The sequence below is a fragment of the Hippopotamus amphibius genome, chromosome 17 (genome assembly GCF_030028045.1).
Source record: "Hippopotamus amphibius kiboko isolate mHipAmp2 chromosome 17, mHipAmp2.hap2, whole genome shotgun sequence".
Lineage (NCBI taxonomy): Eukaryota > Metazoa > Chordata > Mammalia > Artiodactyla > Hippopotamidae > Hippopotamus > Hippopotamus amphibius.
In genome coordinates this window covers 49,242,457-49,386,635 of record NC_080202.1, presented here as the reverse complement: position 1 = coordinate 49,386,635, position 144,179 = coordinate 49,242,457, and the positions used below count along the sequence as shown (strand labels likewise).

Here is a 144,179-nt window from a genome sequence, read left to right as displayed (position 1 = left end):
GTTCTACCCTCAGAACCAAACATTAAGCTGAGAGACATAAGGAAGAAAGTGAGGGTGGGAGGAATGGAAGAGTAGGAGAAAGAAGGAAGAGTCAAAGAAAAGTGAAAGAAAGACATGTTCATGTTTCAGTTAAGGTGTTTGCCGCTAATTACTGGCTCTGCAGTTAGACACAGTACTCTGAGATTTTTCTCCATTCCATGGTTTCAAACTCACTGGAGCGCAAAAATCAAAGTTATTTCTTAAGCGAATCATTTAAAAGTATTTTGTGAAATGATACCTTTGTACTGTCTCTTTTAAATCTCTATATCCCTTTATCTGTGATGTCAATGTGCTTTTTCTTACAGATGATGGAAATATATATGAAAGTAGATTGCTAGATGGTGTGAAATCTTTCAAAGGTAAGAAGCATAATGAGAAGAAAGATAAATAAGATTCTTCTGCCTCACATTTGCATTATTGTCTAATTATTCTCTTGTGGATTTTACCACTTCTCACATGAATTGTTCTATATTTATTTTGTTGTTTTGAATATAGCTTCCTTTTTCAAATAGTCTTTCATTTTCCTGCTTAGTAAACTTTGGCTTTTGTCAAATTTATTTGCAAAGCAGATCTAAATCTGGGTCTATATGGAAAATGTGAAGTAAAGAATTGGCAGTTGTTCTGGGCATTCCACCATTGTAACTCACTGGAGAATGAATTTGTATTCTGTAAGATTGTCCTCAAGACCACAAAGTTACAATTTGAATTCCATTTTGGCTACCTTTGTGCACTTGAACATGTTGGGTCATTGATATTTTTGCTGAAAGTTCTGGTTGTATGGAAATTGATTGACACTTTCTCATCCGGGAAGTCATTAAATTTCCCCTGTGTTCTTGACTCTTTCCTTAGGTGGGAAGGTTGATGTCAGTAATCTGGAAAACATTTTGGAAAACATGAAAATCAAATTCCCAGATAAGAAACTTAAAGATTTGTCACAAAACCTACCAATTGATGGTGAGCATCATAGGTATTATTAGACCTTTGAGAGAAATTTAGACTTATAAGATTATGTGCGAAAATTTCTGACACTAGATCTGTTTTGGTGGTAATATCACTTTTTAAATCTTAGGGAAGAGCCCAGTCCTACATAAGAGAACATTTTGACTTAGTGTGTTTTCATTAATCTCAGGGTGCATGGTACATGTGCTACAGTGAGTTATAGGAGTTCAAGCCTTTACTTGAAAGAAGCTGAAGGAGGACTTATTACCCACAGAGAAGAGACTGCTAATTTCAGATTAATTACATGATTTAAATATATTTTAAAAATCATGTCATCCAGCTATACATTCCTATTGGAGGGGGCAATTAAGAGAACATGACTGCCAGTTGACCCCCAAGCTGGACCCAAGGCAACTGGAGGCTCCTCACCCCCTCCCCTGTGCTTGGAATGTGGACTCTGTCCACCATTCCCACAGTGGGAGCTGTGCTCAAGGACATAGCCTTGAGAGAGTAATGCGATGTTGAGCCCATCTGGACAGTATACATGACTAAATCCAGTTAAGGCCTCTATATAAACTTTAAGATTCTGGTGGGTGGTGCAGAGATCTACTTGTCTTGTGGTCACTAAAGACAAGCCTCCTGTGTAAGTTCCCTTGCTTATTAAACCTTTCACCTACCCATCTGGAGTGGTCTGTTCTTGCTTTGGTCTCCCCTACTCTCACTGTACAGGTGGCTGGTTTCAGATTTTACCTGGGAAGCTCCCAAGGTTTTAAACCAACAATTCCTTTTTACCCTTGTGAATTACCAACTTCCTTATCCCACCCCCCTGTGTTTTGGCACAGGCTTACATTATTCCTTCCTGTTCTCATCTCTCGCTACATCAAGAAGCTTAAACAGCAATATTTTGCCTTCTCTTATTTTTTTAAATTTTATTTTATATTGGAGTATAGTTAATTAACAACGTTGTGTTAGTTTCAGGTGTACAGCAAAGTAATTCAGTTATACATATACATGTATCCATTCTTTTTCAGATTCTTTTCCCATTTAGGTTATTACAGAGTATTGAGCAGAGTTCCCTGTGCTATACAGTAGGTCCTTGTTGGTTATATTTTAAGTATAGCAGCGTGTGCATGTCAATCCCAAACTCCCTAACTATCTCTCCCCCCACCTCTTCCCCCTGGAAACCATAAGTTTGTTCTCTAAGTCTGTGAATCTGTTTCTGTTTCCTAAATGAGTTCTTTTGTGTCATTTTTTTAAGATTCTGCATGTAAGTGACATCATATGATATTTGTATTTCTCTGTCTGACTTAATCCATTTAGTATGATAATCTCCAGGTCAATCCATGTGGCTGCAAATGACATTATTTCATTCTTTTTAATGGCTGAGTAATGTTCTATTGTATATATGTTGTACATCCTCTTTATCCATTCATCTATTGATAAACACTTAGGTTGCTTCCATCTCTTGGTTATTGTAAACAGTGCTGCAGTGAGCATTGGGGTGCATGTATCCTTTCAAACCATGTTTTGTTCTGGATATAATCCCAGGAGTGGGATTGCTGGACCATATGGTAGCTCTATTTTTAGTTTCTTAAGAAACCTCCATACTGTTCTCCATAGTGGCTGTAGCAATTTACATTCCCACCAACAGTATAGGAAGGTTCCCTTTTCTCCACACCCTCTCCAGTATTTATCGTTTGTAGACTTTTTAAAAATTATTTATTTATTTATTTATTTTATTTGCTACCTTGGGTCTTCATTGCTGTGCACGGGCTTTCTGTAGTTGCGGAGAGCAGGGGCTACTCTTCATTGCAGTGTGCGGGCTTATCACGGTGGCTTCTCTTGTTCTGGAGCAAGCTCATGGGCTTCACTAGTTGCAGCGCATGGGCTCAGTAGTTGTGGCTTGCGGACTCTAGAGTACAGGCTTAGTAGTTGTGGCTCATGGCTTAGTTGTTCCACGGTATGTGGGATCTTCCTGGACCAGGGATCAAACCTGTGTACCCTGCATTGGCAGGTGGATTCTTAACCACTACGCCACCAGGGAAGCCCCCGTTTGTAGACTTTTTGATGATGGCCATTCTGACTGGTGTGAGGTGATAGCTCATTGTAGTTTTGATTTGAATTTCTTGAGTAATTAGCAATGTTGAGTATCTTCTCATGTGCCTTTTAGCCATCTGTATGTCTTCTTTAGAGAAATATCTATTTAGGTCTTCTGCCCACTTTTTGATAGTTTTGTTTGTTTTTTTGACATTGAGCCACATGAACTGTTTGTAAATGTTGGAGATTAATCCCTTGTCAGTCACATCATTTGCAAATATTCTCTCCCATTCTGCAGGTTGTCTTTTTGTTTTGTTTATGATTTCCTTTGCTGTGCAAAAGTTTTTGAATTTAACTAGGTCCCATTTGTTTATTTTTGTTTTTATTTCCATTACTCTAGGAGGTGGGTCAAAAAAGATATTGCTGCAATTTATGTCAAAGAGTGTTTTGCCTGTTTTCCACTAAGAGTTTTATACTATCCCATCTTACTTTTAGGTCTTTAATCCATTTTGAGTTTATTTTTGTGTATGGTGTTAAAGAATGTTCTAATTTCATTTCTAATGTAGCTGTCCAGATTTCCCAGCACATTTATTGAAGAGACTGTCTTTTTTCCAATGTATAGTCTTGCCTCCTTTGTCATAGATTAATTGACCAATTAATTGTGTGTGGATTTATTTCTGGGCTTTCCATCCTGTTCCATTGATCTATGTATTTCTATTTTTGTGCCAGTACCATATTGTTTTCATGATTATAGCTTTGTAGTATAGTCTGAAGTCAGGGAGCCTGAATCCTCCTGCTCTGCTTTTTCTTTCTTAAGATTGCTTTGGCTATTTGGGGTCTTTGATGTCTCCATACAAATTTTAAGATTTTTTTGTTCTAGTTCTGTGAAAAATGCCATTGGTAATTTGATAGGGATTGCACTGAATCTGTAAATTGCCATGGGTAGTATAGTCATTTTGACAATATTGATTTCTCCTGCCCAAGAACACAGGATATCTTTCCATCTGTGTGTGTCATCTTCAATTTCTTTCAGCAGCATCTTATAGTTTTTGGAGTACAGGGCTTTTGCTTCCTTAGGTAGGTTTATTCCTAGGTATTGTATTATTTTTGATACTATGGTAAATGGGATTGTCACCTTAATTTCTTTTTTCTTTTTTGATCTTTCATTGTCAGCATACAGAAATGCAACAGATTTCTGTGTTTTAATTTTGTATCCTGTGACTTTACCAAATTAATTGATGAATGCTAGTAGTTTTCTGGTAGTGTCTTTGGGATTTTCTATATATATTATAATGTCATCAGCAGACAGTGACAGTTTTATTGAAATCATATCAAAAATCTTTTCCAACCACCACACTGTAAGATTAGAAATAAACTACAAGAAAAAAAACTGCAAAAAAACTCAAACACATGGAGGCTAAACAATATGCTACTAAACAACCAATGAATCACTGAAGAAATCAAAGAGGAAATCAAAAGATACCTAGAGACAAATGAAAAAGAAAATATGATGATCCAAACCCTATGGGACATAGCAAAAGCAGTTTTAAGAGGGAAATTTATAGTGATACAAGGTTACCTCAAACAACCTAAACTTACACCTAAAGCAACTAGAGAAAGAAGAATAAACAAAACCCAAATTAGTAGAAGGGAAGAAATCATTAAGATCAGAGAAGAAATAAATGAAATAGAGATGAAGAAAACAATAGAAAAGATTAATGAAACTAAAGCTGGTTCTTTGAGAAGATAAAGAAAATTGATAAAGTTTTAGCCAGATTCATCAAGAAAAAGAGGGAGAGGGCTGAAATCAATAAAATTAGGAATGAAAAAGGAGGGAATTCCCTGGCAGTTCAGGGGTTAGGACTCCACACCTCCACTGCCAGGGTCCTGGGTTCAATCCTCGGTCAGGAGCTAGGATCCTGCAAGCCATGCAGCCTAGTAAAAAAGAAAGAAAGAAAAAGAAAAAAAAAAGAAAAGAAAAAGGAGAAGTTACAACAGATACCAAAGCAATACAAAGGATCATAAAAGACTACTACAAGCAACTATAGCCAATCTCCCAAGACTGAACCAGGAAGAAACAGAAAATATGAACAAACTAAGCACAAGTACTGAAATTGAAACTGTGATTAAAAAACTCCCCACAAACAAAAGTCCAGGACCAGATGGCTTCACAGGCAAATTCTTTCAAACATTTATAGATGAGTTAACACCTATCCTTCTGAAACTATTCCAAAAAATTGCAGAGGAAGGAACACTCCCAAACTCATTCTATGAGGCCACCATCACCCTGATACCAATACCTTCTCTTTAAAATAGCCTTCCACCTAGCTTTACGACAACAACAACTATGGCAACTGCAGCTGGTGGGTTTGAAAGTAAGAGGAGCATCGAAGAGCATAAAGAACAGACCCAGATTGCCAGGACTGAGGTGTTGCGATAGGCTAAAGCCACATTTGAAAAGGAAGCAAGGCGTAAAGAACTGAAACGACTTCGGGTGAGGAAACATGGATGCTACCTGATGTGAATAAGCAAGTTGAACAAATCTCACAGGAACACTCTATGAAGAAAAAGAAGAAAAAAGACAAGCGTTCAAAGAAAGTAAAAAAAGAGAAGAAAAAAAAGAGCAAGGAGCAAAAGTGTGAAAAAAACGAGTCAACTGATAGTTCGTTAAGCTCTGAAGTTGAGTGGGTTGAGGCTGTCCAGACTTCTGGCAAGGAAAAGGCCTGGAAGGTGAAAGATGAAAAGTGAGAAAAAGAAGACAACCAAGTTATTCAGAGAGATGAATGGATGACTGTTGATTTTATGTAAATTAAGACTGTGTCATTATCACTCAAAGCTGAAAAGGAAACTGTAAGGAAAACAGAGCAAGAGAAAACCCAAGCACTTGAACAGTTCAGACTGCTGGAAAGAGAATTGAATCCATATTGGAAGGACATTGTGACAGGTCTTCCACCAGAAGAGTATAGTGTGTCATCAGTTACCAAAGTAGTAGAAGATGGTGGTTTAAGCTGGCTAAGAAAGTCTTACCAAAGAATGAAGGAACAAGCTGAAAAACAAAATAGAAATTTTGAAGACGTTGTAACTGAAAGATATGGGTCAATGGAAATATTTCAGTTGAAATTAAAAGAAGCTGAAGAAACTGCATTTGCGAAAGAAGATTGTAGACAAGAATGGTGGAGGAAACCAACATACTCAGAGCACAAAGTAGTCAAGAAAGTAGAAAATCAGACTTGGTAAAATATAAGTTCAAGAGATAGATATAATACAACAGATATTGCACACAATATCAATAAAGATAAGTTTAGTGGTAATGAAAAAGATAGTAGATGTGGGTCTTTAGAAACATATAGAAGAGAATCCAGTTCAAGGCAAAATCAAGAGTTTTCTTATGTAAATTTGAGACCTAAATTCTTAAGACCCTCTGATGATGAAGAACTGTCATTTCATAGTAAGAACAGAAATTTTGAGCCATCTAGTTCATCTTCAGCACTGGTTTCTCAGGATTCTGTGCATTGTGGTTTTCGAAAATCCACAGAGAACAGCAAAGAAAGTTTATCATGGTGGAGTCGATCTGACGGGAGAGAAGGAGACAGGAAACATTCAAATCGAAAACCATTAGAAGCCAGTCACAGTGTTGACCATGGACATGGTTCAGAAGATGTGAGAGAAAGATCACAGGATGAAAGCTTGAGCGAGGACTCTCTGAAAAAAAAACATCTACAGGATACAAAGTCTTCATTTGCTGGGAGCAATCCAGTGGATGACTCTATCCACATTTTGAGTGTTGATGAGAAGAACAAGTTGGGAGCCAAGATTATCAAGGCAGAGATGATGGGAAATATGGAATTAGCTGAACAAGTTAAAGCCCAAGTTGATAAGGCAAATAAATTCAAAGACACCATAACAAAGATACCATTAAAAAAATCTGGGGTAGAGAATGAAGATCAGCAAGAAGTGATTCTTTTCAGAACAGATCATTCTGGAAGTGTCTGGCCTGTGAACATCCCAGGAAAACATCTGGAATCTAAAGGAGGAAGAAGGAAGAGTCAGATTGCTTCAACCCATGAGGAAAAAGAAAGGGTCAGATACTTTAATGATGTTGATAACCTAAGCCTAAATTATTTAGTCAAGAATGAAAAGATGGGAACAGCAAAAAATCAAAACAAACTTTTTACGAGAATGACACCTAAGTTTATGGGAAAAATAGATGGAGACTATTACACTCTGGATGACATGTTTGTCTCCAAAGCAGCTGAGAGAGAACATTTTGGTGAAGAGGAAAAGTATCAGAGGAACAAAGCTATTGCTGAGCACCAGAGTCTTGCTGCACAAATGGAAAAATGTCTATATTGTTTTGACTGCTCTCAATTTCCCAAGCACCTTGTTGTTGCAATAGGTGTTAAGGTTTATCTATGTTTACCCAACTTACGATCTCTTACTGAAGGGCACTGTTTGATAGTCCCTTTGCAGCACCATAGAGCAGCTACCTTATTGGATGAAGACATCTGGGAGGAAATTCAGATATTTAGAAAATCATTGGTAAAGATGTTTGAAGATAAAGGATTGGACTGTATCTTTTTAGAAACAAATATGAACATGAAGAAACAATATCATATGGTTTACAAATGCATTCCTCTCCCAAAGGAAGTGGTTGATGTGGCTCCCATCTATTTTAAGAAAGCCATAATGGAAAGTGATGAAGAAGGTCTATGAACAAGAAATTGATTGATCACTCTTCAAAAGATATCAGAAAGTCTGTACCTAGAGGCTTACCTTACTTCTCTGTGAATTTTGGCCTCCATGGAGGGTTTGCCCATGTCATTGAAGATCAACACAAATTCCCTCATTACTTTGGAAAGAAAATCATTGGTGACATGCTGGATATAGAACCAAAACTTTGGAAGAAAGGGATCCAAGAAAGCTTTGAGGATCAGAGGAAGAAAGCACTGCAGTTTGCTCAGTGGTGGAAACCATTTGACTTCACCAAAAGTTAAAAATGTTGAGGCATATCTTTCATTTTCTATTTCCTCTTCAGATTTCTTTCAGTTTTATTTCCATTGCATCTATCTAAACAACTGACCATCAGGTAATAGGAAAAGAGAGTCAGGATCTGGGTTTCTGACAACTGCATCATTGGATTGTATTGGTTTCCTCCCCCACTTACTTCTGTGGACTTCATTGTAGTAACCATGGAGCAAGACCAGTTATGTTGGGTGACCTGTTCATGTCCTGTTCTGTACATATGTCTTGGTGTTCTGAACTATTTAGTTAACATATAGAAAGAATTTTCTGAAGGATTGTCTAGGAAATATAGCAAATCATTGGCTCAGAGGAAAGTGGGTCCGCTTCAAGGTTGTTCAGTCTGCTGACTAGCTTCTTTTACATTTTCTTAAACTGAGTTGGCATATTTAGTAATAATTGAAATTACTTTTCACAGAATTTTATGGAAGCTCCTAATTTTCTACCAATAGCATATATATCACTGCTATTCTTTTTATTAAAAGAAAAAAGAATGTCTCAAAAGTAATAAAGAATTAAATGAGGTATATAACATGAAAAAAAAATAGCCTTCCAATTTTCTTACTCTTATTACCAAGAAATGTACCTCTTATATTCATCAAAAATACTAGTCCTTGTATTTCTCCATTTTCTTTCAATATGTATCTTTTAACTATACTTCTTTTACTGTCCAACTGTTCTCTCTGTTATGACTGCTCTCTAACACTCCCAACATTTGATCAATCCAGTCATTTAAATCTCCAGTACTGTTGCTAAACATTGCTAAAGAAAATGATACAGGGACTTCCCTGGTGGCACAGTGGTTAAGAATCCGCCTGCCAATGCAGGGGACACGAGTTCGATCTCTGATCCAGGAAGATCCCACATTCCGTGGAGCAACTAAGCCCGTGTGCCACAACTACTGAGCCCACGTGCTGCAACTACTGAAGTCCACACAGCTAGAGCCTGTGCTTCGCAACAAGAGAAGCCACCACAATGAGAAGCCTGCGCACTGCAACCAAGAGTAGCCCCCACTTGCCACAACTAGAGAAAGCCAGCACATAGCAACAAAGACCCAACACAGCCAATAAATAAAATAATAAAATTAAAAAAAAAAGAAAACCATATAAACTTGCAGATTAGTGGCTGTCCAAATTCATTTCCTCCTAGATACTACAAGGACCTAAAGACATTTTAACTCCCATTTTCCCCCTTCCCTACGTTAATATTGTTTCATGTCTTTTAATACTTCTTGTTTTCTTTTAGCTCAGTAAAGCATTCTTAGTAATAATGTTTTATAAAGCCAGTGTTCATTCAGATTTACCCACATGTTTTTTCTTCGCTCTTCATTCTTTCTTTCACCTCACACCTTTCATTTGGAATAACTTTTATTCTGCCTAAAGTAATTTCCTTTATTGAGGATTTACTACTGACAGATACTGGTTTGGGGTGTTTGGCCTAAAAATATCTTTATTTTCCCTTTATTCTTGAAAGATATTTTCTCTGGGTTTAGAATTCTAGATAGATAGTTATTTTCTTTCATCACATTGAAGATATCATTCCACTCTAGTCTGTTTTCTCATGTTGCTGATGAGAAGTGATGAAAAGTCAGCTGTGAATCTATACATTGGTCCATGAAGGATAATATTTGGAGGGGGGGAGCCTTTAGGACATTTATCTTATCTTTGGTTCTGAAGTTTCACTATGATGTAGATGAAAATGAATGGGCGGACTTCTCTGGTGGCGCAGTGGCTAAGAATCCACCGGCCAATGCAGGGGACACAGGTTCGAGCCCTGGTCTGGGAAGATCCAACATGACGCGGAGCAACTAAGCCCATGAGCCACAACTACTGAGCCTGCGCCCTAGAGCCTGCGAGCCACGACTACTGAGCCCATGTGCTTCAACTACTGAAGCCTGCGTGCCTAGAGCCCGTGCTCTGCAATAAGAGAAGCCACGGCAATGAGAAGCCCCTGCACAGCAATGAAGAGTAGCCCCCTCTCGCCACAACTAGAGAAAGCCAACACAGCCATAAATAAATAAATAAACAAACAAACAAATAAATAAATAAATAGATTTATTTTAAAAAAAAGAAAATTGGTGGGAATGGATTTCTTTTCATTTATTTCTCCTTGGGATTCATTGGGCATTTTGAGTCTGAAAATTGTAATCTTTCATCAGATCTGGAAAATTCTCAGCCATCATCTCTTCCATTATTATCTCTATCCCATAGTACTTTTTTTCTTCTGAAACTCCAGTTAAATGTATGTTAAACCTTCTTCCTCTATCATTGATACCATTTAAACTCTCTTCAGTATTTTCCATATTTTTTTCTCCCTGTGCTTATTCTGGATAATTTTGCCTGACTTGAGTTCACTGTTCAGCTGTATCTAGCCTGCTATTGCATTTATTTATTGACCTCTTGATTTTGTTTGTATTCTTTTTGTATTTTGTCTTGTATTTTTTGTTTTAGTCTGTTTTGTGTTTTTAATTCCCAGAAATTCTACTTAGTTCTCTTTCAAATCTAGTTAGTCAAGTTTTTCAGTTTTATGTTCCCTAGAGTTCTTTTCAAGTTTACATAGTTATCTTACAGTCTTAGTCTTATAATTAAATAATTGAATGGTTTGTGGTTCCTTTTTTTCTCTCTCTCTGTCTCTGTCTCTGTTGTTTCTTCCAATTCTTACTTATTGTGTTCTTGTTTCCCTCTGTGTTTGGTTATTTACCGTATACTGTTCAATTTCACTGAAAAATAACTTGTGGGAATTCCTTGAGACCTGAAATGAAAGTGCCTTCCTCCAGAAAGGATTTGCTTTACTTACTATTCACATGTGTTTACTACCTGTTAGAGACATTTCAGTTATGAACAAAGTCATAATTTGAGGTTTCCTGAACCTCTGACGAAATAAAACCTGGCATGAAAATTCTCACAAGGCCATCAAATTCTCTGCTTTTCCTATTTTGTTTTGTTTCTTCACTCTCCCCCACTCCTCCCGCCCCCCATCACTGCCAAGGAAATCTTTCCCACGTGGCCATTTCTTGTATTATTTCCTTCAGAAATTCCTTCTATGTTCTCTGTTCTGTCTGGAGTTTTCCTTGATCAGATTTGGTTCTGTTGGTTTTCAAGTTGGCTAGTTCTTTGTCTTTTTTGCTCTTATTTCTGAAAGATTTCCTCAATTTTATCTCCCACCCCTTCAACTGAGTTATTTAATTTCTGCGATTGTATTTTTATTTCTAAAAAGTCACTTTGTTATCTGATTGTTTGCTTTTCAGAATATTCTTATGTTTTGGGTGTAATATCTTCTCTAATTTTGGTGAGACTGTTAGTTTATTTGATTTTTCTTTTTCCTCCCTACATTGCCTTTATTTCTTACAGGTTATTTGTCTGTATTTATATATTTGTTTGCTTAGGTCTCTCTTTTATTTTGAAAGCCTTCCTTGGGACTTCCTAGGTGGTGCAATGGTTAAGAATCTGCCTGCCAATGCAGGGGACATGGGTTCAAGCCCTGGTCCAGGAAGACCCCCACATGCTGTGGAGCAACTAAGCCCACGCGCCACAACTGCTGAGCCTGTGCTCTAGAGCCCCTGTGCCACAACTATTGACACCCACGCGCCTGGAGCCTGTGCTTCGCAACAAGAGAAGCCACCGCAATGAGGAGCGCATGCACAACAATGAAGTGTAGCCCCCACTTGCAGCAACTAGGGAAAGCCCATGTGCAGCCACAAAGACCCAATGCAGCCAATAAATAAATAAAATTAATTAATTTTAAAAAACACGGGTTTAAAGAAAGAAAGAAAGAAAGCCAGAAACCTGAAATATCTGGTTATCTTTGCTTCAGTGCTCTTCACCAGTGGCATAGCGCCTGTTGAAAGTTCTGTGTACGTGATGATGTTTGTCAACTGTTAGATTTCTTGGTAAGATGAAATTAGGGACCTAGCCTTTTTGTTGGGGAATTTTCATGTGTTAGGATCCAAAACACTTTTCTCTGGGGGCCACTTGGATACTCTAGAGAAGAATCTTCCAATCACCAGCTTGCGGACTACATATCTTATTATTGGCACTTTCAGAATAGATGAGAGAAGGAGGCTGGGAATACCACTTCAGCTTATTAACATTCACTTAAGGCCCCATTTTCATCCCCTTACCTAATATTTACTGAGCTTAGCTTCCCAGAGTCCAGAGATTCCAATTCCATGTCTCCAGAGAACAAATTTCTGGTTTTTAGGGAATGGGTGGGGGGTAAGGGGAGAAATGATGGTGGAGTGGAATTTGGAGGAAAGGTGAATAAAGGAAGGGGTAATAACTGGCAGAGGACAGGAAGGTTGTTAATTTGCCCATGTATACTGACTTCCAAGCAATCCTCTTATGGTCATCCCTATACCTCACCCAGTACTCTCTGTATCTTGAAACTTTTTAGGATTCTTCTTTGTGAATTATGCCATTTTTCATTAGTGTCCCCTCATAGACTTTTAGGTTATAGTTTCCTCAGTTCTGCTAAATTAGTTACCACTCTCTTACTTGCTTTCTAATTTTCAGATGTTCATGAAGTCTCTTGTTCACTAGTATTTCCTCTCCCATATTGTTGTCTTTGTGAGTACATTTATAATTATTCCTTTCCTGTCATTTTAGTGAGGTTTCCAAGGAAAGGAGGAAATAAAAACTTGTGGATAGTAAAAAGGTTTTGAAAAACCTCCCTAGCTAACTAATTGATCAAATTTAAGTAGCTGAACACAGGCTGAGATTCCCAATTAAAACCTGAGAGGTGAGAAGCTATTGGGTTTAATCCTCACGCTAGATACATCCTCATTATGTACATATGGAGCAAAGATAAGCATCTGTAAACCCAGATCAAATAAATAGTATTCTACCTCCTTCAATGAATCACACTATCTTTCTATACATGATTAGCTATTATATGTTTGGTGTTGACCCTGTGAAACCAGCACAGATTTTCCTTGCTGTCTCTGATAGAGAAGCTGAAAGAAAGATCAAAAGCTTTTTCTCACCTAGATGTAGTGAAATCAGTAATCAATGAAGGCTCTGTGAGGACAGGAACCATGTCTGTGCTGCTCATTTGCACCCCTCAGTAACCAGCACGTTGAGTGCAGATCTTTGACACCCTATAAATATTTGTTGAATGAATGAGAAATAGAATTAATTAGATAATATGTTCATTTAGCCACTACTCAAGACTCTCAGCAAGAACTTTCCAGTTGTGTTAATCAATAGGTGTTAACTGATAGTTATCAGCAACATGGAAGTTTAATGTAAAATTACATTGTGCTATATGTAGCAAGAGCCCCAAAAGCATAAATCTGCTAACTAAATGTATGGAGAGAGAGTACTGGAAACTACCCCAAAAGAAGAATGGGATTCAATAATAATAAATAATATATTCTTTTTTGTAAGAAAATACCAGTAATGTGCATAGTTTCTATATTTTTTCTTGGCCTGGGACTTCCCTGGTGGTCCAGTGGTTAAAACTCTGTGCTCCCAATGCAGGGGGCCCTGTGTTTGAACCCTGGTCAGGGAACTAGATCTCTCATGCTGCAATGAAAATCCCGCATGCAGCAACAAAGATCCCATGTGCAGCCAAAAAAAAAAAAAAGAATAAAGAAAAAAAGACTCCGTGCTTCCACTGCAGGGGGTGCAAGTTCGATCCTTGATCATGGAACTAAGATCCCATATGCCAAGGGATGCAGCCAAAAAACAAAAAAACAAAAACAAAAACAGAAACAACAAGAAAAAAAACTCGATTTTTTTCTTGACCTAAAATATACTGCATCTGCAATTCTGGGAAAATATGTTGATTTAAGAGATAATTCTGTCATTATGCTCCATTCTACTGTTTAATTTTAAAGTGTTTAATATCACTATGTGCAAGCCTAACTTGTCTGGATGTGATACAGAATAAATAGACATATTTTTTAATTGAAAGGCACTCACAATCTTTGATACTGTAATGAACATTGCTACTAGAATAAAACACAATAGATTAAGCTAACTTGGGGGTGTCGGTATGGGATAGTGTTAAATGGGGAAATAGCTAGATTTAAAGCTCTAAACTGAAACTTTTTACTCCTGTTCCTGGGATCTGGTATAATAGATAGTGTAAAGCAAAGAGGACAAATCTGAGGAGGTAGATGTTTCATTGTGTATAGAGGTTGAGCTACTAGGAGAGAGAAGAGAATAAATAATGAAATTAATAGTTAAAAATTTTAGAGAGAAGTTACCCGTGTTTCATTCTCATGTGCTTATGTCATTGGGATATAATTCAACAAGGCATAAAGAAAAAATAAATTTTTGTTTTAGTATTTAATAATCTTTCTGAATCAGTGCACAATCATGTCTGTCTAAATTGTGGCTTATTTTTTAGCTTCTGGCAAGACTGATCTGCATAAACTGCTAAAAGAAGTAAAGAAATTAACCAGTGAGCGAGACATTTTGTGGAAAGATGCAAAACTAGAATGCAAATACTCCATGTTTACATACATATTTAAAGCTGTGTTTTCTTATTTTGTCATTGACTTTTAACTTCTGTTTTTTTAGTGATTAAAGTATGACTCTAATGGCATGAAGAGTACATTGGATTATTTATGTTTTGGCAAAATATATCACTATATCTATACAACTAAAGTTCTATATTTTCTGAAACTTTTTTATTTTGTGATTCATTTCAGTGGCCAATTCACTTGTTCATTCATTCAAAATACCTCATATCTACTGTAACCCAGTAAATGTTAAAGTAAAATTTTGAGAGAAATACAAATAATGTGGTCAATGAGGATAATTTATCTCATAATTCAGGCAAACTGAAGTAACACAGATTCTACCTGATGGTTAATACAATTTATATTAGGTCGCTGCCTATACATAATTTAGATCACTGTGCCTGCTATATATCCCTTTACTATGAGCTGGGTTAACTTCTCTGAGATGGTTAAGAGCATTAGAAATAAGTATTTTATTCAGAATTAAAGAAATAACTTCTGAAAACTGTAGACAACCCTGTACAAGCTTAGACACTTCATCATTTAGAGTCAGTAGGCAGTTCTGATATGTAACCATTCCCATCTTTTAAAGGAGAAAAAGTTGAAATCAAGGACATGGGCAAAACACTAAGAGAAATGGGGATAGAGCTCACAAAAGGGGAAATGTGGGAGCTGTTGAAAATGTTGCCAGTTCCTGGTAGGTATTTGAAGTGTGTGTCTATGTATGTATCTCTGTGCTTGTGTAAACTTCACTGTGAGAACATCATAAAAGTGGGCCCATCTGATTTTCTATAAAAGTCTAAAAGACAAAAATATCAACTTTTAGTTGTAAAGAAATTATGCCTACGACATTTAAGTTTATCATTTTGGAAAGCTATATATTCAAACCTGAGTCCTGCTATTAAGTGAGGTAAGTCATAAAGAGAAAGACAAATACCATATGATATCACTTATATGTGGAATCTAAAATATGACACAAATGAACTTATCAACGAAACAGAAACAGACACAGATATAGAGAACAGACTTGTGGTTGCCAAGGAGGAGGAGGGGTGGGGGAGAGATGGATTGGGGGTTTGGGATTAGCAGATGCAACCTATTATATATAGAATGGATAAACAACAAAGTTGTACTATAAAGCACAGGGACCTATATTCAATATCCTGTAATAAACCATAATGGAAAAGAGTATGAAAATGAATATATATATATGAATGAATCACTTTGCTGTACAGCAGAAATTAACACAATATTGTAAATCAACTATACTTTAATAAAATAAATTTTTTAAGAAAGAATATCATTACTCAAAAGTGAATGAAGCTTTAGTAGGACAATGAGAAAGAGAAGTCCAAATTAGCTAGAAGTAGAGAAAGGAAAGAGAGACCTCAGAGTGGGGAAAGAGGTATATCTGTTTCAGTGTAGAAGAATGTGGGTGTGGGAAATGTGGACTATAACTTAAGAAGACATTTTTTAAAGTATGTAATTATGAAATTATGCTCTTCCTACTTTTTTTGACTATCTATATAACTTTTTCTTTTACCTTAAATGTGTCTTATTTTATAGATAATAGAAAAGTAGAGGAAAATGTATTACTCGATCATATCCAAGCTTTTCCTGGTAAGTGAGATTCCCAATTAAGAAGGCAAGTAAAACTAAGACCTGCAGACTTTTTTTTTTTTTTTTTTTTTTTTGCGGGGGGTACACCAAGTTCAATCATCTGTTTTTATACACATATCCCCGTATTCCCTCCCTCCCCTGACTCCCCCCCCACCCTCCCCCGAGTCCCCCCCACCCTCCCCATCCCAGTCCTCCAAGGCGTCTTCCATCCTTGAGCTGAACTCCCTTCGTTATACAACAACTTCCCACTGGCTATCTATTTTACAGTTGGTAGTATATATGTGTCTATGCTACTCTCTCACTTTGTCTCAGCTTCCCCTTCACCCCCCGCCCCCTCCCAAACCTCGAGTTCTCCAGTCCATTCTCTGCACCTGTGTCCTTGTTCTTGTCACTGAGTTCATCAGTACCATTTTTAGATTCCGTATATGTGAGTTAGCATACAATATTTGTCTTTCTCCTTCTGACTTACTTCACTCTGTATGACAGACTGTAGGTCTATCCACCTCATTACATATAGCTCCATCTCATCCCTTTTTATAGCTGAGTAATATTCCATTGTATATATATGCCACATCTTCTTTATCCATTCATTTGTTGATGGGCATTTCGGTTGCTTCCATGTCCTGGCTATTGTAAATAGTGCTGCAATAAACATTATGGTACATGTTTCTTTTGGGATTATGGTTTTCTTTGGGTATATGCCCAGTAGTGGGATTACTAGATCATATGGTAGTTCTATTTGTAGTTTTTTAAGGAACCTCCAAATTGTTTTCCATAGTGGCTGGACCAACTTACATTCCCACCAACAGTGCAGGAGAGTTCCCTTTTCTCCACACCCTCTCCAACATTTGTTGTTTCCAGATTTTGTGAAATGAAGAAACACTAATCAGTGATGTGAAAACACACAAATGTACACAATATACTAAGGTGAAAAATATACAGTCAGACTTAGAAAATTAGTTCTTGGGACTTCCCTGGTGGTGCAGTGGTTAAGAACCTGCCTGCCAATGCGGGCGACATGGGTTCTATCCCTGGTCCAGGAAGACCCACATGCCGTGGAGCAACTAAGCACATGCGCCACAACTACTGAACCTGTGCTCTAGAGCTCACGAGCCACAACTACTGAGCCCACGTGCTGCAACTACTGAAGGAAGCCTGTGCACCTAGAGCCTGTGCTCTGCAACAAGAGAAGCCACCACACAGAGAAGCCAGCACACCACAATGAAGAGTAGCCCCCACTCGCCGCAAATAGAGAAAGCCCATGCGCAGCAACAAAGACCCAACACAGCCAATAAATAAATTAATCTGAAAAAAAAAGAAAACTAGTTCTTTAATAGGATGGTGTGTTATGCACTGAACTACAGTAAAAAGTTAAAAGAAGGAATAGTAAAAATAACTATAGCTGCTATAAATTGTTAACAAATACACAGATTTTAAAAGAGGTAAATTATGACATCAATAATGTAAAAGGGAGAAGTGAAAGGTTGGAGTCTTTGCAGGTAATCAAAGATAAGTTGCTGAAAGCCAAAAATGAACTGTTTTTTCTGTAAGATGTTTTGTGGAAGCCTCACAGTAACCACAAAGCAAAAACCTAGAGTAGACCCACAAAAGACAATCGAAGGGGAAACAGCATATCACTACAGAAAATAACCAATTTTAAAAAGTAGGCAGAAAGAGAGGGAAAAAGAGACAATGGACAGAAAATAAATGAATAAAATAGCATTAGTAAATCCTTACATTTCAGTAATTACTCTAAATGTAAATGGATTGACTTCGCCAATCAAAAAAAAAAAAAAAAAACAGGATCTAACTATATGCTTCCTTCAAGAGACTCACTTCAGCTTTAAGGACACACATAGACTCAAAGTAAAGAGATTGGAAAAGATATTCCATGCAAATAGAAACCAGAAGAAACTGGAGGTGGCTAAAGCTTATATCAAACAAAATAAACTTTAAGCCAAAACTGGTAACAAGAGATAAAGGAAGTCAGTGAATAATAATTAAGGGGTGAATTCATTAAGAAGATATAACAATCATAAATATATACACAGCTGGCATCAGAGCACCTAAACATATTAAGCAAAAACCAAGAGATCTGAAGGGAGAAAGAGACAACAGTGCTATAATGTTATGGGACTTGTATGCCCTGCTTTCAACAATGGGTAGATTGTCTAGAGTGAAAATCAACAAGGAAACAATGGACTTGAACCATGCTTTAGACCAAATGGACCTAACAGACATCTATAGAACATTCCATCCAACAACAGTGGAATATGCATTCTTCTTAAGTATACATGGAACATTCTCAAGGATAGATCATGTGATTAAACACAAAACAATTCTTAAAATTTAAGAAGATTGTGGTCATAACAAATGCATTGTACAAACACAATGAGTTGAAACTAGAAACCAACAACATAAGGAAAGCTGGAAAATCTACAAATATGTAGAAACTAAACAACATATTCTTGGGCCAAAGAAGAAATCAAAAGGGAAATCAAAAAATATCTTGAAATAAATGAAAATGGAAACACTACATACTAAAACTTATAGGATGCTGTAAAAGCACTTCTGTTAGGGAAGTTTAGAGTGATAAATGCATGTAATGAGAAATTAGAAAAATCACAAATTAACAACCTACATTAACACCTTAAGAAACTAGAGGAGGGACTTTCCTGTGGCACAGTGGATAAGACTCATTGCTCCCAATGCAGGGAGCTCGGGTTCAATCCCTGGTCAGGGAACTAGATCCCACATGGATACCACAACTAAGAGTTTGCATGCCACAACTAAGGAGCTCTGGAGCTGCAATTAAGGAGCCTGCCAGCCGCAACTAAGGCCTGGTGCAACCAAATAAATAAATAAATAAGTAAATGAATATTTCAAAAAATACCTGAGGGTGTCACCCAGAAAAAAAAAGGAACTGGGGAAAAAATAACAAATTAGACCCAAAGTTAGCAAAAAGGAGGGTATGAGAGAGATTAGAGTGGAAAAAATGAAATGGAGACCAGAAAAACAATAAAAAAGGTTAATGAGGGCTTCCTAGGTGGCGCAGTGGTTGAGAATCTGCCTGCCAATGCAGGGGACACAGGTTCCATCCGTGCCTCAGGAAGATACCACATGCCACGGAGCAACTAAGCCCATGTGCCACAACTATTGAGCCTGTGCTTTGGAGCCCATGGGCCACAACTATTGAGCCCATGTGCTGCAACTACTGAGGCCCACGCACCTAAAGCCTGTGCTCCGCAACAAGAGAGGCCACGGCAATGAGGAGCCCACGCATCACAGCAAAGAGTGGCCCCCACTCACCACAACTAAAAAGAAAGCCCACGCACAGCAAAAAAGACCCAACACAGCCAATAAAATAAATAAATTAATTTAAAAAAAAGTTTAATGAAATTAAGAGCTGGGTTTTTAAAAAATAAAGTTGACAAGACTTTAGCAAATCTAACTAACAAAATTGAAAGACAACTCATAAATGAAATGAGAAATGAAAATGGAGAAATTACAGCTGACACTACAGAAATACATAGGATCATAATTCAGCAGGTGTGCAAGGCAGAAATAGAGATACAGACACAGAGAACAAACATATGGACATCAAGGGGGAAAGTGGGGGGGATGGGTGGGATGAACTGGGAGATTGGGATTGCCATATACATTACTAATAAGAAAAAAATATCAAATTGTACACTTTAAATATATGCAGTTCATTGTATGTCAATCATATCTCAATAAAAGTTCTTAAAAAACAAGAAATACATAGGATCATAAGAGACTACCAGGAGCAAATTATATGCCAACAAATTAGATACCCTAGAAGAAATGGATAACTTCCTAGAATCATACAACCTACCAAGACTGAATCAAGAAGACACAGAAAATCCAAACAGACTGATAACAAGTAAAAATATTGAATCAGTAATGGAAAAACTTCCCAAAAAATAAAACCACAAGACCAGATGGCTTCACTAGCAAATTCTACAAAATGTTTAAAGAAGAATTAACACCAATACTTCTCAAACTCTGCCTGAAAAATTGAAGAGGAAGGAACACTTTAAAAATCATCCTACAAAAAAGAAACAACAACAACAAAAAATGAAAATAAAAAAAATAAAAATCATCCTATAAAGCCAATCATAAAAAAATCTAGAAACAACAAATGCTGGAGAGGCTGTGGAGAAAAGGGAACCCTCCTGCACTGTTGATGGGAATGTAAATTGGTACAGCCACTATGGAAAACAGTATGGAGATTCCTTAAAAAACTAAAAATATGACTACCATACGACCCAGCAATCCCACTACTGGGCATATACCCTGAGAAAACCATAATCCAAAAAGAAACATGTACAACAATGTTCATTGCAGCACTATTTACAATAGCCAGGACATGGAAGCAACCTAAATACCCATCAACAGATGAATGAATAAAGAAGATGTGGCACATATATACAGTGGAATATTACACAGCCATAAAAAAGAATGAAATTGAGTTATTTGTAGTAAGGTGGATGGACCTAGAGTCTGTCATACAGAGCAAAGTAAGCCAGAAAGAGGAAAACAAATACCATACGCTAGCTCATACATATGGAATCTAAAAAATGGTGCCAATGAACCCAGTGACAGGGCAAGAATAAAGATGCAGATGTAGAGAACAGACTTGGGGACACGGGGTGAGGGGCGAAGGGGAAGCTGGGACGAAGTGAGAGAGTAGCACTGACTTATATACACTACCAAATGTAAAATAGATAGCTAGTGGGAAGCTGCCGCATAACACAGGGAGATGAACTAGATGATGGGTGATGACTTAGAGGGCTGAGATAGGGAGGGTGGGAAGGAGTCGTGGGAGGGAGGGGATATGGGGGTATATGTATAAATACAGTTGATTCACTTTATTGTACAGCAGAAACTGGCACAATAGTGTAAAACAATTATATTCCAATAAAGAGCTAAAAAATACTAAATAAATAAATAAATAAATAAAATAAAAATCATCCTACAAGGCCAGCATAACCCCTGATAGCAAAGCCATATAAAGACATTACAAGAAAATAAAACTATAGGCCAGTATCCCTGATGGACATGTAAATGCTAACTAGAGCAATTGGCGAGACAAGGGAATAAAATGCATCCAAATAAGATAGGAAGAAGTAAAATTGTCATTATTTGTAGATGATATGACCTTATATGCAGTTGACCCTTGAACTACACAGCAGTTAGGGGCACCAACCCTCCATGCAGTTGAAAAAAAATCTAAGTATAATTTTACAGGTGACCCCCTGTATTTGCAGTTCCAAATCTTCAGTTTTAATCAGCCATAGATCATGTAGTACTGTAGTAGATATTTAGTGAAAAAAAATTCACATGTAAATGGACCTATACATTTCAAACCTGTATTGTTCAAGAGTCCAGTGTACCAAAAATCCCAACTAAATCTCAACTAAAAGACTGTTGGATCTAATCAATGAATTCATCAAAGTTGCAGGATATAAAATCAATATACAGAAATCAGTTGCACTTCTATACACTAACCATGAAACATCTGAAAAAGGAATAAAACTATCCCATTCACAGTAGCAACTAAAACAATGAACTACTTAGGGATAAATCTAACTAACAAAGTGAAAAATCTGTACAATAAATACTACAAGAATTTGTTGAAATAAATCAAAGAAGACACAAACAAATGGAAGGACATCCTGTGTTCACAGGTTGGAAGTTAATATTGTTAAAATTTCCATGCTAACCAAAACCATCTATAGAATAAATGTAATTCCTATCAAAATTCCGATGGTGTTTTTCACAGAAATAGAAAATAGTCCTAAATATTGTATGGAACTACAAAAGACTGCAAATAGCCAAAGCAATCATGAGAAAGAAAAACAAAACCCGAGACATCACACTTCCTGACTACAAACTATTCCACAAAGCTAAAGTAATTAAAACTGTATGGTACTGGCATAAAAATAGACATATATATGGAACAGAGAGCCCAGAACTAAACCTTTGCATATACAGTTAACTAATATTTGATTAGGGAGCAAAGAACATCCAATGGGGAAAGGATAGTCTCTTCAACAAATAATGTTGGGAAAACTGGATAACCACATGCAGGAGAATGAAATTGGACCCCTGTCTTACACAATTCACAAAAATTAAATTGACATGGATCAAAGACTTCCCTGGTAGTCCAGTGGTTAAGACTCTGCACTTCCACTGCAGGGGGCATAGGTTCGATCCTTGGTCAGGGAACTAAGATTCCACATGCCATGAGGCATGGCCAAAAAAGGAAAAAAATAAAGTGAAATAAAGACTCAAACATAAAACCTAATACCATAAAATTCCTAGAAGAAAACACAGGGAGGAAGCTCCTCAACATTGGTCCTGGCAGTGATTTTTTGGGGATATAACACCAAAAGCACAAACAACAAAAGAAAAATTCGACAAGTGGGACTACATCAAACTTAAAACTTCTGCACTGAAAGAGAAACAATCAACAAAATGAAAAGGCAACCTATGAAATGGGAGAAAATGTTTGCAAACCATGTGTCAGATAAGGGGTTAATATCCAAAATATATAAAGAGCTCATACAACTCAATAACAACAACAACAACAACAAAATCCAACTTAAAAATGAGCAGGAGATCTGAATAGACATTTTTCCAAAGAGGACATACAGATGACCAACAGGTACATGAAAAAGTGTTCATCATCACTAATCATGGAAATGCAAATCATACCCATGATGAGACATTACCTCACACCTATAAGAATGGCTAACATCAAGAAAACAAGAGATGACAAGTGTTTTCAAGGATGTAGAGAAAGGGAACCCTTGTACACTGTTGGTGGGATTGTAAACTGGTTCAGCCACTATGGATAACATTATGAGGGTTCCTCAAAAAAGTAAAAATAGAACTACAGTATGATTCAACAATCCCACTTCTGGCTATATATCCAAAGGAAATGAAAACATGTTATCAAAGTGACATATATGCACTGCCATGTATACTGCAGCATTACTCACTATATCCAAGATATGGAAACAACCTAAATGGTCATCAATGAATAAATGGATAAAGGAGATATAGTATACTACAGCAGTCCTCAACCTTTTTGGCACCAGGGACCAGTTTCATGGAAGACAGTTTTTCCACGGATGAGGAGCAGGGGGGATGGTTCAGGTGGTAATGCAAGCGATGGGGAGCGGCAAATGAAGCTTCACTCACTCGCCCACTGCTTACCTCCTGCTGTGCAGCCTGGTTCCTAACAGGCCAGCAGAGCGGTACTGGTCTGCAGCCCAGGGTTTGAGTACCTCTGGTGTACTATATACAATGGAGTACTATTCAGCCATGAGTAAAGAGAAAATCCTGCCATTTGCAACAACACAGATAGACTTTGAGGACATTATGCTAAGTGAGATAAGTGAGAGAAAAGCAAATACTGGATGATATCTCTTGTATATGGAATCTTAAAAAAGCTAACTCATAAAAAGAGAAAGTAGAATGATGGTTTCCAGAGGCTATGGGGTGGCGGAATGGCAGAGATGTTATTTAAGGATACATACTTGAAACTAGTAAATAAATAAGTCCTGGAGATCTAATACACATTATAGTGATTATAGACAACAAAACTGTGTTATAAACAAGATCTTAATTGTTTCCACCACAAGAAGAAATAATTATGTGACATGACAGAGGTGTTAGCTAATGATACAATGGCACTCATATTGCAATACGAATGTATCAAATCAATATGTTGTATGCCCTAAAGTTACACAATGCTGTATTTCAATTTTATCTCAGTTTTTTTAATTAAGAGAAAAATTAATGTCAAAAGTGCCAATTCTAATATACAATATCCTGCTCTTACCATTTAAATCTTAATTTGGGATGTTATGCTCTTTAGGGGGGTACTGCTGTTATGGACAAATAGTTTTAAATATTAGAACTATCATCTATAAAACAAGTTTAAAACTAAAAGTATGGAAAGGTGATAATCAGAAGAGTTGAGGAAAGAAAAGAAGTGTAGAAAAATAATAAAAGAAAAATTCTATGTTTCACATGTTAGAGTTCCGCTAATAGTATATCAGATACCAGAAAATGTATAGTTAACCTTGAGAATCTTATTCATTTCTTTGCTTCCTTCTTCTTTGGATTATAACGAATTAAAAAATTATAAAATTTACAAGCAACTAAATACTGCTTTCTGAATTGCCACTTACTTGTGAACTAAATTGACCCTTATCTTACAGATAATAAAATGGTGTATAAAAATACGTTGATGAATGGAGTGAAGAAATACAGAAGTGAGTGAGAAGATTGGCAAGAAAGAAAAAATAGATCTTCAAGCTTTTGCATTTACTTTTCTACAATCTCTCATTTCTCACTGATTGGGTTGCTAATTGTATTAGCGTTTTCTTAATGAGCTGACATTCTTAGTTGTACACAATCTGAAGAAATAGCCTGCATTGTTTTGTCAGTGTGGCAGATTTCAAATCTTACTAAATGGTAATAATATATGCATTGTCCCCACTATAATTCATCAGTCTTACCTGCTCTTCTCTTTCTTCTTGGTAAATTCACCTTATAAATTGCTGTTACAGTGTTTTCTGGAACATTGACAAGGAGAATTTTTCTATTCCTAATTCCTCAACTAATTCTTTTAATCACTTCAAGAGTTTTATGGTGTGGTTGCTTTTTGCTTCCTATTTATATTGGTTGATTGACATAACAAAGCATTTTTTTCCTTATTTGGCATAATTACAAATTTCTTTTATTCTTATTCCTTTCTTTCATAAGGAGGAAAGGTTAATGTCAATAAAATAGATGATGCTCTTAAAAACATGGGATTTCCACTTGAAGAAGAAGAAATTGAAGAACTGTGCAGTCAGCTGCCAATTGATGGTAAGCACTTCAAGTACACAGTTCCCTGTAAAAAAGTTTTATTTCTCTATAGAAATATCTCAAGTAAACGTATTAATTTCATGGACAAAGCCAGAAGCCTATAGAGAGCCAATTCTAAAAAACAGATATATTGTCTCAATATTAATCTTGGATAAAATATCAATAATTGCCTGTATTGCTGCTTGCAGAGTTCCTGTGTGAGAGTAACAAAATAAGATCATGGTCAGTGTTGGGATCGAGTAAATAAGTTAAAAAACAAAAACCAAAAAAAGTACATTTGAGTGGGAATAGAAAATTATGAAAAATTCAGAAAGCAACAAACAAAAAGAAGGGGAAAAGAAAGTATTGAAAACTGTTAAATGTTATTTGTAATATTTTAAAATATATATAACATATACCCAAAAATTACAATTAATAAATTCATAGGTATCAAATTTTAGGTTGCATAGAAATTACTACCTCAGTATTATGATCAAATAGGTCTAGGGTGGAGCCCTTGAATCTTCATCTCAACTAAGTAATCCCCACTACAGTTAATTTTGTTGGAATAGCTAATCTTTATGATATACAGAAATACACACCATATATATGTATCTGAGATTAATAGCTTTTTGCATAATTCTTAGCAACAACATCTAATTAAAGCCGTTCAACTCTTTAGTATCTTGAGCATCTTAACATCTTTAGCATCTTGAGATGATTCTGTAGATTGACTAATACTTTGATAAGAATCCCAGAAGATCTGGTTTAGCTAAGCTTGTATAATATGATCTAATCATGCTTGAAATCAAGATTTTCTGCTTTCCAAAAATGTGGTCTCATATTTCTTGTCCAACTCTAATCCTTTTTTCACAACTTTGTGTATAAAACATGAGCCAAGCAAGACTATGTAAAACTCCTGTTGGAATTGGAATATGGCCCCACTTTAAATTTTCTGGACAGTAGTCTAGCTGACAGTCTCAAAATAAATATTATTGGAGTTTGCCTTTGCTCTGTGAAGATTATCAAGGGCTGAGTTTTAAAAATACAGCCAAAGAAATAAAGATACAACAGTAAACCAAAGGAATCCAAAGAACAAAGAGATAGTAAAAATACTTTAAATTTCTGTGTTTCAATGTAATGTTCTCTGTTGTTGGATCTGAAATTGTTCATAACTCAGTGGTTGCTTTGACATTAGTGATTGCTGCCACAGAAGCAGAGACTTCATGTTGTTTGCTATTGTATCCCCTGGACTGAAGATAGGATCTGGCATATGTAATAGTAGGCATCCAGCAAATATTTGATGAATCGAAAAAATGAAAAAAGTCAGCTTGCATCTAGGCGCTGAATGAGATCCCCTTGGGACACTGACAAGTCTTGGCACACCCGCAACTACCTACAGCAGTTAAGAACAAAGAAAGTGGCTTGGACAATCATAAAGGTTTGAGAGACAACCAAAAGCTCAGGATGGACTGAATGGTAAGTTTCATCTCCTACATGAGACCACCCTACCAGATTAAAAAAAAGGATGCTCATTTTACCTAATGTGCAGAAACCAACAAAGAGAATAAAAGAAAATGAAAAAGATGAGGACTATATTCCAAACCAAAGAACAAAATAAAATTCAAGAAAAAGACCTTCATGAAATGGAGATAAGTGATTTACCTAATAAAGAATTCAAAATAATGGTCATAAAGATGCTCACTGAAGTCAGGAGAACAATGCATGTACAAAGTAAGAATTTCAACAAAAAAATAGAAAATGTAAAAAGTACCAAACAGAAATCACAGAGCTGCAGAATATAACTGAACTGAAAAATTCAATAAAGGGGTTCATCAGTGGGCTAGATCAAGTGGAAGAAAGGATCAGCAAACTTGAGGACAGGGCACTAGAATTCATATAGTCAGAGGAGCAAAAAGAAAAAAGAATGAAAAAGAGTGAAAATAATTTAAGGGACTTGTGGGACACCAGCAAGTAAACCAATATTCACATTGTAGGGGTCCCAGAATGAGAAGAGAAAGGGGCAGAAGGCTTATTCAAAGAAATAACTAAAAACTTCCCTAACCTGAGAAAAGAAACAGACGTTGAGATCCAAGAAGCTTGGAGAGTTCCAAAGAAAATGAATCCAAAGAGACCCACACTGAGACACATTATAATTAAATTGTCAAAAAATAAATACGAGAGGATCTTAAAAGTAACAAGAAAAAAATAACTTGCTGTGTACAAGGGAACCCCTATAAGACTATTATCAGATTTTTCAGCAGAAACTTTGTAGGCCAAGGGAACGGAATGATATATTCAAAGTAGTGAAGGAAAAAAACTACCAACCAAGAAAACTCTATTTGGAAAAGCTGCCCTTACAGGAAATATTAAAGGAAGTTCTTCAAGCTGAAACAAAAGGATGATAATTAGTAAAAGGAAAACATATGAAATTATAAATTTCACTGGTAAAGGTAAATACATAGTTAAATTCAGAATACTCTAATGTAATGGTAGTGGGTAAATCACTTATAAATCTAGTAGGAACACTAAATGATGAATTAAAAATAACTATAACTATACACTGATTTGTTAATGGATACACAAGGTAAAAAAGTTGTAAATTGTGATATCAAAAACAAAATAGAGGAGAGTGAGAATGTAGACCTTTGGTTTGCATTTGAAGTTAAGTTTCTATCAGCTTAAAATAGACTGTTATAAGGTATTTTACGTAAGCCTCATGGTAACCACAAAGCAAACACCTATAGTAGATACACAAAAGAGAAAGAGAATTCAATCTAATCATACTACTACAGAAAATCATCAAATTACAAAGAAAGATCAAGAGAAGAAGAAAATAAAAGGAATTATGAAACAACAAAACAATTAACAAAACGGCAATAGGATATACACTTTCGACTATAAGATAAATAAGATCAGGGGATCTAATGTAAAACATGTTAACTGTAGTCAATAACATGGTATTGTATAATTGAAATTTGCTAAGAGAATAAAACTAAATGTTCTCACCAAAAACATATAGATAGGTAGGTAGATAATAGGTAGGTAGGTAGGTAGATAGATAGATAGATAGATAGATAGATAGATAGATAGATAGGTTAATTAATTAGATGGGGGAATCCGTTCACAATGTACACATATATAAAATTATCACAGTGTTCACTTTTAATATCTTACAATTTTATTTGTCAATTATACCTCAATAAAGCTGAAATAAAAAACAAGGCAAAAATATAAAAGAACTTTTTTTTCTTCTCTCCCAGTCTAGTGAGTGAGGAACATAAAAAGTAAAAGGCAAATAAGCAGAATAAATGTACTTATATTTAGATTCTTTTTTTCCCAAGCTTATGCTTATATAGTGTGAAAATAAAATATCTAGCTAAAAGAAAAAAAAAAAAACTCTAGGTAACTGCAAAATCCTTACACTTTACTCCACAGTTTTAGAATTTTGTACAATTGGGACTTGTATTAGTCTGCTCAGGCTGCTTTAACACAATACCATAGTCCGTGTGACTTAGGAGAAATTTATTTTCTCAAAGTTCTGGATGCAGAGAAATCCAATATCAATGTGTCATTTGATTTGGTTTCTGATGAGGGTTTTCTTCCTAGCTTGCAGACAGCTGCCTTCTCACTATGTCTTCACAGGGCAGGCAGAGAAAAAGAGAAAAAAAAAAATGTTTTCCTCTTATAAGGCCACAGTCCTATCGGATTAGGCCCCCACCCTTACAACCTCATTTAACTTTAATTACCTGCTAAAGACCTTATCTCCAAATATAGTCACCCTGGGAATTGGGGCTTCAACATATGAATTTGAGGGGATACAATTTAGTTCATAGCAGGACTATATCTAAATTTTGTCTTATCTTGTAGATGAGAGAAGAGTTAAACTGGATACACTTCTGGATGAACTACATGCACTTCTAGGTGAGTAAGAAGAAATGATGAGAAGGCATAATAAAAATAATCTCAATATTTGGGACGTCCCCAGTTTCCCAGTGGTTAAGAATCTGCCTGCCAATGCAGGGCTCACGGGTTCAATCCCTAGTCTGGGAAGATCCCACATGCCACGGAGCAACTAAGCCCATGCACCACAACTACTGAGCCCACTTGCCACAACTACAGAAGCCTGCATGCCTAGAGCCCATGCTCTGCAACAAGAGAAGCCCGCACTCGCTGCAACTAGAGAAAAAGCCCACACACAGCAACAAAGACCCAACACAGAAAAAAAAAACTCAATACTTAACAAAAGTAGTTACATTTAAAGTATTCTCTGTTATCCTGTCCATGACATAATAATCCTGCCATTATATCTCTTTTGATTGGTAACGTATACATAACTGAAGAGATAGCTTTATAAACTAAATGTATTATTATAATATAATACATTATTATTATAATGTATTATAATAATACATTGTATGCATTATTGTAATCAGTTGTTACCTACATCTTATTTTAAAGGCTACAGTGTAATGCCTAAATAACAAGCCCTTTATGCTCCGGTATTTTTCAATAATATAATTTCTTTTCCTGCTGTTTTAAAAGCAAAATGGCATGGCAAATTGCACATGTAGGTAATATGACCACTGTGAACAAGCTCATAATTCATGCAAAAATAAAACAATAGAGCAGATATTACATGCTGGCGGAATTATTTGCACCAGAAAATTTAGTGAACTGTTACAGAAATACCAATTTTCTGTGCACCATGTTTGTTCCCGACACTGAAGAACTCCATTTTACCAGAAAGGAGTTCTGTTTCTGAATTCACATTCTAATTCTATGTAACTACACAACACTCAGTGTTTCTGTTGCCCTTTACTCTCTACTTGAGGATGCTACACACACAGAGTTAATGTGATGATGTTGATGGTGATTGTTACTGTTAGTTAAAGTTTGACCTTTTACCACTGTTTTCCTTTTTAAGGGGAGGAACTTAACTATGATGGCCTGGAAAATACTCTGAAAGACATAGGGCTAAGAGACCAACTGAGGGAGAATTCTGTGTTGAGGAAAAGTGTGCCACTTGATGGTGAGCAGTTCATTTACCTATGAGGTATTCATCCTTTCAATAAAAGTTAATTGGTTACCATTAGGTACTAGATGTTACACTAAGCTCTGAGTCACAAAGATGAATTTTAAAAAGTCCAGATCCTAAAAACACTCAATGTAGAGACAGAATATACAAAAAAAAAAAAAAGTGTACAGAAAAAATAACAGAAACAAATAGTATACACAATAGTAAGTGCTATATATTCATAAGTATGTACTGCTATGGAAATACTACAAAAGAAATATTGAACAACTATGCCTGGAGACTCTTCACGGAGTGTATATCAGTTCAAGTGGACCTGAAAGGTTTGACAGTAGAAGGTGGCAAGACCGAAAAATTGTTGAAGAAGGTGAAGAAGGTACACCCAACCATGTAAAACCCCATGCTGATATAGTACAGAGTACAGAGTGTATTCACATTAGGTGGAAAAATACTTTATTAATTTGACTAAATCAAATCAATAATTCAGATATAATCCATTTGTGAAACGAGAATAATAATAATGTCTACGTGCCGTGATAATGGTAAGGATAAACGAAGTGATGGATGTGAAAATATGAAAATGTTCAAAATATTTAAAATATGAAATAAAGATGCTAGTTATTAGCTTCATGACTTTAATATCCAATTAAATTTATTACATAATTTTTACATTGAAGGCATTTTAGGAGATATGAAGTATATGTCAGAGTCTCATTGCTCAAAATAAAACAGAGTCTTTGCCCCTAAAAAGTACATAATCTAGTTGAGTAGGTAAGACAGAGAGACATATCTTGAGCTTCTGGATAAACATTGCAAACAAAATATTTGCATTTATGTTTGCTGCTTTCTAAAATGCTAAAAAGACAGGAAAAGAAATTTAAAAGGCATAATCCACAAAAACTAAGAAAAGTAGAAACATGAAAGCAGTTAAGAGGTGACAATTAAATTTTGAAAATCAGAAAGTGGATGAAACCCTATAAAAGGTGCAAACTGTCAGCTGTACTCCAATAAAAAAAAATTCAGTTAGACATTTTTTTTAAAAAGGTGTAAACTGAGTCTGAAAGGGGAAGCAAATGAAAGGAAAGCCATTTCATGTCACAAAACTGTAAAAGGATCAAGTGGAGGCACCAGATACACCTAAAGTCAGAAGTGTGGGATATGGTTGAAAATAGAAGAATTGATAGAAAGTTTTTTAAAAGAGCAATTTGATCCCCCTTTCTCACTGCACATCCAAACAAGTATCCCATATTCATGAAGCATAGAAATTTACTCTCTGGAGAGGTTGGACTAGAGAGACTCTGGGATATTAGACTCAGCCAAGTTTGGGAGTGAGTCTTCTTCTGAAACAGGAAGATTAAGTGAAAGTCAACATATTGCAGGTGAGATCCCCCAAATCATTTTCTCCTGTTGTCCTGCTTAAATGCTGGCAGTAAGTTCTACTATCCCTCATTAGATACTGACATCCGCAGCCTGCAACAAAAGGATATAGAGACACTGACATTTGTGCTACAACAAAAACATCCCACTCTTAACCATAGACAATCAAGAATCATATGGCTTATAAGAAATGTCTCTTTCATGAAGGACAGAAATAAGAACTAGTGGAAAAGAAGGAACTTGGAGGAAATAGTCAAAGGAGAAAGCAGGAAATTAATTCAAAAAAAATCTTAACTAATATCCTCAGAAAGAAGAGAAAGGCCATAGTTATGAAACAAGAAAAGGAGGCTATACAACAAGATAGGAGGCACTGTGAAAAAGGAACACTTAGCAAACAGAAAACAAAAAACCTCTTTGGAAAAAAAAAAGCAGAAATCTAGAAATTCGATAGAAGGGCTGGAAGATGATTTTGAATATTAGAACAAAAAGACAAAAAAGATGAAAGAAAAGATAAAATCAATCCTGAAAGTCCAACAGCTGAATAATAGAAGAGTTCCAAAAAAGAAAAAGAAAACAAGGGAAATTATAAAATAAATCACATAAAAACTGTCTCCAGGGAATTTCCTGATGGTTCAGTGGTTAGGACTCCACACTGTCACTGCTAAGGTCCCAGGTTCAATGCCTGGTCAAGGAAGTTAGATCCCACAAGCCATGCAGCATGAAAGGAAGGAAGGAAGGAAGGAAGGAAGGAAGGAAGGAAGGAAGGAAGGAAGGAAGGAAGGAAGGGAGGGAAAGGAAGGAAGGAAGGATATGTCTCCAGATCTGAAAGAATGTGACTCCAGATAGAAAATGTTCACCAAGTACCTACCACAAGGAACTGAAAAAACCCACACCAGCGTATGTTGTGAAATATCAGAACACCAGAAATAAAGAGATTATAAAAGTTTCCAAAGAGAAAGAAGCAGGTCACATAGAAAGTTTTTGGAATATGGTACTATGGAAGCTAAAATACAATTGTATAATACCTTCAAAACTATATTAGAAAATTTGTTTCCAACCTGGAATTCTATATCCAGCTAAGCCATTAATCAAATGTGAGGATAAAACGTATATTCTTGCATATTTCAAAATAAAACATTATCTGAGCAAAGGTTCAGATAATTTTTACCTATGTATATACCATACCATTCCTTAAGAATTAGGGGAGTGACATCACCAAGATAGCATTGTGAGAGATCATAGCCTCCTTCCCCCAACAAAGATCAACAATTAGACAGCTATTCACCAGTAAAAATAGCTCTGGGAGAGCTCAGAAGTCCATTTAAGAGGCTTAAGCAACACAGTGGAGGAAACAAACAAACAAACAAACAAACCCAAAACCTGAGAACAATCACAAAAGGGTAGGAAGAACAGTTTCATTTTGTCTGTATCATCCCATCCCCCAGGCCAACTGTGCTCAGTACCAAGAGTGAGCTCTCCAGCCCAAAAGAGTTCCCCTCGCAAGAAGAGGAGAGTGGGCTAAGTGCCCAGATTCCCCAGCCTTTTGGGGGCACTGCACAAAGGATCTGCTTAGGTTTCACCCCACCCAGCAAAGCTGAAATATCTAGAGATGACTAGAAACGAAGAAGAAGGCAAAGGGCTACCACTATCAGCCACGTAGTGGGAGCAGCTGGGGTCCTCAGTGACCTGATCTACAGATGACCCCTGTGGCTTTCGCTGCTCAGGACCTCAAGAGCCCTTTCAAGCACTGCAGATCCCCCTCCCCAACTTTTTTCACTGAGAATCTCATTGCAGACTCCAGCAGACTGCTTCACAGAGGACCCCAGCAGCTTTCACTGCGAAGAAACCAACCACCAACACAACCACTCCAGACTCCCTACAGATTTTTTCACTGAGGCTTTCACCTCATAGGATTTTTCATTCATAGGAGCCAGTTGCCCTCATCACTACATATGTGTCGGAAGCCAGCCCCTGCTATCATGGATTCATCTACAGCCAGCCTCCACAGCCAAGCATGTGCAAACCTCTGCCTCCAGCTACTACTGCCACCTGCCCTGGTCCCTAGTCACTGGACCTGGAGGTGCCACTGGGGACCCCAAAAGCTCTTGAAGCCACAGTGGACTTCCCACAAGGAACATGTAGTTGTAAATGTCATGGACCCCAGGTGCCTAAGCATACAAGACAGCCCCCTCCCCACTTGATGCCATGAAGCACTTAGATCCAGAGTCACAACACACACCAGGGTGCCCTATACATAGGTGAAGGTGTTTCTTTATGAAACACATTCCATAAAAGCAAAGAGAGATACTTTAAATTGCAGAAAGATACACAAGCCTAAGGGAATTATGAAGATTTGAGGAAATATGACACCACCAAAGGAACACAATAAACTTCCAGTAATTGACCCCAAATAAATGGAGATACATGAATTGCCTGACAAAGAATTCCAAACAATTGTTCTGAAGATGATAAGAGAGCTACAAGAGAAACCAGATGAACAATTTAACAGAATAAGGAAAACAGTACAAGAACAAAATAAGTTCAGCGAAGAGATGAAAGTGTAAAAAAGAAACAGACAAATTTTGGAGCTGAAAAATACTGTGACTGAACTAAAGAATTCAGTAAAGAACTTAAAAATCAGGCTGGGCAAGCAGAAGAAAGGATTGGTGAACTTGAATAAAGATCATTTGAAATTATCCAGGCAGAGGAGCAAAAAGAACAAAGAATGAAAAGAAATGGAGAAAGCCTATGGGACTTATGAGACACCAGTAAGAGAAGCAATCTACACATTATTGGACTCTCAGGAGAAGAAGCTAGGAAGAAGGGGGCAGAAGCCTTATTTAAAGAAACAACGTCTGAGGGGCTTCTCTGGTGGCGCAGTGGTTAAGAATCCGCCTGCCAGTGCAGGGGACATGGGTTCTAGCCCTGGGCCAGGAAGATCCCACATGCCATGGAGCAACTAAGCCCATGTGCCATAACTACTGAGCCTGCACTCTAGAGCCCATGAGCCACAACTACTGAAGCCTGCGTGCCTAGAGCCCGTGCTCGTCAACAAGAGAAGCCACCACAATGAGAAGCCTGCACACCACGACAGAGTAGCCCCACTCTCCACAACTAGAGAAAGCCTGCGTGCAGCAACGAAGACCCAACACAGCCAATAAATTAAAAAAATAAAGTAAAAAAAGAAAAAATAAGAAACAACGTCTGAGAACTTTCCAAATCTGGGGAGAGATATGGACATCCAAGTTCATGAAGCTTTTAGGTGCCCATACAACTTCAACCCAAAAAGTTCTTTACCAAGACATGCATAACAGAGCTGCCAAAATCAAAGGCAAAGAGAGACTCTTGAAAGCAGCAAAAGAAGCTTGCCCCTTACAAAGGAACCCCTATAAAGATATCAGCAGAAACCTTGCAAGCCAGAAGAGAGTGAGATAATATATTTGAAGTGATGAAAGAAAGAACTGCCAACAAAGAATACTTTACCCAGCAAAACTGTCCTTCAGAAATGAAGAGATAAAGACATTCCCAGACAAACAAGAGCTGAGGAAGTTTATCATCACTTGACATACCTTACAAGAATGCTGAAAGGAATTCTTCAAGCTGAAATGAACAGATGATGAGAGAATGCTAATTAATAACATGGAAACATATGAAAATATACAACACACTGGTAGAGTAGTATATAGTCAGACTCAGAATTCTCTAATATATAACATGGTAGGTGTTAACCACTTAACTATAGTATAAAGGTTAAAGAACAAACAAAATAGATATAACTACAATAATTTGTAAATGGGTACACAATATAAAAGGTGTAAATTGTGACATCAAAAACATAAAATATGAGTGGGGAATAAAAGAGTAGAGTTTTTATATGTGATCAAAGTTAAGTTTTTAACAATTAAAATAAACTGTCACATTTATAAGATGTTTTGAGTAAGCCTCAAGATAAACACAATAAAAAACCTATAATAGATACCTACAAGAGAAAAAGAAGGGGTTCAAAGTATACCACTACAGAAAATCATCAATTCACAAAGGAGGAGAGCAAGAGAGGAAGAAAGGAAGAAAGGAACTACAAAACAGCTACAAAATAATTAATGGTATGAGAATAGTAAGTCCTTACCTATCAGTAGTTACTTTAATGTACGTGGATTAAATGATCCAATCAAAGACAAAGCGGCCAAATGGATAAAAAACAAGAACTAACTATATGCTCTCTACAGGAGGCTCATTTCAGCTTCAAATACAACATAGGCTCAAAGTGAAACTATGGGAAAAGATATTCCACACAAGTGGAAACCAAAAGAGAGCAGAAGTAGTTATACCAGAAAAAAATAGACTTTAAGTCCAAAACTATAACAGAGGACAGAGGTTATTACATAATGATAAATGTGTCAATTAATCAGAGGATATAACAGTTGTAAATGTATATGCACTCAAATTTGGAGCACCTAAATGTGTTAAGCAAATACTAGCAGATGTGAAGGGAGGAACAGAAAACATACAGTAATAGTAGGGGACCTCAATAGCTCACTTTCAGCAATGGGTAGATAATCCATAAGGAAAATAAATAAGGACACATTGGGCTTGGACTGTGCCTTAGACTAAACAGAACTAACAGACATATATACAACATTCCACCAACAGCAGCAAAATACACATTCTTCTCAAGCACACATGCAACTATCTCCAGAATAGGTCATATGTTGTCACATAACAAGTCTTAGCAAAATAAAAGACTGAAATAATATCAAGTATCTTTTCTGACCACAATGGTATGAAACTAGAAATGAATAATAAAGTTGAAAAATTCACAAATATGTGGAAATTAAACAACACATTCCTGAACAATCAATGGGGCCAAAGACAAAACCAAAAGGGAAGTGAAACAGTATCTTGAAACAGCCTCTCCAGTGGTAATGAACTCCCCACAGGATATGCCTCTCACAAAGGATCTCTTTCATCCTTCTTCAGAAGAAGAGAAGAGGGAACACAAGAGGAAGCCTGTGGTGCAGAGCCCCAATTCCTACTTCATGGATGTGAAATGCTCGAGATGCTATAAAATCACCACCATCTTTAGCCCTGCACAAATGGTAGTTTTGTGTGTTGGCTACTCTACTGTCCTCTGCCAGCCTACAGGAGGAAAAGCAAGGCTTACAGTAGGATGCTCCTTCAGATGGAAGCAGCACTAAAAGCAGCCTGCATCAAGATGAATGGGAAACCATCCCAATAAACACATTTTGGATGGCAAAAAAAGATACCTTGAAACAAAAATGGATACACAGCATACTAAAACTTATGGGATACAGCAAAAGCAGTTCTAAGAGGGAAGTTATAGCAATAAAAGCCTATACTAAGAAAAAAGAAAATAACTTTATACACCAAGGAACTAGAAAAAGGAGAACAAAGCCTAACGCTGGCACAAGGAAGGAGGTAACAAAGATCACAACAGAAATAATGAAACAGAGAGTATAAAAACAGAAAAGATCAACAGGACTAAGAGTTACTTATTTGAAAAGATGAAAGAAGGACAAACCTTTGACTAGACTTACCAAGAAAAGAGAGAGGACTCATAAATTATAAATGAAAGTATTTTTGAGAACTTTTTTCATTATTTTAACTGATACCACAGAAATACAAATAATCATAAAGGACTACTATGAACAATTATATACCAACAAATTGGTCAAGAAATGGATACATTTCTATAAATATGCACTCTACCAAGACTGAATCATGAAGAAACAGAAAATATGAACAGACCAGTAAGTAAGGAGATTGATCGGTCATAAAAAAAAAACTCCCCAACAAATAAAATCTCAGGACCAGAAGGCTTCACAAATTAATTCCACCAAAAACTTAAAGAATTTAAAGAAGAGTTAGCATAAATTCTTCTAGAACACTTCCCAAAAAATTGAAGAGGAAGAAACACTTCCAAACTCATTTTACAAGACCAGCATTACTCTGATACCAAAGCCGGATAGTATACTATAAGAAAAAACTACAAGCCAATATTCCTAATTAATATAGGAGAAAATTTCTCAACAAAAACTGGATGCTAGAGTGATCAAATGTCAAATTTAAGAGAGAAAGACTTCAAAGTAGTCATTATGATTATATTCACAGAACTAATAATATTGTATCAAATAGAGAATATCAATAAAGTAAAATTATTTAAAAGAACCTATTGGAAATTCTGGAATTGAAAACTACAATAACTGTGGTTTTAAAAGTAGATTTGAAGTGGCAGAAGAAAGAATTAGAGAACTTGAAGATAAATTGATAGTGATTATGCAAGATGAAAAAGAGAGAGAAAAAAGAATGAATAAAAGTGAAAAGAGCCTCAGAGAAATGTGGGACACCACTAAGCATACCAACATACACATAAGGGGAGTATCAAAAGGAGAGGAGAGAAAGAAGCAGATAAATTTTCAAAGAAATAACAGTGGAGAGTTTCCCAAATTTATTGAAAAACAATAACCTTCATATCCAGGACACTCGATGAATTCCAGTGCAAAGAGAGCCACAAACAGACACATCAAAATAAAAATGCTGAAAGTCAAAGACAAGGAGAAAATCTTGAAAGCAGCAAGAGAAAGAAAAAATGCATCACTTATAGAGAAAATCCAACAAGATTAACAGCTGCTTTCTCAACAGAAACAACGGAGGTCAGAACATATTCAAACATTCACAGTGCTCAAAGAAAAAACTATCAACCAAGAATCCTATATTCAGCAAAGCTATATGTTAAAAACAAAGGTAAAATAAAGACATTCCCAGATAAATAAAAATTGAGAGAATTTGTTGCCAGCAGATCTTCCTTAGAAGAAATACTAAAGGAAGTTCTCAGGCTGAAAGCAAGTGGCCTCATATGGTAATCTGAAGAAACTACCAGAGTATGTGATTTTCCAAAACAAAACTATAAAACAAAAAGAGGAAGACACCATATTCAAGAAAACAGGGAGTCAATACAACAGTGAAATTAAGCAAACAAGCACATGAAAATATGCTCAATATCGCTAATTATTAGAGAAATGCGTATCAAAACTACAATGAGGTACCACCTGACACCAGTCAGAATGGCCATCATTAAAAAGTCTGCAAATAACAAATGCTGAAGAGGGTGTGGAGAAAAAGGAACCCTCCTACACTGTTGGAGAGAATGTCAATTGGTGCAGCCACTGCGGAAAACAGTATGGAGGTTCCTTAAAAATCTAAAAATAGAGTTACCATATATCATGTGATCCTGCTCCTAGGCACATATCCAGAAAAGATGAAGACTCTAATTCAAAAAGATACATACGCTACAGTGTTCACAGCAGCACTATTTGCAGTAGCCAAGACTTGGAAGCGATCTAAATGTCCATCAAGAAATGAACAGATAAAGAAGATGTGGCACATATATACAATAGAATAGTAGTCAGCCATAAAAAAGAATGAAATAATGCCATTTGCAGCAACATGGATGGACCTAAAGATTATCATACTAAGTGAAGTAAGTCAGACAGAGGACAAATATCATATGGTATCACTTATATGTGGAATCTTTAAAAATGATACAAATGAACTTATTTACAAGACAGAAACAGACTCATAGACATAGAGAGCAAACTTGTTGTTACCAAGGGGAGGGAGAGAGGGAAGGATAAATTGGGAATTTGGGATTAAGAGATACACACTACTATATATAAAATAAACAATGAGGACATACTCTATAGTACAGGGAACTCCACTTCACTGTACAGTATAAAAAAATAGATAAACAAGAAGGACCTACTGTATAGCACAGGGGAACTATATCCAGTATCTTGTAATAACCTGTAATGGAAAATAATCTGAAAAAGAATGTATATTTACATGTATATGTATGTATGCATAACTGAATCACTTTGCTGTATACCTGAGACATTGTAAAGCAACTATATTTTAATTTTTTAAAAAATAATAAAAAAATTTTGCTGATAATAAGTATAAAAAAGAGTAAAATTAAGAGAATTTTCAGGAAAATGATAAAGGAAAATCTCAAGATAACAGCTGTGCATCAAGACTAGAGAGAAATTGTTCCAGTTTAGAGCAGGAGATTATTGTCTTCCCAAAAAAGTGACAGGCTAGGTAGGGACTGATAGAAATCTATCTAACATTATTTCAACATATTGAGAGGATATTTTCAATTAACCCCCCAAAAGTATGATATGATCTTAATGGAAAAACAAGAGAGGGCAAAGATATGGGGGGAAAGGGCAGGTAAGAGCAAAAATCTCACATTTTACAGAAGACTGTTGGATAATATCAAAAACTAGTGACTGATTCTCACGTGAAAATCTGAAAGCAAAAAGCTGACTCGGGTCATCGGTAATGACAGAGCAAAGAGAGAAAGCCTTGTTTGAAGTTTCTTGTACTTCCATTGTTTTATGAGACAAGGATCCTAAGCTTTTTCCATGGACTGAGTGAAAGGTGTACACTCTTATCTTCTTGAATTATGTCTAATGTTAGCAATTCTTTTGTTTTTAAATTTTAATTTTATTATATTATGATCAGGGAATACATTCTGTGTGATGTTGATCCTTTGAGAATTTTTTTAGGATACCTTTATTACCTAAAATATGGTCTGTTTTTTGAGGTATTCTATGTGTGCTCCCAAAAAATGTTCATTCTTTCAGTAAATATGCTTAAACATTCATTGTATTGTTCAAATCTTCAATATTTCTTTTATCTTTGTTGGCTTGGTATATGTTTCTAAATGGAGATGTTAAAAATCTCCAAATATAATTATGATAGATCTATTTCTCCTTGCAGTTGTCAACTGCTTCTTTATATATTAATATTTTCAGGCCTCATTTTTAGGTGCATACATATTTATGGTGGAAAATATATTTTGTTCTATTGATCCTCTCACAGATAAATACATCCTGCTTTGTCCCTTATGATACATTTTGCCATAAATCCTATTTCATCAGGTAATAGGATTGCTACCCCAGCTTTCTCTTGGTTCATATCCATGCTTTTGTTATCAACCTTTCTACTTTCTATGTCTTTTTTGCTCTGTGTCTCTTGTAGACAGCATATTATTTGATTTTGTTTTTCAATATAATATGACAGTTTACATTTGGTAATTGTTGAGTTAAATTCATTTATAATTGTTATAATTACTGTAACATAGAACATAGTTCTGCTATATTTCATAGTTTTCATTTACAGTATTCTTTTTTTCTTTGGTTTTTTTCAGCCTTTATAATTTCCAATATATTCCTTGAGTCTTTCTGCAAGTTGAAAAGCTATAGTGGTTGTCCTTAAGACCTATATTCGTGGCCATTTACCCTAGTGATTTCTTAAACTTATCAATTTATTGATAATCTATATCTATATCAATGTATCTTCCCCCAATTAAGACAAGGATTTTAGCACACTCTTATGACCTATTTCTCAACTTACCTTACTTCCTACCCCAATCATATTGGTATTTATCTAGGATGTAAGAGTCTGTTATTATGGATAATATATTTTATCTTTTTTTCTCTGTACCTAGACTTTTTGTAAATCAGCAATAAACTTTACCAAAATATCTGAACATTTTTTGCTCGCCATGCCTTTTATAACACCTCCTACATTTGCTTTACTTATTGAGTGCTTTCTTTTAAAAAGATTTTCAATATAGGTCTCTATGTGATGAATCTTAAACATTGAATTCCTGAGAATATTTTTTATTATGCCCTCATGCTTAAATAACATTTTGTATGTAAGTCTGAAGTTCTTTTAATATTTCAAATAATATCACTCCATTGCCTTTCAGCAGCTTGAATTACTGATGAGAAATCTGGTTTTTCTTCCCTTGTAGATGACCTACTTTTCTATCTGAAGGATTTTAGAATTTTATCTTTTTAGTTGATTTTTTTTTAATTTTTTATTTATTGGCTGTGTTGGGTCTTTGTTGCTGCACGCAGGCTTTCTGTAATTGCGGAGAGTGGGAGCTACTCTTCATTGCAGTGTGCGGGCTTTTTACTGTGGTGACTTCTCTTGTTGCCAAGCACAGGCTCTAGGTGCGCGGGCTTCATTAGTTTCGGTGTGAGGGCTCAAAAGTTATGGCACATGGCTTCTAGAGCGCAGGCTCAGTAGTTGTTGTGCACGAGCTTAGTTGCTTCACAGCATGTGGGATCTTCCCAGGCCAGGGCTCAAACTCGTGTCCCCTGCATTGGCAGCCAGATTTTTAACCACTGCTCCACCAGGGAAGCCCTTAGTTGATATTTTTAAAGTCACTATTACGCGTCCAAGTTGGGAATTTTTTTATCTCTTCTATTTGAATCTATATGAGTCCTTTTATTATAAGATCTTTCATCTCTCTTTGATCCTGGAAACTTTAATTCATTACTTCAAATAATTTCTCTTTTCTATTTGTATTTTCTCTACTTTTGGAATGCCCATTACCCAGAGATTAGCACTTTTACTTCTATACTTATATCTTGTAACTTTCCATTTTCTACCTCTTTATCCTTCCCGGCTGCCTTCTGAGGGTTCCTCAATCTGGCCAGACAACCCACTAATTAATTTCTCAGCTCTTTCCATTGTACTCCATCTCACCTACTGTGTTCCTTCAGTAAACGTTTTATACCTAATGTTTTTAAAACTAATATTTCCATTGATTTTTTTATGCTTTCTTGTTATTATATTTTGCTAGTATCCTTTTTCCTTAAGTATATTTACCAGATTTACTATAAATTCCTGGTCCTTTTATTCCAGTAATTCTGATTCAAATGGTATATGTTATCCAGTTTGTTTTCTTTTGAAGTAGTTGACACTGTTCCAAGAAGCACCTTTTGGTAGGAGTTTCACCTTTAAACTCAAAGAGAAGTAGGATTAGAAGAAGGCAGTCTGTCTAGATTGCAGTCCACCAGCACTAAATGTTGAGAGGTGAAGGATCAAATATCTGAAGGCATATTGTCCACCTTCACCTATTTACATTAGGTCCTCTCTCCTGAAGTCTGTGTACTGCCCTGATGTTACCTTCCAGATACATGCACCAGTAATCTAGGCTTTTGCTGCTGCTTTCTGTGGTGAAAGGGCTAGACGATGATAACCTCAGTCATAATACAGAAAGACAAGGGCAGACATTTATAATGTTTTCCCAATTGGTCCTTTAACTGTCACCTCTAGTAAGCCCTTGAGGTAAACACACACACACACACACACACCAGTACAGCTTTCCATTTTCCAAGAGATTTTGCTATGGCTTTTCACTTAAATCCAAGTTCCTAAAATCCAAGTTTTCATTCAGATTTCAGTTTTTTTTCAGGGTTGATTTCTGGAGAGGGTGTCATAGACCCATGCTAGTTTACCATCTAAAATAGAAATCAATATTTGAATTTCTGTAAAATATGAAGCCTGTGGTGGCAACAGATGACATTTTACTAAGGGATTTCTTTGCAGAAGAGTTTATTCTCATGCGTTTGTCAATGAAAATATCTTTTAAAAAATCCATTTGATGTCACATGAAAAATATATAGAAATGCTCAGTACTAACATTCAAAGACATCCTGTCATGGTCATCAGTTGTTTTAGCTCAGAAATCAATAATCTATTCACTCATGAGTCTTACAATATCTGATGCTATCCTTGGGAATATTAATATACTTGATCTTGGGCAGAGGAGTAGAAAGGAAGAAGTCAGATTAAAAAAAAAGAGAGAGAGATGAGAAAGGTATGGCAAGGTGCCACTAATTGTTTCAATTGTCAAGAAAAAGTGGGTAGATTTACTATCTTAAAAGCTTTTTCCATTTGTCTCGTATTTGGCATATAAATAGAAAAAATTGAGTAAAATTATAAGAATCTTCTTTTTTACATTGCTGAGATTTTAAATGATTTCAGCTGGTCTCATCAATTACTGTTTTGTGCTTTATTTTACAGCTGCTGGAAAGTTGTGTGCACATAGGTTGCTGGATGGCATAAAGTCTCACAGGTGAGTGAGAAAGCAGGTAAAATTGAGACTCCTTCTGTTTTGCACTTGCTTTTTAAAAATCACATTTAATTTTGGTGGTGACAAATTTGTCAATATAACCTGTTCATTTATTGAGTGTTTTTGTCTCATCGTTTACTGCTTTGAACATAACTACCTTTGAAGAAATTATTTTTGTTTCTATCATTGCATTTCAAGTCCTGTTTTCTGAATATGACTGTAAATGCAGTTTCTTACCAGAATTCAGCAAACTTGCCTAATTTTTTAGTTACTTCCTTATAAATGTTTCATAAGGACTATAGTCAAATCCTCTGCACAGAAATGAGGAGCAGGTTCTCTTCTTGATTCCCATGACAGCGCTTTTCACTTGAAGAACTTTATTGTTCCGTTGATTGTTCACTCTCTAATTAATGCATGGACATGTCTAGCATTTTTCACTTTGTCATTATTGTTTGTTTTTCTCGTCCCCATTTTATTTTTACCTAAGGAGTGGGGCTTAATATTAATAAACTGGAATCCTTCATGAAAAATATGGGCTTTAAGGTTGAAGAGGAGGAACATAAAGACCTGCTAAACAACCTGCCTGTGGACGGTGAGCTGCTACTTTGGTAACATTTTTGATTCATATATAAGAATTTCTGAGAGTAAATTTAGGGTTTTGCAGAAGCATTAAAAACAAAGAGATAAGGGCCCTGTCCTCAAGAATGCATCAACTTGTGCAGTGGACTTTACTGAGTGCCTAATATACATAAGCTATTAGAAATACAAAAATGAAGATGATAGCGTCTTTGTCCTCTAAGAGTTAACAGTCTAGTAAGGAGGCTTACATGCTGACAGGTCCTCATAATGGCTATGTGGTTGTGCTGTAATAATAAAAATGTATTCATTAAGATTCTAAAGGAGGGGAAAGCTAAGTTTGCCAAGAAAGTGATCAGATTAAAATTTATCAGGTGTGTAGAAATCCTTCAGTAAAAAAGACATCCCAGATGAGGAAAGCAATGCATAAAAAAGCATCAGATCATGCAAAATCACACTGTTAGGGAACTAACAAGTATTTCTTTATGGCTAGGATATACACTTCATGTCATAAACTGGTAGGAAACAAGGCTGGAAAGGAAGGCTGCCAAGACTGGAAACTTAAACCAGGCTATAGAGTTTTAGCCTTCATCCGCTTGAGTTATTTTAGTAATTTGTGCCTTTTTTTAGGAATGTGTCCATTTCATGTAAGTTGTCTAATTTGTTGACATGAAGTTGTTCATAGTATTTCTTTATTATCCTTTTCATTTCTGTAAAATTAGTGTTAGTCTCCTGATTTCGATGTTGTGTCTTCTCTCTTTTTATTTGGTTAGTCTAGCTAAAAGTTTGACAATTTTGTTGATCTTTCCAAAGAACTGACATCAATATTCCCTACTGATTTTCTGCTATCCATTTTACTGATTTCAGCTCTAATCTCTATCATTTCCTTCCTCCAGCTTATGTTAGATTTAGTTTGCTCTTCTTTTTCTAGATTCTTAAAATGAAAATTTAGATTATTAATTTGAGATTTTTCTTCTTTTCTAATGTAGGTATTTACAACTATAAATCTTCCTCTGAAACACTGCTTTAGCTGTAATCCAGAAATTTTGATATGTTGTGTTTTCACTTTCATTCAACTAGGAATACTTTCTAATTTCCCATGTGATTGCTTTTTTGATCCATGGGTTATTTAGAAATGTGTTTTTAATTTCCAAGTATTTGTGTATTTCTTAAATTTCCTTCTACTGTTGATTTTGAATTAATTCCACTGTGGTGAGAAAACATACTCTCTATGATCTCAAAATTGAATGAGACTTTTTTATGAGCTAGCATAGTGTTACATCATGGAGAGTGTTTCATTGTTGATAACATTGTTTGTCTTCTTTATTCTACTGTTTTTCTGTTTAGTTGTTCTATCCATTATCAAGAATGTGATATTGAAGTCTCCAAATATTATACGTCAATTGTCTGCTTCTCCCTTCAATTTTAGCCTTCATCCTATAGGCAGTGGTGTATCTAGAGTATTTCTCTTTTGGAAGTCAATGCTGATGGCAATGTAGAGGGCACTATTAGAAGCAAAGACTCAAATTGAAAAAATATTGCTATGTTCTGACAAAAGATGATGAGAGCCTGGGCAGGGGAAGTAAACTTGATGGATAAGAGACTGGTTTGGGAAAGATTTTAGAATTAAAGTTAGTAGGGCTTAGTGACTGATTACACGTGAGTTATGAAAAACAAGAAAAATTTTAAGAAGACAGATATCTCTTAGTGGCTAAGTCATAAATCATATCATAGCCAATTTGAGAATTCAGGAAGAGGTTCAGGTTATAATGTCAAGAGAATAGTTTCAGTTTTAAACATCTTGAATTTGAGGTTATCTACAGGACTTTGAACTAGAAATATGTATGGATATGGTTGGAAATGAATACTCGAATAATTCATCTTATTTGTCTTTCCCTAGGAAGTTAGCCATCCACAGATTTAGCAAAGCTTAGCAATGTGCCAGAGCATGATGAGGTTATTAGCAGAGCAAAAGGAGAAGCAAAATAAATAAGTGGAGGGAATATTTGATAAGGAAAGTTTGAAAGTAAGCAAACAGAATAAGGAGGAAAATAATATTAAGAGAAAGGCAGGGGGACTTCCCTGGTGGCACAGTGGTTAAGAATCTGCCTGCCAATGCAGGGGATGTGGGTTCGATCCCTGGTCCAGGAAGATCCCACATGCTACAGAGCAACTAAGCTTGTGTGCCACAACTACTGAGCCCATGCATATAGAACCCGTGCTCTGCAACAAGAGCAGCCACTGCAATGAGAAGCCCATGCACCGCAATGAAGAGTAGCCCCCACTCACTGCAAGTGGAGAAAGCCCGAGCACAGCAACAAACACCCAATGCAGCCATAAATAAATAAACAAATAGTTTTTTTAAAAAAAGAGAGAGAGATGATGAACCCAGTGACAGGGCAAGAATAAAGATGCAGATGTAGAGGACAGACTTGAGGACACGAGGTGGAGGGTGGGTGAGGGGGAAGCTAAGATGAAGTGAGAGAGTAGCATTGACATATATACACTACCAAATGTAAAATAGCTAGTGGGAAGTTGCTGCATAACATAGGGAGATCAACTCGATGATGGGTGATGACTTAGAGGGCTGGGATAGGGAGGGTGGGAAGGATTCACAGGAGGGAGGGGATATGGGGGTATATGTATAAATACAGTTGATTCACTTTATTGTACAGCAAAAACTGGCACAACAGTGTAAAGCAATTATATTCCAATAAAGAGCTAAAAAAGAGAGAGAGAGAGAGAGAAAGACAGAGAGAAAAATAGCTAGAGTAAATTCTGAATTACCAGAAACAATTTCAAGATGGAGAATAGCAATAATTTCAAAAGTAATTTCCCTTTATATCAATCACACTTAGCATATGTTAGAGTGACCCCATAATAGTGAGTCCTACAAGTATCCACTAGGGAAAGTTTCCAAGATAACAGCCCTCTTCAGAAAAACAGCAAAATCCTGGGATTCATCTCACTGGTTCTACTGATTATATGGCACTGTGGAAAGAATTTGAAATTTGGAATAAGACACAGATTTCAATCTCAGTTCTGAAAATTCCTGTCTGTGCAAGATTAGTCAAATTAACCCCTCTGAGTCTTAGTTTCTTAAAAAAAAAAAAAAAAAGAATATAATAGCTACCTTTCATAAATGTTGTAACACTGTAAAGCAATTATAATCCAATAAAGGTGTTAAAAAAATAAATGTTGTTAGGACATCCTAGGTGGCACAGTGGCTAAGAATCTGCCTGCCAATGCAGCGGACATGGGTTCAATCCCTGCTCCAGGAAGATCCCACATGCCTCAGAGCAACTAAGCCTGTGTGCCACAACTATTGAGCCCATGTGCCACAACTACTGAAGCCCGCACACCTAGAGCCCATGCTCCTCAACAAGAGAAGCCACCACAGTAAGGAGCCTATGCACCACAAGGAAGAGTAGCCACCCACTCACTGCCACTAGAGAAAGCCTGTGTGCAGCAACAAAGACCCAACCCAGCCAATAAATAAATAAATAAATTTATCAAAAAATAAGTAAATAAAATAAATGTAAGTTTCTAGGGTAGGGCTTAACACATAGCAGGCATTTAATTGTAGTTTTTGTTACTAATAATTATAATGAACCAATATACATTCATCTCAACACAGTAACACTTAACTATGCCTTTGCCCTGGCCAGAAGAAAGTAAATTTTCCACAGGATATTTTTTTTGTTTGTTTCTGTAAATATATGGTTTCCCAGCATTTTTGATCTGCTTATAAAAGGATGTAGATATATTTTGTTATCACATTTTCCAGGTATTTTAAACTTTACTAGAATGCCACAGCAGTAATTTTGGCCGTGGCAGTATCAACCAGTTTCTTTAGGACCAGTTTTAAGGTCAGTAAGCCCACAGGCAATAACGTCAGAGACCTGTTTCAAGCTGTTCATGAGTCTTCTGTGGGACTAACTGAAACCCATGGGAACGGATAAGACAGCTTCCCATGAGATACTGACCATCTATCAGGCTGTCCCCTCTAAATACTCAATTTAAAAGGAAAATACAAAATAAAGATTTTTAAATTCCTTATTAAAGTTTAGTTAGGTTGATCAAAGCGCTTTTTTATATATACATATTGAGAGTGGATAGTGGCAGAACACAGGGAAGTGTTACCTGTGGGTTGAGTACAAAAACAGATATTTTTAATGCTCCAATCGAATCTTTCCTATTTGAGTAATTTGCCCCTTTTAAGATGCTTGTTGGCCTTATAATCAATAAAAAAGAGTTTTTCCAGATCTGAAAGTAATGAGGGTGACTTTTTTTAAACATTTTATTTTATATTGCAGTATAGTTGATTAACAATGTTGTGTTAGTTTCGGGTGTAGAGCAAACTGATTCAGTTATACATATACATATATCTATTCTTTTTCAAATTCTTTTCCCGTTTAGGTTGTTACATAATATTGAGCAGAGTTCCCTATGCTACACAGTAGGTCCTTGTTGGTTATCTATTTTAAATATAGCAGTGTGTACCTGTCAATCCCAAACTCCCTAACTATCCCTTCACCCCACCTTTCCCCTCTGGTAACTGTAAGTTTCTTCTCTAAGTGTGTGAGTCTGTTTCAGATTTTTTAAATAAGTTCATTTGTATCAATTCTTTTTAGATTCTGCATATAGGCAATATCATGTGATATTTCTCTTTCTCGGTCTGACTTACTTCACTCAGTATGACAATCTCTAGGTCCATCCATGTTGCTGCAAATGCATTATTTCATTCTTTTTAATGGCTGAGCAATGTTCCATTGTATTGTATATATGTACCCCATCTTCTTTATCCATTTAAGAGGGTGACTTTTTTAATGTCAGCCTAGTATTATACTATGCGGGGTTTATCTTAATAGAATAAAAATGAAGTTAGAAGTGTGAGTTAAGTATCCTTTTTACAATCAGAGCTTTGTCTTTCCACATTTGCCATTTAGAATGAAAATAGGATAAAACTTTAAAGCAAATCATAAAAATTTGCTGAATTTCATGTTTTTCTTCAGTGTATGACTTATATCCATCTTCCTTTTCTCTTCATTATTGTCTTTAGGCATAAAATTATGTATTCTCTTACAGATGAGGGGAAAGATGAAGTGAGTGTGGTAATGGATGAAGGAAATATTTTTGCAGGTGGGTTAGATTTTTATTAACTCATTATTGCATATCCACTACATGCGAAGTATGGATCTACAAAAACCAACCTTCCAGAAACTTATGTAGTTAGAACCAGGAAAAGATGAATAAATACAACAAAATGTTATAGGTGCTATGTTTAAAACCTATGCAAAGTAAAGGAAGGGCAGAGTAGTCACTCACACGTGAGGAAGAGAAATTGGTGAATGCTCTAATAGTATGGGCAACACATGAGCTGATCCTTGAAAAGTGAGTCAGTTTTGCCAGAAAGAGTAGGATGGACAGAACTTGTGAATGTTACATTATATGGCAAAAGGCATATATGTGGAAATGTGGTAAAGGATCTTGAGATGGAGAAATTATCCTTGATTATCCAGTTGACCCTAAACGTGATCACAGATATCCTTAGAAGAGGGAACCAAAGTGAAATCTGATGACAGAAAAAGTAGAAGGCATTGCAACAATGGAAGCAAGATACTACACTGCTGACTTTGAAGATGGAAGAAGGGTCATGAACCAAGGAAAGAAAGTGACCTCTAGAAATGAAAAAGGCAAGGGAACTGATTCTCACTCTAGAGCCTCTTGAAAGAACCAGCCCTGCTAACACCTTGACTTTAGCCTGATGAAACTGACTTGAGGCCTCTGACCTCCAGAACTGTACAAGGGAAAAAAAAATCCATATTGTTTTAGGTCACCAAGTTTTCCGTAATTTGTTACAGCAACATTAGGAAACTAATATAGGGGACAAATCATGGAGGACCTTGAGTACCAAATTTCATTCTGTGCAGAGTGGGGAGTCCTTTCAGGATTTTAGACAGGGGACTATGTGATTAGACTTGCAAATTAGAAAGATTACTCAAGCAGCAGTATAAATGATGGATGGAGGTGTGTGTGCAAGAATAGAGTCAGGGAAACTAGTTAAGAAGCAAATTGTAACTGTCCAGGCAAAAGACAATAAAGGGCAGAACTAAACCATTATCTATGAGACTTGAAAGGAACGGACATATGTAAGAGATGTTGCAGATATGGAATCTGTAAGATTTGGTTACTACTCATGTATGGAAATAGAGCAAAAGGATGGAGTGAATAATGATTCCTTAATTTCTGAGTTGGGTAGGTGCTGGCAACATTTACCAAAATAAGGAGTGCAGCAAAATAGACTCAGAAGTAAAGATATAGTTTTCACTTTGATCATATTGAGTTTGGGATTCCTGTGAGACATCTATGGGAAATTGAACCCTAGGCAGTTGATTATATAAGTAAGAATCTGAAGCCACCTCTTTTTTCTGAGTCAAGCAGACCTCAAGTTAGGAAGGATACAGATACAGAGAATCTATGTAAATGTGAAGTTAAATTCAGAGGAGTTTACCTAAAAGCTTCAATTTTTTCTGTAAAATGGAAAACAGAATCATCTACTAAAAGAAAAGACAAGTGGTGGGGTAGGAAACTTCAAAAAAAGTATTGCTGGTTTCAGATCACTTTGATAGAGAATAGGAACTAGAGGATTATATGAAGGTATTGCTGAGAAGCGCCAAGACTCAAACAAGGTCAGATATCATAAATTAGTAATGACAACTTTTCACATGATTATGATATTCTTCAGTTGAACCAAGTTAGGAGTTTCTCAAGGCTGATGTGCCAAAAGAATAAAAGCATAAAGACATGGAAGGTACAGTGAAGAGAGTGGTTAAGTGGTCAAGGTGTGGGTGGATAAGGAAGGAAGTGAAGTTATGATGGAAACTATGAACTTGCAGAAAAGTGAGAGACAGGGGAATGAAAATCTCTATAGAGATTATAACGTGTGTGGTAAGAGTAAGAAAGTAAAAGAAGTGGGAAAATATGAGTTTCTGGCTAGAAGCAGGCATGTTAGAATTTAAGATTTTAGAGTTAAGGCACTTCCAGGTGATGACAAAGTCCAGGGTATGTCCGTGATGGTTAACTAGTATAGAACTCACAAGATAAGTCATTGAGGATAAGGAGGTCAAAGATTTGGAGGATAGGTTGTTGAATGAGCTATCCAAATAAAGACTGGAATTCCCTGTAACGATGCCAGGAGTTTGAGTGCAGAGGAAGACAGCGAGTAATAGGACAAGCTCCTGAAGTGACCAAGAAGTCAATAAGTGACAATGAAAAGAGAGCCAAATCTCATAAATCTCAAAAGAGGAAAGGTTTCAGTATATTTGGAAAGCAGCAATTGGAATCTAGGAGAATGCCAAGCCCTAAGGCAATGGGATATAGAATAATGAGCAGCTTTCTCTATAAACAAATAAAAATTTAAAATTAAAAAATTTTAAAAAGAATAATAGAAAAGTCTATTAGAAGGAGGCGAAGTTCAGTTAATAAAGAAGGTAAGAGTCTGCAAAGATACTGATGATTCAGATAAATTCAAATTTAATGAAATATGAGTACAAGAGGGCACTATAGGAAGGGCTTAAAGAAAGCTAGCAATGGAAAGAAAAATTAGAGTGGTAAAGCACAGAATAGATTAAAGAGAGGGTAGAAATTTTTGAGTTACTTACATTTTAGAGAATGGAAATTATTCAAATAAAAGATATGGTTAGAAATAACCTTGAGGCAGAAGGTCTATGTCTGTCAAAGTCCTGATCTTTAGCAGGCTAGGAAGATGCTCTGTGTGTCTGAAGAGTCATTCCCTTTTCTGGTTACAGGGCAATATTAGAACTCCAGTGGTCCAAGGCTTCACAGAAGAGTTCTGAAGCACCCTTGTGTACATTTTCTCCCAGACACTTGTACAGAAGCTCGCTGATTCCCCAGATACTCTCCTACCAATAGAAGCACTGCAAAGTTTTCTTTTGCAGGAACTGGAAATGATTAGGACACCCAAATTGTCTGCCTAAAGTGCATCTCTTTTTTTTTCCCCCAGCTTTATCAGGCTATAGTTGATACATAACATTGTTTAAAGTTAAGGTATACAATGTGATGATTCGATACATGTACTTTTACCACAATAAGGTTAGTTGATACCAGAAAACTGCTAGCACTAATTGATGAGTTTAGTAAAGTAGCAGGATACAAAATTAATGCACAGAAATCTCTTGCATTCCTATACACTAACAAAGGAAGAGCAGAAAGAGAAATTAAGGAGACTCTCCCATTCGCCATTACAACAAAAAGAATAAAATACCTAGGAATAAACCTGCCTAAGGAGGCAAAAGATCTGTATGCAGAAAACTTTAAGACATTGATGAAAGAAATCAAAGACGACACAAACGGATGGAGGGACATACCATGTTCCTGGATTGGAAGAATCAACATCGTGAAAATGACTGTACTACCCAAAGCAATTTACAGATTCAATGCAATCCCAATCAAATTACCAATGGCATTTTTCACAGAACTAGAGCAAGAAATCTTACGATTTGTATGGAAACGCAAAAGACCCCAAATAGCCAAAGCAATCTTGAGAAGGAAAAATGGAGTTGGTGGAATCAGGCTTCCTGACGTCAAACTATACTACAAGGCCATAGTGATCAAGACAGTATGGTACTGGCACAAAAATAGAAAGGAAGACCAATGGAATAGAATAGAGAACTCAGAAGTAAGCCCAAACACATATGGGCACCTTATCTTTGACAAAGGAGGCACGAATATACAATGGAAAAAAGACAGCCTCTTCAATAAGTGGTGCTGGGAAAATTGGACAGCAACATGTAAAAGAATGAAATTAGAACACTTCCTAACACCATACACAAAAATAAACTCCAAATGGATTAAAGACATACATGTAAGGCCAGACACTATAAAACTCCTAGAGGAAAACATAGGCAGAACACTCTATGACATCCATGAAAGCAAGATCCTTTTGGACCCACCTCCTAGAATCATGGAAATAAAATCAGGAATAAACAAATGGGACCTCATGAAACTTAAAAGCTTTTGCACAGTGAAAGAAACCATAAACAAGACTAAAAGGCAACCCTCAGAATGGGAAAAAATAATTGCCTATGAAACAACGGACAAAGGATTAATCTCCAAAATATATAAGCAGCTCATGAAGCTTCATACCAAAAAAGCAAATAACCCAATCCACAAATGGGCAGAAGACCTAAATAGACATTTCTCCAAAGAAGACATACAGATGGCCAACACACACATGAAAAGATGCTCAACATCACTAATCATCAGAGAAATGCTAGTCAAAGCCACAATGAGGTATCACCTCACACCAATCAGAATGGCCATCATCACAAAATCTGGAAATAACAAATGTTGGAGAGGGTGTGGAGAAAAGGGAACTCTCCTGCATTGTTGGTGGGACTGTAAGTTGGTCCAGCCACTATGGAAAACAATTTGGAGGTTCCTTAAAAAACTACAAATAGAACTACCATATGATCCAGTAATCCCACTACTGGGCATATACCCAAAGAAAACCATAATCCCAAAAGAAACTTGTACCATAATGTTTATTGCAGCACTATTTACAATAGCCAGGACATGGAAGCAACCTAAATGCCCATCAACAAATGAATGGATAAAGAAGATATGGCATATATACACAATGGAATATTACTCAGCTATAAAAAGGGATGAGATGGAGCTATATGTAATGAGGTGGATAGAACTACAATCTGTCATACAGAGTGAAGTAAGTCAGAAAGAGAAGGACAAATATTGTATGCTAACTCACATGTACGGAATCTAAAAATGGTACTGATGAACTCAGTGACAAGAATAAGAACGCAGATACAGAGAATGGACTGGAGAACTTGCAGTATGGGAGGGGGTGAGGGGTGAAGGGGAAACTGAGATGAAGCGAGAGAGTAGCACAGACATATATATACTACCAACTGTAAAATAGATAGTCAGTGGGAAGTTGTTGTATAACAAAGGGAGTCCAACTCGAGGATGGAAGATGCCTTAGAGGACTGGGGCGGGGAGGGTGGGGGGGACTCAAGGTGGGGGGAGTCAAGGAAGGGAGGGAATATGGGGATATGTGTATAAAAACAAATGATTGAACTTGGTGTACCCCAAAAAAATAAAAAAATAAAAATAATAAAGTCCATTGACTTTTCAAGGAAAAAAAAAAAACAGATGATTGAACTTGGTGTACCCCCCAAAAAAAATTAATTAAAAAAAAATGTTAGTTGACACATCTTTCACCTCATACAACTACCATTTTGTTGTTTTGTTGCTAAACTGCATCTTCAAACTGAAGAGAAGAGCCATGGTGAAGGAAAGTTTCCACATAGCCATTCTACAAGCAGATAGGGAAACAATTGCAGGGAGCAAAGATAAGTGGGGCTTTCCACCCTCATAACCAGGAACCAAAAACCAAGTTAGTTACCAAACTTGTTAGCTTTGTGTCTTGCCCATGCTTGTGATAGTCTGGAGATCCCTGTCTATTTCACTCTACCACTTTACATTAAAACACTAAAAATACAAAATCTCTATGTGCTCATTTTCCTGGGACACAAAAAAAGAGGCGACCTTGGAAGACTGCATCTAACTTCCTAACCACCCTTATGGAAGCCCCAAAATACACTACAGGGATGGTAGCTGCTAAGAACAAAGGACAAGGTCACCAAATCTTTGAGATGTGACAAAGAGCCAGGCTGGGTTAAGAAAGAAGACCCTGGAGAAAAGCCTGGTATAGTTCTGTGATGGGATTAAGAAAACTCGAAAAACAAAAACAAAAAACACTAAGATTTTAATGTGTGCACAAAATCATATTTTAATAGCAGTGTTTTCCTTATTGATGTATTCTCTCATGCTGATGAATGTTTCCATCTACTGACTCACAGACTAACCTTAATCATCATTGTTTTAGCCAAAAAGCTCTGAGATTACTTCTTAGCAATAGCTTGCATTCTTGCCAGGTTTACTTCATTGCTTAATCAACAAATGCCATATAGGTTTTTTTTTTTTTAATAATAAAGAATCATCATTCTTCAAATTTTCAACCATTACCATGTTTTACTTTTTAAAGGTGAGAAGGTTGATACTAGTAAACTGGAAAATTTTCTGTGAAACATGGGGATAGAGCTCACAGAAAATAAAGGCGTGGAATTACTGAGCAATCTTCCAGTTGGTGGTGAGCATTAAAAATATCATAGTAGGGGAAAAAAATCACAGTGGCCTTCAAGGAAACTTGAGTATATGGACTTATGTGACTAATACTCTCTATTTAAGGAATGATTCATGCCCCGCACACACACCAAATTGATTTCACCAAATTGAGAGCTGTTTCTGTTCCTGAGTTTTATTCTTTTCAGTGCAATAACATAAATATCTAGAATAAAACATTTAAGTCTTTGTTTCTAAAATTATGCATGTCTTATTCTATTTTAAAATATCTACGCTGCTGAGACTTGAACTTTTTTCCCTTTCTTGCAGCCAAAAAAAAGGTATATATGAACAGATTGATGAAAGAATTGCAGTCTCTTGAAGGTGAGTGAGAAATATGACAAAAAGACAGTTAAAACTGAGGTCATTGAGCTTGTTCTTATTTTCAAAAACTCTTTCTATTTTACATTTTTCAGATTATCAATCCTGCTGTTCCATTTATTTATTAATTCAGTATTTATTCTTTATATGTTTTACGGACTCTGCAGTCACCAAAATTGCTTAACTACAGTAAACCCAGAAGCAGTGGTTCCCAAATAAAGTTATACATTAGAATCCTGGGGCTGGGGGTGGGGGGTGGAGGGTGGGAATTTAGCATTCAGATTACTGGGCCTCTTTCAGTCAGTTTCCAGAGACAGCACCTAGAAATGTATGTTATTAAATGTATAGGATTATGATAATGTAAATCCATGGATTGGATGGATAGGGGATGGGTAGTTCTTCATTAATTTAGCAAGTTTCAAGTCCTACTATGCAGACACATTTATAAAGGTTGATTTTAGTCTTTGACTTACCAGATACCTCTAACCCCCACCCACCCCCACCCCCACTTTATTCTCTTAAAAGTTTTCCAAATCCCAGAGATCAGGGTTTAGGAATTCCTGACTTAGACACCAAAACCATATTTACTTGAACAGTTTGTTCTTTGGTCTTTATTCTCTATACAGTATTGATGCCTAGGCATGAGCTACAATGACCCACTCTTTACATCATTACAAATATTTCTCATATCCATCCCTTTGTTTTCCAAGGGACAAAGGTATCTTCAGATAAGGTGGACACTTTCATTAAAAACATGGGAATTGATCTCAAGGAGAAACAAGTCCAGGAGCTAAAGGACCACCTACCAGTTGATGGTGAGAATTTTGAATATCAGTATACCCTTTAGCAAAATTTTGGACATGAGGCCAATATCAGAGCTGGAATGACTGAAGATAGGATGTATATGAAAAGAAGAAAAAGAAAGAATGAGGCCTTCAGCATAGCTGAAGCCAAATAGCTATCACTTGGGAAGGATCACCAAGAATGCTGCCTAATATAGATGGCACGTGTCACTCTCCACAGGAAATGCCAAGATCTAACAAGAATACTCAAGCCTTTAGTCTCTGGGGGTTTTTTTTTTTTTTCTTTTAAGAATGTGGAGGATTTATTAGACTAGAGATTTTGCAGATTTCAGAGCACTAAGGACTCACAAAATCATATGATCCAGTGTCAAGACTTTAAATCTTTGAGCCCCTACTGCTTATCCAGCATTAAATAGCAATGACCAACACTTACGTAGTCCTGACATGTGCAAGGCACTGTTCTAAGCACTTTACACATACCATCTTATTTAATCTGCCAAACAACTCTCTAAGTTCCATCTTAACCCTAAATTTACATATCAAGAAACTAAGCACAAAGAAAACAAGCAGCTTGCCTAAAGTCAGAGAGCTAGTAAGTGGTGGGCAGGCAATCTGGCTTCAGAAACCATCTCATAAATACTCTGCTATACTGCCATGAACTACGGAATTAATGAACTTAAGATGTATAGTGAAGTTACCCACTGGATTAATTAAATTTGGCATGTGTTCGACTGTTCTCATGCTAGTAGAACTGAGAAAAATTTAGCAGGAAATTTTGAGGGACATTTGCCCCTTTGAGGAAGTAGTAAAGATGGAAGATTGACCCAAGTCAGTGAATGTGGGTTTTTCCAAATTAGTAGTGCCTTCATTCTTTTTTCTTTCTTTTTTTTTTTAATTGAATGAAAGATTCTTTAAATTCTGCAGTGCTTTACAAATTTCAAAAGTTTCACACACTTGATTTCTTATAATCCCTCAATAACTCTTTTTCTCCCTACCCCTACATTGCCCCTCCCCCACCCCTCTCCCCAGTACCTTTCATTCTTTCATTACATAAACTTTAACTGAATGTCTGTCATGTGTCAAGCACTGTTCTAGGCCCTTGGGGCCTTTGCCTTAATAAGAGATAAGCAGTTTTTCCAAAAATGACTTTATTTCTGGTTTTTTAAGCCCTTTGATAAGTCTTTTAATCTGCCAATGCAATAAATGTAGATATTTTTGGTTACCCTGTTTTCCTAATATCCTGAAATATAATAAAAGACACCAGCACAGTGATTTAAAGTGTAAAGCTGTTAATCTCATTCTTGTGAACTACCTTGAATACCCATGGAATCATCTGAGATAGGATGGTAAGCTATGTCAGGGGCCCAACAGGCCTCAGTGGAGCTAATTAGAGAGACACAAAGTAAAGGACGTGATGGCATCTGTCTTTTACAGGCACAAAGTTTAATCCAATAATGGTTCTTCCTTATCTTATTTAAATTTTATAATATAATCGTATTCATATTAATAATAATAAAATACTAAAATAGAATACCAATAAAAGATTATCATAAATTAGCACCAAGTAATATTCCATTGTGTGAATGTACCAGTTTGTTTTTTTCCTTTAAATCTATTCACCTACTGAAAGACATCTTGGTTGCTTCCAAATTTTGGCAATTGTGAATAAAGCTGTTATAAATGAAACAAAGATTATCATAATTGAAAACACATAGAAAAAGAACAAGCAAGGATAAATTCTGCACTTAAGAACCTGGAATATATACTAGTTTTAAAGCTAATTCATTCTATATAATATGCTTGCATTTTATTAGAACTTTATTTAATTTAGTAAACATTTGTAGAGCATCAATCTTGTACAAACCATTAAACTAATGCCTAGGTAACAATAGGAACACAAAGTGATTCCTGGTATCTCACCCTTGGGGGAACTTACAATCTGAGGTGTATTAAAAATAATACAAGGGACTTCCCTGGTGGTCCAGTGTGTAAGACTCTGCGCTCCCAATTCAGGGGGCCCAGGTTCAATCCCTGGTGAGGAACTAGATCCCATATGCATGCTGCAACTAAAAGTCCACCTGCCGCAATTAAGACTCAGCACAGCCAAAATAAATATAAATAAATAAATATTTTTATATGTGTCTGACAACATTATTTAAAAAAAATAATAAAAGAATGTGAACACATTTGAGCAATGTTGGATTGGTACCCTTGACCAAGTCATGAGTGGAGACTGAGTATGTCCCAGCTTTAAGGTTCCAAACTGAGTCTTGCCTATTAGAGTAATAGCATCTTTTAACTGATATCTTAACATCTCAATTCAGTGTTTCTCAAATTTGCAATTTTATAAACTCCTTAAAATGTATTTATTGATCTCCACTAGCTTCAGACTTTAATTTAAGAAATACTGACTAAAGAGACTAAGTTAATGATCTGTGAAGAAGTCTTTCACTTGAGAATGGGTACAGCAAAACTAAAATTTGTCATCACACCTGGAAATTTAACCAAATACATCAACATGATGATGATCATATTGGCAACCTAAGAGCACCAGCCATGCGTACCAAGAGTCTGTCCTCTAAGGAGATCCCCTGGTACCAAGGCGATCATAAGCCCAAAGGTAAAGTCAGCACTGACAAAATGGAGACATCATTTTTAAACAAAATTTTTAAATTCCCAATAAGTTTCAAACTCCTGCCTGAGAAAGACTAACCTAATAAATAATAGAGTGACTCAAAGGAAAGGAGAGTACTTTAAACCTTGCTCATGCACCGTGCTGTGTGGATTCTGATAGAGTAAAATGTAGGAACTATTTTAATTAAATTTATGAGTCTCTGACATGAAAAAATAATAAACTTCTAGAGAAATGTTTTCAGATGGTTGAATTTGGGGATTCTGTTTCACAATTTAAGGATTTTATATCATTTTTCTAAAAATCTTTTCTATCTTTTTATCTTAAAGATAATGAGAAGATTGATTTAAATGTGTTGATGCATGAAGTTAAAAATATTACAGGTGAGTGAGATGTTACAATTATTATGTGGTCTTAAAGTTTTATATGGAACTGTATTTTTAACACAATAATATTTCCTCCCTTTATTCATTCATTTAATAACTGTTTATTCAGCACTGACTACATGCTAGGCATTATCTAGGCACTTAGGGTACATCAGTTAACAGAACAAATATCACTCCCCCCAAAGAGGTTACATTTCTAGCAGGGGAAACAAGCAGTAAACAATGAACATAGTAAATAAGTGCATTATATAGTATGTTAGAAAGTGGTAAATTCTATAGAAAAAAAAAGAAAAGTAGACTAGAGTAAAGGAGACTGGGAGAGCAAGGTATGTTGGGGAAAGGAGCAGTTGTGATCTTAAATAGATAGTTGGGCCTCCTTAAGAAGGTGACATTTGAACAAATACCTGAAGGAGGTAAGGGTTTTAGCCATGTGGGGACTTCTAGAAAAAGAGTGTTGTAGGCAAAGGGGACAGGACTAAGGCCCAAAGTTGGGAGCATACCTGGGGTATTCAAGGAACAGCAAGAAGGCCAATGTAGCTGAAGCTGAGTAAGTAAGGAAGAAAGTAACAGGAAATGAGGAGAGACATGATGGGTACAAGATTAGCCAGGGCCATGAAAGCCGCACCAGGACTTGGGCTTTTTTCTAAGAGAAATGCAAAGCCATTGCAGGGTTTAGAGCAGAGGCATGATGTAATCTGACCTATTCTTTCATCAGATCTTTCTGGATTCTGTGTGGAGAATAGATGGTGGGGTGAAGGGGTGGAGGTGGAGGAAGTGGAGGAAAGAAACCAAGGGTAGAAAAAGGGAAGCCATTTAAGGGGCTTTTATAGTAATCCATGTTAGAGATGATGGTAATTAGTACCAGGGGAGAAAGCAATAAAGGTGATGAAAAGAGGGGACTTTCCTGGTGGTCAGTGGTTAAGACTGTGCATTTCCACTGCAGGGACCATGGATTTGATCACTGGTCAGAGAACTAAGATCCCTGGATGTGGCGGGGCATGGTCAAAAATAACCCAAAAAACTAGTTGGATTCTGGATATGTTTTAAGAGGAGTCACTGTAATGGATGTTTTTTGTTTTTTGGGTATTTTTGTTGTTGTTGTTTAATTTTTCCTCCAGGAATTTTTGTTTGTTTATTTATTTATTTATTTATTTATTTATTGGCTGCGTTGGGTCTTCATTGCTGCATGCGGGCTTTCTCTAGTTGTGGTGAGCAGGGGCTACTCTTTGTTGTGGTGCTTGGGCTTCTCATTGAGGTGGCCTCTCTTGTTGTGGAGCACGGGCTCTAGGCATGTGGCCTTCAGTAGTTGTGGTGCGTGGGCTCAGTAGTTGTGGCTCACAGGCTCTAGAGCACAGGTTCAGAAGTTGTGGCACACGGGCTTAGTTGCTCCACGGCATGTGGGATCTTCCCAGCCCAGGGATCCAACCCATGTCCCCTGCATTGGCAGGTGGATTCTTAACCACTGCGCCACCAGGGAAGTCCGTGATGGATGTTAACTAGACTTATTGTAGTGATCGCTTTGTAATATACACAAAGAAATCCTTCAGACAAAGAAATACTAGCAATTGAAAGTTGGGCTATCATGCACTAAAATGGTAAAGATTAAAGAGATATGATCAGGGCATCTACAGCATCTGCTGTAAGTATCAGCAAATCAACAGAATCAAATGCTGCTGATAGATCAAGATAAGAGTGAGAATTGACCATTGCATATAGCCACATGGAGGTCATTGATGATATCAAAAAGAGAAGTCCCACAAAGCAGAGTATTAAAGGGTAGGATTGGAGTGAGAGTTAATAACTAAATAGCTGAAACAGTCTACCCTTTTGGCTACTTAGCTACAGACTCAGGAGCTAAGTACAGGATATTTGAACTTAACTTCCATATAACAAAACAAAACCAACAAACAAAAAACCAAAGAAATTTAAAAAACCTTCTGAGTTTCCATCTAATAAGATGCAACTATTCTTCATACAAATGAAGATTGTCTTCACTCTCTCCCCAGAATGAGAAAAAGCAAAGTTCCAACAGTTTATCTCTGGGAGACAGTCATACCACCTCTGGGTTATGTTAATTACTTCCCAAATTTAGTTACAGCCTCAGTTGAACATTCTATTAGCTAAAGACGAACCTGTAAAGTTAGCCTATACTAAAATTTGTATTTAAATTAAAAAGGGGGACAAGAGATGGAAGAAAATACATACAAATATAGATAGATAGATGAAAGATAGACCAATAGATAGACAGACTCATGTATGCACCGCTTTCTGGCCTCATTTTTGCTGTTAAAACAATCAACGGTAAGTCGTCATTGTTTATTTATAATAGTTAATCTCTTTTTCTCTTGAAACTCTTAAGATTATCTCTATCTTTGAAGTTCTCATTATCATGTGGCCAAGTGTAGACTTCTTTTCATTTTTCCTGCTTGGAACTTATGATTCCTGAAACTGAACATTCATGCCTTTGATCAAGTCTTGAAAACTCTCAGCCCTTATGTTTCAGATATTGCCTCACCCCTTTTTTCTCTTTTCTCACTTTTGGAAACTCCTGTTATATGTATGTTGGAACTTCTTATTCTGTTCTTCATATCTTTTTTCAAATTTCCCCTTTATTTATGTCTTTGTCCTAAGTTTAAGAATTTCTCAGATCTCTCTTCCAGTTCACTAATTCTCTCTACAACTGTATCTGTATTTGTCCATTGGAATTTTAATGTCAATAATTATATTTTTATTTCTAGATATTGTTTTAATTCTTTTTCAAATTAGCCTTTTCTTTTTCTCAATTTCTTATTCTTATGCTCTTTTCTCTGTAATGGATTTAAAATATACAATGCTTCAAATCTGCCTCCCTACCTCATATGTCCAGCTTACAATGTAATTATATAAATATAACTTCATTCAAGGTGGAAATTTTTACAAGGAGCCAGCTTTTATTGTCATTATTAAAACTAATCCTATAATTCAGTCAACAGAAGAAGAGGAAGGTGAAGAAGAGGGAGGCCCAAAGGAGGAGATGGAGAAGGAAGAAAAGAAAAAAAGAAAGAAAATAATACAGCTATTATATTAGTGGTTGAATTATTCGTATTGGCCGTCAAACAGCATCTAAATTACTGAGATTATACATCCTTATTTTGCTTATTATACATGTTATTATCTTATCATTATAAGAGATTCTCTTTACTTAGGTTAAAAGAAAAATTTCTGACTCTCTCCTTGGTTCTGAATAATTAAACAAACTTTTATTATGTCTTGTTCTTCCCCCTGAACCTGGAAAGAATGTTTTATATGTACACATTTCCCTTTCTAAAGGAGAGAAGATTCATACTGAAGACCTGAAAAATGTTCTTAAAAACATGGGAATAGAGATCACAAATAAGGAACACAAAAAGCTTCTTAAAATTCTGCCAGTTTCTGGTAAGCATTTAAGTGTATTTTATTTCACTGAAGTCTAAAAATGTATTCCTTCGACAAACACTTATTGAAGCTTTGCTGTGTACATAGCACTATGCTAAACTCTGCAAGGGGAGGGACTTTGACCGCAGAGACCACGTTTCCTCAAGTTCCTGCCCTCTTAAAGAAATCTTCAGGGAAGTTTAGCTTTAGGGTTTTGTATAAGAAATTCTAACATCTGAAACATTTATGTCAATTAAAAATAGTTTTTAAAGATTCAATCCTAGCATTTTTTGAAATCCTGTTCTTATCATTTAGATTTTGGTTTAGGAAACTGGGACCTCTTCAGTCAGAAGTCCTATCACAGGACAAACATGTTCTTTTGTCCCTTTGGGAGAAATCTGAAGTCTAAGCTGGAAGAATAAAAAAGGGCAGAAGGGTAGGAAAATGAAGAAAGAAAAAAATGAAGCCAAATTAGAGGGGAGAAAATGAGGAGAAAAAAAGCTATGTGTATTTCAGCACAGCAGGATGCCACTAACAATAGGCTTATATTCCGTCCAGTAGATAGATTCACTACACTGAATTTTCTGAATACTTTTCTTTTCGTTAAGAATGAATTGTGATGAATTTATGTCTTCCCTCTCTGAAAGTGAACACTGATTCTAATGAATCATCAAAAACTCAATAGTGTTTTTTCTCACAGCTGATAAAAAAGGTGTTTGAGAAAGAATTACTGGAGGGTGTGAAATCTTTCAAAGGTGAGTAGAAAAAAGGATAAGGACAATAAATTCTGAGATTGTTGTAATTATTTTTACTGATTATATAATCAGAAAATGATGCATTTATTCAACAAATACTCAAGTGTCTACTTTGTGCTGTGTTTTTGAGAATAATCTGGAATATATAGAGTGGTATACAGAAAAAGTGTAGTTACCCATAATCCCAAGTAATAGTAGGGGTTTTTTTTGTTTTTTTGTTTTTCCTGGGGTAACTCCTGGGTTTATTTTCATATTCAGAAGGCAGAACGTACTGACAGGAGGAGGCTTTCCTACAGAGGGACGGGACCCGGCAGTCGGAGCCCCCCAGGCTGGGGCCATGGCAGAGGGCTCGGGCACGGTCTACAAGCAAACAGCGGCAGGGACCGATGGGCATGGGTGGGCAACAGCCGGAGAGTGCTGAGGGTCCCCTGGGGTGGGGTCGGCCTGGCCGTGCGGCCACCTCGAGGGTCAGCCTTGTCCCTCCCCTTCCAGAAGCGCCAAGCAAAGGCTGCAGGCCCCAGCGCTCCTGAGGGCTGGACGGGACCGAATCCAGGGGGATTGCAGCGGGCAGCGGAGCAGGCCCACCTGGGCTGCCTGACGTGTGCTCAGTGGACACAGACCAGGCAGAGATGCCTCTTCGCTGGAGGCAGAGCCCCAGGGAGGAGGCGGCCTACGCCCCACCTCTGCTTTCTGAGAACTCAGAGCTATTTTATTTACAACCCTGAAAATAACACACCCACTATGCCCCAAACAGAGAAATGAGTGGACATTTCTCTCGTACTTTAAAAGGAAGGGTCCACTGATGGAATCCAGCACCTGCCAGGGCTGGCCCTTCCACAGCCCCACAGGACAGCAGTGGTGAGCAGGGACCTCAGTGTGGGGGAGCCCGGGATCCTTGCGGCCCGAGGGGGTCCACCGTCCATCGCGCTGGGGCACTTCTGTCAGAAGAGGCCCCTGGTCAGCGGCTGGAGCCTGGTCCCCGTGTGCCTGTTCAGCTCCTAGAGAACCTCCTTCTCCTTCTGGTACATCTTCTGCCACTCGGCCTCCGTGTTGTGTGTGAAGCCCAGAAGGTGACACAGCCCATGGATGACAGTCACAGGACGTCATAGAAATCTTCATTTTCTTTGCGCTGCTGGAAGATATACTCCACTGCCAGGAAAATGTCTCCCAAATTACAGTCATCTCGAAAATCAGGCTGGGGAATTTCGCCAGCTTTCAGATTCTCGTGAAACGGGAAGGAAAGCACGTCCGTGGGGGCGTCCGCGCGCCGGTAGACCCTGTTCAGCCGCCGCATCCGCCCGCTGTCCGCGCAGACGACGCCCAGGCCCAGGCGCTGCACGCCCAGAGCCGCCTGCAGCCGCTCGCGCAGCCGCGCCCTCCGCAGGGGCACCGCGCGCTGCAGGTTGCGCAGCACCAGGATCAACGGCGGCGCCGCCGCAGCACCGCCCGCCGCCCGGCCCGGGCCCCGACCTCTCGGCCTGACGCGGCCTGACGCGGCCTGACGGAGCACCAGGCCGCGGCGCGGCGAGGGGCGCGGCCCCGCGGGGGAAGGGCGCGAGGCGGGCCCGCGGCGCGGAGGAGGGACTCGCCGCGCGGAAGGCGGCGGCCCGCGGCCCGGCCGCCGCATCCGGAAGCGCCAGCCGCCCTGCCGGAGAGCGGAACCCGAGCCAATAGCAGTTTTTTTATTATAGAATTGACCCTTGAAGAACAGGGGTTTGAACCGCATGTGTTCACTTATATGCAGATTTTTTAAAATAAATACATACTACGGTACTACATGCTCTGCAGCTGGTTGAGTCTGAGGATGCAGAACTGCAGATGCAGAAAGCCGACTGTAAAGTTATACGCAGATGTTGCACTGCAGAGGATGGGCGCCCCTAACCCCTGGGTTGTTCACGGGTCACCTGTAGTTCTCTGTTCTTTTTTTCCCGTGTTGTTTATTAAATTACTGTATATTTTATATATCCTACACTTCATTTAAAATTTGTGTAAGAATTTCACCATAGCATTTAAAAATTCTTTGTAAACATCATTTTTAAAGACTATATCATCATGTTGTGTTATAATTTACTTAATCATTCTTTTCTTATTGAACATTTAGGTAGTCTCCAATCTTTTGCTCTTATACATCTGTGATCTTTACACATAAATATTGATTCAACTTTAAAGTCATTTTCTTTAGATAGAGTCTTCCAACTAGAATTACTGGGTCAAAGGATCTTAACATGTTTAAGGCTCTGATGTATATAAATGAATGAGTACCCATTACCGTTATATGCTGGCCACAGTATATTATTTTCACATTTTTTGACTCTTGCTCATTTGACAGATGAAAAATGGAATCTATATTTTTTGTTGTCAGTGAAGTTGAAAATGATTTTTTATCATTATGTCTTTCAATCTTTTAGTTATTTGTCTGGCCTCTTGCTCATTGTCCTATGGCATCTTTGCATTTTTCCTATTAATTTGAATGACTTCTTTATAAAGATATTAGCATATTGTCATACCTATAGAAAATATTTTCCCAGTTAGTTATTTGCCTTTTTATTTTATTATGTTGTATTTTTAACAACAGCTTTATTGAAGTATAATTCACATACCATAAAATTCAGCCATTTAAAATGTACAATTCAATATTTTTTAGTATAGTAACAGAGTTCTACCACCATCACTACAATCAATGTAGGACATTTTCATCACCAAAAAGAAACTCTACTAATTAGCAGTCACTCCTCATTCCCTGTAACTCTCCCAGACCCAGGAAACCACCAATTTACTTTTTGTGCACTATATTGTATTTTGATATACAGATATTTTTCATTTTTATGTGTTTATGTCAGTCATTCCTTTCGTGATTTCTACTTATTTTGAATTTAGAAAGTCTGCCTCATTAACTAGTTTTTCTTTATGTATAAATTACATTAAGAAGGTAATTTATTGTTACTGTAGGACGTTTCAAATCTTACTTTCTGACCAGAATGACATGATTTGGTTGTTGTCTTTGCCTAATTTGCAAGAGTTGCCAAACTCTTTCTATAGTTTTTTCTCCCCTATGTAAACTTCTCCCAGAAGTTAGTTATGGGATCATATTTTGTTTCTGACTCCGCACAACTTGCTGTAAAGCTTGTTCATGCTTTCATTTCTAACTAGGGGTTGACAGCCTGAATTTTTCATTTTGTGACATTCTTATCTACTTTCTCTTCTTTTTATTAAGGAGGAAAGGTTAGTATCAGTGACCTAAGAAATGTTCTACAAAACACTAGGTTCAGACTTGAAGCAAATGAAATCCAGGACCTGCAGACCCACCTACCAATTACTGGTGAGCCTTTAAGACACCTTTATCCTGTAGACAATGACTCATCTCACTCTTAAAGCAGTGAGGAAAGACATGCTTGGAAGAGAAAACTGGAAGCAGAGTTACAGTTTAGAGGCTGTTGCTGAAGTCCACATGATAGAGCTTTATGAGGTCCAGATAATAAGGGTTTTATTTAGGGAACCACACTAGTTATATATGGGGAAGACTGATTTGATGTGGTATGTAAATGGGAGGGAGAGAATAAAAGTGTGAACCAAAGGTTTATGGTTCATATGATTGCCACAGAACAAAAAAGGGGGAGTGGGGAGAAGCAGAAGAAAGAACAGAACAAAGAGAAAAATAATTTTTAGGACATAATTGAAGTAATTACAGGATATTTAGATACAAGGTATCAGCCAATTGAGTAAGATAAGGAAGAAAGATAAGAGAAAGAGATGAGAGAGGGTAAGAGGAAAGAAAAAGAGTAGGAAAAGGTGATATAAAGATATATACGTAAGGATATAGACTAACCATTTTTTTTAAACAGCGTAACTGAGATGCTATCAGGGCTGAGTTGAAAGGAACCAGACTGAAGAAAAGGAGGGGAGTAGTCTCTTCTTTCTTCACCAGATGAAGCAGATCACCAAGAATCTTGACTGGCATGAGGGCTGGTTTCAAGTTTCTTTATAATAGCGTGGAACCTCAAGGACTATAAGAAAAATATCTTTTACTAGAGCAAGACTTCATTATTCAAGGATGAAGGTCATGAGTTTTAAATACATTTCTTTCTTTTATTAATTCATTCAGCAAAGATTTATTGAGTACCAACAATATGCCAGCATTATGTTGTATTGCTTTATTTACTTGGCAACTGTTTACACTATGTCTGTGCAATGTGTTTACTAGAAACTGAGACTGTTTAGGATACAGGAGGAACAGAGACATGATGTCTGTCATCAGAGGTGCTTACAATCTAGAGGAAAATGTGAAAATACAAGAGTGCCAGCAAGGTTTGAGGATGAGGATCTCCTGAGCTAAGTGGTAAATACATACTGAAGTTGGATTAGGCAACAAAAAAAGCAAACTGAATCTTGCCTATTGTGGTGTGTGCCCTCTAGCCCAATGGCTCTCAAACTTTTGAGTATCAGAACTTCTATACACTTTAAAATTTTTTTTACTTTTTTAAAATAATTTTTGTTGTAGTATAGTTGATTTACGATATTGTGTTAGTTTTAGGTGTACAGCAAAGTGAATCATTTATACATATACATATATCCACTGTTTTTTAGATTCTTTTCTCATATTGGTCATTACAGAATATTGAGTAGAGTTCCCTGTACTATATAGTACATCCTTATCAGTTATCTATTTTATGTATAGTAGTGTGTATATCTCAATCCCAATCTCCCAATTTATCCCCCCTCATCCTCCCCTAGTAAGCATGTTTGTTTTCTACATCTGTGATTTACACTCTTAAATTTTTATTGAGGATGCTAAAGAGCTTTTCTGTTTTTGTAGATTATATCCATCTATTAATATTACATTAGAAATTAAGACATTTTAATTTTTATTCTTTTTAAAGTAAAAATAAATCCGTAACATTAAATTGAGCACATATTATTTGAAAAATAACATTTGCCCAAAATAAACAAAAAATTTAGTGAGAAAAGGGTCATTGTTTTACATATTGATAAGTCACTTTAATGTCTGGCTGGTTTCTCACATCTGCTTTTACACTAAATCTATTGTAATATGCTATTTGGGTTGACATATATACATAAAAACAACCTGGCCTCACACAGACATATGTAATTGGCAAAGCAAGGAGTATTTTAATAGTCTTTTCAGATAATTGTGGATATTCTTCTTTGATATTACCCCAAACCGCAACAAGTAGTAGCTTCTTAAAGTTTAGTTGTAATATGGGATCAGAAACCATATCAATGAAATTTTTATTCTTGGTTACATTAAAATCTATTTGTCTATCTTACACTTTCATCTTTTACCAAGATTTTGTAATATTGTGCTTTGGTCATTTGGAAAATATTGGTTCACTGAGTTATACAGATCTTCCAAATAATGGCACATTCCATTATTCAATATCAAAAAATCACATTTGCTAATATCTCAAACAATTTCATCAAAAAAGTGTTTAAGTATTGGGAGGTATCAAGTCACGGTGCAGATATAAGGTTTCTAAAACTCAAATTTTTGTTTGAAAACTTGAACTCTACCATTGAAACAGCTACTGTCAGTCGTTTTCTTAAAATGGCAGGCTTACTTTATTCATTTTCAAGAAGATATTTCCCAAACACCAAATTCTGAACATCTGTATTTTTGTCTGTCAGTCATTTTCTCAAGTGAATATGGTATTCCACGGAAAAGCAGCTAGTTTACTTGCAACTCAATCACACTGTTCTTTTCCTCAAGAATCAATGTATTTTAGTATGCAGCTGAAGTGCTTTATGCAAACTTCTCGTTTCACTATACGGAATATTAAAAATATGTGTTCTCAAGGGCTAAGATTTAATAAAATTAATAATTTGTGCTGCTTGTGGTTAAGAATCTGCCTGCCAATGCAGAGGACACAGGTTGGATCCCTGCTCCAGGAAGATCCCGCAAGCTGCGGAGCAACTAAGCCCATGCACCACAACTATTGAACCTGCACTCTAGAGCCCATGAGCCACAACAATTGAGCCTGTGTGCCACAACTACTGAAGCCCATGCACCTAGAGCCCATGGTCCACAGCAAGAGAAGCTACCACAACGAGAAGCCCGTGCACCACAACGAAGAGTAGCTCCCCGGCCTCCCTGCAACTAGAGAAAGCCCATGTGCAGTGTCAAAGCCCCAATGCAGCCAATAAATAAATAAATTTATAAATAATAATAATAATAATTTGTGCTGCTTTATCAAAGACGTTCTTAAGTGAAACTGACATTATTTTACTTCAAGCCTGTACAGTGAAGAACACAATGACTGCTGGTACGCTTTGTTGCCACTGCCTTGATTCATGCAAAAATGCCAGCAGTTTTACCCACTCTCACTTTTGTACCATGAGTGCTAATGTCAACACAGTGAAAAAGGCAGAGTATTGGGTGACTCTAGAAGTCCATGGACTACACATTGAGAGTTGCTGGGCTAACCTGTCTCAGTCTATTCAATGCAAAACAGCTAGGTCTCAAAGGAGGATAACTTGCCTATAGGGTGGAGCTGATTTCAAACAAACAAAAAACTGCACTCACCACAATACTCTAAAGATTTTTAACAGCTAACTGCTTGTGAAATAAGAAAGAGGTTATATTAATTGAATGGATATATACTTAGAGCTTAAATCTTCTTTATTGTAAGTTCTTGTGGATTTAAAAATATAATAGGATTTCTTAGGTGGTGCAGTGGTTAAGAATCCACCTGCCAATGCAGGGGACACAGGTTCAATCCCTGCCCCAGGAAGATACCACATGCTGCGGAGCAACTAAGCCTGTGTACCACAACTATTGAGTCTGTGCTCTAGAGCCCATGGGCCACAACTGCTGAAGCCCATGTGCCTAGAGCCTGTGCTCTGCAACAAGAGAAGCCACCACAAAGAGAAGCCCGGACACCACAGTGAAGAGTAGCCCATGCTCGCCACAACTACAGAAAGCCTGTGTGCAGCAGTGAAGACCCAACACAGCCAATAAAAAATAAATATATAAATAAATAAATTTACAAAAAACATGTATATATATATAATAAAGGACTTCCCTGGTGGTGCAGTGGTTAAGAATCTGCCTGCCAATGCAGGGTACACGGGTTCAAGCTCTGGTCTGGGAAGATCCCACATGCCGCAGAGCAACTAAACCCATGTGCCACAACAACTGACCCTACACTCTAGAGCCCAAGAGCCACAGCTATTGAGCCCACATGCTGCAACTACTGAAGCATGCATGCCTAGAGCCCATGCACCCCAACAGGAGAAGCCACCTCAATGAGAAGCCCACACACCACAATGAAGAGTAGCCCCCTCTTGCCACAACTAGAGAAAGCCAACGTGAGCAACGAAGACCCAACTCAGCCAATAAATAAATACATAAATAAATTTAAAAATATATATATAAAATAAAAATTCTAGAATAAAGCATGAAAAATTATTGGAATTCCATATAGCATATCTTTAAGAATTTTTATTGAATTATAATTGACATAAAATGTTTTATTAGTTCCAGGTATACAGCCTAGTGATTCAATATTTTTACTGTGACGTGATCACAATAATCCAGTTACCATGTGTCACCATGCAAAGTAATTACAGTACTATTGACTATATCCCCTATGTTGTACATTACATCCCCATGACTTATTCATTTTATAACTGGAAGTTTGTACCTCTTCTTTCCCTTCATCAATTTTGCCCATCTCCCTGCTCTCCTCCCCTCTGGCAACCACCAGTTTGTCCTCTGAATTTATGAGTCTATTTCTGTCTTGTTTTGTTTGTGCATTTTGCTTTTTAGATTCTACATATAACTGAAATCATATGGTATATGTATGTCTTTCTCTGTCTGACTTATTCCACTTAGCATGATACCTTCTAGGTCCCTACATGTTGTTGCAAATGGCAAGATTTCATTCTTTTTTGTGGCTGAGTAATATTCCATGGGGAGTGTGTGTGTGTGTGCATGTGTGTGTGTATATATATATACATATATACACACTACATCTTTTTTATTCATTCATCTATCAAGGGACACAGGTTGCTTCCATAGCTTGGTTTTTGTAAATAATGCTGCAGTGAACATAGAGGTATGTATATCCTTTTGAATTAGTGTTTTCTTTTTTTTTTCAGATAAATACCCAGAAATGAAATTCTTGGATCACATGGTAGTTCTGTTTTTAACTTTTTGAGGAACCTCCATACTGTTTTTCATAGTAGCTGCACCAATTTACATTTTCATCAACAGGCACGAGTGTTCCCTTTTCTCCACATCCTTGCCAACACTTGCTGTTTTCTTGTCTTCTTGATAATACCCTTTCTGACAAGTGTGAGGTGGTAGCTCATTGTGGTTTTGATTTGCATTTCCATGATAATTAGTGATGTTGAGCATCTTTTCATGTACCTGGTGGCCATATGTATGTCTTCTTTGGAAAAATGTCTATTCAGGTCCTCTGCCCATTTTTAATCAGGTTTTTTTTTAATATTAAGTTGTATGAGTTTATATATTTTGGATATCAACCCTTTACTGGATATATCATTTGCAGATATCTTCTCCTATTTAGTAGGTTGCCTTTTCATTTGGTTGATGATTTCTTTTGCTATATGAAAGCATTTTAGTTTGATGTAGTTCCATTTGAATATTTTTGCTTTTGTTTCCCTTGCCTAAGGAGACAAAACCAAAAATAATATTTCTAAGATTGATGTTAAAGACCTCACTGCCTATGTTTTCTAGGAGGAGTTTTATGGTTTCAGGGCTTACATTTAAGTCTTTAATCCATTTTGAGTTTATTTTGGTACACTGTTTAAGACAGTCGTCCAGTTTTCACAAACCACTTATTGAAGAGACTGTCTTTTCCCCTCGTGTATTTAATTTTTCAAGTCTTATTATCTTCACCTGAGTCTAAATTCTGAATTTTTTTACAGAAGACAAAAAGGTTGACTTGGATGTGTTGATGGATGCAGCAAACACTTTTACAGGTGAGTGAGAATCCATATAAGATATTATAAAATTGGGATCTTGATGCTTTATAGAAAATTACCTCCTTAAAGCAGTAGTTTACTCCCTCTAGTCATCATTAGTAAGTTCACTCTGCTCTTTTACCTATTTATTGATAATTTTGTCTTATTGACAACAGTTTAGATTATTAGAGATTTAGGGAAAGTGTGGGCAGTCTTCAAAAGGAGGATTAACTTGTCCAATATTTTGGCCAATGATGTGCTCTCATTTTTCTAGTGTTTAAAGAATCAAAATGTAGGTGAACACAGTGAATCTCAACATGAAGTTTTTGCATCAGGAAATATGATATCTATGAACTGCCAGTTCCATAATTCATGTTATAAAGTAGTAACAGAGATATTACTTGCCTGTAGAATTATGTACATTCTACTTACCATCATAAGTCATTGGGCAGTTACATTGCCCCCATGTTACTCCATGCCACATTGACCCATGTACAGGATAGAAATGTGTGAATTAAAAAACCTTTTCAAGGGGCTTCCTAGGGGGCGCAGTGGTTGAGAATCCACCTGCCAATGCAGGGGACACGGGTTCGATCCCTGCTCCAGGAAGATCCCACATGCAGCAGAGTAACTAAGCCCGTGCGCCACAACTATTAAGCCTGCGCTTTAGAGCCGGTGAGCCACAACTATTGAGCCCATGTGCTGCAACGACTGAAGCCCACACGCCTAGAGGCCATGCTCCGAAACAAGAGAAGCCATGGCGATGAGGAGCCCGCGCACCACAACGAAGAGTAGCCCCCACTCACCGCAACTAAAAGAAAGCCCGCGCACAGCAAAAAAGACCCAACACAGCCAATAAAATAAATAAATTTAAAAAAAAAAAAAACCTTTTCAAGTATTGAATTTCACAATAACTCTGTGTAAGTGGACTCAGCTCATGTATTTAAACTTCATCCTGTGGTTAAAAATAATGTATTGGATTGTGTTTTTCATGATTTAGAATAATTAGATTTCTTAATATACCTGAAACAATTCCTATCTATTCAAAGGAGAAAACGTTGAAGCCAGTGCCTTTAAAAATGTGCTGGGAAACATGGGAATCGAGCTCACTGAAAAAGAACAGTTGATGCTGTCAAAAACTCTGCCAGTCTCTGGTAAGTAGCTAACATACCATCACGGTGCTGAGGAAAATGTGGTATTGTGGGCTCCTGGGTGAGAATTGTCCCATGCCCTGAGAAACCCCCTAAGAAAAATGCAGTTCAGACATAAGAAAACTTGTTATTGTCACTTGTGTTTTCATTTGGAAGTGAGAAACTTCTCTCTTTTCTATTCAGCCAATGGTTAAATATTTTTTAACACAGTTAAATTCTTCTTTAGCCCCCTGAATGCACCCCACATCTGCCGAGACCAGCTCGGCGACTCGAGGTGAGTGACGGGTGCCGCAAGCTTGAAGAAGACACAGACACAGACTGAAGAGAAAAGTGGGACCGGGGGGCTCAAGACCTCTCGGATCAAGAACCCTGCTGACTCATCCCAGGTTGCTTTTATTGAGTTCGTGGGCTAACATTCTCAGGTTACACTCATAAACAATCAAAGGCCTCACATGACTGAGGCAATTATCTTTGTTTACTTCCTGGGTCTGAGTTGAGCAGGTGTGGATTTGAGCTGGGGGTGGAGAGCAAAACAGCCCTGGGGGCAGGAGACCTCTCTCAGATATTGGGGGTCTGTGCCCCACTCGTGTTGGCCCCTCTGCGACTGTGCCTGTCTTAGGTTGTTCCTCCCTTGAGGAATCTTACCCGTCTCTGGCTAACCAGTCATCCTCCAGGGCCAAACACGGTGATATAAGGAAGGTTCTATGCACCACCCCTGTTGGCCCCTCTGCGGCTGTGCCTGTCTTAGGTTGTTCCTCCTCTGAGGAATCTTACCTGTCTTTGGCTAACCAGCCATCCCTCAGGACCAAACAGGGTGATATTAGTCTCCACGCCCCGCACCCTCAGTTCCTCCACTGCTCAAGCAGGACATTCTGAATCCCATCATTCGGCCCATATACTTCAACAAGGTTTCAGAAAGGTTCCCGAATGTCTTCCCACACACATCCTCAGTCCCTCCCCCAGTAGTCCTCACATCTCCCCACAATCCAGCAACTAAATTGTAAACACCTAAGAGCAGGGGACCTCTAGGACCATGTGCTTATATTGTCAGTATCCATTCTGATTGCTCAGTGCCCCAACCAGTCAGTTCCTCAAAAGTTTCACCTCCTGGGCACCTGCGCAGGCTCACCCACAAAGACCCTAGAGGCCAGCCTGTGCTTCACCTGTACCTCCTGCTCAATCCCAGAGACCCCAACATGTACACCTTCTTCCCCCACCCCGTAGTTCCTATCCCTAATTGTTCCCCAGACAAGAAAGAGCCTACTAATGGGCATAGTGCCCCTTGTGGCAGAATTGGCACCCTGGGCAGCAGATGCTCAATGCCCATTTGAATCCTCCCCACATACACCTGAGGCTGTGGCCTGGCCACTCACTGTCTAGCACCCGCCCAGATGGCTCTCGAGGGGCCAGTTGTAAGAAATGCAGCATTCTTAGGATATTGGCTCAGAGAGCAGGATGGAGACGCAGAAAGAAGCAGATGGACGGCAGCAGAGATGACTGCAAGCACATGCCAGGTGCTGAGGGTTGTGTCAACTCTGCAGACACTCCTGCCACAGAATAGAGGCCTCTGGGGACAGACAGCACCTGTGGGGATGGGTTAGGCTGGTACGTGTCCCTTGTTCTCTGTCTCTGTTGAATTTCACCTCCATTTATTAAAAGATTTTGTTTAGAGAACAATTTTTTTTTCTTATTTCAATATTGTTTTATGTTACCGTGTGGGTTGATATCTATCTTTAATATCATCCCTTTATAGGCTCTACCATTAGATGTAAAACCTCATGGGCTAGAGCACAGGCAAGGAAAAAAGGAAAAGTCAGAAGAGTCAAAGTGTGGTTAAAGCAGAGAAGAATGAGAAGAAAGAAGCGTGTGCATGTATCACACGCTGTAGCTTGCATCAACTACTGCTATCTGTTCCAAATAGAGGATAAAGTGACCACACTGAGAACAGTCCTTACCTTTTGTTATAATTTGAATGTGAAATAGAATAAATTTCTAGGTGAATTGTGTAAAATGTCTTATAAAATGATAGTGTTTCTTATCCTTTTTCTTTTTACTTGAATTTTACCATATCTTCCAAGAGATGGAAAGGTATATAAGAAAAGATTACTGGATAGTGTGAAGTCTCTCAAAGGTAAGAATCATGAGAACAACACCTAAAATTTATTGTGTTTTCCATTTGCTTTTTTAAGTTTCTGATTAGAATCTTGCTATTTCAATATTCCATTGGTTTACTGATACTGAATTTAGGCCTCGTAACCTACCGTTCTTCTTTGGGTATAATTACATTTGAAGAAGTCATTGTTAGTGATATGTAGCAAATTTGAAATTTTGATTTCATTTAGATTGGTTATCTTTATCACAATTCATCATATTTGTCTGATTCTTCTTTTTCACGTACGATTAGTTCAATCAAAAGCTACCAGCACAGTGTTGAGAGAGCATTTTCTCTTCTTGACTCCGACACTAACTCTCTGAGTTCACTTAAATGGCCGAAGTTTCACTCTCCACTTAGGGTGAATGCATACTCAAACATGGCATCTTCCACTTCTTGGACTTGCTTGTATTTCTTATGTACATCCTCTTCTTTCCTAAGGGAAAAAAGTCAGTGTCAATAAACTGGACACCCTAACGGAGAACATGGGAATTCAGCTCGAGAAAGAGGACTATGAAGACTTACTGACGCATCTGCCAGTTGATGGTAAGTATCTCAAATATCACTGTACCTATGGGAAATCTTAGGGTTTCTTTATGAGGGCTTCTGAAAGTAAACCTTTCAGTCTCTTTGAAAAACTTAAGAAATTGGGACTTCTGTGGTGGTGCAGTGGTTAAGAATCCACCTGCCAATGCAGGGGCCACAGGTTCGACCCCTGGGCCGGGAAGATCCCGCATGCCACAGAGCAACTAAGGCCCTGTGTCACAACTACTGAAGCCTGCATACCTAAAGCCCACATGTCTAAAGTGGGCTTTGAATAAAAACCTGATAAAAAAAACAAGCTTCCGTCAGAAAGCCAGATAGCACATCTTTCAGCTGAGCCACTACATGCCAAGCAAAGTGAACAAATTGTTCTTTCCCTTATCTCAGTACTCTGTTCTCAGCTAGTGCTTGGCAGGTGCAGCGAAGGTAGGCTGCTGCTACCAGTAAACATCTTCTGTGCTGCACTTACCTGTATCTGGCCTTAACATAAAAAACAGTTTTAGCCCAGCTTGTAGTTTAAAACTTCACTCTCCCTGGGTTTAATAATGCTGGTAATCATGGTCCCCATGTATTAGCTAAGGGTCCTCAAAATGCTCCCTATCAGAAAAGGTATCGTTACCAATAAAGTATTTTTAGAATCCTTGATTCAAAAATAAAGACAGAATAAATTTTTCTAATCAAGTGTGACTGTTTCTGCACCATTGAAATTCATTTGTTTAGCTAGCACAAACCATTTGCCAAATACTATGAAGTAGACAAGTTATACCTGGTAGTATAAAGAAAGTTAAGGTATGGTCCCTGCTCTCAAATAGTTTACAGTCCTGGGGGCTGGTAGTGGAGAACGTAAGCAAACTTTAGAGAGGGGAAGGTAGCATACTGTTAAGGTTTAAGGGTCAGATGCTTATGTAAATAAATGACTTCTAGTTTTCAAATTCTATCTTGTCTATTGAAATACGTTCCAATTATTGGGTTTGACGATAGGGAGAGGTCTATTAGAAGGAACTCCTATTAAACATGCTTCATCTTTACGTTAAAGGTCATTTGATACTATACAGAAAGTGATAGTAATTAAGTGGATGCTCACTTTTCTTGATCTTCTTTCCTGTTTCTTGTTTATTTTGAGTTAAACGAGTTACTAAAGAAGATCATGAAAAATAGCTGAATTCTGACACATTATATTACAACTTAAATGTTTGATATCATTTTTCTCTAAATCTAAGATTTTTTTCTGTGCCTGAATTGTCTGTTCTCACAGAGGATGCAATGGTTGATTTGGATGTGCAATGGATGATGCGAAAGCTCTTGCAGGTGAGTAAGCAGCTGTGGTGAAAGGGAATTCATTATTAACTAAGACCTTATTGCTTTGTTTAAAAAAAAAAAGATGTTTTTAAACAGTGGTTTTCTCTTTGGGCTATTACTGACATGCTAAGTTGACTCCCCACAAATTTAATGGCTAAATGTTTGTTTTATAATCTTACTGTTGAACTTGGGATTTTTCCTGAATAGACCTGTATTATGTGGAGTTTTTTACCAATAATGTTTTGCACTTCACCATTGTTTAAACAACCAAAATATAGATCAACTCTGTCCAATTTCAAGGTGAAGTTTTTGCATTGTAGCTAGGACGTACAATTACTGTGTCAAAAGACTCAATAGTTCAGGAAATTTAATAGCATTTGACTTGTATCTGGAATTATATAAGCTCTTCTTTTGCTTGAATTAAAAGCATGAATTCTATTTCTGACTCAATCCACCCACCCACATGTCCTTTGAATCTACGTAGTTTAACAAATTTCATTGTCAGTTTGCTCTTCTAATTAAAGATGATGCCACACAGGTTATCTTTTTCGTAATTTGAAATTATTAGTCCATTCCTAAAATTGTTACATGTTAACAATTGCCATCTTTCCGAAAGAGAAAAGGTTAATGTCCGCAGTCTGGACAATGTGCTGAGGAAAATGGGGCTGGTACTCACTGCTGAGGAGCATAAGGAGCTGCTGAAAAAGCTGCCCATTCACGGTGAGGATCTAGCACAGCCTTTGAAGCTTGGAGTCATGGGCTCGTGTGTAAAAACTGATGAAATTATATATGTGTATCTCCAATAAAACCTATTTGGAAAGCACAATGCTCACACAAGAAGAAACCTTGTTCTTGTTGCTTACATTTTAATACTGAAAATTGACAACATCTTTCACTAGTCTCCCACCATAAAGGCTAAATTATCTGTCCCTCTGGGAGCACTGCCTAATCTAAATCATGACCAAGGCAAAAAGGGAAACCAAAGGAGTAACAGAAGGAAGGAAAAAGGAAGAAACAAGGAAATAAGATTATTTTTAATTCAACCAATAGGTGAATTTATATCACTGTAAGCTTTCTTCAGCTTTAGTTTCATTCTTACTTGAGGGTAAAATAGAACAACTTCTAAACAAATCTGAAGGGTTTTTTCTCCCTGAAATTATGGGTGTTGTGTTGTCTTTGTGCTGTCTTTTGTTCAGATCTTTCTGTCATTTAACCTATATTCTTAATTGTGTTATGTTACAGCTGACGGAAAAGTATTTAAGAATAGATTCCTTAAAAGTGTGAAGGCCCTCAAAGGTGAGTGAAAAGCATGGTGAAAGAACAAGTAAAAATGAAACCCTTAGCGTTTTCTTTTAAATATCACAAGTTTGCTTCCTGCCAATTTATTGATCCATTGTTATGACTCATAACCTATCATTCTTCTTTCGGTGCACTGGCCTTTAGGATATAAGTTAAAGTATATTACCGTAGGAAGTTTCTAACACTGTTTTCTGGATAGAACTGTATAAATTTGTGGTTATTTCAATCATGAATCATTAGACTTACCTATTCCTCTCTAAAGATCTCTTATGCAAAACTGAAGAAGACTCCCCTGGATAGACATGAAGAAAGATATCCATTTCCACTTTCTATACTAATTCTACATAAACAATTATATTTTTAATTTTTAATTAGAAAAAAATATTTTTAAATACAAAATACTACAAGAAAATTATCTAATTCTACCACGTGCAAAAACTGATATAAAGATGTAAAAGTCAAGTCATGACGATGTCATGTACAGCATGATGACTATGGTGAATAATACCTTATTTTATATTTAAACGTTGCTAAGAAAGTGGATCTTAAAAGTTCTCGCCAAAAGAAAAAAAAATGTGTGATGGAGGTTAACTAGATTTATTGTGGTGATCATTTTGCAATATACACAAATATTAAATAATTACCTTGTACACCTGAGATTAATTTGTTATATGTCAATTATATCTCAATTTTTTTTTTTAAAGTGAAAGTCCCCTACTTCCCACTGATTGACTCCCTCCCCATAAAGGTAAATACTGTTTACTGTTTGCCTCTGTCTCAATGGTTATATTTCTCAATTTCTTCCTGCCTTCAACAGACAAATCTACATCTAGGGAGACCTCTGTGTTAACAGTTTCTTTGTGCCCTTGTGCTTTACCCTCCAGTTGGGGTTTCTGATGCATGATCATGATTAGCATTTTTCACTCTTAAGCGTCAATACTCTTGTTCTTATTCCATGCCCTTCTTTCCCGAGGACCAAGGGTCACAATAAAAAAAAAACTGGACTCCTTTGTGGAAAACATGGGAACTAGACTCAAGAATGAGGAACTTGAGGAACTAATGACCCAACTGTCAGCTGATGGTAAGTGTCACAGACATCATTATGTTCTTCAGAGAAACATTGAGCCCTTCTATTAGAATTGCTGAAAGTAGACTTTTTAGTAGCATAATGAAGTAAATGTAAATAGAGAGACTTAATCCTGACTTATGAAGAAATATTATCCCCAAAAATGCTTTTGAAAAGATACGTTGGGAATGCCACTTGCAGGACGCAGCCATGCCTGGGATACCATACACTTGGGGAGCTAAAAGAAAAATGAATTTCTAAACTTTATTCATAATGGAACATTTTATAAGGGAACATTTAAGAAAGTCAAAAGTCAGATTATGAACTAGGAGAGAATGGTTGCAAGATCCCTAAGGTAGAAAAAGCCTTCATACACTGATTAACTATACTGACTGTAGAAAAACAGGCAAATATACAAATAGATAATTCATAAAAGAGGAAAGGTAAATGCCCAATGACATATGAAAAGATATTTAGCCTCACCAATAATCATGAGAATACAAAATAAAACAAGATACAGAAATATTTTCAGTTCTCAGACACACAAAAATTAAGAGGACTGATAACATTTAGTTCTGGCGGGAGTAAAGGGAAAGGGATTTACTGATACATTTTGGGGAAGAGATGCCATTGCTCTTGGAAAAATCACTTGGCAGTATTTGGGGGGAAAAAATCTTCCCCTTTCCCTGGTAAATCTAGCCTACATGCTTCATCTGTAGTGTATAGTATTTCTTCATGCTGAGGCCTGGTCCCTATTCCATCACTAACTTGCCAACAATTTAACCCTACTGAATCTAAGTGTCTTCACATATAAAATAGGGAGTTAAATTAAATGATTCTCTATGGTCACTTCTTGCCCTGAAATTAATATAGATAATACATATAGAGGTCTTAGTGCAGCGTCTAGAGTACTCAGTAAATGTTAGTCATGATGGCAGTGGTGGTGGTGGTGATGATGGGGAAGATGGAGAAAATATTGGACAGAAGGAAAAAGAAAAGGAAATCCTATGACCTATGAATCAATTTACCTGTTATCAAAATATGTCCTAGTAGAATAAATAGTTGTTACTAATTATGACCTTTATATAAATAAATAAATAAGGTAAAATACAACTTAGAACATTTTACAAGAAATAGCACTGGGCTCACTGGCTTCCTCCTCCACTGCTGCTGTCCTTATTCTTGGCACCCTCAATACCTTCCATACAGATCAGAGGCTTTTGACTCTACTGTGCTATAAACCCCTTAGACAGTCTGATGAATTGGACCACTTATGAATATACTATTTTTAAATGCATAAAATAAAATACATAAGATCACTGAGAAGCTAATTATATTAAAATACAATTTATCAAAACATTCACGATATAAATTATTAGTACTTATTAATAAATTTAACAAGTTCTAGTATCAGGTCTAATAATTATTGTCATTTTAAAATAGTGGTGAGGGGACTTCCTAGGTGGCGCAGTGGTTAAGAATCCACCTGCCAATGCAGGGGACACGGGTTCGAGCTCTGCTCTGGGAAGATTCCACATGCCATGGAGCAACTAAGCCCACGCGCCACAACTATTGAGCCTGTGCTCTAGAACCTGTGAGCCACAACTACTGAGCCCATGTGCCGTACCTATTGAAGCCCACACACCTAGGGACCATGCTCCACAACAAGAGAAGCCACTACAATGAGGAACCTGCGCACCACAATGAAGAGTAGCCCCCACTCACAGCAACTAGAGAAAGCCCGTGTGCAGCAACGAAAACCCAACACAGCCAATAAATAAATAAAATAAATAAATAAAATAAAATAAAATAAAATAGTGGTGAGCATAAGCAACTTTTCAATATATTTGCATCAACTATCATGTGATATGAAAACATGATTTATATTAGTAACAAAGTCACAGATTCTCCTACTACTACTATGATTTGTGGACTACATGAATAATTGAAGAAAATGCTAAATTTAAGTTAGCGATTAGTGAAAATAAAGATGTAATTTTTTCCATTCGAGCTCAAGGAATTTATAGATTTATAAATACAGGGTCCATAGACTCCAGATTAAGAACTCCTGATATACGTCACCCACATAACATCCTGACCTCCTGTTCCTTGACCTCTTTAACGTCAATCATCTTTCCCTCCCCTCCCTTAACTACCACTCACATGGTGATGACATAAACCTTGTCCTGGCCTAATACTTCATCACCCCCCAACATCTTGATTTCATATATCCACTCTCTGCCCTTTATCCTCCCAGTTCATTTACTATGCAGACTTTTCTGCCACAACACAATGTAGGAATGCCTGAGAAATCTCCCATTCTGTAAAACTGCCCACTAAAGTAACTGAGCTTATGGGGAAAACTGGGGAAGCCCACTCAAAATCTGTGCCACTTTGTAACCAGAGCACTAAGAAAAGCAGCAGTTGATACTGTGTGAGGAAGCTTGAAAAGCCCAGGTAAAGAGCTCAGAGTGGCTAGAAGCCATTAAAAAATGCACACATATACACAACCCAAAAAAAGTTGAAAAGCTGACATGCAGCTCTGAAATAATGTAGATGGAAGCAGAATTCTAAGCCAGTGAACCTGTTTCCCCCTCATGCATTGTAGGCACTTATTTTTTAATTTTATTAAAATATAGCTGAGAGGGCCCCTGCTATAGCCAACCCAAGATTTTTTCTTTTCCTGCTGAGATTTATAATTCTAATTCTCTTACCTAGGAGAAATTATGTATGAACGAATACAACTTCCACATTATTGTGACATTATTCCATTTACCAGTTGAATATGATGAACTGGTGCTAGTGAACATGGGCTGTAGCAGACAGAATGTAGAACTCCGACTCCAGCTACTCTCCAGCCACGTGGAGAACTTCGGTGCCTTTACCTCAACAATTCCTTCATTATTCAATTCCTCCCCATATGTCCTCATTTGCTTTCTTAAATTAGATTCAATACTTTAACATCATATAGCCTTACAAACTCTCAAAACTCCTACCAAACTTGCTTGGCAAAAACCCAGCCATCACCTTACTCTATGCTTGCCCCCGAAGAGCCTTACCATTGCTGAAGAAAATCACAAAACTACACCAATAGAACTAACTTCAACATGATGGCCATGAATATCAAGTCAGCCCTTAATGTGGCCAAAGTCCCTACTACCTCTTCCAAGTAAATTCACTTTCTCACTCTCAGAGACAATTTCACACCTCTCTCTTCAAACTCCCAATACCTCCCCATCTCAGACTTCGTAGAGAAAAAGATGCAGTTAGATAAGAATAACCTCATTTTCCTCCATTTCTATGAACCTACCTATATCTATGCCTATATACCCTGTCTCTCATCTTATTATAAAGGAATCTCTGCTTCCATCGTGGGCCAGCCTTTCCACTTATGCCCTGAATCTCATTTCCACTTGCCTTTTCAAAGACTTAATTCCTTTAATTTTCCTCTTTCTCTCCTGTATCATCAGTTTCTCCCTTTCTACTGTATCTCTCCATATAGTCCACTGACAAGCGGCTATGTCTTCTCTTCCCCTTGTCCCCTGCCAGCTAGTACTCGATCAGTTCCTCCTCACAGCAGAACCTCTCAAAGAGTTCTCATTACTCACTGTCTCTACTTCCTAACCTCCCATTCACTCTTCAGAGCTTGCTTCCCTGCCATGGAACTGAACCGGCTCTCAATCATCAATGGCCTGTCTCTTGCCAAGCTTCATGATCAATTCTCCGCTCTTATTTTACTTGATATCTCAGCAGCATTTGCCATAGTGACTATCCCCTCTTTACTGAAACATTTTCTTCAGACTTTTGAAACTCCACATCCATCTGATTTTCTTCTTTTTTCATTAACAGCTTCTTCTCAGTTTCCTTTTCTGACTCTTCCTCTCTTTCAAGATCACTGAATAATGAAGTGCCCCAGGGCTAGACCCTTAGCTGTATTTTATTTTAAATCTACATCCTCTTTTTATGCGATTGCATCTTTTTATGAGTCTCATTGGGCCAGTTACTGTCTTTGAGCTGATAAAGCAAATTTATATCTCCAGGGCAGCCTCTCTAAGTCAGGAATGGTATATCAACTAGTGATTTGATATCTCCACCTGGATGTCCAGAAGGCATCACAAATTTAATGGAATTATTGATTTAATTCCCCTAAAAAGTCTCAAGGCCTCCCCATCTCAGTGATGGCATCCCATCTACCCTGTTGAGGTTTTGTGGGGGAGGAGGAGGAGGAGGAGAGACTAGATTTCATTTCTTCTTTCCCTCATATCCCACATTCAAATCTAGGCTCTAATTGAAAAATGGGCCCCAAATCCATCCATTATCACCGTCTTCACTGCTGCAACCATAGCCCTAGCCACCATTGTCTCTTTCCTGGGCTACTGAAACAGTCTACTATCTAGTCCTCACTCCTCCAATTCCCCATCCTGCATACACCAGCCAGAGTGATCTTTTGAAAGCTGAAATCAGGTCAAATCACTCCCCTTCTTCAAGGTCTCCAGTTGACATTCCATTGCAGCCAGAATAAAATCCAAACTTCATCTTCATGGCCTACATAATTTGGGCCCTTTCACACTGGCCTTTTCTCTATCTGTCAATCACATCAAATTCATTCCCATTTTAGGCCTATCACACATACTGCTTTTCTACTTGGCATGCTCTCCTCCCAGTTCTTCACATGGCTCTCCTCATTACTCAGGCCTCACCCCAAATAGACCTACTTTAGAGAGGCCTTCCCTCAGCGCCCTGTCTAAAGCGATCCCACCCACTATTACTCTTTACTATATTGCCCTATTTCATCTTTGATAGCATCTTAACAATACCTCAACACAACAGTACTTTTTGCTCATTTGTTTACACGTTCAGTGTTTCCCTCTACCACATTGTACACTCCTTAATAGCAAGAACTCTGCCAGCGTGTTTACTTTTGTATCCCCAAAGCCTAGCAAAGTACCTTGCACATAGAAGGTACTCCTAAGTATTTGTTGATTGACTAAATAAAAATACTCAGGGTCAGGTTTATTTGTCCTGTCTTCCTACACTTACCTGTAACCAATTACTCCTTAATTTAATCTTATTCTAGTAGTTTCTAAAAGCAAAGAAAAAAGGAAGATACAAGAATGATTCACTGGGGCTTCCCAGGTGGTGCAGTTGGTTAAGAATCTGCCTGCCAATGCAGGGGACACGGGTTTGATCCCTGCTTCAGGAAGATCCCACATGCAGCGGAGTAACTAAGCCCGTGCGCCACAACTATTGAGCCTGTGCTTTAGAGCCCGTGAGCCACAACTGTTGAGCCCATGTGCTGCTACTGCTGAAGCCCACGCACCTAGAGCCCATGCTCCGAAACAAGAGAAGCCACGGCAATGAGGAGCCCGCGCACCACAATGAAGAGTAGCCCCCACTCACCGCAACTAAAAGAAAGCCCGCGCACAGCAAAAAAGACCCAACACAGCCAATAAAATAAATAAATAAATAAATAAATAAATAATAAATAAATTTATTAAAAAAAGAATGATTCATTACAGATTGAAAGCTTTGTTTCTAAGATAATACTGTTATCGCTAAGGATAAGATGATAAAATTCTAAGGAAAATTAGAAAAAAAGATTACTGAATTCCTGTGGTCTTCATAATTTCAGTACTTTATGCATCCTAAATTTTGTGAGTCTTAGTAATATTAGCTTATCTGATTCTGAAGTTTATTTCCCTCTCCTTACAGGTGATAATACAGGTGGTCTGAATGATTTGATGGATGCTATCAGTTATATCAAGGGTGAGTTGCAAGCGATGATGAAAAGATGCTATAAATAGCATCTTAATATTTTGTAATTGGTGGAGAAAAATATGTCCCCTTAGAAATGTTTAAATTCTTTCATATATGTTCCATTTTTGTGGATGCTGCTGAAATTGGGTAAACAATCATTAATCTGTGCTTATATATCAATATCCATAATATTCTCTGAAGTTTTCCCCCAAAGAATTCTTCAACATAGTTACAGATCTCAAGAGCCACAGAACTATTCATTTTCCCCCATTAACCCCGATCCTAGAAATTTATCCTCTGGAAATAATTTAATTGAATAAAAGAAAAAAAAAGTCTCTTCCTAAAGACCTTCAGAAAAATTTGAAACAGCCTAAATATCTAACAGTATGGGAATTACCACATAAACCATAGTAAGTCAGGCTTATGGGATATCATGTGTTGAAATGTTAACTGTAAAAGTTATGTAGCAACTTGGAAACAAGTTTATGAAGTAATTATATTAGGTTGGAAAAGCAGAATACAAAATTGTATATATATTAGATTTCCACTTTATAAAAGTACAGCTTTATTGTTAAAGACCAGAAGTGGAATATGAAAAGCTAAAAATGGTTTTTGTGGTAGGGTGGTGGAATTATATTTTTCCCACTTTATAATAATCTTAAATGTTGTTATATTATTTTTACAATGAGTGAGGAAAAATTATTTCTGTGTTGAGATGAATGAAATTCTTGGAATGCATGGTGCTCAGAGAAGCAAACTAGACATTTTTTTAATAAAATAAAAATAAAAATTTAAAAGCTGGTCTATAGAAAAAATTGAATTTTCCAGTGGGGTTAGAGGAAGAGAAAAAAATAAAGCCAAATACCTATATGTAGCTTAATTTGCTATGGGTTGCAATAACCCACCAGTGAATTCTTTTTTGTAGCAACTTTCTGATTTTCTGAACCAGAAACAGAGGATTTTTTTTTCTTTTGTTTTTGGCTGTGTTGGGTCTTTGCTGCATTTGGGCTTTCTCTAGTTGCGGTGAGTGGGGGCTACTCTTCATTGCGGTGCGCAGGCTTCTCAGTGTGGTGGCTTCTCTTTGTTGTGGAGCATGGGCTCTAGACATGCAGGCTCAGTAGTTGTGGCCCGCGGGCTCTAGAGCACAGGCTCAGTAGTTGTGGTGCACGGGCTTAGTTGTTCTGCAGCATGTGGGATCTTTCCCGACCAGGGATCGAACCTGTGTCCCCTGCATTGGCAGGCAGATTCTAAACCACTGCACTACCAGGGAAGTCCCGAAACAGAGGACTTTTTTTCTGATCCTCCTGTTAATTCTGGGTATACGTTGGTAATGCTATATATAAGCACAAATAGTGTTTTTCATCCATTGTAGACAGTTATATAATATTTCTGCAATTTATTTCTCACCTTTTCTAAGGAGAGGTGATTGATATCCAGGACTTAGACAACTTCCTAGCAAATGAGGGCGTTGAGCTCACAAAAGAGGAATTGAAGAAACTGATGCCTCATTTGACATTCAATGGTGAGTGTTTTTTTTTAATTCTGTTGTCTTCCTAGAAGTTATCTTTGTTATCTTGTATTTAAGACCCTCAGAAATGATCCATATCTTTTGTGTCACCTAGAGCAATGCTTCTCAAACTTAAATGTGCGTATGAATCACCTGGGCATCATGTTAAAATGCAGATTGTGATTCAGGCCTGGAGTAGAGCCTGAGAAATTCTGCATTTCTAACAAGCTTCCAGATGGTGGCAGTGCTGCTGGTCCACACTATGCCTATCCAGGACCTAAAAGATGAAGAAATGATATATTAAGATTGTGCCTGGTCTTTTTTTTTTTTTAAGAACTTTTATTGAGATACAGTTAACAAACAATAAACAGCATATATTTAGAGTGTACAATTTGGTATCCAAATCTCCCAATTCATTCCTCCCCAACCCTCCCCGCTTTCCCCACTTGGTGTCCATGTGTTTGTTCTCTACACCTGTGTCTCTATTTCTGCCTTGCATTTCCTCTTTCATAGTTGTTAGCATTTGCCTTATGTATTGAGGTGCTCCTATATTGGGTGCATATATATTTATAATTGTTATCTCCTCTTCTTGGATGGATCCCTTGATATTTATGTAATATCCTTTCTTGTCTCTTGTAACATTTTTTTGAGTCTATTTTATCTGATATGAGTATTGCTACTCCAGCTTTCTTTTGATATTCATTTGCATGGAATATCTTTTTCCATCCCCTCACTTTCCGTCTGTATGTGTCCCTAGGTCTGAAGTGGGTCTCTTGTAGACAGCATATATATGGGTCTTGTTTTTGTATCCATTCAGCCAGTCTGTGTCTTTTGATTGGTGCATTTAGTCCATTTACATTCAAGGTAATTATCAAGATGTGTGTTCCTATTACCATTTTCTTAATTGTTTTGTTTGTGTTTTTGTAGGTCCTTCTCTTCTCTTATGTTTCCCGCTTAGAGAAGTTCCTTTAGCATTTGTTGTAGGGCTGGTTTGGTGGTGCTGAATTTTCTTAGCTGTTGCTTGTCTGTAAAGCTTTTGATTTCTCCATTGAATCTGAATGAGATCCTTTCTGGGTAGAGTATTCTTGGTTGTAGGTTCTTCCCTTTCATCACTTGAAGTATATTGTGCTACTTCCTTCTGGCTTGCAGAGTTTCTGCTGAGAAATCGGCTGTTAACCTTATGGGAATTCCCTTGTATGTTATTTGTCATTTTTCCCTTGTTGCTTTTAATAACATTTCTCTGTATTTAATTTTTGTCAGCTTGACTGCTATATGTCTTGGTGTGTTTCTCCTTGGATTTATCCTGCCTGGGACTCTCTGTGCTTCCTGGACTTGGGTAGCTCTTTCCTTTCCCATGTTAGGGAAGTTTTCAACTATAATCTCTTCCAATATTTTCTCAGGCCCTTTCTCTCTCTCTTCTCCTTCTGGGACCCCTATAATGTAAATGTTGGTGTGTTTAACATTGTCCCAGAGGTCTCTTAGGCTGTCTTCAGTTCTTTTCATTCTTTTTTCTTTATTCTTTTCTGCAACAGTGATGATCACCATTCTGTCTTCCAGGTCATTTATTCGCCCTCCTGCCTCAGTTAATCTGCTATTGGTTCCTTCTAGTGTATTTTTCATTTCAGTTATTGTGTTGCATATCTCTGTTTGTTTGCTCTTTAATTCTTGTAGGTCTTTGGTAAACTTTTCGATCTTTGCATCCAGTCTTTTTTCAAAGTCCTGGATCATCTTCACTATCATTATTCTGAATTCTTTTTCTGGAAGGGTGCCTATCTCCTCTTCATTTAGTTGTTTTTCTGGGGCTTTATCCTGTCCCTTCATCTGGTGCAAAGTCCTCTGCTTTTTCATTTTCTGTATCTTTCTGTGGCTGTGGTTTTCAGTTCTGCAAGACAAAATACTGCTGATACTGCTTGATACTGCTGTCTGCCCTCTTGTGGAGGAAGCTCTGTGCCTGGTCTTTCATTTCTTAAGTCACAAGTATGACCAATATATTATGTGCCTGAGGGCATGAGTCCATCCCAAAAGAAGGAAAAATATTTGAGTAATTGAAATTAGCAAATAAAAATGAGTACTAGGGAGAGACACACAGGGGAAGCAGGGGGAGTTAAGAGTTGATTGATTTATTTGTTTGCCTATTGAGATTTTTATTATTGCTTATTGAGTCTAGTTACATGACTTATCTGCTGGCTTTTGCATTATATAACTACTTTAGATTCATCTTTTTATTTTTATTATTGTCTTTGTTGAGCTGATACAAAAAAAGATGATCTAGGAACATTTGGGGAGTAGCATTTCTTACATAATGATGTTGCTAGAAAGCTTCTGTACAGCTCTGGTCTTAAATGAAAAGATTGTATATCGATTTATTCAAACAACAAATATTTATTGATCACTGAAAATGTCCAGGAACTATACTAAGGGATGAAGAAGGGAGTACACACTTGACTTTCTCTGCTAAATCCAACTGAGAGTAGGAAATAAAACACAACCATTACGTTCTCAAATCATGGTTTTAATAAATTTGAACCTATTCATTGCAAACATCTCCATTTTCTATTTTCTCCAGTTAATCATTTCTTCCTATTCAGGAAGATACACTATCTCCCCTCCTCTCTTCAGTTGAAGAGGTTCTTTCATCCCTTCTAACTCCATTCCTCTTGACCTGACCATCTCCCACTTCTTCAAAAAATATTTTATATTGAGAGATAATTGATATATTGTATTAGTTTCATGTGTACAACATAATGATTCAATACTTGTATAAAAGTTATTTCATAATTCAATGCATTCAATTTCACCTATTTCTCTCTACTCTGCCTGTAGAGTAGCATATATTCCCCCACTCATTTTTAAAAAATATTTATTTATTTAGGCTGTGCTGGGTCTTAGTTGCAGCACACATGATCTTTGTTGCGGCACACAGGATTTTTTAGCTGCAGCATGCGGACTTCTTAGTTGCAGCATTCGGACTGTTACTTGTGGTATGCATGCAGGATCTAGTTCTCCAACCAAGGATAAAACCCAGGCCCCCTGCATTGGGAGCACAGAGTGTCACCCACTGGAGCAGCAGGGAAGTCCGCCCCCACCCCCCATTCCTTTTAAAAACTAACCTGGATTTTATTCTTCTGCCTTATAGTTATGATCATTCATCTCTCATTTCTTTCAGCCCACTGTTTATTTATTTATTTATGGCTGCATTGGGTCTTTGCTGCTGCACACGGGCTTTCTCTAGTTGCAGCAAGCGGGAGCTACTCTTAGTTGTGGTGTGCAGGCTTCTCATTGCAGTGGCTTCTCTTGCTGCGGAACACAGGCTCTAGAGCGCAGGCTCAGCAGTTGTGGCACATGGGCTTAGTTGCTCCGCAGCATGTGGGATCTTCCCGGACCAGAGCTTGAACCCGTGTCCCCTGCATTGGCAGGTGGATTCTTAACCACTGCGCCACCAGGGACATTCCAGCCCACTTTTTAATTGGTCTTTAGGTGCTGCTTCTGCTTCCTCACTTTACATTCTCTCTTTGAATCCTTGCAATTGGCTTTCCCACTCACGTAGGCCCCAACTCTACTGAAATAACTTTCAGAATCAGAAATTACCAATGATTTCCTTTTCCAGCTCCACTTATTCTAACTTCCTAATGCAGAAACAATCCACGGTTTATTTCTCAGTCTTCTCAGTTTTAATTGCTTCCCTCCCTTGATCATATTACTTCCTGATCACTGCTTGAGCTATCAGCTCTCTAGGGTAGCAGTTCTTAAATCATAGTTCAGGAACACCCCTCTCTTTCAGGAAGTCCATGAGATCAAAACTATTTTTAAAGTAACACTAAGACATATTTGTCTTTATTGCCTTCATTCACTCACAAGTGGACAGTAGCCTTTTCAATAAGCTACATGACATTATCCACCCATGACATATCTGAAAAAGCTATGAAAATATTTCTTTTCCAGCTACATAACTCTGTGGCCATATCACAGTAAACCAAATGCAGAAACAGACTGAGAACCCCAGCTGTCTTCTATTAAGCCAAACATTAAAGAGATCTGCAAAAATGTAAAACAATGCTGTCTTAGCTTGAGCTGTTATAACAAAAGTACCATAAACTGGGTGGCTTGTAAACAACAGAAATGTATTTCTCACAGTTCTGGAGACTACAAGTCAGAGACCAGGTGCTAGCATGGTTGAGTTCTGGTGAAAGCCCTATTGCAGATTGCCAACTTCTCGTACCCTCACATGGCAGAGAGCAGCAGGCAGCAAGCCCTCTCCTGACTCATAAGACTCTAATCCCACTCATGAGGGCTCCATCCTCAAGACCTCATCTAATCCTATTACCTCCCAAAGGCCCACCTGCTAATACCATCACTTCGGGAATAGGATTTCAACATCTGAATTGGGGGGGGGGGGGGGAGAGGACAGATATTCAGTCAATAACACTACCTTTCCCACTAAATTTTTTGGGAAATTTATTTATATTTTTCATTTTCAATTCATATACATTTTTCATTAAAAAGTATATTACCATATACTGGATTTATTATTACTATTTTTAATGAATTATTATTTTTTATTCCCCAGTTTTATTATCTATTAGGGTAACTATCCATAGTTGCAACTCTTGGAGGTCCTCAAATTTTTTTAAGAATATAAAGATGGGGCTTCCCTGGTGGCACAGTGGTTAAGAATCCACCTGCTAATGCAAGGTACATGGGTTCAAGCCCTGGTCCAGGAAGATCCCACATGCCACAGAGCAACTAAGCCCGTGTGCAGAGCCTGGGCTCTAGAGCCCACAAGCACAACTACTGAGCCCGTGTGCCACAACTACTGAAGCCCACACTCTGCAACAAGAGAAGGCACCGTAATGAGAAGCCCTCTCACGGCAACAAAGAGTAGCCCTCACTCTCCACAACTACAGAAAGACCACGGCAGCAATGAAGAACCAATGCAGCCAATAAATAAAATTAATTAATTAATTAAAAAAAGAATATAAAGACATCCTGAGATCAAAATGTTTGAGAACTTTTGCTCTCTGGATTATCTGCTGTATTTCCTGCTGCCTGCTAGATATTTCTTCCTTCATGTTTCACCAGCACCTTAAACTTCTTTTGTAGGGGAAGGGTGAACTTTTTCTTAAATATCAGATGCACACAGTTAAGTTAATCAAACTCATCAGTATGGCACACTATCACCATTGGTCCATGCAAGCCCCTTTTGTGTTTTATTTTATTGCAGTAAGTCCCCTACGTACGAACAAGTTCCATTCCAAGAGCACATTCATAAGTCCAATTTGTTCTTAAGTCCAACAAAGCTAGCCTAGGTACCCAACTAACACAGTTGGCTATATAGTACTATACTGTAACAGGTTTATAATACTTTTCACACAAACAATACATAAAAAACAAACACACAGATAAAACCTTTTTAATCTTACACTACAGCACCTTGAAAAATACAGTATAGTACAGCTACATCATCGCTGCTTTTACACTTGCTTCTAGACATCCTGGGCCTGAAACAAAGATACTGTACTACTGTACTCTATACAGTACTGTACAGTAAAGTACACAAAAGCACAACCACTTGTAGAGGACACACGCATGTGACAATGTATGCCAGACATGTGAACTAACATACATGACTGGACATGCGAACACACATTTGCATCTTTGAAAGTCTGCAACTTGAAGGTTCGTATGTAGGGGACTTACTGTATTTTCCCCTTTACCTCCTATTTCCACTCCTATTTCCTTTCCCCCACCATAAGTCCATTCTCTTTTATATCTAATATTTATCCTTCCAACCCACCTTCCTCATGTTTATTTAGATATATGTGTATCCCTTTAAAAATTCAATATGTGTGGTATTTAAATGTTATTGTGCTATAAAACTATTTCTTTTTTCACTCAACATTATTCTTTAATAGCTTTATTGAGATATAGTTCACATATCACACAACTCATTCACTAGAAGTGTACAATTCAGTGGTTTTTAATATTCACAGATATGTGCAACTATCACCACTCTCAAACATCTTCATAACCTCAAAAAGAAGCACTGTACCGTTTAGCTTTCACTCCCTATCCTCCCACCCATGATCAATCATTAATCTACACTCTATGTCTATAGATTTGCCCTTTCTGGATATTTCATATCAATAGAATCATATAATATGTGGTCTTTTGTGACTGGCTTCTTTCACTTAGCATGTTTTCAGAATTCATCCGTGTTGTAGCATGCATCAGTACTTCATTCCTTTTAATAGCCAAATAATATTCTATTGTATGGATATATCTCATTTCATTTATCCACTCATCAGTGGATGGACATTTGGATTGTTTCCACCTTTTGGCTATTACGAATAACGCTGCTTTAAACACTTGTGTGCAACTTTTCATGTGAACATATTTCATTTCTCTTGGGTATATACATAGGAGTGAAATTGCTGGGTCACAAGGTAACTATACATTTTAACCATTTGAGGAACTGCCAGACTGTTTTCCAAAGTGGCTGCCTCATTTTGCATTCCCACCAGCAATGTATAAAGATTCTGATTCCTCCACTCCCACATCAACACTTGTTACTATCTGACTTTTTGATTCTAGCCATCCTAGTGGATGTGAATCAACACTGTGTTTTTGAGACTTACCCATTTTTCTATAAATCAATCTTATCCTGGCTGCTGCAAAGTAGCCCTTCAAAACAATTACCGTAATTTACCTATTCACTGCCCCAGTAATGAACACCAAATTTGCCAACATTTCATTTTCTTATTTTTCACTGACAGCATCTTTTCCATGTATATTTATATTTTATATTCTGTATTATATTCTATTACTCCACTGGACATTGTCGAATTCCATCATTTCTCAACTCAAGGCTGGGTTGGTAGCTTATTTTACTGAAACTGCTTTAAATTAAACAGTAGATGTCCTTATTCTCATAGATTCTGCTGCCATTCCTACTTTAGAGGAATTTTCTTTTTTTTTTTTTTTTCTGTTCCTCAAGTTCCAGCCTCCCATTTTGTTGCCGAGGAAGAAACATTAGAGAGAAATATATTCAGAGATTTGGAGAGAGGAAGGGAGAAAGAGATGTATGCTGTTAGTCTTGAAACAGGAGCATGTAATATTTTATAGACCCCAAAAAACTACTTCCTTATCAGAATTCTTGAAGGTGCCACCCAGTGTTCCTTTCTGCCTCTTCTTTTACTGGGTGGCATCATGGAAGAAACACTCAGTCCCATTTGTCTCACAGCTGCTCTTCTTCTAGCCTACTGTTTAGTCTTTTCTTTTGCAAGTGCTATTCTGTAGATACAGTAATTAAATAGATACAGTATTTAAATCTAGATACAGTATTTAAATCTCTGGGTTTCTCATGCATTCACATTAACTTCTCATGTATCAACCACTCTCTTCCTATTTTTCTGTTTCCCTCCACATCCTCATCAGTGTCCTTCAGTACTCAGACTGATCCCCCTTTGCACTCTTCCTTAGGTCAAACATATACTATCTACCAACGATTGTTAAGTCGTTAAAGGAAGAGATTCTATGTGCTAGGCTCTATTCCAAGTGCTAAGGACACAAAGATAAATGAGTCACAGCCCTTGTTCTCAAAGAGCTTATGATCCAACAGAAGAGACAGGCACATAAAATGATTTTGATAAAATGTGATAAATGTATGCAGAAGGTGCTAAAGGGGCATCTAGTCAAGACTGAGGCTTCCTGGAGAAGACCCTAAGCTGAACGAGTGTGAGATCATTCCAGTCAGAGAAGCATACTCTCTATTCTTAGTAGTGAAAAACACACCATCTCAAACGGGTTGATTCTCAAGAAATACCTGTTAGAACAAAAAAACAGAGCAAGTCCTTCCCTCCCTATTCCAACTCTGAGTATTTGCTAACAGTCTCTTCATATCTTTTTTTTAAATGTCATCGATCTGAGTTTGGAAAAGATGCTGCCAGACTTGAGCCCTGGTTCTTTCTGTGATATCCCTTTCCCATATGTCACCTTTGAAGTGTAACACCTTGAAACACAGAAGAGAATAACTGCATTAAAGAAGTTGAGATAGTTCTCTCATTGATTTATGCTTTTTTCCATCATACTCACCTGAGAGAAAAATTAATCCAGTTCCAAAGCAAACAAGTATCCCTAGTTCTTCTAATTCATGGGAGAAGTTCCAGCCTGCCATGTTGTTTAATAATTTCATAACTTTTACCTGCTTTTATGAGTTTTTACATGACTACCTCTGTATCTGATTCAAAATGTTTTATAGAACATGGGAAGGGTAAAGTTCATTCAATAATGGAGGGCCTAAAGAAGTTTAAACATGAGTAGAAATTTTTTATATAATATAAAATTGATAATCTGATGCTATGCATTTTATTTTTATATGTGTTTTCTTTTTTATACATTTATTTGTTTATTTTCGGCTGCGTTGGGTCTTCGTTGCTGCGTTGGGTCTTCGTTGCTGCATGCAGGATTTCTCTAGTTGCACCAAGTGGAGGCTACCCTTCACTGTGGTGCATGGGCTCCTCATTGCAGTGCCTTCTCTTGTTGTGCAGCATGGGTTCTAGGCACACGGGCTCAGTAGTTGTGGCGCATGGGTTTAGTTGCTCCGCAGCATGTGAAATCTTCCCGGACCAGGGCTCAAACCCGTGTCCCCTGCATTGGCAGGCGGATTCTTAATCACTGCGCCACCAGGGAAGTCCCTGTATGTATTTTCTTGGTTATAAAAGTAATACATGTTCATTATAGAAAATTTCTATAATCACAAAATGAAAGAATGAAAAAATTGTTGAATAGTCCTTAATTCTATCACCAGTGATAATCTGTAATTTCATCACCCCAAATTTTTTTCCTTAAAAAAATGCACAATTTTTTTCATTTAGCTTTAAAGTCCCACTTTCAATGTACTTTCCTATTTTCTTATTAATATTAAAATCTGAGCTATTGATAGGTATATCTAATGACCTAAAATTTCTTTTTGAATGCCTCTGAAATTTACTACATAATCTCAGTGCTTTTTGTTTGCAGGCCTCTTATCACATTTATGTCTAAAATAATTTCCCAATGCCAAAATACTATGTTCTGTACTTAACGTAGAAAAGAATGAATGAGAGGTTTGAAAATTATACTGTGAAATTGATCAGTAGAGGCAAGTAAAACTTGTTTTCTGCCCTCTTTCCCCCAACACAACCTCAATCTGTACTTCATTGTTAAGTAATTTTAATTTGCTCTCTGCACCAGCATTTTTCAATGGGTATAAAAAAAAAATTGGTGTGTCTCTGAAAGCCTGATTGTGATTCAAAAAGAAGGAATTAAAAATAATTTAAGATACTTTATGCAAGTATCTACAAAATGAATCTTAGTAAGAGAAAATAAATTTAAATTCTGGGTAACCACACTTAACTTTTCCAAGTGAGTGCCATTGTGTTTTATTATTTATAATAGAAAAAAGATATCTTTGAATAGGTCCATTCTCTCTCATCTTTTGCTTCTTCTGTTTCTGGTGCCAGAAAACTCTCAGAAATGTCTACTTGGTAGCTTTTAACCCCAGCATTTAAAATAATGCTGCTGGGACTTCCCTGGTGGTGCAGTGGTTAAGAATCTGCCTGCCAATGCAGGGGACACGGGTTCTAGCCCTGGTCTGGGAAGATCTCACATGCTGCGTAGCAACTAAGCCTGTGCGCCACAACTACTGAAGCCCATGCGCCTAGAGCCCATGCTCTGCAACAGGAGAAGCCACAGCAAAGAGAAGCCCGTGTACCGCAACGAAGAGTAGCCCCCTCTTGCCACAACTAGAGAAAGCCCACGTGCAGCAACGAAGACCCAACACAGCCAATAAATAAATTGATTAATTAATAAAAGTAAATTGATTAATTAATCAATTAATTAATGCTGCCTAATTTAGGGATACTGGAAGCAATCCTCTTCAGTCATGTATAAGATCAGAGTTCATTAATATGCATTTACTGAGTACCCAAGCACTGTAAAAAAGAAAGTTCAAAGATGAAAAAGAGACAAGCAAAGTTCCTGCTCTCAGCAAGCCTTAATTTTTGAGTACATAGTATATGCTCAATAAATGTTTATTGATTGACTGACTAATAGAGGTTCCAGTTTCCTGCTTTCAGATAAACATTCACTAACCCAAGCAGCTGTATCAAAGTCATTCTTTTTTTAATTTATTTATTTATTATTATTATTTATTGGCTGTGTTGGATGTTCGTTACTCCGCGTGGGCTTTCTTTAGTTGCGGCGAGCGGGGGCTTCTCTTTGTTGCAGTGCACAGGCTTCCGAGTGCAGTGGCTCCTCTTTTTGTGAAGCACGGGCTCTAGGCGTGTGGGCTTCAGTAGTTGTGGCTCGCGGGCTTAGTTGCTCCACATCATGTGGGATCTTCCTGGCCCAGGGATTGAACCCATGTCCCCTGCATTGGCAGGCAGATTCTTAACCACTGTGCCACCAGAGAAGCCCTCGAAGTCATTCTTGAGATTACCCTCCCAATCCAGGCCACCAGAAGAAACAATTATGTAAAACTATCTACCCCATGGAACATAAGTGAGTCACCCAAATAAGAATGAATTGTTAAAAAACCATTTACAAAGCTGAGAAGGTACAGTTTCACAGTCTTCTCTGCTTACCTTTCCATCACTCTTCTTTCTCCTCTTCCATTTCTTCTTTTTCCCTATTTTTCTTAACTTTTCCAAGTCTCCATTAATAGATTATTTTTCTTTCACTCCTGCTTCCCTGGTTTCCTTAGTAGTGTTGCTTTTTTGTTTCTTTTCCTTCCAGTCTCTATCAAACGATATACATTTCACCTGCCCATCCTGTTCACCCACTTGTTTTTGTCTCTACAAAAGCCCCATTTTACTTGCTGTCACCAAAATATATTTTTACCCTGTGAAGTCTACAGTGCATTAAAGAAAATTTAGACATTTAAAAGTATGTTTCATAATTTTAGAAATTATAAACAGTACTGTCTATTCCACAAACTCACCAAATAATACTCAATTTCCATTTATTGTTTTCCATATAGATATAGGTATTAAGGGAACAGATTTTATTTATAAGTACTGTATTGACTTTTTTGTGTATTCAAACATGTACTACTATGACTTAAGTTTTCACACTCAAATTTCAGATGACTAGAGTCACTTTTTAGACAATAACATTTTTCACACTTAAAAATCTTTTCCCCTAATTCCTATTTCACCATTTCTATTTTTCTAAGGAATAAAAGGGGACACAGTTACCTAGGCACAAACATAAAATGATATATTTATATGAACAACTTCAAGACCTGCTAATATTTATGTCATTTGATGGTGAACATTCAAAATTCCACTCTGACCTTCAATTGTGTTTGGGTTGTGGGGTTATATATGAGAATTTTTTAAATCACACTTACTAGGAATATACAGAAACTCTACTATATATTTAGAAAAAAATACTGTATAAAAATAAAATCTGCTTCTTGTCAGGGACAGATATCTTCCAAGTCACATTGCTAACCAGAGTTGGCAAGGTGGTGCCCCATGCAATACCCAAAATTGGCATAGAATGGCTTTAGCAAACTGATGTCTAGGCAAGGAAAAGAGCCGAACAATAGAGGAGAAGAAAAGAATGAGAGAATGGGGTTGGGGAGGCAGGAGGAAGAAGAAATAAAAGATGTTTGATAAGTTTTTCTTGATTCTACAAATTATGTGTTTTATATTAGTATTTCTATATCCCCTCCCATGAAGAAAATATATATACTTTGTGTACTGATTTCTGCATGATATATTACCCTGTGCCACCTTCACAGCCTAAAGGTAGTGCAAAATTTTCCAGATTTCCATAACCTGCCACTGACCTTTCCTGATATTAAAACAGTACAGGGGACTTTCCTGATGGCACAGTGGTTACAAATCTACTTGCCAATGCAGGGGATATAGGTTCAACCCCTGATCCAGGAAGATCCCACATGCCTCAGAGCAACTGAGCCTGTGCGCCACAATTACTGAGCCTGAGCTCCAGAGCCCGTAAGCCACAACTATTGAAGCGCACACACCTAGAGCCCATGCTCCACAACAAGAGAAGCCTCTGCAACAAGAAGTTCACGCACTGCAACAAAGAGTAGCCCCCGCTCTCCTCAACTAGAGAAAGCCTGCGTGGAGCAACAAAGACCCAATGCAGCCAAAACAAAACAAAAACAAGCAAATAAAACAAAACAAAAAAACAGTACATTATTGGCTTTATTTAGACAAACTAAACCAAACCTAGGTAACTGAGCACTTTTTATCCTGAGAGTTAATCTCCTCACATTTAGAAAACCAAACTACCCCATGTTTTGAGAGGAAAAAAAGAGTTGAGTCAGTATTTTTAAGGTATTTGTTTGGTTGTTGGTTTTCTGGCCATGGGATGGAGTGGACTGAGAGGAGGAGATTCTATAGTTAGGATTATGACATATATTGTACCCATACATTTCACGGAAGAACTCACTAGAAAGAACTATCTGTATCATTAAAAGGTGTATAATTAGTCAACAGTTCATAACCAACGCACTAATGAAAATGAAATGGGTAGCAGAGAATCCTCCTCTTGAGTCAAGAGGTTTCCAAAGTCACTTCACTTCTTTACATCCTAAAAGATGGTAAATGAATAGTCTTGACTTCAATGCTGACTCTATAATGCTTTTCAAAACAATTCTTTTGGAGTTTGATCCATTAAGGCACCAAAAGAAGCAATTTTAATTAAGATATATATCAGATATAACTGACATTTTCTTCAGTTTCCCACTCATCTAAGGAAAAATTAATATAAAATTACATCATCCTATCCTACTTTTTCATAACTTCAGAAATGTATATAATTTTGACTCTGAATCTTGTCTTTAATCAAAAGGAATCATGCCTCTACAGAAGCTGATGAAAATCACAAATGATACTAAAGGTGAGTGAAACCTGATGTGAAGGGGTTGTAATGATGAGGTTTAATACTTTGACATATTTCTTAATCCCATTGTTATTTTCCCTAACTGTTTTGTCAATTGTTACCCTCTGTCTACTTGTTGACATGTGATTGAACACCATTATCTCCCCAATTGTTTTCCTGAGTTCCTTTTGCCTGTATAGTACACATGACACTGCATCACATGTGATTATTAAGTATTTCATATTGTTTTCTAGTGGCTTCAACTGTGATGAAATGTTTTCATCTCTAATTACATTGTAACCTATTTGGTGCAATTTATAGTGAAGTTATAATACAAAGCAGATGTTCCTAACTCTGCCACTGAAGAAATTAATTCAATCCATTGGGCTTTAGTATCCTTATCAATAAAATGAAAAGAGTGAATTAGATAGATGATCTTTCAGCTCTCTTTCAGCTTTAAAATTCTAGGACTAACTTTTGTGGTTAAAAGGTCTTCACTATCAAGAAAGTGAGAAAACAACCCATAGCATAGAAGGAAATATTTGTAAATGATATATCTGATAAGGGTCTAGTATCCAAAACATATAAAGAAACCTTGTAAACTCAACAAGAAAAAGACAAATAACCCAATTTTAATAATGGGCAAAAGACCAAAATAGAAATTTCTCAAAAGAAGATGTAAAAATGACTAGTAAGCACCTAAAAAGATGTTCAACACCATTAGTCATTAGTGTAGTGAAAATCAAAACCACGAGATCCTACTTCACACCCAACTAGGATGATTCTAATTTTAAAAAGACAGTAACAAATGTTGATAAGGGTGTGGAGAAACTGGAGTCCTCATGCAGTGCTGGTGGGAATATGAAATGGTACAGCTGCTGTGGAAAACAGTTCGGTAGTCCCCAAAATGTGAAAAATAGTTACCATATGACCAAGCAATTCTACTCCTAGGGATATACCAAAGAGAAGTGAAAACATATGTCCACATAAGAACTTACACAAAAATGTTCATAGCAGCATGATTCATAATAATCAGAAAGTAAAGACAATCCAAATGTCCATCAAATGATGAAAGGATAAGCAAAATGTGGTATACCCATACAGAGGAATATTATTCAGCCATAAAAAGGAATGAAGTACTGATACATGCCACAACATAGATGTGCTTTGAAAACATTATGCTAAGAGAAAGAAGCCAGACACAAAAGGCCACAAATTGCATAATTAAACTTTTACTGAATGTCCAGAATAGGCAAATTCATACAGTCAAAAGATAGATTAGTGGTTGCCAGGAGACAACCACTGTGAGAGGGAAGAATGGGGAGTAGCTGCTAGTGAGTACAGGGTTTCTTTTTGGGTGATGAAACTGTTCTGGAATTAGATAGTAGTAATGGTTATACAATTTTGTAAATATACTAAAAACCACTGAATTGTATACTTTCAAAAGTGTGAATTTTATGTTATGTGAATTGTATTTTAATTTTTTTTTAATTCCAGGACTGACCCAAAAACATATCTGCTAACACACACACACACACACACACACACACACACACACACACACACAAAGGACTCAGAATCCATGCCTGTTTGCTTATCAGGCTCTATAAGTGGAAATAATAAACAACAGGCTGGCCCCAAACACAAGTCCTAACCCCAAAGCACCTTCCATCTATCCAGTGCACCAACCCGTGGAACCCAGCTTATGTCCTGGAACCATCAGCCCTACAGATAAATATCATACCAGTCCACCAGTTCTAAACTACCTAAGATATGCCCACCAGTAAATTAAGTGAAATCAGCCCTCTTCCCATTTGGTTTGAATAGATGACTACAGATGTAGCTAAATTGTAATACATGCCTACTCCCCAGGATAGTTTAGTTCCTTACGTATTCCACCCTATTAATTTTAATGATTTCTGTCACCACTATTCACTCACAGATTATAGAAACTTGAATTTAGATGAATCTGTCCCACCTTCCCTGTCAGCTACTTTAGGGTAGGCATGCCATCTGTTTTTTTTTTTTTTTTTTTGAGGTATAGCTGATTTACAATATTTATATTAGTTTCAAGTGCACAACACAGTGATTCAAAATTTTTATAGATTATACTCCATTTATAGTTATTATAAAGTATTGGCCATATTCCATTTGTTGTATAATGTACCCTTTTTTTTTTTTTTGGCTGTGTCTGGGTCTTTGTTGTGTGAGGGCTTTTCTCTAGTTGAGGCGAGCAGGGGCTACTCTTCATTGTGGTGTACAGGTTTCTCACTGTGGTGGCTTCGCTTGTTGCAGAGCATGGGCTCTAGGTGTGCACGCTTCTGTAGTTGCAGCACTCAGGCTCAGTAGTTGTGGCTTGCAGGCTCTAGAGCACAGGCTCAGTAGTTGTGGCACATGAGCTTAGTTGCTCCGCAGCATTTGGGATCTTCCTGGACCAGGGATCAAAGCCATGTACCCTGCATTAGCAGGCAGATTCTTAACTGCTGTGCCACCAGGGAAGTCCCTCCTTTTTTATTTTATACATAGTAGTTTATACCTCTTAATCCCCTATCCAGACATGCCATTTTATGTCTTTTTATTCTCTGCACGTGCAGTTAGTAGATGTCTGCTGAAGCCATGAAGGGGTGCTTGTATCCATTCACTTAACAATCATAGTCTACCATATGACAAGTATTACTCTATGTGCTTGGGACAAAGCTCACTTCTCTTGTGGAGCTTACTTTCTAGTGAAGAGATATACACAATAAACAAATAATAGTATGACAGAAATTACAGAGAAAATAAAGCAAAGAAAATGGGTACAGGGGACACTATAAGTGGAGGAAGTTAATCAAGAAAAGCCCCACTGAGGGCTTCTTAGGTGGCACAGTGGATAAGAATCTGCCTGCCAATGCAGGGGACACGGGTTCGAGCCCTGCCCCAGGAAGATCCCACGTGCCGCGGAGCAACTAAGCCCGTGAGGCACAACTACTGAGCCTGTGCTTTAGAGCCCGTGAGCCACAACTATTGAGCCCATGTGCTGCAACTACTGAAGCCCACACACCTAGAGCCCGTGTTCCACAACAAGAGAAGCCACAGCAATGAGGAGCCCGCGCACCACAATGAAGAGCAGCCCCAATTCACCACAACTAAAGAAAGCCCGCGCACAGCAAAAAAAGACCCTACACAGCCAATAAAATAAAATTAAATAAATAAATAAATAAATAAATAAATAAATAAATAAAATTCATAAAAAGAAAAAAAAGAAAAGCCTCACTGATAAAGGGCATTTAAGCAAAAGCTAAGGAGACCAGGGAGCAGAAATCTGGAGCAAGAGCACTCCATGCAGAGGGAAGAACAAGTGCAAAAGCCCTTATACAAGAGCATGCTCATAGCATTTGAGAAAGAGCAAAGAGACCATTGTGGCTGAACAGAGTGAGCGAGGGCAACGTAGGAAGAGAGAAGGTCATAGAGGTAGGGGACAGGACCACCACATTCAGCCACATAGGCTATGCACTGTACAATTCCAGGATTGTGCAACGAGCTATTCCTTTTGGGGGAAGGGGGTGGTGCAGGTGTGGGGAGTGGCTGATCAGGTAAACCCTGAAGGCTGTTGTAAAGGTTGGGTTTTTATCCTGAACAACACAGGAAACTGAGGATTTGAACAGAGATGGGATATGATCTGACTTAAGTTTTTAAAGGATTGTCCTGGTTCCTGTTTGCAGAAGAGACTTGACAGGAGTGGATACAGCAAGAACAGAAGCAGGGATACCGGTTACGAGGTCTTTGCAGTAATCCAGAGCAGGAAGCAGAGGTGGAAGTGGTGAGAGTGGTTGCATTACATACATATTTTGAAGATGGAATCAACAGTATTTCCTGATAGATATCCCAGGGCCTAGAACATAATAGGCACTAAAAATATACTTATGGAATGGATGAATTGGATTAGACATAGAACACAAAAGAAGAGGACTGAAGCATATTCCAAGGGTTTTGGCTTCAACAGAGGATGGAGCATAGGCCTAGAAAGATGGAATCACCATTTCCTGAGATGAACAGATGAATGAATAGGAGACTGGATAAATGCTATTACATTTGTTAAACTGGTGAAGAAACTAATTGAAATTCATTTGGATTCAAATATTATATAAAGAGGAGATATTAAAGATCTGAGTATTTAGTAATCTTCAGAACATAGGTTAAACAATCTATTATTATAACTTTCTATTAAGCTGATGCCAGGAAAATTTTCTGACATTCTGGGTTGACGCTCAAGAAAAAATCAATGAGGTGAGCAGGTGGTTGCCACATATTTCTTTATATTTTCCTCTTATTGCCTCTGTATGTTGATTCTTGTAATCCCTTTCACATCCTTGCACTCCATGACTTGGTTGGGTGGTATGGGAGTAGAGGTTTATTGCTATACATTTTCATAGTTGCTGCTCCAAAAAAATCCATGTTGGTGTACATTAAATTTAAAAATTATAACTAGTTGGCTTGCATGCATAATAACAAAAATGGTATTGTATAAAGAGGAGTAAGCCTTCTTTTTTAAAAAATAATTTTTTATTTATTATTTTTGGCTGCACTGGGTCTTGGTTGTGGCATATAGACTCTTAGTTGCAGCATGTGAACTCTTAGTTGTAGCATATATGTTCGATCTCGTTCCCTGACCAGGGATCAGACCTGGGCCCCCTGCATTGGGAGCATGAAATCTTACCCACTGGAACACCAGGGAAGTCCCAGGAGTAAGCCTTCTAATTTCTGCCAATATCTCCATTATCATTAATCTAGACTAGTAAGGAGGGAGCAAGAGAGGAACTGGGGCTCCAGAATTAGGCCATCCCAGAGGATTTTGCCTCCCCGGGTTACCAGACTTGAGGTGGGAAATAATAGTCAGTTACTTCATGCTGCCATAGCCTGATGATTTCTGGGTGATGGAGGTTGAGAAAAGCCTAAGAAGAGGAAGAAATGGTGAAGCACAATATCTCTGCCCCAAAAGGAAGGAACATCTTGCCTTTCCCTAGTCTTTCATTGAATATCTATTTCAATGAGCAGAGCCAATGTTGGGAAAATAGAATATTAAGCTACCTCAAGGTACTTAAATACTTAGTGAAAGCAAAAGAGCCAAGGAGAGAAGTGAAGGGGATCTGCCTGTAAAGCCTGATTGGTTTACAGGGGCAGTATCTCTAACAGGGAGGTAGCTACATTTCCCCCTCCCTGAAAAATCCAGTTCCCATCAGTCTGGTAACTGAAGGAACTGGTGAGATTCTTTTCTTCTTAAGGCTCATATATCTTTAACTATACAGAATGAATGAGACATTACCCTTGAAATATTGGATTTTCAGAGTTCACAAATTATAAATCACATTGAGACACAATCTTTTCCCATAAAGCTCCTTTTCTCCTTTGGTGGACAGTACTACATAGGAAGAAGCCTAATACTAGATATTCTGCCCCATCTAATATTCACTTCCTTTTTATTCTTCATAAAATCAGAGGGGAATATGAGCCTAGGCAATTCTTAGATTGATAGGGTTGAGTTAATTCCTAGAGAAAATAGCTATATTCATGCAACATCCCTACTTAAATCTCTTCAGAATTCCCCAGTGCTAATAAAGTCTAGACTCCCCCGGCTTAACAACCGAGGTGTACATGTATCCACAAAAACCAAGTTTAATGAGTGACATGCTTGGTATAAGAGACTAGAAAAAAATGAAGGGGACTGTGGCGACCAGGAAACCCTCGGTTCCAGTTAAAGGGGTGACAGTTTTTCTGCTCCTGCCAGTTATTGCTAAGCAGGAACGTGGGCCATATGTTTTCTTATCCTTGGATGTTTCAGAAGTCCTAAACTGATAACCTTTAAATTTCCCATGTTTTCAAAGGTTTTTTAAATGGTATTTAGGCCAAAAAAAAAAAAAAAAAACTTGTGTGGGGATCAAATTTGCAATCTCTGTTCTAATAACCAACCCTAGCCCAAATACCTAATCTTTTTTGCTCCCGCTGTCTCACTTCATGCAGTCTTGAACAGTTCCTTGTCTCCTAAGCTCCCATGATTACTCTACATGCTTTTGCTCTTCTTTCACTCTAGACTATTCTTCCCTAAGTACTACATGCTACATGTTAAAATTTCACTTCTCCTTACACACAAAACCTAAAACTCTTAGAAGAAAACATAGGAGAAAAGCTTCATGGCATTGGGTTTGTCAATGATTTCTTGGATATGACACCAAAAGCATAGGCAACAAAGAACATAATCAACAGAGTGGGGACTTCCCTGGTGGTGCAGTGGTTGGGACTTCGTGCTCCCAATGCAAGGGCTGGGGTTTGGTGCCTGGTCAGGGGGCTGGATCCCAAATGCATGCCGCAACTAAGAGCCCACCTGCCACAACTAAAGAGCCCACCTGCCACAACTAAGACTCAGGGCAACCAAATAAATAAATAAAATATATTTTAAAAAATCAACAGAGTGAAAAGGCAATTTACAGAATGAAAGAAAACATTTTGCAAATCACATATCTAATAAGGGATTAATATCCAGAATATGTAAACTCATAACTCAATAAAAGAACAACAGCAAATGATTAAAAAGTGGGCAAAAGACTTGAATAAACATGTTTCTACAGTAGATATACAGTAACCAATAAGCCTATGAAATGACATTCAAAATCACTAATCATTAGGAAAATGCAAATCAAAACCACAATGATGTATCACCTCATACCCATCACAGTGGCTACCGTCAAAAAAAACCAAAAAACAATAAGTATTTGTAAAGATGTGGAGAAATTAGAACTGTTATGCACTGTTGGTTGGAACATAAAATGGTAGCCACTATGGAAAACAATATTTCTTCAAAACATTAAAAACAGCATGTGATCCAGCAATTTCACTTCTGGTATATATTCAAAAGATTGAAAGTAGGGTCTTGAAGAGATATTTGTACACCAGTGTGTCACAGCAGCATTATTTATGATAGCAACCCAAGTGTCCATCAACAGGTAAATAAGTAAAATGTGGTACATATAATGCAATATTATTTATCCTTAAAAAGGAAGGAAATTCTGATACATGCTACAACATGGATGAACCTTGACGATACTATGCTAAGTGAAAAAGTAAGTCACAAATACTGTATGATTCCACTCATAGGAGGTTCCTAGAATAGTCAAATTCATAGAAATAGAAAGTAGAATGGTGGTCACCATCTTCATTTTAAGTCATGGTAGCCCCTAACATAGTAGACCCTAATTAAATATTTGCTTAATTTGTAAATGAAGCCTTCCTTTTCTTTCCTCTGTATCCATAGCCAGAATGAAAGGCAATGTACCAAGTTTGGGAAGACTAGGGAAAAGTCAAATTATGCACATAATAAACCCCCAGAGCAGGAACAGAAAATCTCTAGAATCGCAGCCAACAAGTGAAGCCTGAAACAACTTGGGGGGCTCAAGCTAAGCCTTTACTGCCAGAGTTATCTGTGCTTAGCCATCATGAAGACTAGAAACAGTTAACTTCTGTGCTTAAATGATTTAAATGCCATGAGACCTGTCAGATCTTGAATACTAAAGTTTCTGATTAAAACAATCTTACTTTAATTGCTCTTTTAAAATCACTCTTTTCAATAATACTATAGACTACAAACATATCAGAGTTTGAGTTTATCCCTCTTTCTGGATGGAAACAATTAATGAAATGGTTCTTAATCAGCATTAAACCCAAGCAACTGGGAAAAATTTTTTATTTGAACAACTTTCAATTCACCAATGTTTAACATGCAAATATATTAATAGAGAATTTAAAAAACAAAAACATTCTCCCTTTCCTGAAATCCAACCAGTGTCAAAATATTCTGATTCTGTAACTCTACCTACACATACCCTAAGGGTGCTGAATGAACCTCATTGAAGTCACAGTTACTCTAAAGCTGGAAGAAGCTTATGGGTCATTCTCACCTGGGCCTGAGCCTGAGAGGTGAATGAGGTCACAGTTGTGTGATGGAACAAACCCTTTATTGGATTCTTGATCTGATTGAAGCCCAGAAGTTGTAAAGTAGTACCACTTAGAAGTAGGTAAATATCCAGATTTTGTAGGAATCTACAAGGAGTCCTTTTTTTTTTTTTTTAATTTATCATCTCAGTGAGAGATTGAAGGTAGTTTTTTAAAATAATGATTATTTTGAGCCATGAGGATGATTTCACAGCACCTTTCAACTGCCTAAATTGTTGAGCCTCTCTGGAGTTCCCAGCTTTCTGGTAGGTTTCCAGATTTTGAGCACATGTAATTCAGTTGTTTAGAAACAACAGTTGTCCAGAGTCTGAAGTAAAGACTTAGGAAAATTGGTTGAACTCTAACCAAACATTTAGAGACTTTTACTTCATGGTTTAATAGTATATGATTATCTACTCTTCCTAAGTCAGCAACCCAATTTTCTTATCAGTGAACTGCTTAATATACTCTATATATTAAAAAGATAATTAAAAAGATAAGACCAACAATAAAAGGGGGAAGCCCTACCAACCCAGCTTCTGGTCCATAGGTCCTGATTCTTAAACTATGCAGAAGTAGAAGCAAAGTACTAGGGAGTCCATAGTGGTTAAGAGTCCATTCAAGAGAATCTGAGGTAGCAAAACAGCATTATATCCCACCCCTATTCTTACTTTAAAAAAAAACCAGTGGGTTCATAACAACTGATAAAGGGACGGGTGGACCTCCCAGAAGGAAACCTTGGGAAAATCTACTTACTACCAGAGCGCTCTCCAGGATATAAACAATTAGGTAAATACTTTGCAAATGCTCTAACATTTTATTCTCTGTTAATTATGAAATGAGAAACAAATGTTAAAAATGAACTTTGTCTTTAAATAACTTTTTCTACATATTTGCAGGATTCTTTACCATTTATTTTTATATAGGATCAGAATGATACTATTTGAAGAAGGAGCAATGGCAAGAAATTTTGCTTAGAGATCTTGGGATAGTAAAGCGGCCCGTCCACATGGCTTTCCAACTTTGAACATACCTCTAACTTGCATTTGCACATATTACTATTCCATGAGGCCCTGGACTTCAAACTCTAGGTCTTGAGCTGAGAAAGTTGAAAAAGAATATAAACGAATTAAACTGTGATTTGATCCTTAATTGTATCTTCTGAATTCCAGACAGGATTACTGGCCACATGGCAGTTTCTGACATTAAAGCAAAACTTAAACTGAATCCTTTAACAAAAGTACCCAACTTCCATGCCAAGAGGTAAGTAATAAATTTATTAAGGTGATCAGTATATTAAGATAAAGAATTATTAAGTTGATGAATATATTAAATACTCATAAAGGCTTTAATGGAACAAGTTAAAATGCTCTTCAAATATCTATTCTGTGATAAATTATAAAACAAAACATCTGAATTGAAGATAAAGATTTTTTATGAAAAAAAAATATGTATATACTTTTTGATTAGAGAAACAAAGAGATCTCCTTTCTTTTCTCCCAAATGAGAGGCTATTTTTGTGTGAGAGGACAGAATACCCCAGAGGGCCAAAGAAGTTGTCAGTTACGCATTAAGACATTTTAAATGCCAGTTTAAAGGAGAATAAATTCAGAGGATCATAAACCCCTAAGTGTCAGAGTATAGAGAAAGAGTATGTAGTTCAAAAATGGCCAGTAAAATGAAATCTGGTAAATTAGCTGTGACTAACCTTGAGCTAAAATTGGGAATGGAGGTTTGCCTGTGACATTAACAATAGCTTTTTCTCAATCTGATAACTACAAATTCCAATAAACAGTAGCCACTAATGACAAAGTGAAAGCCTGATGCAAATTTTATCAGATCATAAGAAGAAAAGTCTCTCTCCTCTCTCACAATTATCCATTTTCTTTGCCACTTTGAGAGTATTTCTCCTAGTGTCCTTGACTATGCCATTGCTACAGGAATATCTTACTGACTTTTTTATCAGGATGTGGGTAAGACAACCTTATAGCAGCCAAATCCTTTGATCTCATTGTTTCCTTACCCTTCACTACAAACTGTCTTTTGAAGTAATGACTTCCTTGTCACTGAAAGTAGTCAAGCAAAGACTAGATAATACCACATGTAGAGGGAATTCCTACATGAGATGGGAGGCTAGACTGGGTTTGTTCCAAATCTAAAATTCTTTAAACCTTTGAAACACTATAAAATAAAAAAACTATTTCCTGTGTTTGATCCAAGATAAGATTGAAATTCTGCCAAGAGTATGATTTTTTTAACGTAGCTAATAAAGACTTACATTGCTTAGCCTTCTACTTTCCTCTTGCTTCTTGAGAACTTCGTATTTCTCCATCTGCTGCATCTGTTATGTCATACAAAAGAAATCTGTTTATATTTAGAAATACAACAAATATAAAATAACCTATCTGAGTAAAGGCATCAAGTAGGCAATAAAAAGCAAACACCGGAAGAAATCAATGTTAGCAAAAGCTGAGAAAATAAGACTAATTAGATCAAATTCCATGTCAAAAAAATTGAGAATGGTGCATTTTGAGACCTTATCACTTCCTATTTTCCCAGGTCCCTCTTTAATTTTTTTAAGCGATTGTTTTATTTATTTATTTATTTATTTTAAATTATTTATTTATTTGGTTGCATCAGGTCTTAGTTGCAGTATGCAGGATCATTCTTTTTTTTTTATAAATTTATTTATTTATTTATTGGCTGTGTTGAGTTTTCGTTGCTGCACACAGGCATTCTCTAGTTGTGGCGAGCAGGGGCTACTCTTCGTTGTGATGTGTGGGCTCCTCACTGCAGTGGCTTCTCTTGTTGCACAGCACAGACTCTAGGTGCGTGGGCTTTCAATAGTTGTGGCACACGGGCTCAACAGTTATGGCTCACAGGCTTAGTTGCTCCGCAGCATGTGGGACCTTCCTGGAGCAGGGATCAAACCCGTGTCCCTAACCACTGAGCCACCTAGGAAGTCCCTGCCCGATCTTTAATTGCAGTGCACGGGCTTCTCTCTAGTTGTGGTGCACAGGCTCTAGAGCGTGAGGGCGTGAGGGCTCAGTAGTTGTGATGCGTGGGCTCTCTACTTGTGGCACACTGGGCTCTAGAGTGCTTGGGCTTAGTTGCCCTGTGGCATGTGGCATCTTAGTTCCCCAACCAGGGATCAAACCCGTGTCCCCTATGTTGGAAGGCGGATTCTTAACCACTGGACCACCAGGGAAGCCCCGCAACGTCCCTGTTTAAAAATAAGCTGAATCTAGGGAGAACCACTGCGAGCTGCTGCCGCCGGCCCCGAGCAGCCTCAGGGCGGGGCTGGGGGGCGGCCTGTGCCGCCGCTGCAGCGCGGGGCTCGGCGCCCCGGCAGCGTGTCCAGGTGGGTCCGGCTCAACGTCGGCGGCACCTACTTCCTCACCACTCGGCAGACGCTGTGCCGGGAACCGAACTCCTTCCTGTACCGTTTGTGCCAGGCCGACCCCGACCTGGACTCGGAAAAGGATGAAACAGGTGCCTGTTTAATCGACAGAGACCCTACCTATTTCGGGCCCGTGCCGAACTACCTGAGACACGGAAAGCTGGTCGTTCACAAAGACCTTGCCGAGGAAGGGGTGTTGGAGGAAGCGGAATTTTACAACATCACCTCACGAATAAAACTTCTAAGGGACAAATTAGAGAACAAGACAGCGAAACATCACAGGTGCCGGTGGAGCACGTGTACCGCGTGCCCCAGTGTCAGGAGGAGGAGCTCACGCAGGTGGTCTCCGCCACGGCCGACGGCTGCAAGTTCGAGCAGCTGGTCAGCACTGGCTCTTCCTACAACGGCGGGAGAGAAGACCAGGCCGAGTTCCTCTGCGCGGTCTCCAAGGAGCTGCACAACTCCCCGTACGGCACGACCAGTGAGCCCAGCGAGAAGGCCAAGATTTTGCAAGAATGGGGTTCAGGGATGTGAGGAACATAGTGTTGGCAGCTGAAGAGCCATTTTACCTTTCCCAAGATGCAATGATCCGCCATGTCGAGGAAGCTTGGCCGTGAGAAGAAACTGCTTTTGACGATTTCTCTAGAGATCTGGGTGTGAATCCTTTTTTTGCCCCTGAGGTGGGTGGTGAGAGACGGGACCAGCTGTCCGAGGCCGGGCGTCGCCACTCAAGAGGCGGCATGCTGCCTGGGCGGGCTTCTCCGTAGGGACCTCCGCTTGGTTTTCCCAAGTGCCGCTTGGGCCTGAGGCAGGGCGCTCCCGACTGACCCTTTAATCACCGAAGATCATTTAAAGGACAGCGTTCCTGGTGCTACATAAACAGTCTGTAATGGAGCCTGGGCCTCACTGGTAGGAAGTGGCTGCAGTGCCATGGCCCTGGGCTCTGGGTGCCTGCTGGTCACCCTGGCATGCACCAGGCCCTGGTCCTTTGGGGCAGGGGGTCTGCTGTGCCTCCGAGACGTAACTGGTTGGTGGTTTCTCCCAGCCTCCGCGTGCGTGTTCACTCCTTCCCGGGCCTCCTTCAGAGCTGGGCTCCCCGGGCCTGACCCGGCCTGGAACAGTCAAGGCTTCTTTGTTTGTAGTTTCCAGGCGAGAGACCTTTGCATCCTTTCTTTCCAGTGTGGATAGACTACCCAGTGCTTTCACTTCTTAGAAATGCCTGAAAGTGCTGCTGCCTTTTGGGCTGATCTGTTAAGTCATTTAAAGGGAGGTACAAGTTTTGCCTCGTCCGACCCACTGTGGGGCTCGGGGAGAGCTGGCGCCTGTCAGTACCTTGGTCTCACCTGGGATAGAGGTTGGGGCGGGAGGCCTGTCCAGCCGGCTTCTGGAGCTGAAACTCCGGGTCACGTTGGAAATTGGATGTGTACAGCGCATCACAAACATCTCTCTGGCCGGCTCGCGTTTCTCTCGTGTAACTGTGCAGTTCTCTCTGACGTTTCTGGGGCGCTGGGGACACAGCCTGCTCGGGCCCTGCCCCCTACCGTGACGTTGGAGCTGCTGGGATTCCTTTGAAAACCGCTGTCCGCATGTTTTGAGAACAGACCTTCCTCAGCTGGTTGGGGGGCCTGTCCATCTGGGGGGCCTGCCTGGCGAGCGGCTCTGCCTCCTGACCTCCGGCTTCCAGGGGAGCTGTGCCCACCATTGCATCTGGCTCCAAGTGCTTCCGGAGGTTTCTCGCCTGTGCCCTCTTCTCCTTTGCCAATATTACCTGATGAACCAAGTTCTCCAGCACCTAGGACTTACCTCCTCCTTTTTGTAAGGTCTGTTGTATGTTGTTAAATGTGTGGCTTCACCCGTTTATAGCAACCTTTCTATAGGGCACACTTAGCCCCAGTAACCCGTCCTCCCCGCGGAGCCCGTGGGGCTGGATGGCCCCTCCTTGGCCTCGGGGGTACCTATGGGGCGCGGCTGGCCACTTAGCGTCATTTGATTTGTGACCTTGACATAATAGATAGGCTTGTGTTTTGTTTTGTTTTTTTAATTTAAAGATATTAAGACTTAATTCACCAAAAAAAAGAAAAGACTTAATTCACTAAAGCTTATTCTAAGGGGATATTTATACTTTTGTACGTTTTTAGGTATCCATATTTTATCAGCTTACAGTTTAATGCCTAAGTTTCCCCTGAAAATAGCAAATAAAATTGTGTATTTATGAATGAGCAGAAAAAAAAATAAGCTGAATCTAGTAGATGCTATAGAGGATACTAAATTTATAAACTATAATTTTTTTTATTTAACTACCATGTTTAGTATTTCTTATAGTTTTACTTTTTTAATTGCTTCTTGTAAAAGCACAAAAACTAAGAGATTACATATTTCTTAAAACTTTTAGTTCTGCTAGTATCAAAACTAAATGTATTTTAAATAAAATTAATCCATAAAATTATGATTATTATAAATTTACTATTAAATTACCATAAGTAAACCCAGTTTCGCATAATACATTTTTATGTTCCTAAACTAATAAATTGCTGCAGATATATACAAAATATCCCCAAAGTATTAATATTTTCCTCTTTTTCCAGATTTTATTTTCCTGAGGAAATAAGAGGTCACCCAGGGTTCCAATCTTTTCAGAACTGTTCTCTCTTGATTAGAAATAGATAGTTATGTATAGAGACATCAAGGGGAGGGGAGAGAAAGAGATTGATCTACCTCTGTCTCTCTTATATGCTGGTAAAAATACAGTTTGGCAAAGCTGTAAAATAAACGTGAATACAGAGACTTCCCTAGTGGTCCACTGGGTAAGACTCCACACTCCCAATGCAGGGGGCCTGGGTTCAATCCCTGGTCGGGGAACTAGATCCTGCATGCATGCAAGCAACTAAGAGTCTGCATGCTGCAACTAAGAAGTCTGCATGCTGTGAAATAGAGACACAGATGCAGAGAACAAACATATGGACACCAAGTGGGGAAAGCGGAGAGGGTTGGGGAGGAATGAATTGGGAGACTGGGATACCAAACTCTACACTCTAAATCTATGCAGTTTATTGCATGTTAACTGTATCTCAATAAAAGCTCTTAAAAAAAGAAGAAGAAGAAGAAGTCTGCATACTGCAACTAAAGATCCTGCATGCCACAATGAAGATTCGGTGTGCTGCAACTAAGACCCAGACTAGCCAAAAATAAATAAATAAATAAATAAATAAATAAATAAATAAATAATAAAATAAGTAAAAAATAAAATAAACATAAATACAAAATTTTCCCTATAAGTATATTCACCATAAGATTATTTAAACTAGTTAAAAATTTGAAACAACTTATATTTCTAACAATAGGAATAGTGTAAGGCTTATAGTCTTCAGTTTTGGCATCAAATAAACCTGGATTTGAATCCCAGGGCTTCCATTTATTACTGTGTGACTCAGGACAACTTATTTAATCCCTCTGAGCCTCAGTTTCCTCCTTTGTAAAATGGGAGAAATCATATTTTTTAAGGGGGTAAGGTTGATGGGCAAGTATAGGGCAGAGGTGGACCTCAGTGGCCAGCATCACTATCCATCCTGTATCTATTGACAACTGACAGGAACAGGTCCCTTAGGTGGTGTGACTCTGCATATATTTTGATGCTTACAGTCACTCTAGTCAGCAAAAACTGATGAAGGGAACTAATATTTGCTGGTTTCAATATGTATCTCTTTTCTCAGGGATAAAGAATTACCAGGACCTCTGCCATGCCAATTACAGCACAAAGAAAGGAAGTTGAGCCCTTCACAAATGCGAGGTAATGAGACCCATCCCCCAAATGAAAGCATAAACAAAGGCCCCTTAATATATCCGATCTTTTTTTTTTTCTCTAAGGGAGATTTGGGATTTCAAGGGTTGTCTACAGTACTCAGTTATTTAAAAGCAAAAAAATCTATATTTTATAATACAATGTCTAATTTGTGGGAAGGAAGGGGGATTATTTTCAAATAGACATCTTCAAGAAATCAGACGGTTCTGGCCAAATATTTTTATTCAAAGAAGAACTTGTGGTGTGGAGAAGAAAAAAATACAAGGTCAAATAGAAATCAAGTAACAGAGCAGTATCAACACAATTAAAGTCCCAGAATTTCTCAGAGAAAAAAATTATAACGATAAAATGAGCTACCCTGGCTACAGTTCATTCATCCAAACAACAAATACTTACTTGAAGCCAACAATGTACTAGGCATGGGAAACACAAGTCAGACATGGTCCCTGCCCTGACAGGGAGTCTTACAGGGAAGACAGCTAAACCATGAATTTGTTGATTGAACCGTTTAAATTACAACATGACACAAGTTACGATAAGGGAAGTATAGCGTTAAAGGAGCACAAAAGAAAGTGTCCTGATTTAGTCTCAGTAAGGATAGGAGGGGAGTCCCAGAGAAGGCTCAATAACGAGTAAATCAGACAAAGAGCACAGAGGGGAGTGTTCTGGGTAAAAAGAGCGGAATCTGCAAAGGCCCAGAGAAAAGGGAAAACACACTGGAAAAACTAAAAAAAAAAGTCAAGAATGTCTGTGTTTGGATTCTGGGAAGGCTAATGCTTCACCCCTCCAAGTTTAGAACCAACTAAGAAATCGATTCAAGAGACAGGAATCAAAAAAATCACCTGTGCTTCTGGGAAAGCTGGTTTGGAAAACACAAAAGATTGTCAAGATTAGAACTTCATTTTTCACTGTAAAACTGAAATAAATGCCTTAATAATAACAGTTTATGACTTTATAAAACTTCAAGGTTTCTGAAGTACATTAATATATGTTGGTGCTTAAAGGGTACCCACAATTTGTTTTATTCCGGTATTATTATACATACAGACATAGGGCTTCCCTGGTGGCGCAGTGGTTAAGAATCTGCCTGCCAATGCAGGGGACATGGTTCGATCCCTGGTCCAGTAAGATCCCACATGCCGTGGAGCAGCTAAACCCGTGTGCCACAACTACTAAGGCTACGTGCCACACCTACTGAAGCCTGTGCGCCTAGAGCCCATGCTCCGCAACTAGAGAAACCACCATAGTGAGAAGCCTGCGCACTGCAATGAAGAGTAGCCCCTGCTCTCTGCAACTAGAGAAAGCTCACATGCAGCAACAAAGACCTAACACACCCAATAAATTAATTAATTAATTTTTAAAAATATATACAGACATAGAAATGACTATCATGGAAGAAATTTTTTATACTCAGAAATCCTTAAAAGTCAGAGACACAGCACACCATGAAGGGGCAAACAGGGAAGCACCAGAGTCAGTCAAAGGGCAATGTGTAGAGGGAAGTGGGCAAGACCCTTGGTGTGGTTTCTGCAGGAAGGAGTAGACGAGGCAGGATAAGCAGGTTTAGGATTGGCTAGTTAAATCATTTCAGTGAGCTCTGGTTTCAGGGCTGTCCCTAGTTGTCTGATACCTGGCCCTGCAGTAATTAGGACAGAGGAACAGTAGCCCAGAGTTTAAGAGCCTAAGAAAGTAGATGATTGGGGATATGGTCTCTGGATTGGTTGGTTTGCATCTGAAAAACATGCTCACAGGCAAGTCTCTAGGAACTGGCTAGCTATGGGAGGGGCAGGCCCTCTAGGACCAGCAAGGCCCCTGATATCAAAGCATCAAATACAGAAACTAGAAAACGTGGTCATTGTGAGGATTAAGCACTATGAGAGGTTAATTTGTTCATTTTGCAAATATCTATTGAACACCTCCAAATCCCCAATATCTGCTCCCGACCTCACTCTCAGTTGATATCCTTGCTTCCTGCCCCTTGATAATCAGAGAATTCTGATTCTGCAAGCAGAACAGAACTTCCACAGACTCCCACTTCTATATCTGCCCCCACCAGCATCTGTACCCACAAGCTCTGCCCTCCTCCCTCTTCCACAAATGAACTTTATACTTTTATCTAAAGTCAATCCTTCCATCGCGGACTAGAACACCTCTCTCTCAAATTCAAAGATGTTACCAAAGAAACTGTGTGCCCCTCTCTAACACCATTTTTTTCACTGTCTATTATATCATTCCTATTATCATACAAATTTACTATTATTTCCCCTAAAAAATATATTGTGACCTCATTTCTTCCTCTAGCTTCACACAATTTCTTTGTTTTTCTTTGGAGAAAAATTCCCCAAAACTGATGTCTGTACTCATTGTCTCCAAAACTACTTTTCCCATTCGTAGATATTTACACACTCTTGTTTTCCTCCTACCTCACTGGTCACTCCTCAGTCTTTTTTGCTAGTGTCTCCCCTTCTCCTGATTCCTCTTAATGTTAGAGCACCCCAGAGCTCAGTCCTTGATCCTCTTCTCTTCTTCATCCCATTCACTCATGTAGTGATCTCATCTAGTCTTCGGCTTTAAATACCTATATGCCAACAATTCCCCAATGTATATGTCCAGCCAGGCCTCTCTCCCCAACTCCAGACTCATATCTAACTGCTTACCTGACATCTCCAACTGCATGTCTAATAGACACCTCAAACTCAACATGTCAAAAACTGAACACCTGGGAAAGTCCCTGGCAGTCCAGTGGTTAGGACTCGACGCTTCCACTGCCCGGGGCCTGGGTTAAGGGAACTAAGATCCTGCAAGCCACATGGCATGGCCAAAAAAACCAAAAAACAAAACAAACAAACAAATACTCTGAACTCCTGATATGTTTCTCTTACTCTTTTTTTCATTGTAGTAAAATATACATAACATAAAAATTACAATTTTAACCATTTTTAAGAGTACATACAGGGCTTCCTAGGTGGCGCAGTGGTTGGGAGTCTGCCTGCCAATGCGGAGGACATGAGTTCGATCCCTGCTCCAGGAAGATCCCACATGCCGCGGAGCAACTAAGCCCGTGTGCCAAAAAAAAATTAAAAAAAAAAAAAAAAAAAAAAAAAGAGTACATACAGATCAGTGGCATTAAATATATTCACATTGTCCTATAACAATCACTACCGTCCACCTCCAGAACTTTTTCATCCTCCCAAACTGAACCTCCATACCCACTGACCCATAACTCCCCATCCTCCCCACCCCTCAGCCTCTTTTATTTATTTTTTTTAAGATATGAATCTTTTTTTTTAATTAATTTATTTATTTATTTATTTTATTGGCTGTGTTGGGTCTTTTTTGCTGTGCGGGCTTTCTTTTTAGTTGCAGTGAATGGGGGCTACTCTTCGTTGTGGTGCGCAGGCTCCTCATTGCCATGGCTTCTCTTGTTGCAGAGCACAGGCTCTAGGCATGTGGGCTTCAGTAGTTGCAGCACATGGGCTCAATAGTTGTGGCTCACGGGCTCTAAAGCGCAGGCTCAATAGTTGTGGTGCAGGGGCTTAGTTGCTCCGCAGCATGTGGGATCTTCCTGGAGCAGGGATCGAACCCGTGTCCCCTGCATTGGCAGGCGGATTCTCAACCACTGTGCCACCTAGGAAGGCCCCTCAGCTGCTTTTAAAGCTTGCCCTACCCATAGCCTTCCCCATCTCAGATAATGACATTTCATCCTTCCACTTGTGCTGGAAGAAACTTTGGAGCCATCCTTGACTCTTCTCTCTCACCCTACCTCTAAATCCATTAGGAAATCTCCTTGGCTGTACCTTTAAAATATATCTAGAAGTCAGTCATTTCTTACCACCTCTACTGCTACAACCGTGGTCTGGAGCACTGTTATTGCTCACCCAGAATAGCCTCCTACCTGAGGCTAGTTTCCCTGCTTCTACCCAATCCTTACAAAAGTCTGTTCTTCTAACAATAGCCACAGTGATCCTTTTATTTTTATTTTTTTAATAAATTTATTTATTTATTTATTTATTTATTTAATTGGCTGTGTTGGGTCTTCGTTGCTGCACATGAGCTTTCTCTAGCTGCGGTGACTGGGGGCTACCCTTCATTGTGGTGCGTGGGCTTCTCTTTGTGGTGGCCTTACTTGTTGCAGAGCACAGGCTCTAGGCACGTGGGCTTCAGTAGTTGCGGCCCATGGGCTCAATAGTTGTGGCTCACGGGCTCTAGAGCACAGGCTCAATAGTTGTGGTGCACAGGCTTAGCTGCTTGGCGGCATGTGGGATCTTCCTGGGGCAAGGCTCTAACCCGTGTTGCCTGCATTGGCAGGCAAATTCTTACCCACTGCACCACCTAGGAAGTCCGATCCTTTTAAAATATGTCAGGTGGGGAAGAGGGAGGTGCTGACCTAAGTAACTCTGAAAACGACAATTTGACTAGAAACTGTAAGACTGAACACAAAAGGAACTATACATAAACAACATACAGTATATGCTAATTAAGTTGTTTCTCATAGAGGTATAGATTAACAATTCTGAAACTGTTATTCATGTACAGGGGGATGGAATAAAGAAGTGACTGAATGGTGGATGGTGGGAGCCAGGTTTCTGTTGGTTGGAGTGGGAAGTTTCAGATAAACAAGAGGAGAAGGCTGAGGTGAAGCAGTGGGACTGGATTAGAGAGAGACATCAGCGTGAACTCACATTTAGCTTAATATGGATGCAGATGGATAGGTCAGGAAATATGTGTGTCTACACGGGTTAGTATACATGCATGTGTTTCCTCGTGCTGTTTGCTGAGAGGACTTAGAAGCACTGACACCCCCATAGCAAGGGGCATACCCGGCACCCAAATCTCAACTTTCAATGTCGGTCTCCTATCAAAGAACCAGAGTTCCTTGGATAAATGGCTGAGTCTAGGGCTTTGACAGGGAATATACAAGATGAACATGGAATATCTTGCAGTGCCAGAAAGTACAAAATACAAGAGGACAAGAGCACGTCAAAGGGACACAGAAACCAACCTGAAAGAGCTCACAACAGCCAAAGCTAGAACAATTTGAACAACAAAAAGAAATTGAATGCTAACGATATTCAAAGCATAAAATGAATATCAATAAGTCCCTGCTGATAGAAATAAATGATTGAAGTTTTTCAATGAAGAAGAGACAAATCTCTCTTACAAAAGGATTCCATATAATGTATGTAGATGTTACCTCTTTCAGGACATTGAACTTAATTCCCTGTTCCCCTAAGCCCTCTGTCCCTTGAGTCTGGACTACCTTTAGCAACTTGTTTCCAAAGAGTAGAATGTGAAAAAGGAAGGAAGGAAGTTTACAGTGGAAAAATCTGACAAACACTACCTCAGCCAGGTAATGAAGGTTGCCATCACCGGTGATGAGTCATGTTGATAGCTTAATGTAATGATGAGAACACCACTTCACTTCTGTGGTCCTCCTCCCCCAAACCCGTAATCTCAGGCTAACCATGAGAAAAACATCAGAAACACTCAAATTGAAGGACTTCTACAAAACACCTGAACAACACTCCTCAGAACTGGCAAGGGCATCAGAGAAAAAGGAAAGCCTCATAAACTGTTATAGAGAAAAAAGGCTAAAAAAAACATGACGACTAAATGTAATATGGTATCCTAGATGGGATCCTGGAACAGAAAAAGGGTGTAGGGAAAAACCAGTAAAATCCGAATAATGTCTGCAGTTTTGTTAACATTACTACACCAGTGTTGGCTGTTTTAATGTGACAAACGTACCGTAGTTCATGTAAGATGTTAACATTACGGGAGACTGGGTGAGGGAACTTTCTATGCTATCTTCACAACTACATCTAAAAGCATTCTGAAATAAATTGTAAAATTTTAAAACATAGCCACACATACATTACCTTTCTGACCTCTCTTACTCCCTTCCTCTTGCTCTCTCTGCTCCAGCCACACGAGCATCCTTGCTGTTCCTGGAACATGCCAGGCCCATTCCCCCTTAAGGCCTTTGTGCTCTAGCTCTTCCCTCTGCCTAGTCCTCTCTTCTTCCAGATATTCACCCTCTCACTTTTCAAGTCTTTGCTCAAATCTTACCTTTTAATACATGCAACCTGTCCTTCAATCCCTAGAAATCCCAACCCCACCCCACCACACCCCTGGTATTACTTTTTCTTTTTTTCCATCGCATTTACCACCTTCTAACCTTCTAACATGCTCTCTATCTTACCTATTTATTACATTTATATAAGAGCAGAATCTTGGTCTGTTTAGTGCACTAATGTATCCTAGGCACTTAGAGCATCACCTGGCACAGAGAAGGTATATAATAAATATTTGTTGATTAAGCTGCATGAATGCCTACTACATGACAGAAATATTGGGAAAAAGAAAAGAAAAACATCACAGATAGTTCCAGCCCTAGAGAAGCCTGCCTTATATCAAGGGGGAAACATGTTAACTTTTCACAATTATAAGGCAGGTATCTTATTTCTATAGAATTATTCTTATACATAGAGATGCTAAAATTTGAATGTGATATGAAATGTTTTATTCTGGTGCCATTTAGGGAATACCTTGTTCTGGATTTACCTCTTCATTTACTAATTTTAGAATATACATGTCTAATTTTGGCTCCAGATAACACCTTGAGTATTTCTTTGAAAAAACTTTGAGTCTGTACAAAATGTTCAGAATGTTCAGGCCTCACAGTTCTATAGGTCAAAAGCCAGCTTCCTCTTCTCTGGGTCTTACAAGGTTGAAATGAAGGTGTCGACCTTCTTGGCCTTTTATCTGGAAGCTCTGGAGGAGAATCTGCTTCTGACCTTGTTCAGACATTTGGCAGAATGGAGTTCCTTGCGGTTATAGGGCTGAGGTCCCCACTTCCTTGCTGACTGTCAGCCAGGAGCCTCTCTCAGACCCTTAAGGCTGCCTACATTCCATCTTCAAACCAGCAACAATGCATCAAGTCCTTCTCATGCTTTGAATCTCTCACTTCATCTGCCATATCTCTCTTGCTTCATAAGGGACCCATTCAGATAATCCAGGATAATCTACTTTAATTATATCTGCAAAATCCCTTTTGTCATGTAAAGTAATACATTCGCAGGTTCCAGGAATTAGGATACAAACATCTTTCAAGAGCCATTTTGCCTACACATTTACTTTTCCACCAATTAGTTTATTCTAGTTCAAATCTCATGGAAGGACACTGTTCTTTATGTCTATTAAGTACTCAGATTTCTCTAAATACTTTTTCAGAACATGACCTCTAATCAATAGTATTATCTGTCCTAGTTCCATTATAATATGTATTTATTCTTAAATAACTGTCCAGCCTTTACGCGGTCACACTGAGCTAGCGCCCAGGCCTGGAATCGGGCCGCAGCCCCCGCGGCCTCCAAACCATGGACCCCCGGAAAGTGAGCGAGCTTCGAGCCTTCGTGAAAATGTGCAAGCAGGACCCGAGCGTTCTGCACACCGAGGAAATGCACTTCCTGAGGGAGTGCATGGAGAGCATGGGGGGTAAGATACCACCTGCTACTCATAAAACTAAATTGGAAGAAAATACCAAGGAAGAAAAAACAGTAAGAAGGCGGAGGAAAACATAAAGACAGACGAACCATCAAGTGAGGAAAGTGATCTAGAAACTGACAGTGAAGGTGTGATTGAACCAGACACTGATGCCCCTCAAGAAATGGGAGATGAAAATGTAGAGGTAACTGAGGAGATGATGGATCAGGCAAATGATAAAAAAATGGCTGCCACTGATGCCCCGAATGATGGTGAACTACAGAAAGCCATTGACTTGTTCACAGATGCCATCAAGCTCAATCCTCGTTGGCCATTCTGTATGCCAAGAGAGCCAGTGTCTTCATCAAATTACAGAAGCCAAATGCTGCCATTCGAGACTGTGACAGAGCTATTGAAATAAATCCTGAGTCAGCTCAGCCATACGAGCGGCGAGGGAAAGCACACAGAATTCTGGGCCATTGGGAGGAAGCTGCCCATGATCTTGCGCTTGCCTGTAAGCTGGATTATGATGAAGATGCTAGTGCAATGCTGAAAGAAGTTCAGCCAAGGGCCCAGAAAATTGCTGACCATCGGAGAAAGTATGAGCGAAAACGTGAAGAGCGAGAGATCAGAGAAAGACTAGAAAGGGTTAAGAAGGCTCGGGAAGAACATGAGAAAGCCCAGAGGGAGGAAGAAGCCAGGTGGCAATCAGGAGCTCAGTATGGCTCTCTTCCAGGTGGCTTTCCTGGGGGAATGCCTGGTCATTTTCCTGGAGGAATGCCTGGAATGGGAGGGGGCATGCCTGAAATGGCAGGAATGCCTGAGCTCAATGAAATTCTTAGTGATCCAGAGGTTCTTGCAGCCATGCAGGATCCAGAAGTTATGGTGGCCTTCCAGGATGTGGCCCAGAACCGGGCAAATATGTCAAAATATCAGAGCAACCCAAAGGTTATGAATCTCATCAGTAAATTGTCAGCCAAATTTGGAGGTCAAGCATAAAGCCCTTCTGACAAATAAAGCCCCTGCTGAAGGAAAAGCAGCTTAAATCACCTAATGGATGTTGCAATAATACAAACCAGTGTACCTCTGACCTTCTCATGAAGAAAGCTGGGGTGCTTTGAAGATAATCCCTGCCCCTCTGCCCCAAATGCAGCTGAAACATTTTACAGTGGTTTGCCATTAGGGTATTCATTCAGATAATGTGTTCCTACTAGAAATTAAAAACTTTAAACAATTTTTAAACCTTAAAAATATTTAAAACAAATTAAAAGGGTGTGTTAATCGCTGCATTTTTCTTTTCTAATCCTTTTGGTTTTTTTCCTTTGAATTAATTTGGCATGGAAGATACTTCAATATGGAAGATTTATTGTTCAAGTTTGAGTGAAATAAAGATTTATTAGTGGGAGGCAAATAAAACATTTAAATAGATAAAGTTTGAGTTGGATAAAAAAAATAAATAAATAAATAACTGTCCAAACCTAATTCCATTTCCCCAGCCTTCCAAGATGCCTACAACTTCTTTAACAAGGATAAAACTGGTTGCATTGATTTACATGGAATGATGTGCACTTTAGCTAAGTTGGGAATGAATGTAACCAAGCATGATGTCTGCCATGAACTAAGATGTGCTGATATTGATCGTGAGTACTTTGACGTGTCATTTTCTTCATAAAAGATTTTTATAAATATATATTTTTCTGTCTATGTAAACATGAGAAGTAAAAGTCATTTATTTGCCAAAAGTACATATATGTGTTTCTCTTTAAAGTTATCAGCGTACAAGTTATGAAATCAAATTAATGCTACAAAATGGACTAGTCTTTGAAAAAGCCCGCGTGGAAATGAAAAGTGACTGTCATATTTAATATCAAATTCAGATTACTTGTCATAATGTACATTTTGGAGGGTGCCTAGAAATAACAGATACAAAGGCATTGACAATTTCAAAAATAACTTGTTACTGTTACCCAAAAACTGGGTTCCTCTCTTGGTGGGTGTTGAGCCAAAAGACACAACCAAGCCAAAGAGGCAGAGAAGGAAGGATCTATTACTTGCAACAAGTAAGGAGGACACCAGGGGATATTTTCCAAAGCAGTGTTTCCAGGAACAGCAAACCTGGGGAAATTTTAAGCTAAGGGTGTATGCATATTCATGAAGGGGCATGAGCAAAGGAGAATTCGGCATAGATTTGGGGCAAAGGTCAACAGAGTCCAGGTTCTAGTTGATTGAGGTCATGAGGGTCAACAAAGGTCAGCAGCCTCCTTCCTTAGGCTCTAGGTGGTCTGGTGGCTGAGTGCTCCAGAGGGGTTGGATCCTGCAAAACAGCTCAGTAATGTGCTTCAGGCTAATCTATATTTTTGAAACAGAACTGGGAGTCTTTACAACTGATATATTGTCTCCAAGATAGTTATTTTTCTGACCTGGTAGTACCTGTTTGTTCTTACGTTCTTTGTTCCTTTAAAATCACTAACTATGAGGCATATTCTGCCAGGACAAGCACTGTGGCCAGGCGTAGATGACAAAATAGCTTAGGCCTAAAATGGGCTTCTCTCATGTCAAGAAAGTCATGCCTAGTTTTCTTCCTCCAGGGACCCCCTACCCTATCTGCCTACATTACCAAGGAAATCCAAGCCCTTTGTTTCTGTTTGAATCATATTAGTAGAAATCTTCCTTCTATCATTAGAGCCCACCTATTTTGAATCTTAAACGCTACAGCATTTTTACTGATATTTTTAAAGCATGTGGGTAATATTTTCTTTGAATATGCTAATCTAGTGACTAGCAGCCCAAGCTGGTATGTTGTGTGGAATATATATTCAGCACAGTACCTCCTCTCACCTCTCCCCACTCACCTGCCAGTGCCCCATTCTCTCAGCAGCAGTCCCACATGTGAGTCAGTCACCATGTAATTAAAGTGTCACTTGTTTCCCCTAACTCTACCCACATTTTTATTCTATCATTGAAACACTAACACTCTAATAGCACTCACGATACTTTAATTTTAGAGGAAACGGGGTACAACTCAGGGATATTCTAATAAAGAAATATAGAGGTGGGTGTGAAGTGGGAAGGTGAATATATCCTTGTTCTGAGCTTTAGATCTCTGTTGCAGGAGATGGGAAGGTGAATTTCTCCGACTTTATAAAGGTGCTAACAGATAAGAGCCGCTTCCTTAAGGCTGTAGGTGAGTAGAGACATTGCTGAAGACATGGCAGATGGGTAGTTGCAATTCACTGCATAGTAAATATTATTCATTTAGGTCTCCAATCAGGAAGGTGTAGTCTGGGATGTGCTTTACTTTTGTACTGCTTCTCTAAAAAAATGTGCTAAGGAAATTGATACAGTTTTAGAATTTTAACTTAAATGCATCAAGTCCTTCTGCAGAAGACACTGCTTTCTGGACTCCAGTGAGAACACTCAGGCAGTGGTGTAGAAAAGTTTGGTCACCTTTTATAGCACTTTAATTCTACCAAGTACATGTGCTACTTCGGGAAGCACTTCTCTTATAAAAGAAAAAATATCTTTTTAGAAAAAGAAAAACTCTCTCTCTCATGCAAATTTGGGTGTAGATAATTCACTGTTCCTGAAAAATACCTTCCTCACCCTGATGAAGCCTCTGCCCTCAGTGTGAGGGCTGGAGAGTCTGCTGGAGGTTCAAGAGCATGTTCTCACACAAGGGTATCAATGATGTGGAGGTAAACTCAAATTATCGCTATTAGTCCTGCAACGGTTTGTTTATGAGTTTAACAAGCTGCCTTGGAAAATCTAACCCTATTCATATCATGTTTTCTAGGATAAATACATTCCAAATTCCAAATATTGTATACAGTTTTGAAAAATACATCCTTTCACAAGCTACAAACTGTCTTAGTATAAACAGAAGTTACTGTTTCAAGTATCATTAAAATCACAAGTTTGCCTGCACACCCATTTATCAACAATTCCTTTACACAGAAGAACAGAACAACAGTCCTTAACACATAGTTCATGTTTACGTTAAATATATTACTGTATTTACTTAGAAGTCACTGAACTACAAGAACTTCATTTTAAATTCCATGATTATTTTGTCTGTTCAGTGATCAAAATGACTTTTTTACCAAATAGAACAGACTTTGAATGTTTTTCTATAATTCTCTAGTTCTTGATTTGGTATTAAAATTGTATATACAGTATATACAGTAAAACAACTGTCACTTTAATCCTTTTTATGATAGATTTCTTTTTTTAAGACAGCATTTTGAACCTTTTTTTTCCCTCCATAGTTCCAGAAAAGGAGACCTGTTTAGATTTGGCTGGCAACCCAGGGATCCTATTGTTTGAAATCCTATCAAAGCTTGTAGAGACTTCAGCCTTACCCAGAAAGGCTATAATGGAAATAGTAAGGTAGGTGGCAAAGAAAGAAAAAAAAACAACCTTCTTGGCAGCATTTATGAGGATATTAGCAAGGCAGCCGACTCTCCCTGACATCCTTCTCCACGGATCTGCTCCAAAACAAAGGAGAAGGTGTACAGGCAAATACTCATGTGCCACAACATGAGACCGTATTCCTTCATCCTCATGGCACTGCCTAGTTCTGACATCGTAAGGCTGACTCAGATGATCTCAGGGCCCCACTGAGAGCCTAAGACAGCCGAAAAAGTTCAGCTTCTCCTACCCTAGGCTAGAGAATCCCAGAGGAATAAGACTTTTCAAGAATGATTTTGGGGGAGCTTGGAAATCTAGTTTGAATGCGAGATACTCCCATTCACACTGGATCTACCAGGGGCTCTCAAAAGGTCCTTTGGGATGAGGTACAGCAACTTCATACCTCCCAAAGTAGTCTTTGGACTGGAGCAGAGCCAGAATTACACTTGAGAACAGGGGATAAGGAAACATTCTCACAAATATCACTAAAGATACATTTCCTCAATCTATGTCTATCATTGTATTACAGAAATTAAATGTTGCCATTGTCAATCTTTTCAACTCTTACTCTCTCAAAGCATTCTACTGTCCCACTTAGACAGACTTGAAAATACAGAATGCCACCAACAATGTAAAATATACTTCTGTTCCTCAACAGGTAATCTCTTTATACTATCCTACACCTCGGCCAGATGTGGAACAGAGGGTGCACAACATTGTACACTTCATTCTGAGTCAAATACATTTATTAAATGCCTGCTGTTGGTACACAAACTTGGCACATTCCTTAACCTCTCAGCCTCATCTATAAAATGAGGATAATAATACCCAGAACACAATTATAGGACAATTATGAGGATATGTGATAATGCAGGCAAAGTGCTTAGCATATCATAAGAGCTCAATAAATGTTAGCTATTATTATTATGTGGAAGTAACCAGAATAAGCATAGAACATACATATTATTTATTTTAATCCTTACCTCCTTAATAGGTATGCCCTATCATCCCTACTCTACAGATGAAAAAAACTAAAGCACAGGTCAGTTAAGTAACCTGCCCAAAGGGGCAGGGGTGCCTAGATTTTAGCACAAACAGTTTAATTCCAGAACCCATGCTCTCACCCACCTCCTGCATTGCTGCTTGCACCCAGTAAGTGCTCAGGAAATGTTAGCAGATGGGGGGGGGTTATTGTCATTATGGCTGTGGTAGTTACTTATCGCATACCTGGTTTCTAAGGAGATCAAAAGGAGATCAAAAGCATTTAATATGTGGCATTTGCATTTAAGGAGCTTAAAATATAAAGAAAGAAAATCCATAAATATGTAAATAACTAAATAAATACGCAGAAGTGAAATAATACAAAATATATTGCATAATTAATTGTTAAATGAGTGGCAGAGATCATTAGTTTCCTGAGAAGCAGGTCCTGGGCTGGATAATGGTAGAATCTGATAGGTACTCCTATAGTTGATTACACCATTTATTGAGCACTTACTAAGTGCGAAGTTCTGAGCAAGCACCTTACATACATTAGCTTTCCCCTGGGTAAATATCTCCTGACTGTTCTCCCTGCTTGCACCACAGTCTACACTCAACACTCCCTCTCCCTAGCTGACTCCTTGACTCCTACAGCACCAAGTGATCCTTTTAAAACATTGTCAGGTCATGTCATTCCTCTGTTCAAAACTCCCCAAACCTTCCCCTTTTCCTCAGAGAACAATAAAGTCTTTATGTGACTGATTGGCCTTCTACCTGGTCTGCACTCACCTTTGACCTCTTCATCTCATATTACTCTGCTCAAGCCACGCTGGCCTCTTTGCTGTTCCTTCAATACACCTGATGTGCTCTCACCTCAAGGCCTTTGCACTTGCTGCTCCCTCTATCTGGAATGCTCTTTGCCCTGATGGCCACATGACTCACCATCTCACCACCTTCAGGTCTTTGTTCAAATATCATCTTCTCAGTCACACCTTCTCTAACTACCCTACCACTGCCTGCCTCCCCTTCTCTACTTTATTTTTCCTCATGCTACTTGTTACCTTCTAATATACTGTATAATTTACTCCTTCTCATGCTAGAATGTAAGCTCCATGAGAGCAGGGATTATTTTCTGTCTGTTTTATTCACTGTTATATCCCCAGGGTCTGGAAAGATGCCTTGTGTATACCAGGTACTCAGCAATACTTGTTGAATGATCTCATTTAATCTCCATGTCAATGCTGTGTTCCAGTATCCCATCTACCAGCAAGAGAAGATGGAGCTGCATATCCAGCCCAGTCACCCCTCTAGAGTTTCCATCTTCCTACTGGGCAGCCCCAGACCTGTTTATTTTACCTCCTAAACATGCACCAAATCCATGTACTTCTCTCTGTCCCCACAGAAACTACCCTAATGCAGGTAACTATCTTCTTACACTTGGATTACTACAGTATCTGCCACCTCGTCTCTGCCTCCGTTCTGGCCATCTCTACCCACTTTCCACCTTGCGGCCAGAATAATCTACCATTCAGTTAGAAAATATTTATTGAATGCCTACAATGCTAAGCACAAATCTAGTCATATCACTTACCTGGTAAAATCCTGACAATGGCCTCTTATGCCCCTCTGAAAAATTTCCAACTTAACATGCTATTTTCAAGGTCCTTCATGATACATTCTTTGCTTACCAGTCAGTCTCACCTCTAGTAACTTCCCCTGTCACATCCTGTACTAAATTTGGTTTGAGTCCTCAAGTACTCCATGCTCTCTTACCTCTAAAGTATTTGCCTAGAACACTCTCTCTCCTCTTGTATCAGTTTCCTAGAGCTGCTATAAACAATTACCACAATATTGGTGGCTTAAAACAACAGAAATTATTCTTTCACCGTTTTGGAGGCCAGGAGTCCAAAATCAAGGTATTATCTGGGCCACAGTCCCTGCTAAAACTCTAGGGGAGGATCCTTCCTTGCATCTTCCAGCTTCTGGTGGCTCCTGGTGGTCCTTCGCTTGTGGCAACATAACTCCTCTTTCTGCCTCCATTTTCACATGAGCTTCTTCCCTGTGTGTCTCAAATCTCCCTCTCCTTTCTCTTAAAAAGACACCAGTCACTGGATTTAGGGCCCACTCTAAATCAAGGATGATCTTATCTCAAAAGCCTTAATTTGATTACATCTGCAAAGATTCTATTTCCAAATAAGGCCACATTCGGAGTTACAGGGGTTTGGATTTGAACATATCTTTTGGGGAACACAATTCAACCCAATATACCTACCTATACTTAGTTAACTCTTATTCTTTAGTAACCAATTAGGAGTCACTCCCTCTGAGAGGCCTTCTCTGACCCTCAAGACTGGGTCGAGTTCCCTTCCTAAATGCTTCTCTTTCCTTATCATATAGCATATTGCGCTGTTGAAATTACATGTTTAATTGTAGTCTTTTCCATTCAGTGGTGAGCTCTGGAAGGACAGGAACCATGTCAGGCTTTTTCATTTTCCCAGCTTCTAACACAAAGCATGAATTACACTAGACATTTAATATTCATTGAATTTAATTGACTTTCTCAAGGTCATACAGCAATTATGTAACTGATTCAGTAATCCAATAAGAGGATGAGAAAAAGATTTAGGAAACAGACTGCATTTGATATTACAGAACAATGAACAGGTAATTTGGCTAGAACATGAGGTTTGTGAAGAGAAACAATAGGAGATAGAGTTGGAAATATGGACTGGATCCAGATTACAGAACATCTGCTCTAAACTTTCCTCTAAACAGTGAGGGGCCAGTGAAAGTGCTGGAGGAGGGGAGCAATAGGGAAGAAAGGCTTTTATAAAGGCGTAGGAAGTTTTACCTGGAAGTTGTATGTAGAAAAATTTGTTATAAAGACACACTAACGGCCAAGAGACACATGAGCATATGAGAGAAATAACTCTGGCAGGAGGAGAAAGGGCTAGGAAAGTAGAGGAAGCAAAGGAAGGCCACAAAGCCCAAGATTTGAGGTTTTAAAGTAAACTAGAAAAGGGTGAGTCAAGATAAACAGCAGCATTTGCAGCAGAATGGCTAGGAACCAGCAAATAGAAAGATGATGGTAGTCTTGGGGGGTGGGGGTGATTTTTAGACAAACAATATTTGAAATGACAGTAGGGCAGCTAAGTAGAAATGTCCCACAATATGTTTGAAAAGTGCAGAAGTAAAACATAAAAGAAATATTGGGGTGAATATATAGACTTACAAACTGTGAATATAGAGGAAATAACGTAAGCCATGAATCTGCATAAAATGAGAGAGAGAGAAAAGAGCAGAGGACCAAAGACAGAACCAAAAGAATTACCATATTTGTGGAATGGGAGGAAAAAGAGGAGTCAGCAAAGAAAATACTCAGAGTCAAGAAGAGAATCAGGATAGTATGGAGTCTAGAAGCCAAGGCCCAGAGAAATTCAACAAGATAGACGTTCCACCAATATTAAATACTAAAGTGAGGCCAAGTAAAATGAGGACTGAATGGATAGTATTAAATTTGGTAGTTAAGAAATCCTAAGTGAGCTTCAGTTCCAAAAGGATGATTGGAGGAAAGCCAAATTTTAGAGGGTTAAAAAATAGCAGTCAGGTTAAATATATTAGAATAAATGCATGTTTCCACTTCTTCTCCCTTCTGAAATTGCTCTAAAATAATAGTAAAGTATTTTAGGGGGCATAAACCCACAAAAACAGGGAGAACAGCTGACAAAAGATATCAATGTAATTTTAGAAGCTGGACAGGAAATGGATGACTGAGATCAGTGAGACAGTGAGATCAGAAGAAGCTGAAACTTGAGTGCCTTCAGTGGAGAAGGTCAAGAAGCAAGCCAGCTCCCAGTGCAGAACACTTGAAACGCTCAGGAATTGAGATACTAGGAACCTCTAAAGGCAGGGGAGGCAGAGGGAGCCCAAGACTTTTAACTAAGTAGCATTGAGAAGTGTGTTGACCCTTAGATTCCTCTCCCTAACCCCACAAAACCAAGTGACTGGCAGTTAACTCTCTGAAGAGGCTGTGCCAGAAAGATTGGATTCAGGGAAATCAGACATAACTGAGGATGAGGGTATCATAGTGAAAACAGGATTACATGACAGTCCACTTACTGAATGGTGAGACCCCACCAGCAGCCTTCCCCTTCCCTAGGTCCCAAGGTGTTAACAGCTAGACTTTTATACCACTCAGGTAAAATATTAGAGGATCCCTCCCCAGGATGAAATTGACTAGCCCTAGAGAAAAAACCCACAGACACCCACAATTAAAAGGTCCCTCGATGAAGCAAGGCTCCAACCAATCACCTGACAGTAAGTTCCTACTCAATAAGACCAACCACACCAAGGAGCTTCCAGTTGGCCTTAAAGAGTGTTTACCCTCACTCTTAAGTGTGAATAGACACCTAAGGATCAAGAGATATTTAAGGAAAACCTGTGTTACTGAAGAAAGGTTAAAACAGGAAGAAAGGAAGGAAGGAAGGGAGCGAGGGAAGGAGGAAAGGAAACAGTTATAAATATAACCTATTATATAATCACCAAACAAAGATTAGAGTTTCAGGGAAGGGAGAGACTGTATACTACAACGGCAGCTTTCAAACGTGGACATGCATCAAGATCACCTGGAGCGATTGTCAAAACACATCGCTGGAAAAAAAAAAAAACCAATAAATCGCTGGGCACCAGGGTTTCTGATTCAGGTTTGCATGAGACCCAAAAATTTGTATTTCTGACAAGTTCCCAGTGCTGCTGTTGCTGCTGATCTGAGGACCACACCCAGAGTCATAGAGTCTGCAGGGCATACCCTGAAGGAAAGGAAAGGTGAGCCTTAAAGAAACGGATAGGAATTAAAGTGCACTAAGAGGGAGGGAATACGGGGATATGTGTATAAAAACAGATGATTGAACTTGGTGTACCCCCAAAAAAATAATAAATAAATAAAATTTTAATAAAATTGCACTGAGAGAAACGACTATTATTCTATATTCAGAGGCGAGTGAGAATATTGTGGATGGATGGGTTCAAGGCTAGAAGGCAATACATGTGGCTCACTATAAAAAAAAAAACCCAATCAAAACAACGGGAGAAAAGACACATGCACTCCAATGTTCATTGCAGCACTATTTACAATAGCCAGGACATGGAAGCAACCTAAATGTCCATCAACAGATGAATGGATAAAGAAGATGTGGTACATACATACAATGGAATATTACTCAGCTGTAAAAAGCAATGAAACTGGGACATTTTTAGAGACATGGATGGACCTAGAGACTGTCATACAGAGTGAAGTGAGTCAGAAAGAGAAAAACAAATATTGTATATTAACACATATATGTGGACTATAGAAAAATGGTACAAATCAACCGGTTTGCAAGGCAGACATAGAGACACGGATGTAGAGAACAAACATATGGACACCAAGTGAGGAAAGCATGGAGGGTTGGGGGGGGGGAACCAGTTGGGAGATTGGGATACCAAATTGTACACTCTAAATATATGCAGTTTATTGTAAAAAATAAAAAGTTAAAAAAAAAAAAACAAAAAACAGGAGAAGACCTAAATAGACAGTTCAACAAAGAAGATGTACAGATGGCCAAGAGGCACATGAAAAGCTGCTCAACATTGCTGATTATTAGAGAAATGCAAATCAAAACTTCAATGAGATATCACCTCACACAATCAGAATAGCCATCATCAAAAAGTCTATAAACAATAAATGCTGGAGAGGGTGGGGAAAAGAGAACCCTCCTACACTGTTGGTGGGAATGTAAATTGGTACAGCCACTATGGAGCACAGTATGGAGGTTCCTAAAGAAACTAAAAATAGAGTAGCCATATGACCCAGCAATCCCACTCCTGGGCATATATCCAGAGAAAAACATGATTCAAAAGGATACATGCAACCCAGTGTTCATTGCAGTGCTCTTTACAATAGCCAAAACATGGAAGCAACCTAAATGTCCACTGACAGATGAATGGATAAAGAAGATGTGGTACATATATACAATAGAATATTACTCAGCCATTAAAAAGAATGAAATAATGCCATTTGCAGCAACATGAATGGACTTGGAGATTATCATACTAAGTGAAGTAAGCCAGACAAAGACAAATATCATATGATATCACTTATATGCAGAATCTTTTAAAAAAATGACACAGATGAACTTATTTACAAAACAAAAACAGACTCACAGACTTAGAGAACAAACTTATGGTTACTGGAGGGGAAGGGAAGGGCGGAAGGATAGATTGGGAGTTTGGGATTGACATGTACGCAATGCTATACTTAAAATAGATAATCGACAAGGATCTACTGTATAGCACAGGGAACTCTGCTCAATATTCTAAATAACCTAAATGGGAAAAGAATTTGAAGAAGAATAGATATATGTATATATATAACTGAATCACTTTGCACTGAAACACCTCAAACTAACACAACATTGTTAATCAATTATACTCCAATATAAAATTTAAAAAAATTGTTTTAAAGGCTAGGAAGGAAGTATCTAATTATAAGCCAGACTCCAATCAAAACACTATCAGTACATCTCCTACCAACCACTGCTGCAGCTCTGACATTTAGAATGAGTTCTTTCCCTCTTCCTGAGAGGAAAATAAAGGTTGCCTGTCACCATCCCAGAGAGAAGTGAAGTCTCCTGATGCTATAATAGAAAGAAACCTGTGTGTAGGGGAGGGAAGGGAAAGGAAGGAAGGAAGGAAAGAAAGAAAAAGAAAGAAAGAAAGAAAGAAAGAAAGAAAGAAAGAAAGAAAGAAAGAAAGGAAGGAAGGAAGGAAGGAAGGAAGGAAGGAAGGAAGGAAGGAAGAGAAAGAAAAAGAAACAGGAAGGAAGGAAGGAAAGAAAAGAGAGGAAGGAAGGAAGGAAACAAAGAAAGAAAGGAAGAAAGAAAGAAAGAAAGAGAAAGAGAAAGGAAGGAAGGAAGAGAGAGAGAGAGAGAGAAAGAAAGAAAGAAAAGAAAGGAAAGAAAGAAAGAAAGAAAGAAAGAAAGAAAGAAAGAAAGAAAGAAAGAAAGAAAGAAAGAAAGAAAGGAGGGAGGGAGGGAAGGAAGGAAGAGAGAGAGAGAGAGAGGGAGAGAGAAAGAGAGAAAGAAAGGAAGGAAGGAAGGAAGAAAGAAAGAGAGAAAGAAAGAAAGAAAGGAAGGAAGGAAGGAAGGGAGGAAGGGAGAGAGAGAGAGAAAGAAAGAAAGAAAGAAAGAAAGAAAGAAAGAAAGAAAGAAAGAAAGACAGACAGACAGACAGACAGAAAGAAAGAAAGAAAGAAAGAAAGAAAGAAAGAAGAAAAAGAAAGAAAGAATGAATCTATGTAATAAGGAGAAGCAAGGTCCTGTATCTCATTCTCTGGGACACTCCTGAACTCAGCACACTGAGAAGTGAGGTCTTCCACTTTGGTAGTGAAGCCCTCATTGCAATAAAGCAGTGAGAAACAAGTTCTTCCACCTGAGCAGTAAGCAACCAGATCCCTACCTCGGCTGCAAAGAGAAGTCCTCCGTCCCAGCAGCAAAAAGGAATCTGACCTGTCACTGATATTCAAGGCATGCATGTTTGCAAATCAGGTTTTTATATCTTTGGGGATGTTTGTGCTGTGAATTAGAGTCCCTTATCATAGGTAGCCTGCTGTACATAAAAAATTTATAACCAAAAATGCCTAGTAACATATCTTCTAAATGTGTTTCCACACATAAATGAGCACATGCACACACATACACACACACACACACACACACAAAGACTGCAAAGAACTGTAATAGTGGTTTACTGTGGAGAGCTGTGAATAATAAGATTCCTGGTAACGTTTTCTTTTTCATACTTTTCTATATTTTCCAAATTTTCTGCAATGAGAATTTCTTTTATTTTCAAAATCTTGTATTTTAAAACCCAACATACAATTACTATACTGTACACCTGTAACATACAATATTGTACAGCGACTACACTTCAATTAAAAAAAAAACACAAACTAATATAACAGTAGACATGATTAATGTTTATGTTCAAGCCAATACCACTTAAGGGTTTGTCATTGATATTAATCGACAGATATTTTTCTAGGCAGGACTGGGAAGTCTTGGGGAAGAGGAAGGAAGCCAAAGCCCAGGCACTGCATATATAAAGTAATTAAATGGCCTGTGGAGGATATCAGTAGATATTCTATAAACATCACAGAAACAAGCACTTAATAAATAATACTGAATGAATATACAAGTTAAATTTAAAATGAATGCATGCAGCATATATAACTTGCAACTTGACTTTTTTTCCTTTTTGTCCAACACTTGGGCACTTTTTTCAGTAGGACTATAGCACTTTTTAACCATCTCTGAATTACTTTTTTTTTTCTAGCTATTTCCGAAGAAAATTCCAGGAAACCGCCTCAGGAATGGTGTGGAGCCCCTATGCTGCAGCTTATGGACAAAGGAGATTTAAGCCAGACATATGCACACCTCCAAGCTCAAGCACAGCTGCCTTTGCTAATGCTGCCCGGATTGCAATAATGAAAGAAAAGGATTTATTTAAATTTCTTGAAGAGCTCAAGAGTAAGAGCCATTTGTCCTCTCCCCACTGTTGTAAAGGATTTACTTATATATTACTGGTCAGAAATAAATACTAGATGCCAAGTGCTTTAAGAGTAGAGCCACAGCCTATTCTGAGTGACTGGTCTCTGTCACACAGATATCGTTTGAAAGCAAATGTACACCTTACCTGAATCCCCAGACACCTGGATGAAGCTGAAAGTCTGTGGATGGGTGGGTGGTAGGAGCAGGAGAGTGAAGAAGGGTTGGCATGGCCACTGAGGAGATGAATAGACAAAGAGCAAAATAGGTACCACATGTATGCCTTTTATGTGAATTTCTTCTTACATTATTTTTGATACCAGTTTTTATCTTTTTAGGATGCAGTCCTCCTTCAGATAGCCCATATTCAAAAATACCCATCTTTCCACTGTTTCCTAATGTGGATGAGGTGGTGATGGGAAAGCCATTCAAACATATACAAAAATTAGAAATGCTAAGGAGAAAGGAGCCTCTGAATTTCTTTGAGAACTATTTTTTCCATAAAAAAGACTGGAAAACACAGGTGAGATTTAGATTATGTCATATCAGTGAAATACCTAGGTTTTTAAGTTCTATCTTAACAGAACTAGTGAGTAACATGCTTTTTTTTTTTTTCCCATGTTGGGTCTTCATTGGTACATGAGGGCTTTCTCTAGTTGTGTCAAGTGGGGTCTACTCTTCATTGCGGTGCACAGGCTTTTCTTGTTGCAGAGCACAGGCTCTAGGCAAGCATGCTTCAGTAGTTGTGGTGCATGGGCTCAGCAGTTGCAGCACGAGGGCTCTAGGGTGCCCATGCTTCAATAGTTGTGGCTCACAGGCTCAGTAGCTGTAGCTTGAGGGCTTAGTTGCTCCACAGCATGTGGAATCTTCCCAGACCAGAGATCGAACTCGTGTCCCCTGCATTGCATTGACAGGAGGATTCTTAACCACTGCGCCACCAGTCCCTAACTCTCTTTTTTAAATGTTTATAAAGGCAGCAAACATAAAGCCTATCGACCCTACCTCAGGGTACCCAACTGACATCCTCACTATCGACCAAATACTCAAGAGAAAGCAGAATTGGACAGTGGCTGATGCAGCTGCTATTAAACAGCACGTGAGTATTCACTGTTGAATGCCTTCCCAGAAACCATTGACAAAAATGTTTTCCACTTCAGTACTACAACCATAAAACCACAAGTTTTTTTTTCTGTTCTTTGTCTTTAAAGTAAGACCAGATCATTTCTCGTTTTCAACCATTGTAATGAAATTTCTTGCTCTATAATCAAATGGGTTCAGATGTTAACTATTGTAATTTACCCTGCAAATCACCTATGGAGTCATACCCAGCATCATTTCTGGGACATTCATTTGTTTCATGCTGGAAATAGCAACTAGTTAAGGTAGTAAACCAACAGTCACAGTGAGTGGTGTACTCAGGGAATTATGATGAGTGAATGCATCTTTATTATGGCAGCTAAAAGAATAATTGCAATAATAGTAGTTTAAGTATGCTTCTTAGGTGCCAGGCACTGTGCTCTGTAAGTATTGTACAGTTGTTCTACAGGTACTAATTCATTTACTTATCACAACAAACCTTTGAGGTAGGCACTGTTACTCCTTGTTGTTTTACACATACGCACAGAGAGGTTAAGGGACTTGCCCAAAGGCACATAGCTAGGAAGTACTAGAGCCAGAATGATAAGCATGGGTAGCTTCGCTTCAGAATCCACACTTTAACCACCACTCTGTGCCACCTGTCTACTTTTGTGTCCTAACTTCTTAGCAACTTTTGTCCTCCAGAGATGGACTGGGGTGTATTTATTTTATGCCACCTCCCTTCTGCATTTGACACTAATGATCAAGCTCTCCTAGACACTTCCTACTTCCTTAGCCTTTACAAGACTGCATCTTCAATTCTCTGTGTAGCTCTGTGTCATCTCCTGAAGGTTCATCCCTTGAGTCTTTTTTTTTTTTTTTTGAAGTTTAGTTGATTTACAATGTTTCAGGTGTACAGCAAAGTAATTCAGTTATACACATACATATAAATATATTCTTTTTCAGGTTCTTTTCCATTTCCCTGTGCTGTAAAGTAGGTCCTTTTTGTTTATCTATTTTATATATAGTAGCGTGTATCTGTTAATCCCAATTCCTAATTTATCCCTCCCCTCTTTCCTCTTTCAAACTTTGGTAACCGTAAGTTTGTTTTCTCTGTCTGTGAATCTATTCCTATTTTGTAAATAAGTTCATTTGTATCTTTTTTTAGATTCCACGTGTAAGTGATATCATATGATATTTGTCTTTCTCTGTCTGACTTACTACACTCACTATGATAATCTTTAGGTCCATCCATGTTGCTGCAGATGGCATTATTTCACTCTTTTTCATGGTTGAGTAGTATTTATTCCATTGTATTATGTATGTTATATATTATATATTACATATATATTATCTATATATATAAACCACATCTTCATTATCCATTCATCTGTCAGTGGGCATTTAGGTTCCTTAAGTCCGGTTGATATTTCCTAGCTTTCTAGTCTCATCCTACCGCTCTTCTTATGATACACATCCATTTGCTCAGTAAATATTTATCCAGTGTTAAGTTCTGAGATTAGGAGATGCCACAGGATAAAAAACACAGTTCCTACCCTCAATGAGCTAGCAGTAAGGTGGGAGACACGGAGAGGGAAGGAACGGTAGTAATGCATTGGGATAAATGGAACTACAGGTGGTCAGTACTGCATGCCACAAGAATGCAAAGGAGTGGGCTCCCAACCTCTGTCTCATCATGGCATAAATTCACACTGGAGTAAATGGAGGTCGCTTATAGACAAAGGGCTCCAGCCCTGAGGTACTAGCTGCCTCTAGGGCTAAGAAACTTGAGAAGACCAATAATTTGACATCCCTATAACCCAGTCGCAGCAGCACATTGGGGATCTCTGCATTGAGTAAAGGAACAGCTAGGGTGAGTATTCTTTGAGCTATCTCAAGCCACCCTCCTTGTTTCAGCTGCCACCTATATACCCGATAACTGTCACTAGCCTAGGCTTCTTTCCAGTACTTCTTCCTCATCTCACTGATTGCCTGATGAACATTTCTACCCTGCTGTCTCACAGCATATCAAACTGGACATGTCCAAAACTGAGCTCACCATCTTCTATGTCAAACTGGCTCTTCCCTGAGGATTCCATATCTCAGTTGTTGACACTACACCTACCCAGGCACTGAAACTAGGAGGCCGGGAGCCATCGCCAATTGACACTTTTTCCTCACGTCCACCAATCACCACATCTGGCTACTCCCATTCTCCCAAAGATCTTTCACATCTGTCCCCTTTATTCCATCCTGTTACTACTGCCTTAACTGAGGCCCTCATTAGACTTTACCTGGACAACATCCTCCAACGGTTATCCCTTCCTCAGAGCTCCACCCATTCTCCACACAGCTGCTGTGGAAAATGGATCCAAAGAGGATCCAACCTGTCAATGTCCTGCTTAAGAAATGAATGCTTCCCTCTCAGAGATAGCAGGGGTTTTCAACTATATTTTGTGCTCCGCACAACTGAGGGATTTATCTCACTTCCGACAGAAAAGTGTCTCACCACAGCATGATTTTCACTGACCAAAGGTATCTCCCCAACCTCACTGAGAACAAGTCTTAGGGCCAGATTATAGCAACAACACCTGGCCTGCCTCTCCTCAAATTTGACACTATAGCAAGACCAAAGTGCCTGGACTCCCCCTACCAGCTCCAGGATGCATTGCCTTTGAGCTTTTGTTTATGCTATCTGCTCTCCCTGGAACACCTTCCCATCACCACACACTTCCTCAATTTAATCAAATCCTTGAGGACCTACTCAGCTCAGCATCTTCTCCCTCTCTGCCCTAGGCTGGACTGAGTACCATCCTTGGCACATCTATTATATCCAGAGCCTATCTTCATCCCACATTTTTTCCTTGTATTAGTCTACTGTGTTTTTAAAGACATAAAATTTCTTAAAATTTCATTATTCCAAAGTAATACATTTTCATTGTCCATCAACTCCTAACATATATCCTCAAGAGACACTAGCCAATATAAATATTCAGTGACTTTTAAGTAACCTGGGAACATAACTCTTGGTATATCTAGAAATGTGGTCCACAAGTCAAAGACATTTTAAGGTAACTACTGTAAACTTCTGCTCTCTCACTGCAGGTAAAGAGAGCTACAGATACCTATAACTTGGGACTTGCCCTTGAGCACCGGAAACAAATGCTAAACCTCTGGCGGAAGATCCGAGGGGATTTGATTGCGATAGGCAGTAAAAATGAGTCCTTTTATGACACCTTTTCTACTTATACATGGTCCTGGAATGTCTGCCAAGAATTACTTTCCCCGAAGGACTTAAGGTTATATGATGCCTACGTGAACAGAAATTCCTTCCACAACTCTGTATTCTCTTCCTCTTCGGATATCAGTGAATGTGACATAGACACAGGAAGAAAAAGAAAACGGAAAGCCTTCAAAAGGTTTCGACAATGAAATTTCTACATTTTCTAAACAGCTCATTGCAAACTACTCTTTCATAGATATCAAAATTATTCTTGCTTTTGTCTAATACATTCTTAGCAGCTGGAAATGTTGACATCTTTTGAATTCTGACCAGTAAAAAAGTTTAAGTCATAGTATGGTTTCCCTTTCCTAATTCTTACTAGTAAATAAATGCCTTGTGGTTATTTTCCTAGCAACCAGCTGCACTCTGCTGCCCCCACCCGGCTCAAAACTGCCTGGGCCTCAGTAGGAAGGAGAAAAGCAAAGCTGGGCTGCCCTTCTGACCCCCTAACAGCCCTCTCAGCAATAAGTATCTGAGTTTATGTGATTTAAGTGGCATTAGTTTTTTTATTGTTTGTGAAAGAGGCCAGAAGCAGCAGATGACAATAACCTTTCAGTTTCAGGGAATAATTTCACAATCCCCCAGGGAACCTTGATTAGAACTGGGTTTTCCTAAAGCTCCCTAGCCACACACTTCGGACTGATCTCTTGGATTACCCTGAAAAATAGCTGATTTCACTCCCTCTTTACTGTTAAAGTCAATAAGGGAGTAGCAGTTTTGTAGTAGTTGCGATTAAAGATGGATTTTGGTTGGAAAGAATTTTCAAGTTTTATCACTCTGAAAAAGAAAAGGTTCCAAACCAGACTTCTGGTCATTGCTAAACAAAAAAGCAGTGTTATTTTTGATCAGTGCTATGTATGCCTGGAGAAAAATTCCCACAACAAAGGATTACAAGATGGGAATTTTATAAATAAGAAGACCAGCAATCCCACGCCTAGGTATTTACTCAAAAATTTTTTTGAAAAAGCTGATCTTACCCATTACCCTTGTTGTTTAATGCATTTACTAAAGGAGCACGTATATAACTGTATTGCAAGTTTGAGGGGCTGCAATTTTTTATTGTGGAAAAATAACACAAAATTTATTATTTTATCATATTTAAGTGTATATCATCCATTACTTTTTTTTCCTTTTAGAAAAAGGAAAATACATGTTCCATATTGATGGAGACAGTGGCTTATAATGTACAATTCTAACATGCCAGGAAAAAACAATGAAGATAGTGAAGGCTCCCAAAACTGTTTAATGAAATAGACTTGAAGTAATTTTGTGTTACCTTGAATATTCAAAACTGTCTAAGTATATTTGCCATTGCTTTTTTATTATTATTTTTATTTAATTTATTTATTTTGGGGGCTGCATTGGGTCTTCGTTGCTGCACACAGGCTTTCTCTAGTTGTGGCAAGTGGTGGCTACTCTTCATTGCAGTGCACGGGCCCTAGAGCACGTGGGCTTCAGTAGTTGCGGCACATGGCCTCAGTAGTTGTGGTACATGGGCTTAGTTGCTCTGCGGCATGTGGGATCTTCCCAGACCAGGGCTCAAACCCGTGTCCCCTGCATTGGCAGGTGGATTCTTAACTGCTTCGCCACCAGGGAAGTCCCTGCCATCCTTTATAATGTTATGATTGGGACAAAAATAGATAACATTATAGATAAGTGGCCACTTTTCTAACCAAAAGACAAAATTTATGGTTTGACAAGAGATTTTTTTTTTTGGTATGGCTGTGAGTATAAACGGGCAATCTAAGAGATTTAATTTGGATGCCAAAATATTAGGATTCCTGGAATATTTCCCTGGATCAATAGGATAACAGGACAGAATATTTTTAAATAGATCTCTTCTGGAAAATCTAAAATGTGCAGTAATACATTGAATTAAATTATCACACAGTTGATGACAGCATAAACTGGCATCTCTCTGATGGAATACAGTATAGCAGTGGGTACTCAGCCATTCATTCACCAATTATTTCCTGAGTTGCATACTGTGTGATGGACCCTGTTCTTGGACCTGGATATTTAGCAGTGAACAAACAGATAAAATGCTCTGACCTCACAGAGCTTAATAATGGAGCTAATTATAACCATTGACTCAGCACTTCCACTTCTAGCAATTAATCCTAAAGAAATAATCATGAATCTACAAATGATTTAGTTATAAGGATTTTTCTCCTGGTGAATTTTTAATAGTAAGAAACTTAAAGTAGCCTAATTGTCCAATACATCATGATATGGCTATACAAAAGAATACCAGGGTCATTAAAATGATGTTGTAAGAGGATATTTCAAACAAAGAATAATATTCACAATTACAAGGCAGACTACAACTGCTAAAAGGCATGAGAGAACTTTATGGGGTTGTTCTAAAACTTAACTGTGATGGTGATTGCACAAATACAGATTTTTATGAAAATTCAGCAAACAGTACATTTTAAATGGATGAATTTAATTGCATATAAATTATACCTCAATGCAACTGTAAAAACGAAGGGCACAAAGTAGTTTGTTCTGAAATTCTTTAACTTAAAAATAATTTCTATAAAAAAATTAGAAAAAAACACTGGAAGGATATAAACCAAAGTGTCTAATGGATTAAATTAAAGGTGGGATGGGAAATTTTCTTTTTATCTTTTGTATTAATCTATATCTTCTAAATGTTCTACAGTAAACATATGTTTATTTTGCAATAAGGAAAAAACCACAAAAGCTGTTTTATTTTACTTTATTTTTTTTTGGGGGGGGGAAGCTGTTTTAAAATTAGCTTTGTTAAACCAGCTTATTTCAATATCTAGGGCTGCTACAAAGGCTGTCGAGGTTCTATGAAACGTTAAGCAGAACAAATTAGGACACTAGGATCCCTTCACTAGTCCTTCAGTTCCAGAGTACCTGCTTATACAGCCCAGAACTTCCACTGATTGTAACTGAAAGCCTGAAACAATTAACTACCCCTACCCAGGGTTAACACTCAAGGCAATAATCCAGTCAGAGTTCTTAACCTTTCCATGCTTTGAACCCATCCCACCCACTGAGCCAGAGGAGTTCTCACCACTCACCAGCAGAGGGACCCTTATCTCCTCTGAAAGGTAGTACTTGCTGACACTACAGTCTGATACTACTGGAGGACTCACA

General features: G+C 38.1%; 2 protein-coding genes and 4 pseudogenes across 2 annotated transcripts; 5 read left to right on the top strand and 1 right to left on the bottom strand.

Annotated features, from left to right (window-relative positions):
• The first annotated feature begins 5,787 nt into the window (after positions 1-5,787).
• LOC130840611 (CWF19-like protein 2) lies at positions 5,788-8,009 on the top strand (annotated as a pseudogene).
• A 28,343-nt stretch (positions 8,010-36,352) lies between these two features.
• Positions 36,353-36,613, top strand: LOC130840432 (40S ribosomal protein S27-like). The gene has a single exon (XM_057715948.1). It carries the CDS (start codon positions 36,359-36,361, stop codon positions 36,611-36,613), a length of 255 nt encoding a protein of 84 aa, XP_057571931.1. The 5' UTR covers positions 36,353-36,358.
• A 26,901-nt stretch (positions 36,614-63,514) lies between these two features.
• On the bottom strand, positions 63,515-65,186 carry LOC130839621 (endoribonuclease YbeY-like; annotated as a pseudogene).
• A 14,681-nt stretch (positions 65,187-79,867) lies between these two features.
• EFCAB3 (EF-hand calcium binding domain 3) lies at positions 79,868-141,199 on the top strand. Its single transcript, XM_057715651.1, has 12 exons — positions 79,868-79,928; positions 85,626-85,679; positions 87,088-87,192; positions 109,209-109,299; positions 115,147-115,223; positions 124,217-124,360; positions 125,833-125,904; positions 126,986-127,106; positions 136,479-136,672; positions 137,029-137,213; positions 137,664-137,786; positions 140,873-141,199. Exons 1-12 carry the CDS (start codon positions 79,868-79,870, stop codon positions 141,197-141,199), a joined length of 1,554 nt encoding a protein of 517 aa, XP_057571634.1.
• Positions 109,703-112,009, top strand: LOC130840245 (BTB/POZ domain-containing protein KCTD5-like; annotated as a pseudogene).
• Positions 122,615-123,868, top strand: LOC130840296 (hsc70-interacting protein-like; annotated as a pseudogene).
• Positions 141,200-144,179: the final 2,980 nt, after the last annotated feature.

Coding starts and splice junctions, on each gene's coding strand:
- EFCAB3 (XM_057715651.1), top strand. CDS start 79,868: ATGGGAACTAGACTCAAGAATGAGGAACTTGAGGAACTAATGACCCAA. Junction 127,107..136,478: donor GCTATAATGGAAATAGTAAG/GTAGGTGGCAAA, acceptor TTTTTTTTCTAG/CTATTTCCGAAGAAAATTCC. Junction 137,787..140,872: donor CAGCTGCTATTAAACAGCAC/GTGAGTATTCAC, acceptor CTCTCACTGCAG/GTAAAGAGAGCTACAGATAC.
- LOC130840432 (XM_057715948.1), top strand. CDS start 36,359: ATGCCTCTCACAAAGGATCTCTTTCATCCTTCTTCAGAAGAAGAGAAG.